Source organism: Pieris brassicae, chromosome 5 (genome assembly GCF_905147105.1).
Source record: "Pieris brassicae chromosome 5, ilPieBrab1.1, whole genome shotgun sequence".
Lineage (NCBI taxonomy): Eukaryota > Metazoa > Arthropoda > Insecta > Lepidoptera > Pieridae > Pieris > Pieris brassicae.
The window spans coordinates 6,810,252-6,935,091 of record NC_059669.1 but is presented as its reverse complement, the minus strand read 5'-3'; the positions used below and the strand labels follow the sequence as shown (position 1 = coordinate 6,935,091).

At 32.0% G+C, this 124,840-nt stretch overlaps 8 protein-coding genes across 18 annotated transcripts; 3 read left to right on the top strand and 5 right to left on the bottom strand.

The window, feature by feature from the left end:
- Positions 1-29,572: 29,572 nt before the first annotated feature.
- Positions 29,573-35,855, bottom strand: LOC123709874 (AP-2 complex subunit mu). Of its 2 annotated transcripts, none has more exons than XM_045661463.1 (11): positions 35,705-35,855; positions 35,386-35,571; positions 35,107-35,269; positions 34,622-34,737; positions 34,409-34,511; positions 34,118-34,240; positions 33,561-33,732; positions 32,734-32,967; positions 32,165-32,303; positions 31,476-31,587; positions 29,573-30,540 (listed from the first exon to the last, which is right to left on the bottom strand). In XM_045661463.1, exons 2-10 carry the CDS (start codon positions 35,560-35,562, stop codon positions 31,480-31,482), a joined length of 1,335 nt encoding a protein of 444 aa, XP_045517419.1. In that variant the 5' UTR covers positions 35,563-35,571; positions 35,705-35,855; the 3' UTR covers positions 29,573-30,540; positions 31,476-31,479. The 2 variants fall into 2 exon arrangements, with proteins under 2 accessions (XP_045517419.1, XP_045517420.1); XM_045661464.1 differs by having other exon boundaries at positions 33,561-33,720.
- A 300-nt stretch (positions 35,856-36,155) lies between these two features.
- LOC123709252 (CTD nuclear envelope phosphatase 1 homolog) lies at positions 36,156-43,966 on the top strand. The gene is made up of 7 exons (XM_045660406.1): positions 36,156-36,401; positions 36,486-36,552; positions 37,213-37,403; positions 37,698-37,810; positions 39,603-39,718; positions 40,099-40,254; positions 40,563-43,966. The coding sequence occupies exons 1-6, from the start codon at positions 36,303-36,305 to the stop codon at positions 40,242-40,244; spliced, it is 732 nt and encodes a 243-aa protein (XP_045516362.1). The 5' UTR covers positions 36,156-36,302; the 3' UTR covers positions 40,245-40,254; positions 40,563-43,966.
- Positions 43,967-44,296: 330 nt separating this feature from the next.
- Positions 44,297-46,645, bottom strand: LOC123709251 (mRNA-decapping enzyme 1B). Its single transcript, XM_045660405.1, has one exon. It carries the CDS (start codon positions 46,540-46,542, stop codon positions 45,277-45,279), a length of 1,266 nt encoding a protein of 421 aa, XP_045516361.1. The 5' UTR covers positions 46,543-46,645; the 3' UTR covers positions 44,297-45,276.
- Positions 46,646-47,678: 1,033 nt separating this feature from the next.
- Positions 47,679-76,185, top strand: LOC123710459 (trifunctional purine biosynthetic protein adenosine-3). 2 transcript variants are annotated; one of them, XM_045662355.1, is made up of 23 exons: positions 47,679-48,038; positions 49,071-49,318; positions 49,398-49,578; positions 51,360-51,573; positions 57,341-57,471; positions 61,018-61,141; positions 61,742-61,964; positions 64,093-64,309; positions 64,473-64,671; positions 65,410-65,617; positions 66,149-66,396; positions 66,986-67,135; positions 67,481-67,737; positions 68,274-68,520; positions 69,075-69,190; positions 69,570-69,705; positions 70,549-70,727; positions 71,830-71,940; positions 72,449-72,592; positions 72,888-73,049; positions 73,747-73,880; positions 74,545-74,668; positions 75,212-76,185. In XM_045662355.1, the coding sequence occupies exons 1-23, from the start codon at positions 47,871-47,873 to the stop codon at positions 75,392-75,394; spliced, it is 4,104 nt and encodes a 1,367-aa protein (XP_045518311.1). In that variant the 5' UTR covers positions 47,679-47,870; the 3' UTR covers positions 75,395-76,185. The 2 variants fall into 2 exon arrangements, with proteins under 2 accessions (XP_045518311.1, XP_045518312.1); XM_045662356.1 differs by having other exon boundaries at positions 47,680-48,038; positions 67,481-67,731.
- On the bottom strand, positions 76,184-78,200 carry LOC123710460 (dnaJ homolog subfamily C member 28). The gene is made up of 4 exons (XM_045662357.1): positions 77,976-78,200; positions 77,675-77,893; positions 77,243-77,590; positions 76,184-76,743 (listed from the first exon to the last, which is right to left on the bottom strand). Exons 1-4 carry the CDS (start codon positions 78,081-78,083, stop codon positions 76,315-76,317), a joined length of 1,104 nt encoding a protein of 367 aa, XP_045518313.1. The 5' UTR covers positions 78,084-78,200; the 3' UTR covers positions 76,184-76,314.
- A 506-nt stretch (positions 78,201-78,706) lies between these two features.
- On the bottom strand, positions 78,707-86,302 carry LOC123710351. Of its 4 annotated transcripts, none has more exons than XM_045662180.1 (11): positions 86,074-86,302; positions 85,724-85,808; positions 85,522-85,580; positions 85,175-85,421; positions 83,961-84,123; positions 83,497-83,579; positions 82,781-82,942; positions 82,205-82,291; positions 81,046-81,171; positions 80,418-80,520; positions 78,707-79,427 (listed from the first exon to the last, which is right to left on the bottom strand). In XM_045662180.1, exons 1-11 carry the CDS (start codon positions 86,168-86,170, stop codon positions 79,248-79,250), a joined length of 1,392 nt encoding a protein of 463 aa, XP_045518136.1. In that variant the 5' UTR covers positions 86,171-86,302; the 3' UTR covers positions 78,707-79,247. The 4 variants fall into 4 exon arrangements, with proteins under 4 accessions (XP_045518136.1, XP_045518137.1, XP_045518138.1 ...); XM_045662181.1 differs by having other exon boundaries at positions 85,522-85,577; XM_045662182.1 differs by lacking the exon at positions 82,205-82,291.
- Positions 86,303-86,713: 411 nt separating this feature from the next.
- LOC123710312 (zinc finger protein 436-like) lies at positions 86,714-94,609 on the top strand. Of its 3 annotated transcripts, XM_045662125.1 has the most exons (10): positions 86,714-86,849; positions 87,329-88,205; positions 88,431-88,544; positions 88,791-88,940; positions 89,348-89,483; positions 90,250-90,352; positions 90,999-91,128; positions 92,031-92,100; positions 92,412-92,487; positions 92,656-92,744. In XM_045662125.1, exons 2-9 carry the CDS (start codon positions 87,337-87,339, stop codon positions 92,448-92,450), a joined length of 1,611 nt encoding a protein of 536 aa, XP_045518081.1. In that variant the 5' UTR covers positions 86,714-86,849; positions 87,329-87,336; the 3' UTR covers positions 92,451-92,487; positions 92,656-92,744. The 3 variants fall into 3 exon arrangements, with proteins under 3 accessions (XP_045518081.1, XP_045518079.1, XP_045518080.1); XM_045662123.1 differs by lacking the exon at positions 92,412-92,487 and having other exon boundaries at positions 92,656-94,609; XM_045662124.1 differs by lacking the exons at positions 86,714-86,849; positions 92,412-92,487 and adding an exon at positions 86,916-87,090 and having other exon boundaries at positions 92,656-94,609.
- A 63-nt stretch (positions 94,610-94,672) lies between these two features.
- LOC123710313 (protein yippee-like) lies at positions 94,673-122,486 on the bottom strand. 4 transcript variants are annotated; one of them, XM_045662130.1, is made up of 6 exons: positions 122,349-122,486; positions 101,436-101,548; positions 100,107-100,234; positions 99,573-99,616; positions 98,925-99,033; positions 94,673-98,607 (listed from the first exon to the last, which is right to left on the bottom strand). In XM_045662130.1, the coding sequence occupies exons 2-6, from the start codon at positions 101,470-101,472 to the stop codon at positions 98,518-98,520; spliced, it is 408 nt and encodes a 135-aa protein (XP_045518086.1). In that variant the 5' UTR covers positions 101,473-101,548; positions 122,349-122,486; the 3' UTR covers positions 94,673-98,517. The 4 variants fall into 4 exon arrangements, with proteins under 4 accessions (XP_045518086.1, XP_045518084.1, XP_045518083.1 ...); XM_045662128.1 differs by lacking the exon at positions 122,349-122,486 and adding an exon at positions 117,918-118,193; XM_045662127.1 differs by lacking the exon at positions 122,349-122,486 and having other exon boundaries at positions 100,107-100,280.
- Between the last annotated feature and the right edge of the window lie 2,354 nt (positions 122,487-124,840).

The window sequence follows — 124,840 nt, the reverse complement described above, 5'->3', positions numbered from 1 at the left end:
ATAAGTTACTGAATCTGTTTTTAACATTAAGTTTAAATTTATTACTTATAAAAGAAATTTAATGTTGAAGTATGAACAGAAAAATATAGCTTGATCTAATGAATTAGTAAACATTTTGATAATTTTTTGCCGTTGTGTAAACTTATTTTTGATCTCAACCAAAACTTCAATTCAAATTCACCTTAAAAACTAAAAACAAAAGTGCAACTTGACGATATAAGCGGTCCTCCGGTGTTACTATTGTTAACATAAACACGTATTTAATGTACAAAAGCCCGAGTATCGTGAATTACAAGCTGAGGATTATTCAGTTAACAAAGCCTCCGTGACAGCGCGCCTCCGTTTATTACTAGATACCATTATCTGCTGAGCTCGCTTCTAAATAATATGAATGAATTATTTGTTCACACTTCACTGGAGATATTGCTGGGTATGCATCTAATAGTAATAAATGCAATGGCACGGCAAAATCATTGAACCTCTCATATAGGTCGTTTAAGATGAGTTTTTCTATTGCTTTATATGCAATATATGAAGTGCACATAATACTGTTCATTTTATTTATTTTTATAGAATAGGGGGCAAACGGGTAGGAGGTTCTTCTGATGTTAAGTGATACATGCCATGGTAACACCTAATGCCAGAGGGCCCGCGAGTCCGTTGTCAGCCTTTAACTAATTGGTACACGCTTTTCTTGCAGGACTAAAATTTAAGTTAGATATTTAATTCAAAAAATAACTGTAGATCAGATAAAACAAACACATTAAATTATAAGCTTACTTTGGATTTTTTCGGTCGATTAATGAGGTTACCAGGGTACTGTTGACTTGTAAATTTATTTTTACAATTTAATGTCTCATTATCCAAAATAAATGTTATAAGAAAATGCCTTCGGTTCAAACATAGCCGATAAGATTTTTTTTTTAAATTTCGAACCCTTCAGTCTTTCGGTTTCACTCATTGGCCAATCTCTCTTTGAAAGTGGCCTTGCAGATGGATAAAACGAATAAACCATTCGATCAAGGCCCGATTTGAACGTCATCAATGACGTTTAATTTGCAGCGTTACTGAGCGCTATTTTTTACCTCGTTTGCCTTTCGAATAATGTTCGTACGTGTATTTGACAACGAGTTATAAATCCGTTTAATTTATTGCTTTAAAGCTTTAGTGCTACTGTGCTAGTGAAGGGACTAAGACTTGGATACCAGTGAGACGTGTATTAGTATCTTAAGCTAGAAAACTTGTTTGTATTTATTTATAATGTATGCAGGAAATAAAAATATTTTTATGTTACTGCAAGATTAAACGACGTTTTAGTGGTGTTCATTACTAACAAATTTCTTCAAGGTTTTTATAAACTCCTACATACACTTACAATAACATGTTTATTTCAGCTTTTTAAACTAACAGTTTGGTGATGAACAGAATGTTGATTACATTTTTATTGCAGTATCTTTTTCAAACAACACCATAAGATATTATAATAGCCACATAAAAACTAACGTCGGTTTTAATGTTTCGAAATACCTTAAACTACATTTATCTTTGAGATAACGGTTAACTGGATACTTTAATACATCCAGTACTAATAATTTTGTAAAAATCTTCGCTTCGCTTTGAGTTCACATTTTTAAGTCCAATTTATTGTTTTTCCAACATCATTTTAGTATCTTAGAATAGAATCTATAGAATAGCCCTAAATACATTTTCCACCGTTTGAGTAGGCTATGTTTTTAACCGAGTATTTATCTCTAGGAAAATAATTATTGTAATTAAACGCATTTCTATTCGGAAATATGCTAAATTAATTGCGATGTTGCGAAAACGAATAAATGTATGACAAATAGTTATCATAAGATTATGTTGCGGTTCCAACCGTGAGGTCGTGAATTCGAAACCTAGCTGCACGGAATAATATAATTTAAATCATGGTATATTACAGTTAAAAGCCACTGTGATTTGAATAAATGTAACAATAGCAGTCTTGTCAGGAGCGCGACAAATGCATTTAAAAATAATTCTTCAATTATTTTTTTTGTCGGTTAACGTTAAACTATTTAATAACTGACCATGTACATTTATTAGCCGCGGTTGTAAATACTTCAACATTCTTAATTAAAACTTACCCGTACGATGATGAAAACCAATACGACCTAGGCACAAGCTTTGTGTATTGACGGTTAGGGTACATCTCAAAACGTTGATCACTTATAAATAAATAAAAGGAACAATAAAAATGTGAAACACATATAATACGTACGAGTGTGTTGTATAATAAATAAGGATGGTTTTTAATAAAAGAACGTAAAAGAAGATAAAAATAACTTTTAATAGTATTTATGATAAACATTATCTTATTGTTGAGACATTTCATTACTTAGCAAACGCAAACGGTTGTGGAACGCTTCGACAGATTTAACCTCAATCTATGCTCAGTTATCTTTTCTCCGAACCTCTTACAATCGTTTCTGAATAGCAATTTTAAAAGAATTTAACCAGTTTGAAATGTTTGTACTTGTATAATATTCAATTAGAATAATTTGATATTTTTTATTAAATTGAATTATTTTACGAACGTAAAGGTGACTTAACAAATTTAAGTGAATTTTTGAGTACATTGGTACAATTTTAAGCACGTATCAAACTTAATCGGTTTTTGAGAAATATTATTTGGCCTATATCGCAATTAATTTTTTTAAATACTTTAAGTTGTTGTTTCCTAAGCAATTTAAAGAAAATAGTAAATTTTTATTTATATAATAAATAATTTTTGTTTTAATTTAGTGTGCCAGTTTTATTTTATATTATTAGCAAAAGTGCTAAAACGTTCAACAGCGGATTTTATCAATTCGACGGAATATTTCACGAAAGCAAAAACTGGAAACATAACTCACATATTGCAAAGGTCAGTCAGTTTGGGTCAAAGTCGTAACTAATGAAAACACTAACTTTTCCCGTTGAAAAACTTCCAAAATTCCATTCAAAATACACAATATCGGAGCACAATTTTAAAAGATAAATAACACAATTCGGGCCAACATTTACACTTGCTTTTTGTAAAAAATCTTTATATCTGGCAATACGAACGAGGTAGCCATCCCATCCTTTCATTACACTAGCAACATTTAACATTATTTAGATAATATTGCTCAGGGAAATTTCGAGTGTTCTCATAGGGTTGTCAAACTTTGTAAAAATATTATCCAAATCCAAATCATATAACGAGAAATGAATGCATATTTACTTTACAATAGAACATTTATTTGTAGTTTTATAAAGGTTTTATTTTGTAAAACGAACTATCATTAGAATATAAACAATATCAGTTAACCATATATATATATAATAATTGCTTTTCTTGGTACACAACCAACTTCCCTTAATAAAAATATATCCGTAAAAATAACCGTACTACATACCCCAATGCGATCATCAATTATCAACAACCTTCGTATCATACTTGCGGAAAAATAGATCTATTATGAAGGCATAATGTACCAAGCTCGCCAAGAGCAGATTGGTGGTGGACATATGCCATCGAGTTTCTAAGACATGTCGTATTTTTTCCTAAACGTACGACTTTTTGGGCACGAAGAAGCTTCATTGGTCAAGCAGACGGGGGTTTTAACTCAAATACCCGAAGGGTAGCGCACAACTGCTTATTAATAAGCATTATTATTAAAATAAGTTGGCAACCCTACGCCTGGATCTCATTTACATACAAACAGTTTCTTTTGGGTTTCGTTATTCGTGTCTACGATCTGCATCGTTTTAGGAATATACAAAAGATTGGGATGAAATTCTTATAAGCGTTATTAGGGTCTCAAATATCTTGCTTTAGTATTTCTAGACAGATTTTTGTGGAACAATTTAACACTATATTAAGTTTATTTTCCAAGAAATGTCTCAATATTAAAGTGAAAATGCAAGTAATGTTTGCAAATTGTAATCTAAGCTAAAAGGGTATCTAAGTGATAAGCAAGTGTTTGAGGTTTGGAGATACAAATGCCAGAAATACGAGTTTTCACCAAATCAACACTCCTTCTGTGTCACTTTTAATAAGACACTCTTGAGCTTTGTGAAAAATCGTCTTTACGGTCTACACATTAAACCGGATAAAAATATTCAGACTATTCACCAATCACGGAGAATAATCTTCGTACAACATATGACTTGTTAATTTATCAAATGTCATAAAGACAAATATTTTATCAGATGATTAAAGCAGGCTTCAATTGAAAAATTTATCTAGTAGACAGCTCGCATAATATTGAAGAAAGTTACGCTAACTTTATAGCATCAACATTATAGAAAAGTCTAAAATATACTTCTGTAGACTGTATAGGAATAAAAATATTTGTAATCACATAAAGACAAGATTCATAATTAAATTAGCACTCCCAAATTCATTTTAATAAAAACAATTCGTAAATCATATTATTCATTACTTAAAACAAAATTAATAGAAATGCGATAAAGCAATCATTTGATACCGGTATCTATTTGAGTTTTAAATTAATAATTACTGGTGTTTCATTTATTTTATAATAACGAGGTCGTATTTCATTCAATATATAATAATTGAACGTGCCCGACATAAACGTTTATGAAAACTTTAGCAAAATACTCACTTTGATGTTATTTTGGAGGGCTTTTTGACATGATGATAGTTGACAAAGTTTTTAGTGGAAATTAGGGTTTAATTTCTGGAAAAGCAGGATTTTAATGTTTATACAAAAAATTATGTGTACATGTCACCAATAGAATGAACAGAGTTCTTTATAAGAGATCTTTAGGTGTAGCCATGGAATATATATTGGGTCTATTACTATAACCGATTGTTGAGACCATTCACACATTTCATGACAACCATTCATACATTTCATACATACATCCATTTGACTATTTATAGAATTAAAACTTCTAAAATATTATTATCTTTATTAAGGAAGAGCTGGAAACCTAGATACAGGTTTAAACTTAACATGCATACAACATTTTTTTATGGTTATGGTTGATTTTTTAAAGTTTTTATGTATACAAGTTTTTGAGAAGCAAAATAAAACTAAAACCTGTTTTTTAAATTAAAATATTAATAAGAAATATTAACATGTCCCATTTAGAAGAGCAACGATTGTACAAACCGCGTTCTACAAAGACCTAAAGAGGTACAAAAAATTATTGCAGTCTCGTCTACGGACGATAAGAAGCCATACTATGTAAGTGCAAATTATTGGATCGACGCGACCTTGTCTATGATAACATATCACTCACACAAACAACAAACACACACGCATCGGTCGGAACATAATAAAGCGAGCGTAATTTTTTATCGTCTGAAAATAGGGGTTTACTGCTCCTGAAATGTGGGGTATAACGGAGGTGATCGAATCTATATAAAATTTAAGGACAATGAAATGTACTTTTATATCTTTCGATAAAGATCTAATGGATAAATGAATAAATTCTGAAACAATATTTTACTATCGTAATATATACATCGATATTAATAGAAGCAAATGTCGGCAAGCTATTTAAGTCCAATTTTCAGCATCAAAAATCAACAAGAACTAACCACTGTGCTCTATCTTAAGTCGTTTGTTGTGACCAACGAACTTATAAGAAGGCATGACTTAAATTTTTCGTCATTAACATTCAGACATTATAATTTATATTTTCATTCAGCCAAACTGTTGGCAGTAGTCTTGCGTTAATTTCCGTGTATTTCTTGGCATTACTCAATTTGACGTTGTTGTGGTACTGTCAGTGTCAACAAGAGCAAATTGCCCTCCAGTTGGCTTTCCTATTTCCTGTTGCTTTTGTTTAAGTTGATGACGTAAAAAGGACCATTGAATTAGATTTTTTTCAAAACTTCATGACAAATTGTGTCGCTCAAGAAACGCTACAATTCCATGCCTACTTCTGGCCGATCGAGTCTGTATTGGACACATGACAAACTTATAACAAGAAACTAATATGTTCAAGACCGCTATAAAACCTCTGTAAGTAAAAGAATTCTTTCGTTTGTTTGACACTTGCTTGGTTACGTAATAATCTTGTTACTAAGTTTCTGCCGATTAAAGATGATCTTCCTGTCAACAAGTGTGAAACTATAAAAGTATAATTTATTTTATAAATTGCTCAAGACATTCCTCGTGTAATACATAATATAAATATTTTTAGTAATTAAAGGATTCTTTAATTAGAATAATTTTACTCGTATTAATATTATCCAACTTAAGGTTTGTGTAAAGTTAATTATTGATATTGTTATTTAAATCTAAAGTACCTGCGAAAAGACTTCTGAAACGAAATGCCCTGAAGCACTCAATACATTATAACGCAAAACACGAACGCTTTCCAAAAAATACACATAATTTATTAAGAAAACACAAGCATTTCTCAAAAGGAAACTGGTTTATTCCATTTACCGCTTTGCCACGCCATTATCAAACTCGGAACTTAAAAGAAACGGTACACAGTTCGTCTAAACAAAAGGATGGGGATGCCACGCGCGTGGCAACTGTGCCCCGTCAGGGGTTATATAAAGTTCAAAAATAGAAATTCGACGTCGCGAGCTGTTTTACGAGCGGCCTCATAAAACGGGGTGTATTGGGCGGCGACGCGGGTGAACCACATTTTCACTCTGAAGAAAATTCGCAAATTCATCCAATTTCAAAATTTTTATGATTTTGTATCTTGGCCATCTTATATAGGACTTTTAAAAATGTATATACAAACACAAAACATGAGTAGGTCAGTTTACGATAAAGTTCAAGTTCTTGAATCTTATGCGTCTAGCTGGAGAAAATCTGCATTTGTTTCACTATATATACATCCATATACCCTTAACAATGGCACAATCCAAAATAACTTATCAGTATAATATAACTCTAACCATAATCAAAGAACTTACTTTCACGAGTTTCTCTAAATAAATATGTTAAAAAACTTAATTTAGATATAAATTAATTAATATTTAATTTTTGTGACAAGCCGGCAATAAATTAGTAAATTAAGTTTCGAGTAATTAAGCCGAGTGAATTATGGCACAGAATGGCCGTAGGTCCGTTACGGCGACCACTAAATGGCTAACTAACTGTAATTTATTCTTTGTATCTACGAAGCTTCGTATGAAATTTTATCTTGTTGAATAAACAATGATAATTTTATCATTTACACAGTGTTTATCACGCTTTAATGGAATATAAAAGAGTTAATAACTTCAAAATATATAAAAATACACTTTTCTATATTTTGCGTGAAGTTCGTATGATTTCTATAATAAAATTATCAACTAGCCATATCTTTACAATGCATATATTAGTTATTGGTATTAAAATGTGTTTCTGATTGTTTGTATTTTATTTAGATAAATGCTATGCTCGCGTTTTGCAGCGTTAAACTTTGCTATATCTATAGCCCTATTTCTTTAAGGCTATGAAAGAATAATACTTTTCTTACCCACCAAATCCTTGAAATCGATTGATACATTTCGATTGACCATAAACACGAGGCCATTATTAATCCAAGATGAAATGTTATTTAGTTTATGATAAATGTTTTTCAGAATCAAAAAATAATGAAACAATGAATATAACTTTTACACAGGCGCTTCCCGATCTTTTTCGTAACCAGAGCAAGTTGACAGATCGTTTATCACTCGGGCTAATGTTCTGATATTTTTAGCGGCTATCCGTTATCCGGGCAATCGATTGAATCTATCTTTTTGACGAATTCGCTCTGACATCGAAGTAATTTTATATTTGAGTTTCATTTTCTTTATACTACTCGAATATTGATAGTCCATTACAATTTTCTTTATTGGTCCGTTTTCACAGTGCGTAGGACCAGGCGCTGGGCTATACGCGCTGTTTATTACTTTTATAAAAACAAAGTTAAGGTGAAGTAAAAAAACTTCTTATAAAATTAAATAATCAGGTAGGTGACACAAATGCAATTCACAAAAATATATTCTTATATGCTAATTTTATACAGACAAAGTAGTTAAATTTTTATACAGTGACGTTTAAGCCTACAATGTGTTGTGACCGCAATTTGAATTATTTGCGCTCCGTGTGATACGTTTTATTAATTTATTTTGTTTGTCGGCTGATAATTAAACTATTTAATTAATAATCATGATAACTGTTTTCGAATTATTTCAATATAATTTAATATGTATTTTGATAGACAAATATCAGTTTGGTTTAAAAAAAAGATAATTGCTAGAAATTTGTTTGTATACATAATCTTCTTATTCTCGTCTAAGAGAATAATTTTTATTAGATTCAAACATAATATCTTTTGTGGTGCTTGAGTAAATAAAAGGATTTAAGTTGCGATTAAAATTTTAGAATTAATGTGTCGTATGAATGTAATTGAGCACAAGTTAATCTTGTCTGTACCCCAGTTTAAACCCCTTTAATCAAAATGTAACAGCCAGTTAATGACGCCATTATGTGCAATAGCTACATTAATCTAATACCATATTGATGATAGGAATATTAATCGCAACAACCAATGTATGGTTTGTCACATTCCATAACGAAATACAATAAATTTACTTGTAATAAGTAATTTATGAGTCGTGTTTGTGGTAAAGTATTCGATACTCAAATGTGAGAATCATGTCGTCGACACCAATGATTGTGTACGAAGAACATAAAACATAACGATGTGTGTTCGGTAGAGAAGCCTGATCACCTACTTGGTCGCTCACTTTTATATAATTTTAATGGAAAAGTAAACATCGTTTTCTTATTAATTTGTGCAATGATTGAAGCTTACTTAAAAAGGTAATTACTTAATGTAATTACTGCTTAGTATTGTCTTTTTAAAATAACTTTTACACATTTAAAGAAAACACTTTTTCAACGGATTGAAGTTATATATACGTTGAAAAATTGTTTTCTTTAAATGTAAGGCTTGTTGTAAAAATGTGTAGAAGACTTAAATTATGAGATTATCCAAAAGTTTTGCGTGCTTTACAATCTGTCTTCTTACACCCGTATAATACTAAGATACAATAAGATATCATTATGATATGCACTGTTGTTGTAGCACTAAAACTACTTAGTCAATACTTTTGGTTCGTACCGTACGTACGAAGTAAAGGTATTTTTATACTATGATCAAAAAGTTGATACTATGAGCAGCGATGGCTTAGGGGCTTCAGTGTGTGACTCTCATCCCTAAGGTCGTAGGTTCGATCCCCGGCTGTGCAGCAATTGACTTTCTTTCTATGTGCGCATTTAACATTCGCTCAAACAGTGAAGGAAAATATCGTGAGGAAACCGGCTTGCCTTAGACCCAAAACGTTAACGGCGTGCATCAAGCACAGAAGGCTGATAATCTACTTGCACTAACAAAGTGACCAAAATATACCACAATCATAAAATCAATATTCAAGCATAACATATATCTGATTTATATAAAATAATCAGGTTTATGAAGTATTGATCTCACAAGCGAAACATCCAGTTTAAAAAGTACTAAAAAACAGTCAATTACATTAGCTTACGGTTCTATTGCAAATGCGAAATGCTGAAAGGCCAAAATGTGTAGCATTGAATACGCTTAATGGTGAATAGGCTGAGTGTAAAGAATCTTTCTGCTATGTTTTCTGTTCTTTTGATATGTTTAAATGAATGTCGAATTCAAACGTGAGTGATTACGTATGTTTTGTGGTGCTATAATATAGTAATTGTTCGTTTTTTAAATAATTATAACATATATTCTGTGATAAAGTAGTGTCTAGATTAGTTGCTTAACTCTGTTTAGCATAGATTTCATAAAGTTCCGTATCTACCGTTATAAGCAAGTTTATAGATGTACTATACGCAAATAGATCTGAGTCACTTATACTAACTTCTACACATTGGCATTAACCCTATGAAAACTAGTCACCGCAACATCTATTGATCGTATTCTTATAGTGAGTTATCACAAAACTTAAAAACTTAAATTTATTTAAAATACCCTATTTACAATAAATTACTTGTAAAGAATCAAATACTGCTTACGTCATACAAACGATATAAATAAAAAGTAGGAACGTGTTATCGCTGCGCGGCTAACAAAATGAATTCATATCGACTCTATTCCACTGTATGACACTATCAGCGCTGGCTTGACACGCGCTGGGAATAAGGCCAAGGAATCCAGCTATACATCATACGAACCGGCCAAATATAGGGAGTATAAAACAATATAAATTATTTTCCAAACTTCGCCCACAACGAATGAGCACAACTTTTCGAATTTCTCAGCATATTATGTCAGATATCGATGCAAAAAGTTCGCGTTTGATTAGTGCGCTGGTTCTCAGTTCAACTCTTTGTTACAATCGCTATAAATAAAGTAGGGAACTTTTGTAGCAAAGCAACGCCGTAGCACTACGATGCTACGTTACAACGAAGCTCTACGATATTAGAATTCCTCTATGTACATTGATTACATTTTAATCCAATAAATAGAAAAAAATTGTATTCGAACCTAGAAGCACGTTTTTGTTGTACATGTTTGAATACTACAAAATGGCCTTCTACAAAATTCAAGAAACGCTACGTAGGTAATCAAGGCAAGCCACAGCACAACAAGGAGCAAATACTATCTTCAGTTTTTTTAAGTGCCAGCGTATACACAGAAAGGTCAGCGCAAAATAAGAAGCTAGTTAGTCGGCGCACGGGAACTGGTATTACTTATTTTGATCACGTTTTCCGATAAAAATAATACACTTGTCTCTGATGCGACATGTTCCACGAGTGAACTTTTGTACACCTTAAATCTTATATTTTTAAACGAAGAATTATTTTATATGTGCTACTGTTGATTTATTATTAAATTTTGCCTTGGAATTCCGCTGAAGTGTGATATTCTTATTTAGACTGGTAAAGTTTAGATTAATCTTTCGTACCCGAAACAGTATTTTCATTCTTTTTTGTACTTAAGCTGGTTGGGACTTAACATAAGGATTTCTATTTATTTATTCTAAACAGGTATTCAAACATCTAATTGTATATTAGCAATGTCATTCCAATATATGCAAAGTACATATACTATCATGATATATAAATCAAAGCAATTTCCTCGAAGCCGGATATTACGGCTAAAAGGCTGAACTGATCGTTGTGTGCCTAATTCAGGTTATACTAAATAAGGTCGCCTCACAATGGACTTTTAAGTTAGATTTCCTATCCAATTATTTATTATAAGACCATTCGTTTTTACTATAAAGTTCAATGTTGACGTGTAAGAAATTTTTTAATGTTGACAGGAGTTTTATGTTCTTGTATTTTTGTTTTAGAGGAATATTTTTCTCATTTTAATTAAAACGAAAGGCATATAGCATACTATTGATTTTGCTGTGTTGCTAATTATTGAATTAGTTAACCTAGATAACGTACCGTTTAGGGAACTAGATTTATTTAAGGAGCCGTCTTACATTAATGTAAAAAGTATATTTAAATAAATTATCATCCTTATACTATATAATATGGAAAAACATGATTAAAAAGCTAAAAACCAGTTTATTATAGGGTAAAAAACCAAATGGGTATAGTTTATAATAGGGAGCAGTGTTGGCCTAGTGGCTACAGCGTCCGATTTCATCTTTGAGGTCGTAGGTTTGATCCCCAGCTGTGCACGAATGGATTTTCTTTCTATGTGAGCATTTAACATTAGCTCAAAACGATAAGGAAGGAACGGAAGGAAAACATCGTGAGGAAACCGGCTTGCCTTAGACCCAAAAAAGTCGACGGCGTGTGTCAGGCACAGAAGGCTGATCACCTACTTGCCTGTTCGATTTACAAATGATCATGAAACAGATACATAAATATGAGGCCCAGACCTAAAAAGGTTGTAACGCCATTTATTTTTTATTTTTTTAACCAAATGGACCATTTTGAGAGGTGAGTATATTTAAAAAAATAGAACTAAGAAACTCTTTTATCTCTGAGTGGAAGAGGTTTGTGCTGTAGCAAGCAATGACGCGACGGCCGGGTATAAGTGTTATTTTTTAAGATTTTCATAAATAATAGAAGCATTACTGAATTAAAATTTTCCATACACATAAACTATTAATGCGAATCTCTTGAAGTCTATCATCAGAATGAAAGCCCGGTTAACGCGAATAAACAAAATTTATTATTAACCCTTGCACATCGCGTTTTTAATTTAGTAATTTTTATGAACACGCAAGGCCCAAAATCATAACGTACTCATAGTAACTGCTATGTGAAATTAAATTGCCCATGTCGTTGCATTCGCCAACAAATGTAGCATTACACTTGAGTTATGTGAATGAACTCAAAAATTTGGATATTGTTATAATATTTTTTCCCTATATCTTCTTGGTGAATTTGAATTTGTGAATTTTTTGGAGCAACAACAAAAATTACTGGATATGAAAAACATTTTATTTATAATTTAACTTTTGTAATATTTGAATGCGATTTTTTCAGCTTATTACGCGTTTTCTGCTATAAATGATTAAAATAAAAATATTCCCTGATATAATTACAAAATAATTTTACTTAAGTTATCGTAAGGTATGGTTTTATAAATAACACTAATAATAATTTTGCAACAAAAAGCTTCATCTATGCCAACTACTAAGTTACTTACAGTTGATATTTGCTGACGCTCTACTAAACCTTAAAGACATCCAAATGATACATATAATTATGCAAATGATGAGAGGAATAAACGTTAATCACGCGTTTCAGAGGTCAAGGTTGGATCGAAACGTTTAGTTAAATGTTATGTATGCTTTACATCTACCATGTAGAGCTTATTTATAGGCCTCGTTTATAACTCGCTGCTTTAGGACAAAAGAGGCCGTGTTCTCCAAATTCGAATACTAACATATTTGCAATATATGAAGTCATTTTTTATCTTAATTCAAAAGCGTCGTATGGCATATGAATCTTGTAATCTGAGGTTTAAGCTTAAAATATTACTATATATTCTTACTCTTACTACAAATCTAACAATTTGTTCCTCATCAATCGACAAGAAAACAAGTTTTTTGTTTTAGTTTAGAGTGGAAATACTATTATGATACTATTCGTTTATTTCAGACGAGCTTAATAGAAATAGTTGAATGGACTAATAACTTTATTTGAGGTAAAATGTTCGAAATTAATATTAAAATAAATCGGAATAGCGGTTACACCGGTAGACAGCAACAATTGAGGTTACACTTATGAAACTCATTGGTATGTTGATTGTTGATGTTTTCGATGTAACGATTACGGTGTGATGGTCTGTTTATTGTGTAATTTGATGTAGTTAGAAGTTACTAGTATTTGCATTTTCAAATTATTAACGAATCTTCATTTACGTTAAATTGGTTTAAATGTTAGTTAAAATGGAAACGATTGTTTTAAATATATATGAATATGGATTACGTTTATAAAATGAAGACATCTTTTGTATTGATATAATTGAATATTTTAAAAGTACAAATTGTACAATCAAATCGTAATATATAATTTGGACGAATAGACAAAATTAAAATGTAAACAAACTCTGTTTTTCCATGAACACTGTGGTCTCAACATAATATCGAGCTACGCACGAATATAAGCTACGGCGTAGCGCTACGATCACAAAACATTACTACGCTGATTACAATCTATGGAACATAATTAATCAGGTTTGAATTGAATCAGGATTTTATTTTTTATAAACCATACCACATAATCCTCTCTTGTGTGAATTTTTTAACTTCCTATATATGTAAAATAATTAATGTTTTTTAATGTAGCACTGTAAAAATATTCTGTAAACCTGTAAAAAATAATACATTTTAACTTTTGCTACATTTATATATAAAAACAATTTCACTTTGCAAAAGTTAATTATTTAACGTCTGACGTTACAAAACCTTTTGAAGTTCATAATATTCGCTGAAAATAGGAAGAATTAAATTTTTCTATAACGAGTATATTGTGATATGTTTTTCGTTATCGAATTTGTAATATTCTATTAATATCAAAGTCAAATTATATAATCCAATTAGACCACCATAAATGGTACTTTTGAACGTTAAATAAAATATAAAGATGATTCTAGTTGCCCCTTCCAAAAGGTAGTTTTGTGTGGAGAAGAATTGATAAGAAACTCCACCTCCAATTCGTTAAATAATTATATGTGAAGACAATGCACTCCTAGAATAAAACGACATAGTAACATGTATACGTTAGTATACATGTTCCTCAAATATAAATTAAATGAATAAAATTGTAATAAAAAAAGAGAATCAATTCGATTATCAAGTGGAATGAGATTTATGCTACATACATATGAGTTTTTTTTAATGTAATAGCAGGCAAACGGTCAAGAGGCTCACCTGATATAAAGCGATACCGCCGCCCTTGGACACTCACATTGCCAGAAGGCTCGCAAGTGCGTTGCCGGCCTTTCAAGAATTGGTACGCTCTTTTCTTGAAGGACCCTAAGTTGAATTGGTTCGGAAATACTTTAGTGGGCAGCTGGTTCCACATAGTGGTGGTGCGCGGAAAAAACTGCCTTAGAAAACGCTCAGTTGTGGAACGACGGACGTCGAGGTGATACGGATGGTATTTTGTATTTTGCCTTGACGTCCGATAATGAAACTCAGCTGCGGGTATTAGAACGAACAACTCTTCTGAACACTCAGAGTGAGCAGAATGTTTCGAAATGAGTTGAATTGCCATACAATTTAAAAAAATGTATTTTCTAAATCTTATGTTTGTTGGATTTAGTTAAAAATTCTATGAATTGATTTAAAAAATCATAATTCGACAACCGATATTTTAGACACGATGTCTTTATAACTAATATATACATAATCATTTTTAATCAATTGTTTCATGTTCAAGTTCTGTTCTTATCACTATTAACTTATGACGTCTAGTCTCACAAAAACCTAGACATTTCCATAATCATGTTTATTAACGCGGATTTAATCGAGAAAGCTGGAGGTGGATTATTTTTAATTTGTAGTTCTATAAATTATTTATTAAAATGCTTCTTATATTCTTAAATAAATGAAGTATTTGTTCCATACTATGACTAGATTAATATTTATTTTCTCTTCAATTAAAAGCTAGTGAAATAATCTGAATTATACAGTTTTTCATTCGACAAAGTCAGGCCTCTGATACCCTTGATAGTTCCAGATGACGTTTATGTATATATATTATAATATTTCGTTACAATGTTAGTGAAGTTCATCAATTTTTGAGAGTGATAATTTACTTTTGAATCGTTGCTAACCATCAAAAATCTAGCATCTAATTGTTTATAACATGAAAATGGAAACATAAGGTGAGTTTTAAAAATTATGTAGCTTTAAAAAAAACAATAATCCTGTGTTAACCGGAAGATGAGGAAAAGCTCTCTTTGCTACGAGAATTTAAGTAACTTTTCACGACCCAATCTTTCTCCTGGAGTTGCGTTTCAAAACTTTCAAGAAGTTTAAAGCAGTTTAGTTTCACCGTAATATCTTAGATGGTCACACGATAAGAGTTTACATTTTAGGTAAAAGTGAATTTTGAGATAGAAAGTACTTTCTGTACCTGTGATCTTAATTGAAAAGAAATAGCGGAACGACTGTATAAAAGCTTCTATGTTACGTTTTTAAGATTTTTCTAGCGTAGCGATAATACGCAAAAGCTTTATTAGCTTTTTGTCTTACCTAGGCTTATCAGTATCCAAATTTGTACTAGGAATTTCTACGTAATGGACAATGGAAAATGTTTTAAATTAATCACCTTGTAACTTTCAAACCCTTTTTTCTTTAAATCTCAGTGTTTATTAATATTATAATTAATATACTTATATAAAGGTATCCATAATCCCCCAAACAAAACATCTAATATTTAAGTTATTTTTCTTGCGTTATAAGCATTTAATGAATAATATTGAATCCTTGTATCACAGAGACTTAACTTTTTAAAATATCTATTGTAAATGATGAAACTAAGAAGACGGTTAAAACAATATGTTATTCGTATCTACATCTTTAAAGAAAATACTTTTTTATCGGATTGAAGCTCTATGTATTATTTTAAATAACTTTAAATTTCTCCCGACGTTTCGCGTGCCTTACAGCGTGCATGGACTTTTATTCATCTTTTAGTCGATATCAACTCCGGGGAAATACAGATAATACAACTTTATTTACAGCTGTGATACTTTTTGACATTCAACACCTTTTGTCTACAGTCACCCTGACCACGCGCACTGTAAATCTGAGTTTCTTTAAATATGTAAAAGCTATGTTAATAAAAGACAATACAATATACATCTTTAGACACTGATATAGCTTATTATAGCATAAACATATTAACATATAAGACTGAATATTATAAGTAAAATTTATGATTTATCTTATTTACACATGTACACGAATTGATAAGAAACACTGCATGTTTGAGATTAAACATTTTATTCTCTTTTCCTTTACACTGTATAAAAATAAGATTTTGATAAAAAAGTAGCACCGGTAGTAGTAGGAAAAGAGATAATATAATTGACGTAAATACCAGTGATATCAAAATAATATTATCAGTTTATCATCAACTAACCAATTCTATGTTTGCACATGAGACTTGGTCTAAATACATTTACGCTCGGCATTTACCTACAGCAAAATGTGACGGGCCGTTGAAGAAATTGAAAAAGGAATAAATTTATGATCTATATTTGACCGTACATTGCATTGTTGATGTACATTGTCCAGACACCATACATGAAAGGTTTTTCAGTACAGATAGTATTTTTCTTAAATAGCAAATATGACTTAAATTAATTAAATGGAAGGTAAGACAACTTTAGCTATTTGTATATTATAGTGTACTTTCCATTATATTATGTGTATATGAACAAATTTAAACACTAGTAACATATTATTTTGCCATAATTTGTGTTTAAATTATGTAATGGGACTTTTTTATATATACCAGATAATCTTAGGTAAATAAAATATTTGAGATAACAATGCATCAAAAAAAAATTAGTAAATTCTAATAAATCATCGTTTTTTTTTCTCAAATAGGTTTCATATGAGATATACCGGATATTATAGAGTTATTAATATCATAGTACAACATAATAATATTTATATATTCACGAAATAATGTTGAAATTAATATGAGAGATTTCTTTACTGTTAAAAAAATCTTTTATAAGTTTTAGTGAGGTATACGTTAGGTACTGTGTACTTTTTATTTATCTAAAAACATACTACAACAAACAAACAAACATACGTATTATTTCTAAGTATTTGATGATACCAATCATTATTCGGATTTCAATTTATGTATCATATGTAAGAATTTAATTTTGATATTAGATTTATTAAATTAAATATCGTCTATTGAATAAGTAATTTCATTCGCCATCGACATGTGCCTTTTAGATATTATATATGCAAAAGGACATTGACGAAATTTTCAAAAAATCTATATTTTTGTGAATTGTATATATAACTCAAATAATTGTGGGAAATAAAAGTATTTGACTGCGGTTAATTAAACATTTTAATTTTAATCTCGACTATCAGTATTATACGAAATATATTAAAACTAAACGCTGTCGGTAAATAAAAAAACTTTAATAATATATGTTCAACCAAATTTTCCACACTCGCCAGTTATCCAATTACTTATTCAGCAAATCTATACATAGCTAGAGAGCATACCTCTGGCTCTTGATGATTCTTAGCTAAGAAAAAAAGTAATGAATTACTCGTTATCGTTTTTTATTAAATCTACAGCATTTTATCAGACCTCAATCCAAACATGTAACGTATACAATCCTCGAGCAATAAACAACTAACAGAGATAAAAAAAACGTGAATAATCTTGAAAATATTCTTTGGTGATAACTAGATCATTATTAAGAAGTTGTTATAGGTTTTTTTTCATTTCAGCGTAAAATACGAATAAAATACCCAAGAGTTATTTTCTTCAGAAGTATTAAATGAAAAGTATAACCTAAGCGTACTGTCACACGCATGTCAGCCCGACGTTAAATAAGGTTAAGTCTTACTATAATTCTCTCAAGGGTATAAAAATGGTGCGGATATAAATAAAATTATTATTACGATTTTTTAACAACATAACATTTTGTATTTTCTATGACCACTAAACCAGCTGTGTACGCATGAATGACTGAAAAACATAGGTTACTTTTGCAAATCGAATTGCAGTCATCAATATAGAATCAACGATAATATACTTACTAATAGAATCGATTTATAATCGCATCAAAACTTATAAGACACGTGGAAAATGCAAAACGATTTTCATATGCCGTGAAATTGACGTACCTGTTGTGAGATTGGTTGAGTCGCTGTTCGATTTCTGTTTAGCCACTGTCCGTCATTATATTTGTGAGCACGTGATGATAAATAGTAAACAAATCGCATTAGTTATTATCGGTTTTGGGAGGTCCGGGCTGGGACAGACGCGCGTTCGGAACGCGGTGCGAAACACGACTGGCTTCTAGTGCCGCTCATAACTGAACAAGTTTTTATCGATTATTTACTTACAGTTCCGAATTTCAGGAAGCGAATTTAATCGAGATTATATCGTGTTATTAATAAGTTAAGACTCCTTTGTACTAAGTTGGATGTTGGGATCCAACTAATTGGATATAAGAACAGAATTTATTCCTTGTTTATGTTTGATGTAGACTTAAAAAGGATTATTCAGAAAATGTGTATAGAAATGTACATATTTTATTCCCATGTTATATGACAGAAAAAAGAATTATAGATAATAATATAATTAATGCCATCTAATTAAATAAATAAACTATTATAACCAATTTAGCGGGAATATTTTTCCGCGCGCGTTGAGACAAAAAAATTTAAACAATAAAAAAAGAAAATAAAACATATAATTGAAGCCTATACATTTATTTAAAATTGAATGATGAGGTGAAGTTTTTTTGTGTAAAAAAATAATATAGAGCCCATCACTTCAGTCGAATGGAATCAGTTCGCACCTCCCTAAAGCCGTCCCTTTTTCACGCATGCGCCGGTCGATTCCACACTCGGTCAGTGGGCCGGTTTGAGACTTCAAAAACAAACAGCCTTTGTCCCAAACGGGGGTAGACGGCGAGGCGCCTCCTTGTAATTGGTAAAACATATTGTTTCGCACCTGTGGCTCGGGATCGCCAATCCTGTCGCCAAGATACTTAATTTGACGCTTGGATTACTTGCAAACTTGGATGCGAACTCGGCAAGCGACCTTGCGAAGAAAACGAGACACGAAGTAACTAGCCAAAAACACGATTTACCTTATGTAGTTTTGGTAAAACTCCAAAATTTAAACAGTAGGTTTTGATGACAATAGAGCATAGAACCGGGTAACAAATTACAAGAACTTATCGAATGTCAAACAAAATACGAAAATTTAAACAGTTTACACGAAAGGAAACAGTTATGTTGTCTCGACCTTGGTTTACTTTTTTATAATCTCTTGTATTTGTATCTCCCTATCTACCATATGGGCCTAATTAAGCTAAGATAAATACTGTCTAAAACTACGAAGATGCATATTTGTTGTTTTATTTTCAAAAACGTGAACTAAAGTATGTATTATTGTATATTATTCAATTCGGAACTAAGTTCTAAAAATTGAATTCTAAAACAAAAAACATAGGTCGTTCAGCTGTTATATTGGAAGATTAGACTAAAAGATTCTGTATACTACTATTTTCGAGGTATTACGTAACAGCTTTTTTTTAAATTTGTTATTAGAGGTTTTAAAATCTATAGTATAAAATTACTTACCGTTAAGTACATTGTGATAACAACTATTGAAATGGAAAACAGCAAGTTTGCTAACTCGCCGTTTGTGACGGGAAACTTTTATTCGAAAAGCCACTACGATTCTGATTTTTGTATTCCAATTCTATCCAATTTGTCTTCACTCTGAAGTTAGATTCCGTTTCCGGCTTTTGTTTTTATTTAATTTTATGTTCTGTTTCAAGTTTATCCAAGCGTTTAAATTTATGTTTAAATAATCTAACTGTACGGTACTTGTACATAGATGCAATTAGGATAATTTTCTGTAATAGTAGAAGGTGCATAATGATTTTAAATCGACTTCAAGAAAGGAAAAAGAATGAAAGAAAATTTATAAGCGTATTACACAAATAATTAAGAATAAAAATCAAGTGGCGCTACAAGCTTATATAAGTCTTGACCGCAGGTTGCATCCGTTACTTGCAATTGATTGGTTTAATTGATCTTTTTTTGTCAAGTAGTGGATCAGCCTGACAAATGTTGATAAAATTCATAGGTGCATAGCCGCAATTCGATTTCAGGACATAAAGACTACTGAAAAGTATTCGTGGTGCTGTGACATTTTTTTGAACTCGAAATATATGATACAACCTATGGGAAACCCAAAATAAAGCTCGTCAAAATAGCTCAGTCACACACACATTTTTTAAAAATATATCGGATGTCTGTGGGTTTTATACATAATAAATGTTGAAGCTACACTATATTTCTAAATAAACAAACGGGCAAGATTCTCACCTGATCTTGAGTAATACCGCCGTCTATGGACACTCACATTGCCAGAAGGCTCGCAATTTCAATTTGTTCGAAAATCCTTCAGTGGGCAGCTGGTTCCATAAAGTGCCCGGCTACAACTGGAATTTGCACTTTATAAAGTTACAAGTGGTGGCCCGGAGTTAAGTACCGTAAATCAATAATTATAAGAATAAATAGAAGTTTATCTTACTTTAAAGATTGAATAAGAACAAGAGTTTTATTCTATAAAAAAATGTAAGTAGTTGTGTATTTCACATGTGAATTAGTAACAAATAATCGCAAGAGTTACTTTGTCGCCAGCGATGCCTTAATGTTAAAAATGTTTGTTAAACTTAATAATGTGTGTGTTTGTGAAAAAAATACCTATTCAATATTTTGAAAGACTCAAGAAACAACAAAATCTAGTTTATATTCCCTCTTCGAGAAAACATTTTACAATGTTATGAAAAAAATATATAGACAAAATATAAAATTAGTACTGTAAAAATCTAAGGAAACCCCAAATACATCTTACAGGTAAAAAGGGGTAGAATCTGGCGCAGACACGGAGGAGTGCAAATAATGTGATGGAAAATCGGGAATTTCTTAACAGGTGTTCCATCATCGATTCCGATTAAGCGAGCAGTGATGGATTATATCTTATTATTTATCGATATTTGTAATAAGACTAGTATTTCTCTATTCAGATTATATATAAACTATATTTCTTCTTAAGGAGGACCAAATGGCCATGTGTATTTTAACTTAACTAAAACTGTTCTTCACTAATACACGCGTGCGTGTGCCACGAGTGCGATAAACATCTATAGAATTTTTGTAAATCCTTGTCCTTTTGTCCTCTCAAATGTTCCAAAGTATTACTCACATCGTTATGCAGTTACCCAATTGCACTCTTGTATGAGTCTGTGTGTCGGTATTGCGTTGCAAATCAGTCAGGGCTTATTTGTATAACTTGAATATTTCTTAAGTTGTAGTACATTTGTACTATTAGTCACATGTAGTACCTTAAAATATATGTTATAATAAGATTGTATTAGGATTACATTAAATAATTTTTGTATTGACCTTATCTAAAAATAAATATTTTAATCTGATAAAAAAAACGACGGAACTTTTTTTATGCAACTTTGATATATCACTGTTCAGGAAAACATAACAGATGATAAGATACGCTTACGTTATATCTAATCAGATTTAATAAAAATCCACGCCCTTCTTATTGCTAAATAAACCATACTACTACAAAATAACAAAAGAAATATTCAAATATTGTTCGTAAAATATAAATGAAGTACAATAAAAATATCTCATAGATATTAAAATATAGCCAAATAGGGCAAGGCATTAATGTGAGAGAGATTTCCCGACATTACGTTTAGTCAAATGGCTGTTAATTGATTTCTCCTTATGTAATAGTATCGATAAATTGTTGGCCCGCTCCCAACACTAGCAAAGACGGCTCGACTCAGCTCGATGCATTGGGACCACAAGATTAAAACAGATCCTATTATTTTTGAGATTGCAACATTATGAAATGTTGAATTGCATTTTTTCAGGGTTCCTTATTTAAATTTTTACTCGTTTAATCATCAAACATCCTTCAAAAAGTAAATAGTGATAATGGCAAGGTAGAGAAAGGAAAATTGATAAAATAGATTACACATGTTTTATTTAGTGAATCTTATACCGTGAATCCTAAGCTTAGGTTTTAACCTAAAGAGCCTAAGTACGATATATATATATGTAGATATATAATGCTAAATACTCCTTTAAAAAACGAAGAATAAAATATACACTAGGCGGCGGTATCACTTAACATCAGGTGAGCCTCCTGCACGTTTGCCCCCTATTTTATAAAAAAAAAAAAAAATACACTAATATGCATCTGCTTCTTCCATAATTAATTAAATAGTGGCACGAATCTTGCATTTAAAGAGAAAGAAAACGCATAGAGGCTTTAAGATTAACTTTATAACTTTTAAAGACCGAACAATATCCTGAACTTCGGGCAGACGTGTGCACGTGTAAATTTATATTACACAATTTTGATATATATCACCACAGAATAAGGTACAATATCCTATTCCTATTAGATTTCATTTCCACTCGCTGAAAGTTTGTTGTACCAATTTTAGTGTCGTGTTAGACGTTCAATTTTTTTGTGTTGACCTTAACATACCAGTTGACCCAATTATATGTACTGTTTTGAACTGTTCTCATGCATTTCTATAAGGCGTGCTTTATAAATATATAACGCTTCAGTATTTTCAACTTCTACAACAAGCGAACCGCAAAAACATTACCAAAAAACAGAAACATAATTTTTTAGCCTATTAGTTCATTAGTAAAAAAAATGTTGAAAAACATGGCAAATCGTTTAATATATTTTACAACTTTGACTGCTTACATATACCTGAAATATAGAGATCGAATTCCCAATTCCAAATAAAAGTATCTTCAATTAAGAATTTTGTCAAAGAAAAACTCTAGTTATTTCGTATTCAACGAGTGTAATGCCGCAGGTAAGCGCCGCTTTATAAATATGTATACGAAATTTCAACAAACCCTAGCATTTACGAAGTTATTAAAACAAACGCAATTCCACCGATAAATTAGACAAGAAGCGACAACTTGAGAAATTAGCAACATTTCTATTCCAAAGTTTGAAGTTTCTAGGCGTCGTCTAAACAAACTTTGAAAACTGGTCACGATATCTTACTCCTCTATTAGAATAATAGTGTCGTTATCTAGAATAGTATTAAGATGTTCTATGGAACATAAAGCAATTTTTTTAAATAATAATTAACTCCTTAAATCCACATTTTCGCTATTTATTTAAATGTTGATATTTTAATAGCTTCTTCGAAGAATTTTTGGCCCTGTTCCACGAAATGGGGGGCAGAACTTCAAGGCCCTTACTGACCTCACAACCTGGTGGCAAGAGAAAACCCGACAGACCGAGGCTGTGTTGATGGGATGGAGTTGCTAAGTATCTCGAAACAATGGAGGTTCGAAGTTGGATACAAGATGCACGAAAAAAATTGGGCTATCGAACTATACATAAGGAGGCTAATCCCACAAGCACATACAGCCAATAGCCATTGATAATGACAATGATGACTTATAATGGCCAATTAAAAAATTACGGAAACATTTGCTTGTATTGAGGGTAACACAAAAAATCATACAATTCTAAAGTAATTGAAATCAAGTCTTTCCGTTTTCCCTTAAGGGGTTTTTATTGGTTTGATTCGTCTCCTTTACATAGTCTATCGGTTAAGCTTGTTTTGATTTGGGTATTCGAAGTTAAATAAAACAAAGCGTCGTTCCTTTTTAATTTTGGCTTTCATGTTTTTAAATCAATACTACATATATACTAAATTGTCTCCCAGCTTTTTGTTTACCGCGTTTACATTTTGTATATTTATACAGAACCAAATATTTAACGAGAATAGCGCCAACAACTTTTTTCTAAAAAGAACGCGTTTTTCAAGTTTATTTTATCCACAAAAACCACATTGAACGAAATTCGCGGAGTTATGTTTGTTTTGGGCTAAGCCGCTCACCAAATATAATTTTTCTCATTGCTCCAAATTGAAATAGCCTGCGGTTTCAATCTGCCTGAAGTATTAGTTTATAAGATTAAAAATTTGATTAGATTGAGATTAAAATGGTTTCAAAAATATTGGAGTTTTTTGAACGTTAGCCTTTTCTTGTAAATTGAGCATTTCATTGAATCTTAATGTTTTTATTCAGAGTTTTTGCTGTAAAATAAATTTGTATAACTTTTCAATATTAACGTGTTACTATTAATGTGTTCAGTTTATTATCGTCGATTTTTTTTAAGCCGACATTTAATTATCTCATTCACACACAATCCTTCTCAAACCCTTTACTTTTTTGGTAATTCAATACATAATATATGCTCTCATTTAAGATACCTTGACTATGATAGTAGTTATGGTATCATAGTGATCAACAAATATCATACGTATGTTGATATCCTTATTATGATATTCTTCGGTGTGTAACAATTTATCATATTGTAAACAGTAGTTTGTCGTTAGTTTCAGAATATCTCAACTGACAGCGAGATGATTACGTTTTGGTAATTACTTGAAATTCTATCTGGAATAAACTTAATCGTGTCTAATTTAAATATTGGAAGACAAACAACTGAGCCCAAATTACTTCTCTATCTATGCATTTTAATTCTGTTTTCTCGTCTGTCTTTGAACTTTGAAGAAGAAAACGATTTATTTAGACCTAGTTTAAATTACTTTTTGATTGAAAACATCCTGATGTATTTCGTTTATGCGATTAGCTTTTTTATTTAAACTTCTTTAACATGTATAATCGTGAATGACATACACGATTCTTATGACTTGACATACCGAGTGCTTGGTCGTCGTGGCCAGACTTCCAAACTGCCAACTTGACGGAAAAATTGACGACATCTATCAGAGTGCTGATTAACAGTATTCCGCTATAAGAGACATTTTGTCTCTTTTTTCAGTTTGTCTAACCTGGAGCTTCAAAAGTTAAATAAATAAACTCGCTTCATTAGATCACAGATCGTCCTTCTGATAAATGATAAAAGTCATAGATTATCAGTTTACTGTTACAGTTTGATAGCCAGTTACACAAGACATACTTCATAATCAATATATATATATGAAGAATCTCACGAATACTGCTGACATCTAGCTTAAAGTCACAAAAAAACATATAGTCTTAAGCTAATCCTACAACGGTATAATAAAATATTAATTTTAAATAAAATATATTTTCTTACAAACGCTCCAGCATGACCTCGCGTTTCTTAGCTTTGACTTATTTTTATTAAATGTTTTATACCTATAATGAATACTGGACTATGTTTCATTTGTAATAAATGAAAGGGAATGAATTAATGGGATTGATGTTTTCAGACTATTTGAATTATATTAATCAACATTGTAAGACGAAATTAAATTAAAAATTAACTTCCCGTAACCGCTCGGGAATGCGTACTAATTATTTGAGAGATAGTCGAGTAAATTTATGTGTGTTTACAAAGTAACTAGAATCAAGAGTTTCCGCTCAGGGACACGAAAGATGTCTAAGGGAGACTCTGCAATGTACTCTTAATATTTTTATATCTTTCATTTAACAGATAGAAAGTCATCAAGTACTTTTAATCATCGAATAACCGAGTCCGTCCGGTCCGATTTAATTCGGTATTGTGTCAAAACAAATGTTTCTAGGATCGAAGGCTGGTAAGCTATGGGTTTATAGGGAAAGATACCAGATCTTATAAATAGATACCAACCTTACACCAGCCTCGGGACTTCACTTAATTTTATATTATTTTTATGCAAATAAAAATTTAAATATATATTATTCAGACATTTTATTTTGAAAGCGCCTTAAATGTTACAGAAAATATTTCCTTAAAATGTTAATTTTACAAGCATTGTAGTTTTATTTCGTAGCACCAACCAACTCAACAAAAGCTACGAATTTAGTTAACGACTTAAATATTCTGAATAACTCAACCTTATTTAGAATTGCTTAGTTATAATTTAGCTGAATTATTTAAGTTTCACTCTTTTATTTAGTCAAAAACCTGAAATTTAAGTAATTAAATGGTAATATAATATAGTGGATTAAACCAAGGTCATGTCTCTGTTAAATTATGACTTAGAAAGTTTATTATGAATAGGGTTATATTTGTTCCAATCCTGCTATTATATTCAAACTCACTAACATCTGGGTATATCCAAATATTAATTCCGAAGATTTGAATACTATAAATGTTTAATGTAGATGGGTCTTAACGTCAAAGCGACCGCTAGATTAATTATTTAGGGTGCGAGTGAAGGCTGTTTTTGTCTTGCACAAGTTCTGGGCACTTGTCGTATACAGGATATCTTCTTTGTTCTTAAAGTAATTCAGATTTGGGAAAAATATTTTGGCTTGGATAGACCAAGATATACGCTATAGATATAGCAAGGTATGATATGATGGAAGGTATGGTATGATGACATTAACGCGGGTGAAATTACAAGGTATACCTAGTTTAATATAAAGTTCTAGTCAAGATGTTATATTATAAATAGTAAATCCTAGAAGGGGCTATATTTATTTGTGGAACAGGATACAAACTGACAGGAGGCTCATCTGATGTTAAGTGACATACACATAGCCAGGCTTGTAATTGCGTTACCGGCCTTTTATGAATTAGTACGCTCTTTTCATGAAGAGTCCTAAGGGGCCGTTCAAGTATTATCTAAGCACTATAGGTGGACAACAGTCAACAGTAATTATATACTTTTTTACACATATAATCATACGTTGTCTATGCTTTAGAACGAAATGCATTTTCGAGGATTCCTACAAATTACAATTCCTATAAATTAAAACAATTAATAGGTTTATGTATTTTGTTGTTTTTGTTTTTAAGAGCTTTGCTTATTTTGCTGAAAAGACGGAAGGGGGGATAAATTGCAGTAAATCTGCTTACGTAATACTTGAACGGCCCCTAAGTGGAATTGGTTTGGAAATACTTCAGTGGGCAACTGATTCCAGATAGTAGTGGTTCGCGGCAACGGCAAACGTTCAGTTGTGGAACGACGGACCTCGAGGTGATACGGCTGGTTTTCTGCCTCGACGTCCGATGATGAAACTCAGCTCCAGGTATTATTCCGAATAGTTGTTATTCAAAACTCTTACAACGGTAAATGCGGTACAGAGCAGAGAGACCCCTCATCACAATTCCACTTCTTACCAATTCTTGATGACCGGCAACGCAATTGCCAGCCTTCTGGCAATGTGCGTGTCCATGGGCGGCTTATTATTATCACTTTACATAAGATGAGCCTCCTGCCCGTTTCAGCCGTTATTAATAATCAAACGGTTCTACCGGCGGACAATGGTTGTAAAAAATATTATAATTCATAGGATCTTGTCATAGTCAATATTTATAAATCAACTTACAATTACTTAACAATGAATACAAATACGAACATGAATTTTGGCATGCGGGAGTCGGTTCATTTCTGATTCTAAGCCTTAGTTTTAAACAATATCATAAGCCTGCTCTAGGCATAACTATATATATGTTCCGTTTATTTGTCATCATAGCCGTAGCCCGTGTCTGTGAAGTTAGCAGAGCACTTACCAGCAGATCACAAAAAAATAGAGTTCTGGCAGCAAACACAATAGTTCTAGAGTTCCTAATAGTTTTTAGAAAGAGTTCTGCACATTTAAGTCCAGCTAATATTTTTCGCACATTTAAGTCCAGAACTCTTCGCTTTCTTTCAGCAGAGCATACCTCTATGACGAAAATTGGCAATTTTATCACTAATTTTAGGAAAATTCAAAAAAAAATTCACTTTTGGGGCCAGACATGGGAACTCCGCGGTTTCTATTAGATTTAATAGATGTCCAGGCAACACAATCTAAGCCTAGACCAGAACTCTTCGCTTTCTCTCAGCAGAGCATACCTCTATGACGAAAATTGGCAATTTTATCACTAATTTTAGAAAAATTCATTAAAAAATTGTCCCAAGTCCTACACCCAAAAGTGCATTTTTTTTAGATATAGGTATGCTCTGCTGAGAGTAAACGAAGAGTTCTGGCCTAGAATTTCATTGTTTTGCCTAGAAATCTAATGGATCTAATAGAAACCGCGGAGTTCCCAAGTCTAGACCCAAAAGTTAATTTTTCTAAAATTAGTGATAAATTGCCAATTTTCGTCATAGAGGTATGCTCTGCTGAAAGACAGCGAAGAGTTCTGGCCTAGGCTTTACTTGTGTTGCCTAGAAATCTATTGGATTTTATAGAAACCGCGGAGTTCCCATGTCTAGACAACATGCTTTTTTTTATTTAGTGAAAAGTTTGAAAAATGCTAATTATTTCGTTTTCTCTCACTCTTCTTTATTTTTTTTATAGACAAACCTTTTTATTTTTGTATTTAAATGTTTAGGAACTCTTACAATTAAATTGGTTGTTTTAATGAGACCTTTTTTATCGAAATCGATAAGAAATGCTCTGCTGTGTCCGGGAAGCTGGCAGAGCATTTCACGATTTTTAAAAAAAATATTTTCTGGACTTAAATGTGCAGAACTCTTTCTAAAAACTATCAGGAACGCTAGAACTATTGTGTTTGCTGCCACAACTCTAATTTTTTGTGCTCTGCTGATAAGTGCTCTGCTAACTTCACAGACACCCGTAGCCCTCGGTGTCTTTCAAAAGTAAACAATTATTGTTTCGCTGGAAATGTCAGGGTGGTGGTGACACATGTAACGTTGTGCCGAATTTTAAAATTAACAAAGAAATGTAATTCCTCTATTTCAGTATAGGATATTTAAAAGGGTTAAAGGAACAATTAAGTGATATATATAAAAATGAATTCTTATTTCCCTTGGTCACGGCATCACGAGAACGGCTTGACTGATTTCGGTAATTCTTTTTTTGTATTTGTTATTGTCAGAAGGTTCTTATGAAAGAAAAATTAAGAAAATTGCGCGTAAAATTAGAAAATTTAAGAATACTTTTGTGACGATAGCACATTAATTTTTCAGTGCATAGCGCCTTTACAATTCAAACTTTATTCATGTAACCTTATGGCGTGTGACATAACATTGACAGAATGCATGCTGCAAATATCGTCAAACAGGATGTAAGAGAAACGAATATCGTTTAAAATAAATGCTTCGAACGGAGTTATTATATTGATAAAATATATATAAAATAATTACAGTCGCTAATTATTTGTGGCATTAATCTTCAAAATCCATGTTTTTCACATGGCCAAATATATAGCGCCTGTTCCCGTGTCTGAATACCAACAAAACTATTTATATGCGCGCCAGAAAAAAAAACAAAGAATGTTTATCATAAAGCATTAGAATAATAAACACTTTGTTTCTAAAATATTTTTAGTTATTATACCAATTCGAAATTAATAATCACAGTTAAGACAGGACGTCTATCGTGACCGCTAGTAGGTAATAAAAGATAAAATATTTTTAAACGTTTATTGTACATAACACGTAAGACTGGGTACACCAAGCTTCCTCTAACATACATATTCTACATACCTTGAACTTTAAACATCAATTTCTTACATTATCGAACGGCAATCATAATATATACAAATGCGAATTTACGCGTTATGTCTAGCGTCTCTTGTTTGAGGCCTATAACTGTACACTTAATTAAATGTCTTCAAAATTTGTATGAAATATCTTCGAATCTCTTGATTAGTGGAGAGACTATTCAAAGCGAGATATTTTTATAAAGTTATATAGATTAGATATTTTAGAAAGTTCATATTCAAACGCTTGAGCGAAGCCTGTATTAAAGATTGCCGATCAATAATATTTCAATATAACCAACATGCATAGGAAATCTGTGTAAAGAACAGTTGCCAAAATTTCGCTAAGTGATTCGCAACTTCTAAATAACTCTAAGTAATATATTATAATCTTGATATATGGACTTATATACATTAATGCATAGCAGATGCCGTGGCTTCGCGGTATCGTTATTGCTATGAGTCGTATATTTCTTATGAATAGTTGACTGCATTTACATTTTACAGTACGTAACGACTCGTAGCAATAATGGCTAGGCGTAGGTCCTTCACATATATAATATAATATAATCAGATATTTAAACATATACAAGTCCAAAATAAAATCTATGAGGGAATGATATTATGTAACTTAAACAATAAAGTAAGTAATAGAACTAAGTTAAAAATAATTTTAATTTTTTAAACATGATAATACGAAACTCTCATTGAGATTCCAAAAAACTTCAAAATGCTTAATCAACGCGATACAATAATTCATTTTAATTTTTAATACATTTCATTCTTCCAATATGTTCCAGCATACTTTCAATGAGCAATAAAAGAAAAATTCATTAAAAAATCTCATAAATTCTGTAACATTACAGAAATGGGCTATTGTTTGAGTACCGGAAACCTGAAAAACAATTCACAATAAAGATACGATTTATAAACCTCGATATGTATAGTTAATCCCTTTCATTACTTCTGCATAAACTACGTCTATGAAGAGATTGAGTGCTTTCTTCTAGAAATTTTGAAAAATTCTAGAAAAGATTCAGTATTTGAGTAACCGAGTTTAAAAAAGGGTCATCCGTTTGATCTGTATGAATTTGATACTATTAACTGGTATTAGCGAACTGGATAACATTTTTAATTACAGTTTATTCTTCCAAGCACGTGTGCTTAAAATTGCAAGTTTCTCTAAAACTAAAGTTGTATGGTAGCCAACTTTTTATTCCAAGTATATTCCAGCTCAGGGAATAGTTTTTCATAATTTCATAAAAATCGCAGCAGCAGTTATTGAGAAATCCGCGTGTACACTATATTGGTATATGTATATGTCACCGTAAAACTGTAAATACGGTTATAATCTGTCTCGCGTGATTGTGACCCTTAACGTAATGTTTAATAATAATAATCTACCAATTAATAATAATTCGTTAAATTGTAAGCAGTACGTTAAGGTTCACAATCACGCGAGATAGACTACAACCTAACGGTATTTACAATTATACGGTAACATATATATATATATCTAGCTATGAAGTCGGTTTAATTTTAATAAATTACTTGTTAATTCAATAACATAGTGAGTCCTAATTAATTTTGTATGAATAAGTATACTATTCAATGGGTGTGACGATCCTTTGACAATGGTTGGATTCGCTGTAACTCCATGGCATATCCGTGATTCCGATAAATAACAATAAAATATTGGACGTATTATCATTAACTCATTATGAAGTTATATTTTTTCTAAATTTACAAATTCCTGATTCCTAGTTGGTTCAAGCTGTATTTTAAAAGTTATAATTAGTACAAAATATTATATCATGGTTGAAGGCTTACATATTTAACATCTTGTTTCATAGAGACCGGATCGTCCAATGTACCGCACCCATTTAATCACGTCGTGGTCGGAGTAGTTCAACTTTGATTCATACACTTTCAAGTAACGGACCTAAAACAATATTTTTATATGTATGTATAAATGTATCTAACATTGGCCACATGGATTTACACTAAATCCACAGATTTAAGCAAGATTTTGGGACTGTATTTTTGTTTGTTATTTTTTTTATTAATAACATTTTATTTAATACTATTTGTGTTTAACATAAATTCTCTTTTGCTAATTTATTATGTAATTATTTAGCTATTATTATTAAAACTAGTTGTAAGTAAATAATCAAATAAAGTATAAGCCTAATTATTATTATTACATAAACAAGCTGGGAGTTAATCTCATTTATGCCATTTCCAATAATTAAACAACACAGACTGTTTAACCAATCAAGGCTTATAGTGTTTGTTATCCTGGGAAGCATGTTTTGGCATAAAAATGTGATTCTCCTTTGCTTATAATAATGAACAACAGATATAAAACCTGTATTTTATATGTGGCCATAGGTCAGAATATGATAAGTCATACTGAGCAAAAATGTACCTATCATTGTCTTATCTATGACCACAGATATATTTCACAAATTTTAAAGAAAATACAACCAAATGTTTTTTTTTTAATATACATTTATTACCTTGAATCCAGAAGGAGCGAATGGCACTTCAAATCCCATGGATATAGGTGGGCGGGTCCATTTCTTCTTAGTATCTGTCTCTAGTAACTCTATCTCGGCTGAGAGCTGAGTCTCTTTCATCCCAGCCATACGCTTGATCCTGAAAATTTATAATTTTTTTATCGAGTCTAAACTTGACGAAGCTTAGTAAGTTTTTAGGAAGAACATTTTACAAAAACAAAGACTTAAGTCTATTAAGCAAATCTTTACTTACTACATACTTAGACAGCTCAATTTTATAACTACTTGAGACCAATTAAGAGCACATTTCTTTACTATAAGGCAACAAATAATTTCAAGTTTACATTTTTATAAGGGTTTTACTACAGGTTCTGCACTTCTGCATTCTGATATTTTTGCATTCATTTAACAAGTTAATATTTTGTGACTCTTCCTAACTTGGCTTGGCAATGTTATATATATAATATATAATACTGTTACTTCTTACTTAGCTATTGAGCAATAACACAAAGAAATTAAAAGATTTCTATGAAACTTGAAAATAATGGTAACAATAATATATTACTCACTTCCATACAATAGCATTCTCCGACGACTTATACTTTGCTTTCCCTTTTAAACAAATCAACTGCACACCACTAGTATTAAGCGGTGTTGGTATCTTCACTTCAATCTTTTGTCCAAGGAGAGATGGCTTGAAATTTGACTTAAGGACAACTTTCACCTCCATCTTGGTACGTCCTACCTCTCGGACTAAAGGAATCACTCGGAATGGCAGTGATATGTCTTTTGTGGTTCGGTATCTGAAATTGTTTATCAAATGTATATTACCCTATTACTTAACAGTACAGAAACTTAATCCTATACTACTCAACTCCAAAATTATTAATAGCAATTAATGCCAATCCTAATGGCTACAAATCGATTGTCTTTTCTTTAATTATGGAGCGAAATATAACATGAACACATATTTATGTAGGATAACTGCAAGTAAGGGAGGAAAAGCTTAAAGGTAATGTTAGTGGGCTTTGTAGGTAATTCACAATAAGCTTCTGAAGGATTGAAATTTGAAATTGGAGATATTGAAAAGAGAAAATCTAGGATAGGTTACTATTTTTCAAAGAAAACACTGCAGTACAAATTTCTGAACAAGATGGTTAAACAACAAGCCTATATATCAATACTTTAAATATTGTATTTGTGTTACTTATTCTTCAAAGTATATTACTTACTTAATAAAATTTAACAAATTGGTAATCCACATAATCTTATAATCCAGCAAATAATTATTTTAATGTTTAACTATATGTATATAATGTATATTTATTAGTTCATAAATATCAAGGATTATATTAAAGGAATTTTCATACAGCCTAATATACCTATGGATACTAACCTCATAAGCTCAAATTCTCCATCAGGTGGTATGAAAGAAATTGAATGTTCTGTTTCAAACTTGCTAAGTTTGACACACTGATGGAATTGGCAGTCATCAATTACTACCACTGGCTTGCCAGACCTGGCTCCCTCACTGTCCGTGTTTCCAGATATACCTCCTGAAAATGTATCAGTAGAAAAAAAATTTAATTAGTTACAAGTGAAATATTTTTTTTACTTCATTATGTCTAAACTAATTTACTGTATGACATATGTATTATATATAAATTGGGCATTTTAAATTACAGAGTTAAAATATTAAAAAAAAAACAAATAACAATTCATATAAAGGCTGTCATATGTCATGTCATATAAAGTATGTCATACATATAGCCTAATTCGTTTGATATCTGTAAAAGTATAATTATAAAAATTAAAATACAAAAACTAATGATATGAAGATAGTATAGCATCTGCTTAATAAAACACACACACTTGTTATTGATTCTTAAGTTTGTAATTTTAATATCACAAGAAATACGCTATATTAATTTACATTAACAAAAATCCACTCACCATTCCCTTTTCCTTTTGCTTCCATAACAATTTTGTCATTAATACCAAACTTACACTCAGGCATACCAGAAAGGTAGGATTTCATAACTACCTTTCCCGCTACATGGGCAGATAACACTTGACCTGTAATTTTATACTATGTTTTTAGAATAAATTTAGAAAGTTTGGTGTAAAAATGATAAACCACTGTTTACTTCATTTATAAAACAAACATTTAATACTTAACAAATAAAGCTAACTATTCAATTTTTGCTTCTTAAAATTTATAATAAAGATATAAATTTGAGTTACCTTGTGGTGACATAAGCAAATTAACATATTCCAGTACATCAAGGAAGAGTTCATTTCTTCTGTACTTGATGCCTTCTCTTCGCCAACCTATCTGTCCAGTAACCTAATAACAACACAATGAGAACTTTATACCTAGCTATTCATAGTTCATTGACATATAAATTTGTCTTTGAAATAATAAAAATATACTGTGTGAGAAAGAAAAAAAAATACCTGGGAAGTAATTTGGGCCTGTTCCTCTTTGGAAGCTGATTTTATCCCTTGTTGAGTTATAAATGTCTTCAGCACTCCTGTATCTGAATTCTGAGGATATCCAAAATCAAGGATTTCTGTAATAATAATATTCCATCTTATTTAAAATATATTGAACATAAGTAATATGTTGTAAACTTGTAAAAGCAGTGAATGTTTGTTTGAAAAAACAGTCTTTAACTATTTTTTAAGCTGATATCGAAAGCACCATATTTTTTTTTTATTTAAATATATTCTACCGGTATCAAAATTCAATATTTTTTTTACATACAAGAGTCATACTAGTTAGCACTAAGTGTCAACCCAGTATCTTAGCCTATTTATACTCCATTAAGTTTGATGACAGTCAATTCTACCTACAATGTAGAAAAATAAATGCCATTAATACAAATAATGCTTTTAAAATAATAAGCCTTCTTTTGATTGTTAACAATGTGTTTACCAACCATCTAGTAATTCATAGATAAGGACAAAGTTGTTTTTAATGTTCTCTTCAGATATCTTGCCAAAGTATGACTGCATGACATCAATAATCTTCAGCAAAAACTCAAATACCATTGCGGCATTCACATTTTGCTTTGTAACTGCAGCTAACCAGATGTTTGCTCTCTAAAATGAATGGGAAGAATATATATTATAACTATTGCATTGCATATTAGATTCAAAATAATATCTTTCATAAAGCTGTTATTTTTCTTTTACCTTCTCAGGTAGAATGAACTTACTTTTATGTGGAAAAACGAAGTACGTGCAATGTTCGTAACAGGAGATCGCACTTGCTGTCGTGCATGAATAACATTCACCCTAAAGGCATCGACTGCATTACGCCCAATATCATCTCTGTACACTCTCGATATCAGTACCTCCCCCTTATGATTATACACGAATAATCCCCCGATCATCTTCAAGGGCTGGAACAATAAAACAATAGTTCTTACATATGCCAGCCAATAAGCACTTGGCAATCAATAACCAAGATATGGCTAACGATATCCTACCCTACATACAGTTAGTCGGTGAAATTAGTAGATTTAATATACTTACGATTTGTGATTGTAAAGTAGATAAAGTAGATTTCCAAATTCTATACCATCAGTGTATACAGAACAATACAGTCATTGTAGGCCATCTAACGAAATAAATTATAAAGTACTTTCTTTGGTCGTATGTAATATGTATCCGCCCCCAAAATGAAAATAGGAAATGTCAGAAGTTTTTTTTTTAAGTCTGTTTGTCAATATTCAAAAATCAAATTGTCAATAAATGAGGATTTAATTAAAGTAATCCAGAAAAAGTATACATTTTTGCTGAATTATTTATTATAGTACATTTTATATCTATTGTTCTAATGATAAATTGTAAAAATACCGCTGGTTGAAAATTAAAACATTTTTCCTTAGATCTTGACATCACTGTAGCATAGACAAAAAGATATGTGGACAAGGGACAAATGAAATATTTCCTATTTCATTTTGTCAATGGTATATGACTTGGGTCGATTATGTCATGGCGGGTTAGATGTTTTCGGCATTGAATTTCCTTGAATTTGTTTTGAATTTCTCTGTCAATGATCTCGCATGTTTCGCTGCTTATTAATGTCAGCGTTACTTATAAAAAAAAAAATATTTCGTAAACTATTCAAATGCTGAAACAATTGCAAATGGGCCTTCGCGCGTTCATGCTCCTCGCCTCTAAAGTATGGAGTTGTTTTTGTTACATGTTTAGAAAGCAGTATCGAGCGGTAAATATAATCTAATTGTGCTTCAAATCGTGCGTTTAATGATAATTACGTGTATTGTGTCTCACGTGGTGTTCAATTTTTCAGTTGGCTCAATATCAATCTGTCAAATATGAGATATACCCACTTTCTCCAGTATCTAGACACAGGCTGAGTAAGTATTTCGTACATATGGTATTATTATCATTTCTCATATCAATATCAGTTGCCCTTGAAAGATCCACTTTCACAGGGTGGAACATTATCAGTTTTTTCTATGTAGCTATTACCTGTAGTAACATAGCCATAGAAACCAAATACATTGCAGGCACCAAACCAGCCCTCCCTACAACATAACTCCCTCTCCGATTACTGAATCCCTCATCAGGGATGAGATTATTTGCTTGAAAAACACATATGTAGGATGTCATAAATTGCGAAAATTTGAAGTAGATAAGATTAATGTGTGAACTTCTACATTGCTTCCTTAGTGTATATATATATTGGCAAAACAGTAATGAATAGCAGTAGCAGTGTTTTGATACATCTATATATATATATATATATAGTATAGTTATATTCTATATAATATTGTAATTTGTAATGGCATTATTTATCCTCCTCTTTCAATGGTCCAAGTTGACCAACTAAACTTTGCATAGCATTGTTATAGTTATATTTAATTAGTTTCCACAAATTAACTTAATTTTTAGTATAAATGTACAAAAATAAAAATGTTGCTTTTACTATTTATAGTTAAATTCTGAGACCATATAAAGTTAAATTATAATAGCAAATATGAAGTGGTAGCATAAAACACTCATAAATTTTTCAGGTTTAGTCAAAAGAAAAATGTTGGTACTGGACTTGGATGAGACCTTAATACACTCTCACCATGATGCAATGCTGCGGCCAACAGTAAAGCCTGGCACCCCACCTGATTTTGTACTCAAAGTTACTATAGATAAGCATCCAGTAAGATTTTTTGTTCACAAAAGGCCACATGTTGACTACTTCTTGGATATAGTAAGTTCTCTTGATTACACAACTATGTCTAAGTGCTTGAACAATTAACCTAGATTTGTAATATCTACTATTGGAGAAATGGACAGTATTCTATACATACAATGCATGTTCACGCTACATAAGCTATCCATCCAAATACATAACAAAACTTCAATTGCAATGCTTTTAGATATTTTTGTGCTATATAATAAGAACGATTATGTTACAAATTATACTAAGTGATAAAGTTTATATAATCCAATTTATTTGGGCAATGTTAAATGTGAAATAATCACAAATAATACATATTTCCAGGTGTCACAATGGTACGAGCTGGTAGTGTTCACGGCGTCTATGGAGATATACGGCGCTGCTGTTGCCGACAAGTTGGACAATGGACGGGGAATTCTCCGGCGGCGGTTTTACAGGTAACTACACAATTAATTATATTGAGGAGGTTTGGTCATAGTCTACAGTTTCTTTAATATATTTTTAGACTTAGTTCTTTGCAATAAAAGTAAATTTCATGGTCTATTTAATCATACAATGCCAACAAAAAAAAATTATCGACTTTCTCACGGCAATTGCAATTTACTATCAGATATTTATCCGATTATTATTGTAATTATACTATCACAGTTGCGATGAGTGATAAATGTTTCTGTTGTATTTAGACGATAGAAATTATAATGACGCGGAAATTGAATGATAAAATATTTTACATTTACTTTTTTGATTAACTCATTTCCGTTTTCTATTTACGTCAGTGAAAATGAATATATTTAATACATCATTGTTTTAAAACATATACGTTTTGATAATATATTAAAAACATTTTAAATGTCAAGCAACCAAACAAAACATATTGTTACGAGCTAGGGGATCGGATAGAAAATGCCGTGGATTTATTCAAGGGTTTATTTCTTGAAAAATCAGTAAGGAATTTATGGGCACAAATTAATTGCAGAAATGCACTTATAACACACAAAAACAGTCACTAATTACTTCACTTATGCACACTTCACACAGTACTTTATCACTTGTATTCATTCTTTATCGCTTCGGTGTTCCTTTCGTGTTATCGTATTCAAAACTAAGAGTGACTAGTCGCGTTTCGGCTTTCGCTTATATATCCCTGGGAATAATTCTAAACAATATTCGAGAACTCTCTAGGCGGGCTTGCTACTGAGTAGCGATTGCACAATTCTAGAACGTCCGCACTCTTTGTCTCTTTCGCACGTTACTCCGTCCTTGTCGTACGGCGTTCTAGAGTGCTCAGTCTAGTTTCGAGAAAGTTCTGATCTTCTCTCTCTCTCTCTCGTATCATTTCGTCCTTGTCTCACACCTAGAAAGTTCGGTCTAGAATATTCCTTCATCAAAGGGGTATACCTAGGCCTGAAAACGCCTGAAAACGGGTCTCCTGAAAACTGCACCACTCTACTACACATGTTCTGAAACCGACTGAAAAAAGGTTTCAGCTTCCTGAAAACTAGGGTAACATTATGGAAATTACAATTTACTAATATGTGATTCACCCTCTCCTGAAACGGTCAGAAATCATATTACAGCCTGCTGAAAAGTTCTCTAAGTAGTGGAAAAATCTAGAAACATTGCAGTCGACCCGTCTTCGTAACAATATTTATCAGAATTTTCTTCATTTCAGATATTTATCAGACAGATTTTGTTTCCAGAACATGACAGTCATACCTGTTTTTGGAAGAACTGTCAATGTTCTGTTCTTAATCAGTTCGAGTTTCTTAAACGTTTATTAGACTTAAGCTTTAGCTTTAGCAGATTAAAGCAATACCGTTTAAATCATAGAAAATATTGTCAAATTCTTTGTATTTAAAAGATCGTTAAGATTTATCAGATTAGTAAATTTTTGTGTTGATCATCTTCTCAAAATCTTGTCGTTAGTATCTAAATGAAGTAATCATAATGTATAATAATAATGCAGTAGCGGCATATTCAGGGTTCTCGACTGCAATTTTCAGTATCTGTTTTATTAAACATATTTGGCATGTGTCTATAGTCTATACATTACAAACGTTGTTGATTTATGTGTCTAAACATGCAGGGTGTTATGCACGATGTTTTCTTTCACTGTATGTATGTGCATGTGTTAAATGCGTAAAAACTCTCAAGTCTATTTTCGATTAGTTCTGAGTCAGAACTCTTTTTTGGCTAGTTATATTTATTAAAAATGATTATAATTTCCAGACAACATTGCACGCCGGAACACGGCTCGTACACAAAGAACTTATCATCGATATGCGATGATCTTAACAGGGTATTCATTCTGGACAATTCTCCCGGCGCCTATCGGGATTTTCCAGGTATATTTTTTTGTCTCTTGGGGAAAATGAAGTTTAGTTTGTTTTTTTTTTGTTACAAGATTTTCCTTAGATTAATCAAAGTCATAAACAATTAGTTTGACCAATATTTACCAAAAATCCATAAAAACTAAAAGTACAATCAGAATCTTTACCTTTCCAATAGAAACTTCACAATACACATGTTGCATGACTTGGCCCTTACATAACAGAATCTTAATTTAATTAAGTAAGTTTTTTTTTTAATTTTATGCTCTACTAATAGTGATGTGATGATGTAAATTGTTGATATTATATTTTCCTCGTTATTTTAGATATGTATACAATTTGAATTGATTATTTTATACATTAGGTATTAATAATTACACCAATATTTTTTTTAGATAACGCGATCCCAATAAAGTCGTGGTTTTCGGACCCCCTGGACGTGGCGCTGTTGAATCTTTTGCCAGTTCTAGACGCGCTGCGCTTCACGCATGACGTGCGCTCAGTGCTGTCGAGAAACCTACACTTACACCGCCTATGGTAGCACCTGCTCGGTGAGTGATGTTTTATTAGGACAATTTTAATAGTTTTCAACTGATTAGATTAGAAGGCACTCCATAAGTCCCTGTAGAAAGGGGTAGTCCCTTAAAATTTAATACATTAAAGAAATACAGTTGATATTTTTCTGATTGTAACTATTCGAATGAAATACATCTATTGTATTTAAAAAAAATAATATTGTTTGTAACACAAAATATGTTGTAGGAAGGTTAGGAAACAATTTTTTTATGGAAAGAAAAGAAGAGACGAGTTTGTCATCCATTTACATCTCATTTTGAAAAATATTTTTTTTTATTTTCAGATACTAACCAGCGTTTTGTACAAATTTAGGGAGTGAATGCGCTTCCAGAACCTATTTATTATTTTTTTCACTTGTTAGAAACCTACAGCGCTTCTATTCAAATATACATATAGAAATAATCTAGTGGAATAATTTTTTAAGTTTTGTTTTAAATTAACAGTGATTAGTGTAATATAGGACTGAATTTTCCTACGTTTGTAGGAAAGGGTAGTTTCAAAAACACCCTTGTCGTTTTAGGTCTCTTTCACTTACCTACATGGAATGAGACGGCAATATTTTAAGTTTTTTTAGTTTGTATCGGACTGTTTTTAAATCAGTAGTGATTAGAAAGTTTTTGATTCCATGACAAAAAAAATTGTGTGGATATCCTGCGAAATGTGGTATTACGTATGGATATGTTTCATTGTCTATTTTTAATTGCGATATTCTTTATTAACCGGTAGTTAGATAATTAATTATTTCACTATTGGTTGTCAGTCTTATCAGATTTTCTCTGTCTTAAAAAAAACGAATCGTTTATATCATAATTATCTGTTAATACAATATTCGATAAATGAAAATCCAAATATGTAGTTATGCCATATTATCTCTTTTTTGGGCATATAAGTTTTGTAACATCTGTATAATAAAATGAAATCGAACGAAATTGGTTTTAACGTTAAATATATTTAGATATTCGCAATTAATAATCGACGATCTTCGGGGATACTTATTACTTTTGATTAACGAGGACCTTTTTATAGACCTTTTGTAAGATCTATCGATTCTTTATACTTTAGGAAAAGCAATTTTTATATCAATTTCATAAAGTTATTTGTTGATGTAAAATTATAGTTAATCAAGGATTTTCAGCGTTTTCTTAAATTAAGAATGAAGTTTAGATGGATTTGTTTTTAGAAAATTAAACTAAGTTGCAAATCACAGGCACACTATGATGTTGAGCTGTAATAAAAATCTCGTGAATGCAAAAGAAATAAAATCAATGTACAATTTGTACTTTTTGTCCCTGGCCAACATTTAAAGATAATCTTGTCTTGTGTCACGCAAGTCGTTCATCTCTCAAAATTCTATGACTATTTCACATGTGTCGGACGTTGGGTATGTCTCAATGCATTATTGCATTATGGTGTGCCGTGAATAAAGACAATAGTGGTATACTACGAAAACTATGTACAAATGTAAACCGAATCAGTTGAGTAGTTTCGTTTCATTAACAACGCTTTTTTGACAAACTTCTCCATGGACTTCTAAATTTGAACTTTTTAAAATTTTAATCTATTATCTTGACATCTCAAACCACAGATTTCACTTGAGGCAATGTAATACAACTTAAATTTGCACAGGAACATTGCAAATATACAATGAGTAGGTAACCCCAGAGAAGAGTTACTTTTTCGTGGTTATAAAAAGCGTTGTTGATAAACATAGATATTATAATGTCTGTTACCTTTATATTGTCTGAAACGTGAGAGAATAGAAGGAGATCGGTAAATCATTAGTAATGTTTTCAAATCCCTTTATACGATTAATATGAACTAAAGTGTAACATGATAAAACCTTAACTGTTTTTATATTGTTCCTAATATATTATAGGGCCGGTCCCGATGCCCTGCCATGAATTACGGCACTCAATATACCAGGGTTTTTAAAAGTATTTTGTGGAAATTGTTGTATTAGATCCGTACCCCTAACAGTTTCCATGTACGAATCTCCCACGGGCGTATCTAGATTTGATCGGTGAGATAAATGCATTCGTCTAAAACTAACATTATGAATGTATAACGAAACCTTCAAAAAATTTGTGCTAGCGTCATGCTTGGTAACCTGATATTTTCCATACAAATTAGCGGAGTTATACTTCTCGCAAAATATTGACGGCTAGAACACCACCTATTGTCGTAATTCGTAGGCTTTTCTAATGGAAGTTAAATTTAAAATTCCATAGACAAATAAAGTAATTTTGAAATTACGAATGTTTTGCATGGAGGTTAGACCGTAATCCATTAATAAAATCTGGTGCTAAAATATAAAGCAATCGATTATGATATTAAATTGTATTATGAGATTTGAAATCATACACTAATGTTCAGTTCAAACCAAATATACGAATAGTTTATATCTAATGAACTTAGGAAAATATACTTTAATTTTAAAGTAATATTCTTGTTTCTATAGCAATTAGTATCGGCCAGCATTGTAGTTTAATATAAGTGTACCTAATAATAAATATTTAGGTTTTTTATATTAACTCTAACCATTGCATTGTTGATATAATTTCCATATATGATTTATTGTATTAATATTTTCCTATAAAGTAACATGTTTTGTAAAGCGCTTTTTAAGTAGATTTAGTTATGCATTTAGATTGTGTTGGAAAATAATGGAGTTTCGAATGCAAGATCGGTTTATATTTTTTCAAATCCAGTACCATAGTCTTTTTTCCTTGGACACTATTGTGAACGCGTATGTCATAAGGGCTACCTGTGGAGTAATATTTAACGAAACTTGTGTTGCAATACTTTGTAGCAGCAGAGAGTCCATAGTGAAAATCTAAGGTGAAACATATGCTGATGGAGGCGTCCAAACCAATATAGATTTTAAGTTTTTTTTTATTATTTTGGTGAAAAGGTAAGGACGTCTTCTAATTATGCTATCAAGGATAGTTGTAAATTTGAACTTCTTGACATGAACTGTGAAGTAACCTGCACTAAAAGTAGTTAACCAGTTTTTTAAATAATTTGTAAATATTTTTCCTTTAGCATATTGAATAACACTGTTATATACAGGGTGAGTAACAAAAGTGAGATTAATTTGCCCGTTGAGAACCTGTTGATGGTAAATTTTTAACACTAGCTATAGAACTGAAATCTTACGAATGTAGCTATATGAATATAGGGTATGAATTCGCATATGTTGTAAATAAAGCAGTTTCAAACATAAAAGTTTGGGGAATTGACAAAATTTTTATTATATTAGATACATATGTATCTGAGACCACTGCCTTTTAGGTTCGAAAATTTAACTTTTATGTACTGAAACCTATGAAATTGTCCCAACCACAATATTTTAATAATACCTAATGTTCTATTTTAAAGAAATCACGAAAGTAAGAAATACCTTAGCAATAGCTTATTTTAAGTTTTTAATGAACAGTGTTTTCAATGGTCCACACAGAGTTTATAGGCTCCCACTGTTTCTATCTATAGGATATTTAGTGTCGTTAAGAAAAACTAAATTACGAGAGGATGTGTTACATATTGTGGTTGAACGGGATAACTTCTACTTCACTGTAAGTAGACAAGTGGAGTAATTATTAATTTTGTTCAACATAATACCAAGTCTCAACTGGTTGTTCGAAGTTCAAAGCTATTTGTATAATAATTAAAGATCGATTTAAAACCTTACAATTTTATTCTACTCATATTATTTATTTTAGGAATATATCATACCTATATATATGTTTATAAACAAAGATGGTTTAAATTGCATATTTTGTAACTCCTGTATATTAAAACAACTTGCTGGGAATAGTCCTAATAATATTAAAAATCCTGAATAATAATATGGTAATATTAAAATTATGAATTGGAAATAACATGTTTTCAACAAAATAATTAATATATGCCAAATTTGTTTTGTTTTCCTAATGTTCAAGCACTGGAGTTCAAAAAAATCCAAGGCACTTTAACCTACAATGTAAATCTGGTTCTAAATGTGAAAAAATATAAGCTAAATTTTGCTTTGGAACTATTTAATTTGAGATTGTTTTTGCAAATAATACACTTTAAAAAACTGGGACATTTTATAAATCTAATTAGGAGCATATACAAAAATATAAAATTTGAACCGTCATGTCTTCAAGGCATTTTGTTGTTCGGAAAGATGGGTCTGGGTAGTAAGGAAATCTAATCTATATTTTTTATAAATGCTCCTTTACATATTAGTCAAATTGCTAATGTTTTAGAGTATAACAACCAATTCAGTAAATAGAGGTGAGGACTTCTGAATTTTATTCCTATTCAAAAACTTGTAATGCATGAAAAACTATAGCATCAAATATTTATATGTGGCTTCTCAAATGGAATTATTTTTGTCTGGTTTCTCAAATGGATTTAAACTTTCATTTAGAAAAATACAATACTCAAATGTCTAAAAATAAAGGAAGTTTTTCAATTGTCACAAAAAGTAAATGTTAAAAGGTTTTCTTATATTAATAAGAATAATATGTCACACAACTGTAAATTATTAGAGAAAATGGAAAGCAAAATAATAGATTTGTTGCTAGAATAAAAGAAATATGGTTTACTCTAAAATGTAACAAAGGATTTTAATTCCTCAGAGAAATTACTCTAGCAAATAATTGTAGCAGTTTAATTGTTTCAAACATGCACTTGGTTACAACACATGTTATGCAACTTCAGTCACATATGAGGTTTCTAAGCACATCTGCATTGTAGCTTAACTATATAAAGCCAGTAAATAAATGATAATATCACAAAAAACTTTTCATCATTGTTAATAATGACTTGTCCGAATAGAAATGTTGCAATACTAAAATTAATTCTGTACAGTGTCACAGTCAATGGGTTTAAACTTATTAAAAAATTGTTCAACCAATTTACTACATTACTAATGGATCTACACAACATTTTAGAGAATTCAATATTCAAATTACAACTGTACATTATTGTATCCTGATAGTTGGTAAGAATTTTTATGAAACTGAAAAGGCTTTTTCTGAAAAAGATTTTACATAGGCTTCATGTAACTTATTTACAAAGTCAGAGTCATGTTTAAGTAAATAATTAAAAGCTTGAAGAAGTTGATTCCTTGTTAAATGTTCTGGTGAAGATTGAACTTCACAGCTTGTAGTCGCAGTAAACATTGTTGGTGGCATCAATGCAGGCTTGGGCTGATTAGGAAAAGGATTCATTATAGGGGCCATCCCTAAATCCTCTAATTTACCACTATTGTACGGGGTCACATGAACAATTTCCGATTGGTTCAAATATGTTGCTAGAGGGGATGAAGGCTTTGGAGATGATATATTCATTAAGTTCAATTCACTCTCCAGGGGGTTAGGACCATTGCACTCAATATGCTGCAAATTTTTTAATTTTGGTGTCCTAAGCTGGTTCTGTTTATCGATTGGAGTTGATTTTAACTGAAATCCAGTCTGACTCATCATTGTATCTATAGAATTGTTACCATTAATTGTATGTCCTTCTTGAGGTGTAACAGACCTTTGTTGTTTTTCAATATGTTCGACCGAATGAGCTGGGTTGCTCATCAGCCTCTGCAGCAACATAGGCGTCTCTCTAGCATCATTTGGTCTTGGCCCAAATATACCAGGAGATGGAAGGGATGACACAGAAGGCATTTGTACTGCTGCTCCACTTCCAGCCTTGGCAAAGAAATCCATTACACTTTGTGATGTCATGTCAGGTGGTCTAGGAACTGTTGAATCAGGTTTATTCGAAACCACACCTTTATTTGAATTGAAATCATCTTGCGCTTTACTGAGCATAGTGAATATGTCAACAGGAGCACTTGCGGTTGGTGGTGCACTGTATGTTGTTGATTGCGGAATTTCATTCGGTCCTTTCATAGAATCTTTAACCAAAGAATTTAGTTTTGTTGCTACCCTTACACATTCCTCTTTATCATAAAACCATATTCCATAAATACGGCACTTCGCATTTCTATACAAAAGAAATGGTTCTTTTAATTGCAGTTCAATACCTTTTGATACAGGCTCAACTAAATTACTAGTATTCAACCTGTTCATTATTACTAAACTATGGTAAGGTTCTCCATTTCTGGAGTACACAAACAAAGCACCTTCAATGTTGGTTTTTTCCCATTCGTTTTCTTCAAAAGTATAAAGTGCGACGTGCGTCGCACTATCAATTATTTCTTTTGCATATGGGTCAGCCCTTTTTAATGCCGCAAAATTCATGCGAAGACCTGTATCTGCCATTTTATTACGTACTAATTGAGATATTTCCTACGCAACGAACAATTATCACCATCACAGTTAAATGACAAGTATAAAATCGCCATATTGAATTATTTCATAGAGTATAATAAATAAAAATCTACCGTGGAATAGAGAAGCCACTTGCACTAAAATTTGACTAATTGTAATGTCTCTTAAGTTCAGGCCCTAAACTAAAACGAAAATATATATATTATACTAACGTGTGTCAAATGCATCAAATATATGTAATTTATTTGAATATATTATTAAATTTAATTTAATTAAGATTTTGTACCTATATTAATATAAATACAATTTTAATTTAATTACCTAAATCAACGTAACTATAAAAGTATACTTGTAAATTTTAAAAACTGTTTATACTTTTATAAATAAGAATATAGTACAAAATACTATATTCTTTAGTAGAATATCAGTATGGATTTCAAAACACCACCTTTACACACTGAAAAATTATTGCATATATACTTTAAAATAGGTTACTACGCCTTGCTTATATTATATATAAATACTAACGTAACTAAAACATTGTTTTTTTGTAATATAGATATAATAATAGACAATAATTAATTGTATATGTTTGAAATATAATATTTTTAGTTCTGGGGGCCAAATTTTCATGCAAATTTATTGTTCAACATTTTACATGCATACTGACATACATTTTGTATACTAATGTTAATGCATGTTGACTAGGCCTCCTGGGGTGGTGCCACGAGTTCAATACGTTTTTGAAATATGGGAGTTACACCTCGCCTTTACTTTCATAACTTTTGAAACCTCATTTTATGACGAGACGCGACAAAAATGTAGTTTTGCTACCCATTTGACTTCCACAGTACTGATCCGATAGTAGAAACAATAAAAAAAAAGTTACTTTAATATGTTATAAGCAAACAGATATTAGATATTTAAATGGGAGATAACTTTATTTAAAAAATAATATTGAATATATTTGTCATAAGGATATTTCGAGTTTTGCTGACGAGTGACGACAGTTCGCACTTCGCAGTCTTAATCTTTCTAGTTCCTAGTCTGTGCATGATTTCATGTTTAAAACCGCTATGTTGTCAAATCCTGGGTTGTAACTTGTAACCCTGTGCCATATTAAACTATCATATTCTAGTCTTTGTGTCTTGAAATTAGTCTCATATTCGTTAATGCTCTCTGAACTGCAACTTGTTTTTAACTTTCATAAAATATAATACTATTCGTTTACTGATAGACATAGGTTTTAAGTAATTTTCCGAAGTTGTATCATCTAGTTAGAGTGAATTACTACGTAAAATTTACATCTTCTAATAAATATGTCTAAAAACGTCCTCGTTATTGGAAGTGGTGGTCGCGAGCATGCCTTATGCTGGAAACTATCTAATTCTCCTCTTGTAAAACATATATTCTGTGCCCCAGGAAGTGTTGGCATATCGTCAAATATTAAAGTGGAAAGTGTCGATCTTAGTCTCAAAGATTTTCCTGTGAGTATCTTATGGGACTGCTCTCCATTTTTTTTATAAGTTATTATGTGATAATTATAAATTTGATGCTGTAAAAAAACTACAATTTCTGGTATTATAATAAAGTATCCTCTATATACCATAGGTTTTACGTTTTCTATATATTTTTTTAAACTTTAAATATTTCTTCTTAACTGGATATTATAGAATGTAATTTTTGTAATAGTTAAAGTAAAAGCAGATTTTATATAAAAAAATCACACAATTTTCACACAGTTTTTTAATTGTTTGTGACTGAATTAAATGTACCAAACATTATTATTAGTAAAAGTACAGCTGCAGTGAGTTGTATGTATGTTTGAACACACTCATCTCCAGAATTATTGGCTGTTATTGCAAAAATATTATGTTTTATAGTAAATTTTATGAGGAAAGTATTTGATGCTTCAACTAGTAGATTAGTCCTCAATGTATCAATTAAAATTGAGGGGCACAGCTTATCATAAAAAAAAAGAATTTATATTTATAAAATCTATCCTTATACTACTTATATAATAAAAAATAAACATATAATTTGTAAAACATTCTTATGCTTAGTACTCATCAAATAAAAGATAAACTTTGAACCAATGCTCTGAGATAATGTAACTTTATAATTGTTGTCATGTAAAATTTTGCTTACTTTATGACAATAAACTTAATACATATATGCAAACAAATAAATATTTCATTACTTTGAAAGAAATAATATTTGAGTGAAAAATATAAACAGTTTAATTTCCATTATCATTTCTATTAGTATTTGTAGTTATATAATTTAAAACCTTCTGGAAATTAAATGATTTATTTCAACATGATAAAAACTGTACTGTTATAAAATGATAAAGTATTGATGGTATCTTGATGTAGAATAAGGTTTGATTTTTGTTAATGCAATAATGGTGATTGTCCATATCCTCCTACTTGCCTTTAAAAAAGTTATAAAAACATCTGTTTGCCTGTCTAAAGAGATTTATTTATTATACTTTGCATCATAATAGATTATGATTACAGGCTATTGCTACATGGTGTAAAGAAAAGGATATTGATTTAGTAGTAATTGGACCAGAAGATCCCCTAGCAAATGGCATTGTTGATGCACTGGTTCCTCTTGGCATCAAATGTTTTGGTCCCACAAAAGTTGGTGCACAAATTGAAGCCAATAAAGATTGGGCCAAGCAGTTTATGACAAAATACCAGATACCCACAGCTAGATACCAGTCCTTCAGTGATGCAAATGCAGCTAAGGAATTTATTAAAAAGTAAGTCAAAATATTAGGAATTGTTTACACATGTAAGTAGTAGATGTAGTTTTTTTTAATGATTTATCAATATTTTTAGCGCTTCATACCCAGCTCTGGTGGTCAAAGCATCTGGTTTGGCTGCTGGTAAGGGAGTTGTTGTGGCATCAAGTAAGGAAGAGGCTTGTGCAGCTGTAGATGAGATTCTGACGGATGCCAAATATGGGGTTGCTGGCCAGACTGTTGTAGTTGAAGAGCTATTAGAAGGCGATGAAGTATCGGTAAGGTCTTTTGATAGTGTAGTGTAAAATATATATTTATTAAATACTTATGCCATCCATGTTTTTAAATAGCTTGATAATTTATAAAATATAAAGAAACACTTAGGCAATATATTCTTGTAACATATTGTTCGAGCACATTTAAAATCATAATGTTCAGAATACAAGAAAACTCACTATAGACAATTATAATATATTACTGTGTATGTTTATAAACATTTATTTAGGGTAAGCCAAAATGGCTTTTAAACACATTCACTTGTTTGCGAATATTCTGAATTTAAAATTTTCAATAAAACTCATTCATTCGATATAAATAATTCATTCAACGATAAAGCAAAAAGATTACACGTGCAGTAAGACACGCGTAGCATGCATTACGAAAACGATTGCATTTATCGTCATGAGTTAATCTTGTGTTGTCAAGAGGTAAATTAAATACTACTTTTCTTTAACGACCTTTTATTACCCAGAAGCTGTGCTTATGAAACTAGCCTATATATTGTTCTAATGGATCTGTATTTTGACTAAAAACAAATGATATAAGTATAAACTGAACTCGGGTAACTCGTCGTAAAACATTTTATTGTAACACACAAACAAATGTTTTTGCGTGTGTGTGTATGACTTTGATCTTTATGTCTTGTAATGGCATAGAGGTTGCGTAGATATATCCCAAATAGATGTGGGGCATTTTTATTATTATAAGACAGGACTCTGACGCCGGGAATCCAACTTAGCACCTCTTACACGCAATGTTTGTTCCCAATAAGTCACGTAGGCAGCGGTAAAACTGGTTCTGATTCGATCTTATTAGCAAGGTTTCATACTGTTTTCGAAAGAAAAAAAAAGATAAGAATTTTTCCTGAATATGAGTCTAGTAAAATTGTGCTTATTTTTTGTAATGCAAATATTACCACTTAAACAATATTTTAATTATAGAGACAGTAAGTTGGCGATAAAAACCTAACCTTCGATTTAGAATCGATGTTAAATTTATTTATATATTCTTAAACAAACAGTTGATATCTGTAATTTATTAAAAACAAATATTAGTTCTTTAATAAGTGTTTGAAGCAATTTCTATATCAAAATAATATAATGTGTTAGTGTCACCGGTTAAAGAATTATGGCTATTTTTATTTTCATTCAACCTTATTTAAACTTGAAAGTTTACCAAGATGTTTCAATTTTGAAATATGGTATGATCGCAAAAACATATGATGTTACGCCGTGTACGATTACGTATGGGTCACAAAAATAATATAGATAAAGGAGGTCAAACTGTAATCTGTGTGTATTGGGGGCTAAATAAGATAATGAAACTAATTAGTGAAAAAATTGTTTAGTTGTTTACTTGTTTTGTTACTGCCATATATTTTTAGAGTTCGATTCCCGGAGAAGCAATATTAAAAATCAAAACTACCTAAATAAAAAGTAAAATTATTCATGACGCAGAAACGTTGGTTCAATCGCTAGTTTGGTGGTTAACAATCACTATTGCGATAACAGTGTAAGCATGTTATAATTTTAATAAAAAGCAAATGATAGTTGCTAATTTCATTCAGCGCTATTCAGCAAAAAAGTATTCATTATCATAGGCGAGCGTAATAAACAAAAAATATCAATAACATTTGGGGGAATGAATTTAATATAAATGCCTATAAAAGTTGCATTATATTTTTAATTTTAATATCTGTCACATTTCTTACCATTAAATAATGAATTTTCTTTTAAATGTCTATAAAGCCACTTCAAAAAAATTGGGTTCCCTATTTCAGGTGCTAGCCTTTACAGACGGCGAAACCGTAGCCATGATGCCGCCAGCTCAAGACCACAAGCGTATAGGGGATGGTGATATAGGTCCCAACACAGGCGGCATGGGAGCATATTGTCCCTGCCCCCTCATAACCCCCGAACAGCTGGCTGATGTCAAAGAGCAGGTGCTCCAAAGGGCGGTTGACGGGTTAAAGGCAGAGGGAATAAAATATGTTGGTAAGTTTGGTTAAGTGTCAGCCAAAAAAGTCGAAATATGTTTATTTTATCCAATATAGTACCTTCAACAATGACAAATAATGTAGAGGGAATGAATTGGAAGTTAGATATGTTCCTAAATTACAATGTAATTATTTACTTTACTTTAAAATTATATTTTTAAACGCTTAATATGTATATCTAAACTAAAAGTATAGAAAACACCAAGCAAACCACCACAACTTCGTGGTTTAACTTTCGTGCCCAACGGCTAAACACCACACACAGACGGATTTTAAATTCCTTATAAACTTAAGACTTTAAAAAATACAATTAATACAAAAAATGAAACGGATACATTACAACAAACAGTGAGAAAAAACGTCTTTGTAAGGTACAAAGACGTACATAATGTTACATCTATCTTAAATTCTTTATTAACTTATTCGAATCTTAGGTACAATTTTACAACTATAATCGTAGTCTGTCATTCGTTTTGTTATGTTTAACGTGCTATAAGCGTCAAAACGTTAACGGAAATTTCGTTAACAGTCGTACAGTGACACAAAAATGTGTTGACAAAACATTTAGTTCCCCAGTTCAGTACGTAACAAAAACGTAGTAGAACGCTTATAATGAAGTTGGCTTCTATTCAGCTTTATAACAAATTATATGAGTATATTATATACTCTATATGTGAGAAATTTTGTATCGAATGATCATTAATTTCTCAAATATAGATGATGGAGATCCTATTATCTCTACCTTCAGCAATTATTCATCATAACATCAAACTCGTAAATTTTAACACTAACAAGCTAATATGAATATTGCCTGTCTTACGCAGTAAGCCGGCCCAATTGGGAAAACATTCTTTTACAGTTATCTAGTATTTACATTTTGTCTTCTGTTTTGTGTTATAAAAAAATATACTAATCATACTTCGGAAATCAATACATAGACTATGCGAGAAACGTTTGCGTTGAGAAACGTTGCCTGAAAGAGAGAGCTCGAAAACGATAAGGCCGCCTGTTGCCCTCCTCTTCATATAATTATGTCAATAGTCCTTGTCGTAAATATGGGGCTGTTCAAGTATTACGTAAGCACTATAGGGGGGCGGGGTATTTGATTTTCTTATTTGGTGATTACGTCAACAGTAATTATTTACTTTTAACACATATTACCCACACATTGTCTATGCGAGGATTTCAAAAGAATAATAATACCTTTTATGTATATTATTTATGATGATGATGATGATATTCATTTATCCCTAATCGGAAAGGCGAACAATTTTAGTCCATGCAGCCAGGTCTTGTTCTTGGTTATTATTTATGACAGCTTTGGTTACTTTTGCTGACAAGAGAGGGGGGTTTATAAATTGCAGTAAATCTGCTTGCGTAATACTTGAACGGTCCCTATGTAGTCATACGAGTTTGAGCCGGTTAAGTTAATCGAAGCTGATATCAATAACAAAGCCACTTCAATCAGTTAATGAAATCATCAGTAGTATATTTAATAACTTTGTTTCTGGAGAGGAACAAATAGTTTTTTAAAGCATTTCATATATTATAAGAAAAGTATTGACGTAACCAAGGCAAGTCCTCATTTCATTTTCATAAACGCCACATTGTCAAATATAAATGAAACGTTCTTCCAGCTACAAGGCTTTACAGTACTCCCAGATCTTCGCCTGTCATATTCCCGGAAAAAACCCGAATCATTGAATCGTAAAAGTCCTAAACAATGTACTTGAATTTTGCAACTTGTTTCTAAAGAAATAGGAGTCAATTGAAAACAATTCGGGTGTTGGTCAGCGGTCGCCTGAATTGTTAAATCACGTTCTTATAAAGAAATTTGATCAAAGGAAAAACAAAAATAGGTTTGCCCATCAAGCCTATTCAACATACCTTTATAATTATATATTAATATTTATTAAAAAAACAATCCAGATCCATACAGGTGATTTCATTGAATTAGGAAATCAACCTAAAGAATTACATAATAATAATAAAAAATAACTAATTACTATAGACAATATGTTCTCAGTAACGCTTTCCATATTTCACTATATGTAAAAATTACGTTCGTTTATAATAATTCGTTTTATCGCTGAAAGTATTTGTTAAAGGTTATCGACTCGAAAAATATACCGATTTTTATTATAATGTATCAGTACAATTATTAAATAATAATTTTTGTTGACCTTTCTTTTAAGATAGCTTTTTATTCACTACTTGAAATCATGTCCGGCCGTAAGAAGACATCTAGATGTAGGCTATTTTTGATCATATTAAATTAAAAATGTTATTTTTTGGTTTGTTAACAAATTGTTTGTTTTATAAGACTCGCAAGAAAAGTAAATGATAGCTTTCATACATGCTAACAAACAAATGACGTGAGATGTACCCTCAATTTTTAAGATCAACGTCCTCACTATATCTGCCATTAGTGACAGTCCCGACTGATACTGATCCCGACATTTTTTTATGCAAGTTCGATGGAGTTCTCTTATTATTCGTAGCGCTGAAGTGGCGACTTTGGTCGCTGTCGGTAACGCCATTGGAAGATACAGAGTGAGAACTCTGTTTATGAAATGCTTCACCTACCGCTGCTGCTACTTGATAACTCTATTTCTCTTTATTTACTTAAAAGGCGTTAACGAATCCTTTTTATTTAATGTTTTGTATTTCTAGTTCATGAACATGCATTTTGTAATTAAGACGCTTTAATGATACAAAACATCAAGTAGTCATTTTGCCTTGGAAGATTATCTTAAATAAAACCCAATTGTAAGCCAGCATTGTCGCATAAAAATATCATAAAGCAAGAAAAACAAATGACTGCGCAAGTATAACCGACATTATAACATATGTTAGGGTTATCTATAATCGTATGATCATTGTATGACATCATTCATATCATTTATACTCTATTTTTCATTTTCCCGGACTTGTTTTTTTTTATATGTATACGATATTTTTCTTCTACGTTTATATTTTATGAAGCACTAACTAAAAAATAAAATTTAATTGTGAACACATTTTTGGAGACTAAGATTCTTGGAAAGACTTCTTTTTATTGATTTGTTTTCTGCTATATTGTTACTTGCTTTTTCACGTCAAAAGTCCATAAGCTTTGTGAGTAAATTCCAGATCATTATGTGAAACTTTGTGATGTTAGCAAAATTTTATCGTAAAACCTGCTCGGTCAATTATTGGATATGAAAACATTCACTTCGTTCTTTGTCTCGAATATTCTCTTGTCTAACTGTTAGACACTAGAAATTATCTAAGTCATTACTTATATTGGCAATTAAACATCGCACGGGAAAGCAATTACCTTATCAAAGGGTGCTGCCTTAATGTATCTTATATTTAGCTATCATAGTTGTGTGGGTATATATTCACATGCCACGGGCCCTAAGTGTGAGATTCAGAGACTAAGCGTTTTGACTCCTGTATGTCAAAATCAAATACGTTTTAAGTCTCGAGGCCTAACTTTTATAGTCATTTGAGTAGAACATTTAGTTAATACATAAAACGCTTCATTACTTAGAAACGCTTTACTGCTAGGCAATTTCCAATGAAACCTGGATAATTAATATCTAAGCACCTCAGATATCTTCTTTACTTAATATCTGGGCTGTAGCTACTTTGTCAACATATTTGCCACACTAGTAGAAAAATTGTGAAAAAACTGATAGAGCTTAATATTTTTTTAAATATATTAACACTACGTATATTCAACGTACTTCTCGGTCTTCATGCACCATGTGAAACCAATGTTATTTCAAATTGTCAATACATTTTGTTAAACAATATTTACTAGGTAGAACTAATTCAACGTATAAATTCGTAACTATTAAAATATTGATTACAACGCAATAGTTAGGAGTAAACTATGTGTATGTGTATGTATGTGATTTCTAATTAAATATCGATAACAGATCGAAAACAAATACGTCAAATACTACGGCATACCGTGTCAATAACCTACGTATTTTATGTTTGATAGATATCATTTGCTCCCGTAGATAAGTGTAAGAGTTAAAAGGTCATATGTCGCACTTGAATTATTAGAATATTACCTACTTTTTCCCGGCCTATTGCTAAATTAAAATTTAGGTGGAATGCAGTTAATGTGTACACTAATATGATAAGGAGATTCCTCTTTTTATTGTTTGTTTGCATTGAATAGGTCCTAAAACTACGCACAACGGATCAAATGGGTGTCTACATTCAGAAACTGAGTCCACCACATTTAAGTCTAAAACATTTTGAAATAAATGGTCATAAATCGCTGCGGGAACTATTGACAATAGAGCAAAGTGATATACTTACTATAGTTTTATAGAAGACATCAATATCTACTAAATAGTAGAACCATTATGTCTAACCATAAAATATTATTTTTGCATTATTATTATTATTTATTTATATACATTTCGTTGCAGTTGTAGAAAAACATAATACATACAAATTATAAGACATGGACTGGCGGGCTTATCGCTAACAATCGATCTCTTCCAGGCAACCCTAGCAAGGCAAAAACTAAAAAAGTTAATATAATGGATAAAGTGCATAACCAAATCTCATAAAATAAAAAATTATAGAATCACAATAATACAAAAAAATCATCTCTAAAGGCGGGTTCATGAATTGCGATGCAATCAAAAAGAAAAAAATTACAAGTCACGATTGAGTAGGATCATATGCGACAGAATATCGTGCCTACAAAAACCTATAAAACACGCCTAAGATTTCGGTATTCGTTTCGGGATTATATGTTTCTTCTAATAGGCAAGTATGTCATCAGCCCTGTCTGCCTAACACACACCGTTTTTAGGTTTAAGGCATGCCAGTTTCCTCACTATGTTATCCTTCACCGTTAGAGCCAGTATTAAATGCGCACATAGCAAGGCCTATTCATGCACGGGATTCGAACCTAAGTCAGGGATGAGAGTCGCACGCTGAAGCCACGTATAAAATGACAGACCGGAAAAATCGTTCATTTCGTTAAATCGTTATACTTTAATTCTATTTTTGAGATGCCCGATAATTGTTATTACGTTGTGATAACCATTAATTGTAATTAAAAGTGATAAACAAAGATAACAATTGACAAACAACCATGCTTTATACAATACATGAGTAGCCTTTATTGTGAAGAGAATTAGGTTGAGAATTGTCTAAAAACAGAGGCAACGTTTTAAGATGTTGCGTCTAGCTTGTTTTGCGAGTAATTTGTTGATGTAAGTTATACGCTTTGTGCGTAATTCAAAGTTGCAATGTCAAGGTTTCGTTAATTTTTAATATTCCGTGTTCGATCTATCCGGGCTCTGTATTTGAATATAAACAAGAAGAATAAAAAACATCAGTTAAGTTTGATATTTGTATGTTTGATTGATATTGGTTGTATGTGAAGACACATATATCTTTTTTTATATGAACTTGAGCGGTATCTAAACGATTACTTTAGTGATTCGATGAGACCTATAAAAACTTGGCGATTAAAAAGGTGGAGAGTTTATCGCCAGTTCTTCTCTTTCGTTCTACGCCCTTGATTTGAGAACAGTCAGTAAATGTAAAATTAGAAGCATTCATTATGTATTTCTTTTTTTAAGTTAATAAATGTACATTGTGTTACCTATATGATTAAATGATTTTGACTTTATAGGATTATGGAGTAGCATTATTAGCAATTTAATTATTGCATTAAATGGTATATTTATTGCATTGTGTTTGAAGCTATTATCGGTTTATAATGCAAAAAAACTAATTTAAAGGTGTCCTGTATGCCGGTATGATGGTGACGAAATCTGGGCCAATGACACTGGAATTCAATTGTCGCTTCGGTGACCCAGAGACACAAGTGCTCATGATGCTGTTGGAATCTGATTTGTATACTATTATGAGGGTTAGTCAAACTTGCAGTATTTCGGGAGAAAAAAATATTATACATCTTTAATATTTTAAAAACTAACAATTTTATAGTTTATGTAGTTATATTAAGTCAGAATAATTGAAAAAAACAAATATCAGCGAAAACATTTTTTGAGTATAATTTATATTAAATTTTTTTCAATCTTTTGTTAAAAATTGTATACGTAAATTTTGAAGCGTAAGAGAAGTGTAAATAAATAAGGGTTGTCTGGAAGAAATCGCTTGTTAGCGATAAGGCCGCCTGTTGCCTAATAACACATGTAACCTAAGTTTTTTTTTAATGTAATAGCAGGCAAACGGGCAAGAGGCTCACCTGATGTGAAGTGATACCGCCGCCCATGGACACTCACATTGCCAGAAGGCTCGCAAGTGCGTTGCCGGCCTTTCAAGAATTGGTACGCTCTTTTCTTGAAGGACCCTAAGTCGAATTGGTTCGGAAATACTTCAGTGGGAAGCTGGTTCTACATAGTGGTGGTGCGCGGCAAAAACTGGCTTAGAAAACGCTCAGTTGTGGAACGACGGACGTCGAGGTGGTGGGCGACGGATGGTATTTTGTATTTTGCCTTGACGTCCGATAATGAAACTCAGCTGCGGGTATTAGACCGAACAACTCTTCTGAACACTCCCCATGGTAAATGCGGTAGAAGATGCAGAGGGACCCAACATCTCTACGTAACGCCAAGGGATCAAGCCGCACGGAAAGTGATTGGTCGTCGACGATTCGAACCGCTCTTCGTTGAATACGGTCTAGGGGGAGGAGCTGGTACTGGGGAGCTCCCGCCCAGAGGTGAGAACAGTATTCCATGTGGGGCCGAATTTGCGCTTTATAGAGTTGCAAGCGGTGGCCCGGAGTGAAGTACCGTCTCGCCTTGCTGAGCACACCAAGCTTTTTGGAGGCTAATTTAGCCTTCCCTTCGATATGTCAACGCCCAATATTCCGATGTTAGCTGAGGCTTTAAGGAGAGTGCCTTCAAATAGTGGAGTAGCGACAAAGGGAGTTTTTTTAGCGGAAAACGCGCATACTTGACACAAGTATGCGCGGTTCTTGGGGTTAAATTGGACTAGATTTAGTCTACCCCAGCCCGAGACTCCATGTAAAAGAGTTTCGACTTCAGACACAAGTTTGTTCCGGCACTCATCAACAACAGCCCGAGAAATACCTGCCCGGCCCGTGTAAAAAGTATCCCCAGTGCTGTCGTCCGCATAGCAATGAAGGTTGCTAAGTTGCAACATATCATTAATATGCAGAATAAACAGGGTCGGGGATAGGACACAGCCTTGTGGGACACCAGCATTGACGGGTTTAAGGTCGGAGCATGCTCCGTCGATGACGACCTTAATGCTCCGATCAGCGAGAAAGCTGGAAATCCAGTTGCATAATTTCTCGGGGAGCCCATAGGCTGGAAGCTTCGAGAGCAGTGCTCTATGCCACACCCAATCGAAGGCTTTCGCTATGTCCAAACTTACCGCCAGCGCCTCCCCCTTGGACTCAATTGCCTCTGCCCACCTATGTGTAAGGTATACAAGGAGGTCACCAGCTGAGCGACCACGACGAAAGCCGTACTGAGAATCGCTAATCAGCTGGCTGCCCTCTAGATACCTCAAGAGCTGGCTGTTAATAATGGTTTTCATTATTTTGGAGAACAAGGAGGTTATTGCGATTGGGCGATAGTTGGACGGATCAGAGCGATCGCCTTTTTTAGGGATCGGATGTATCAAAGCTGTCTTCCAGCACTTCGGAACAGTGTTGAGGGAGTAGAGGTACCGGAAAAGGCGCGTTAGGACCGGAGCCAACTCAGGAGCACAAGTACGCAGCACAATTGGGGGGATGCCATCAGGCCCGCTCGACTTATGGATGTCCAGGGAAAATAAATGTTTCCGGATAGCACGTTGCCGGAATGTAACTTCAGGCATCGTAGTATCACACCGCAATAATGTCGGTGGTTCCTTCCCCTGATCATCCAAAGTTGAGTTCGACGCAAAGAGACAGCCTAGAAGATCGGCCTTCTCTTTTGCAGTATGGGCCAGTAAGTCATCCTCCCTATGCAGTGGTGGAATAGAGGGCTGACAGAAATTCCCTTGGACAGCTTTGGCAAGAGACCAGAAGGCTCGAGTTCCGGAAGGAAGGTGGGCCAATTTCTCACCAAACCTGGCAATATGCTCTGACTTTGCCTTAGCGATTTCCCGTTTGAAGGACCTAGAGGCTGAATTGTATGCTTTTTTACGTTCGCCGATAGCCGCATCACAGGATGTCGCCGCCCCAGGCTTTAAAGCATTCACGCTTACGGCGCAAAGCCTCTTTCCACGAACGCCTAAACCAAGGCTGGGACTTGCCACCGACCGGCACCGCAGAGAATGGAATAAAAAGTTCCATGCGCTGCACGACCACATCAGCGACAGAGTCAGCGACGGCATCCGGAGTACTCAACGAAAAGCAAATGGGCCCCCAAGGGTAGGACGCAAAAAAAGACCGCATCCCGTCCCAATCTGCTGACTTATAGTGCCACACACGGCGACAGCCCGCAAAGCTAGGCCGTAAAGGGCGCGTGAGCGGCACAATGCTCCGTACCACACAATGATCTGATGAACCCAATGGTGGGTCAACAGAGACTTGGTAGGTCTCCGGATGTGAAGTCAGCAGAAGGTCCAACAAAGAAGGTTTATGACCATCCACATCTGGTATTCGCGTAATCGCAGGGACCATTTGCGTCAAGTCGTAGGCTAAAGCAAAGTCGTGAAAGGATCTTCCCGCGTGATCGGTGGTTTCAGAGCCGAGCCAATCGGCATGGTGGGCGTTAAAATCGCCAAGTATCACGATTTCAGCGGTAGGAATCCTTTCGAGCAGGGAATCTGTAGCCATTTGGATGTGCTCAATGAGTCGGTCAGTTTCGGTATTTCCGCTATGGAACCTATACAGGCATGCGTAGAATCGCGGATGGTCATCGCAGTCTACGCGCAGCCAGAGGTTAGATAGGTCCCTTTCTTCAAGCGTCCCGAGGCGACGAGAACAGATATCCTCTCGGACGTACGCGCATACTCATACAATGTTCCAATTTGTACCCCGGGTAGGAGAGGTAAGAAGTATCAGCCGGGGAGGAAATCTGAGTAATCTGGGTCTCGGTAAGAAAGAGCAAGGCCGGCTTCGCAGTCTCTAAATGATAGTGGACAGCGTGGATATTGGAGTTGAGCCCCCTAATATTTGTGAAGTCCACGGCGAGTGTGGATGGGGGTGCCTTTGTTGGATTGCTCCGTTTGCCCCGAGACCGATAATTTTTTTTTAAAGAGCGCAGAATTGAAGAATACGAAGGGCAGGTTTTTATTTTTGTTATTTGTATAATTATGTATATTATGGTAACAAAGTATAAATAAATAAATAGTTACTAGGTGGTTTTACGATAAATATTTTCTATCATTGAAACTTACCGTAATCTTGTTAACAACAAAATTATATTATACGCATTTGTTATCCCGATAGCTAATTTCGTCATATATGTTATTATGTTAACCTTAAATATTTCAGGCGTGTGTCGATGGCACACTCAAACAAGTACAAGTGAAATGGGAAACGGAAAATTGTGCTGTGGGCGTCGTGATCGCTTCTAAGGGCTACCCCGAGACGTCTACCAAAGGATGTGTTATTAGTGGTACGTGATTATCAGTTTAATTTAATAAATTAACTTTCTAACAAAAATATATTTAACACCGAAATAGATACGAAAGTCGACATTGATAACCAAAAATCTACCAGCAGCACCAGCTAATTGAAATAATGCAATACTTTTTTTTATTATTTACATCTCTTAACACATAGTACACAAATAAATACAGAACATAAATAATAGCTGAGAGCGACAGGCATAGTTTTCGCGTATATAAGCCAATTTTTCTGGGCAACTAACAAGAGAGAGCTAAGAGTTACACAGATGTGTCAAACAAAAAAATAAAGTAAACATAATAATGAATATTAAAGTAGACAGTGTCCATGGGCCGTAGTATCACTTAACAACTGTTCTAAAGAAAAAACGTAACGTTATATCATTCAGGCCGATAGTTTAACGGCGCTGTTTCGTAAAGAGGCTAGGCTCTTGATTAATAAGCTAATTAAGCTAGTTGGCCGCCACATACATATAACTAATTAATATTATTTTAACGTACTAAGAATATTACTAGTGTTTGAGTGATTATTTGTTTATAACAATTCCTATAGACACTAGTTATATAGTATAATCTCTTGTACATTCCAGGTCTCTCTCAAGTACAAACTCGTCCGAATATAGTGGTGTTTCATAGTGGTGTAGCACGAGGTGCAAATGACTCTTTGGTAACCGCTGGAGGTCGTGTTCTACTTGTAGCGGCTAAAAGAGGTTCCCTAAGAACGGCAGCGTCTGTAGCTACCTCTGCGGCAGCTGCAATCGACTTCCCCGGTGCTCAGTATAGGAAGGACATCGCGCATAAGGCATTTTCAAAGTATGTTTTACATATACCATTATTCTTAATATTTATAATATGAATTATCTATACTTTTTTAATGTAAGATGTAATTACTTGACTTTATTATTAAATTGTTTACATTGTCTCTCGTTGTATTGTCTCGCTAAAAATGGAGAATGTCTGGATATATTATATATGATTAGTTTTATCTTCCAGTTCGGAGAAAGATTGAACGATGATGAGTGAGAAACATGTAAAATATATAATTAAAAAGACAATACTAAAGTTTTCAATTCATTTCGTTACTAGCTTTAAAACATATATCATAGACATATATCAATGTCCTGTTTTGTTTTTAAATATAAAGAAAGTTATATAAACCGTCTGATCGCTTGTTTTAAATTAAACTGTTCCTCTAGACCGATGTTGGTGACATATTTTGTAGATTTGATAAAATAGTCTTCACTGAGACGTCATAGAACTTCTAGTCTAACTTAATAATTTAAGTCTAACCTTATAAAGATATTTAACATAAGAGAGTGCCCACTCAACCCACTCAACAACACTACTTACAGTCTCTATTAAGGGAAAGACATTTTGTTCTTGTGTTCTATTTTTTCCACTTACAAGTTATGTAAATAAAGTAGAAAATTCGCGTTCATAATTCTATAAAGTTTTATTAAACGTTTAGACCTTATAAACAAAAGCCAAGATAATCTACAATAGGTTCTAACTCTGGATAGATATTAACTCTTTCTCTGTTGTATACATATTGCAGGGTATGTTAACATTCTAGTGTCATTGTATATGGTTATTAATGGGTATACACCCATAAGGATCAGGAAAAGGATCTTATTAATAGATTAATATCAAAATATCGTTGCGTTATAGATATAATATATATGTTTTTATATATTTGTATAAAATCATTATTACGTGACTTCGTATATTGTCATTCTTAACTTATAGACTTTTCTAGCTTAATTTTTTTTTGATAGAATAAATTAATATTAATTTCTTTTTTATATTATCAGTTATCCGACAAGAGATATGGTAACTATATTGATATGCGTGTTATAGAATGCTACCGTGTTTGTTTTAAATCATTTTAATGCTTGTGTGGTTTGAAATTTGCATGTATATTTTATTTTAAAGAAAAGTAAACTCGATACGTTTTACAATTTTTTGTTGCATGTATTGTGACAGATGACACAACCGCCATCATATCCTCTCAGTTACTTCTTGAACACAGACTATACTAAACTAAACCAATAATTCGAGACATATACACATATACATATATTTTAGTACATTTAAATGACTGAATTTTCCGTAGTATGTTATCATAAATCGGTTTAAGAAAAACACTTTTTGAACGGATTGAAGCTATGTATTATTATTAAAAACTTATAATTATTTACATAATTTAAAAATTTTACCGATGTTTCGCGTGCTTTTCCGCGTGCGTGGTCACGGTGGCCACGGTGAAAGTTTTTAATAATATTACATAGCTTCAAACCGTTGAAAAAGTGTTTTTCTTAATGTATAAAAGCTATGTTAACAAAAGACAATAAATCGGTTTGTTTCGTTATCGCATTCGGAATGAAGAATCATTAATTATTCATCTGTTTTGTATTTGGGTAATAAATCTTAGTTTCTGCGTTTTTTTGGTTTTTCATTTCTTTACCTCATTAATATATTAGTATAAAATATTAAATATAGCATAGTAACTTTCGTAGTCGTATTAACCTTTTTGTCTGTTAATAAGACGCTAATTATAACGGTTTCATTTCAAATTTGAATCATGTGATCACAACATTTTGCTACAAGCATGTTTTTTTTTCTAGATATAGTGCTTAAAACTAATGTAAAAGTTTTAAGTTTTATTTTCTTTCATTCTAAGTAAACGACGCGAAGACACTTTGTAAAAGAATTTCCAAGTAATTTATTTATTACTTACATTGTAACGTGTTGAAACATGATTGAAAGTTATTTTAATATACAGATACTTATAACAAACATTGTTATCATACTTTTTATAAATCATAAACGTTATTATTAAATTGTTTACGTTCTATGTGATATACGAGACACAACATTCTTTAATTGAACTTTATAGTATGTTTATTATAACCTGAACAAAGTACACTTTTTAAATTTACAGACTTAACGGCCTCTCATACCTTGAGTCCGGCGTAGACATAGACGCGGCTGCGAACCTCGTACGTACAATCGAGCCTGTAGCGACGGCGACGCACCGGCGAGGAGTTTTGGGTCGTCTTGGATGCTACAGCGGCTTATTTCAGTTATCCGCTATGGAGACAAGGTTTAAAGATCCCGTGCTGGTGCAAGGGACAGATGGTGTTGGGACTAAACTTAAGGTATTATTTGATTATCAGGATCGGATTTATTCGAATGAAGAATAATAAATTAAGGAATTCATAGAAATAAATAGAAACATAAAATGTGCTATAAGTTTATAATTTCTATTTAAGTTATGAAAATTTATTCCATATAGGGTACAAAACAAATATTTAATTTCAGATTGCCGAAATAACCCAAAAATATGACACATTAGGCCAAGATTTAGTCGCAATGTGCGTGAATGACATCTTATGCGCCGGCGCAGAACCGTTCGCATTCCTTGACTACATGGCGTGTGGAAGATTACAGCTTAACACCGCTACTGCTATTATTAAGGGCATCGCCAATGCTTGCGCAATGTCAGGATGTGCTTTATTGGGTAAGTAAACTTATGTATATTTGTCTTTGAAATTAAATAAGTAACAAAGCCGAAGGCATTTAGTTTGTTTGTTAAAGAAAGACGATAGCTATTTTAACTGCTGTAAAAATATTAATCTTATTAGAAGCCAACCTAGATTCCATCCAAAAAATATATATATATTTTATTCGTATCACACATACACAATACGTGTACACAAATAGATGGTCCTGAGTAGGCACCTCGATATATTAGTCGTAGGATTACAAAATAATTAGTATAAGACCAATGAGAATGTTAAGACTGAGTCACACAAATAAAAAATAAATAAACCCAACACTGTTTTATGAACACTTGTCAATCTAATGGGCAAGTAGTAAGCCGGTTTCCTAACGATGTTTTCCTTTACGGTTCAAGCAAATGTTAATTGCGCGCACATAGAAAGTTCAGTGGTGCAAAGCCGAGGATCGAACCTACGACTTCAGTGATAGAGTCGCACGCTGAAGCCACTAGGCCAACTGTGCGCTGTGACTAATACTTTAAATAAAATCACAAATAGTTCACCATAACACAAACCCTCGCTAAATAATATATGATCGATTGCGTAATTAAATACGTAAAATTGGCATCAATCAATCTAAAGTCTAAACAATTGCAAGTGGCTAGTAATGAAATGCTAGAGTTAGTTTTCTTAAAGTTGCGTCTAAAATGTACATACATTTTGTAAAGTTATGTATAGACATAAGTAATATTTTCTAGGTGGTGAAACTGCAGAAATGCCCTCAATGTACGACATTGGAAAGTACGATTTAGCCGGGTTCGCGGTTGGAGTTGTCGATAATTTGAAGCAGTTGCCTCGTATGAAAGAAATTCGAGGTGGGGATGTGGTATTGGCTTTACCTTCCACTGGAGTACATAGTAACGGGTACAGCTTGGTACAGAAGATCATGGCTGAGACCGGAAACACGTGAGTATTTATTTTTTATATAAAAAAATAATATTTGGTTTAAAGTTGAAATGTCTGACAAAGCTGCACTTGATATATATTTAATATGATTTTTTTAAATTAAATTTATTTTGTATTGTATTAAGTATGATAATTAATATTTATACTTATTCACAATTAAATACATGTAGCGATTGTGCTAAAAATATATCCCAAATACCCAGTATAAATATATTTATACAAAAGGTTACATACATACATTTCAAAAACACTGAATTTAAAACCGACGACCAATATTTTATAATAAATATTTACTGAATAGCTAAATGTATAGATTTAATGAGTTTAAAATATATTTTAATAAAGAAAATATATATTAATATTTTTTAATATTCACTGAAATTGTTGGAAGGCTTATATAAAATACAAAATTTCTCTATCCCATGTTAACTCGGACTTAATAATAATTCAAACATGTCGGATAAAAACTTTGCGTGACTAGACTACTGTGAGATACTTGATCTGATGAAATGAGTATATAAACTTTTTCAGCTTCCACCAAAAGGCTCCATTTAGCACAACGAACCGAACATTCGGCGAGGAGTTTCTAGAACCAACCGGTATTTATGTAAAGTCTTTGATGCCAGCCATCAAAAAAGAGCTAGTCAAAGGCCTCGCTCACATAACAGGCGGTGGTCTTTTGGAGAATATACCCAGGATACTTCCAGCTGGTGTCAAAGTTAAATTGGATGCTTTGAAGTTCAAAATAAAGCCCATTTTCGGTTGGCTGCAGGCTAAAGGTATTTAACAACTTTAACAAAACGCTTGATGTCTAAATTTTAAATGATACTGCAAAAACGTATTCCACTGATTTCTCATATATGTGCTTTACATAAGAATATTTAGTATGTGTCAATCAATCAAGATTTGGTAAAGAACTATGAGTGATATTGTCATGAATTGTAAAACTTTAACTTTACGGGAGAAGAAATAATTACCATTTCTTACACATCAAGTATGTCATCACACATATCTTGGCTATTAATAATACATCTGTCTGTACTTTGTCACAAACTTTTAAGGTTAAAAATTTCGTTATAACTAGGGATGCATCGATACGTCTTTTTACCGATACGACACCGATGCCGATACTTTTATAGAAGTATGGTCGATACCGATACCGATACTGATGCTAACGCTTATTGAATTCAAATTAAAGACTTTACTCAAACAAATATATATTTTATATATTAAGTTTGGTTAAAGTTTTTAATTAAAAGTATACAGTCACAGGCTTTGAATAAGATTATAGATTTAGTTATTAAAGTTAAAAGGTCGACCAAGGGTTCGTCGTAAAAGTTGGTTTCTATATTAGATTTTTTTAAACAGGAATGGTTTCCGATTTCGAAATGCTTCGCACATTCAACTGCGGCGTGGGTATGGTAGCCATCGTGGACCCAGTCTGTTTGAAGGAATTCCTCGCTTGTGTTGAGGGTCCCATAGATATTATTGGCTCTGTGATAGATATTGGAAAGGAAGGTAAGAATTTCATCGATAATTTTCGATAGATTTAAAACCGGAATAATTTTATTGTGGTTATTAAAAAAATATAAGTAGTCATTTTATTTAACCAATGCATTGAGTTTTATACGTAAACTAGATGTTTTAGCTTTGTTCTAAGATTTTTTTACTTACTTTATTTCTATATTTTATTTAAATTAATAATAAATCGTAAATGTATCCAAGCTACCTTCAGTACTGTTAATCGAAAACACTTCACTGGTAATGGCCTCCTATTTAAATTATCTTCAATGTATTTCAGTGAGGTGGCTTAGATGGCGCTTTGCAATGTTTGCTGACAAATATTTTTAAAATTGCACACAGGTGGTCATCAAGTAGAAGTAGACAATTTTAAAGAAGCAATGGCGCCACTTGTCGCACCATACTGCGCAGGAGTCAACGTGCCACAAAAATCTCTTTCATACAAGGACAGTGGGGTGGATATAGAGGCGGGGGATTCTCTTGTCTCCTTGATCAAACCCTTGGCTAGGTCTACCTCAAGGTCCGGAGTGTTGGGTGGTTTGGGTGGCTTTGGAGGGTGCTTCCAATTGAAGGCTATTGAGAAGGAGTATAAGGTAAGGGTCAGTATGAAAATAGAAATTTAAAAATATTTAATTATCTCTATACTTCTAATTGTATTTATTTCTAAACATTGTACTTTAATAATAAAACTAGTGTACAAGTAGTGTTATTGTGGTTCGACAGGTATTTTTTTTTTCATGCCAACAATTGTTAGCAAGAGGCATATATCTCGAACTTTTTATAGGCAATAAATGACATTATTGTTTCCGCTCATTATGTTAAAGAATGTAAACTACGTCTTGTGTTCATTAATCAAAATGTGGACCTTACTGTCACTGTGGAAATTCTAATGATGTTATTGTTTTCATATAAATCATTATTTGTTGGGATTTTTATCTTTAAAATTTCGACATTGTATTTCAATATATTTTTTATTTAGCAAAAACATTAAGAAATTGTTTGCTCTATATTAAATATTATGAGAACAAAATTTAAATGCTCCGTAGTAACTCCCGAACACAATATATTAATCACTATAGCCCGACTGTATAGTTTTCCTCGTCTTTTTGGTATAAAAATATTTTTTCTGGCTTAGGATCCAGTGCTGGTCCTAGCAGCGGACGGAGTCGGGACAAAGCTAAAAATCGCCCAACTGATCAACCAACACAGTACAATTGGTATCGATTTAGTGGCTATGTGTGTTAATGACATACTCTGCAACGGCGCAGCACCTTTAACATTCCTTGATTACTTCGCTTGTGGTTCTTTGGATGTTAATGTTGCTAAAGACGTGGTCTCCGGAGTCGCCGAAGGATGTAAACAGGCATCTGCAGCTTTGATTGGTAAGAAATGCTAGTGTTAATTCACATTACATATAAAAATCTACCAATTTTAAATTACGTCATAATTTTTTTTTTAATACAATGTATAGAGGGTATGATTGGTCCAAATGCGCGAAGCGGGTGGGCCATAAATAAGTCAAAATTGGAATATACTGGAATGATTCTATGATAGAAATTTAACTTTAAATACTACGAGAAGAGATTAGATAAATATGAATTTAGGCTAAACATTCTTACCAATGTAAACACTTTTTAAGTTGGCTTTAATTATTTTTTTGCTTGGCTTTAAATAGTTGGCTTTAAATAGTTATCCATTCCTCAAGTACCTAACTTCATGGCAATAAATATTTTATTTTCATTTTACGAAGGTTTTTTCGTTTGTCTAGACTTGAAGGGTGGATTCAAGAAATATACTAAGCGCTAAGAATGACTTCTGTATGTCAAATCCAATACAAACGTAAATTTATAAATAAAACGCATAGAATTCATGTTTTGATCCCCGAAAAACAAGAAATGTTTTCAATTGGAAGAGTTACCGTTGTGTTGTTCTTCAGGTGGTGAGACAGCCGAGATGCCAGGAATGTATGATCCAGGGGTTTACGATATAGCTGGTTTCGCGCTTGGCGTGGTCGAACGGACACACATTTTGCCAAAAATTAACGATATTGCAGTAAGTACAAAAACATTTCATAGATTTGGCCTTACTTAAGGTAAGTTTTTGTGATAAGATTTTTAAGTCGATTCTAATTAATAAAACGTAGATATTTTATAATTATATATAGAATTTAATATAGAAATAGTAATTTTTTATGTATGCAAAAACCGGCGGAGAAGTTATGCGAACCTTTATAATTCCTATTTGCTATACATTAATTACATATTAAGTATCAAGACTACTGTCGAACTATAATGACGTAACACCGTTGTCACTGCTGCGACTCAACTCCCACGACGGTTTTCTTTCCGCAGATTAATTTAAAATTGGCCTCTTAGAGTAGATGTGCATGTAAATGTCAACGTATTAGATAAACAAAATTATTATTCAATAGGTAGGAGACATAGTGATCGGTCTCCCATCAAACGGAGTTCACAGCAACGGATTTAGTCTCATACACAGTCTTATGAAGAAGAATAACCTTAAATTGAACGATAAGGCCCCGTTTAGCGAAGATGGCCTTACTTTAGGTAAGTTTTTTTTTATAAGCTTTTAAAGTACTTGAAATGTTTAAACAATTATATCAAGTTATTCATTATTTACGATTATATATAGCTTTTTTAAATGATTTAAGATTTTTTTGTCTTTAATTTATTGAAATTAATTACGTATTGACGTAATATGTAGTTACTAACCAAAATTATGAAATATCTCTTTATACTTATGTCTTATTAATAGAAAACTTTAACCATTTTCAAATAGCTTTTTGTTACGCAAATCATAATAATTTATTTATGTATTTACAACTACTTCAACAGCCAATACGATATTTGTGTAACTTAATTATCTTAACATAATATTTTTAACGTGTTTCTGTGTCAGTATTAAGCACTCGCAACGCCTTTTATTTAGTGGACCACAAATTCGTGCCCTAGGGATCGAGTTTAAAAAATTACTCCTGTATTCAAACCGTGTCACTAATATTTCGCAAGGATTTTTAGTTTGGTAGCGGTTTTGTATGGATATGTTAAAATAAAAACGCTTTGTTTGTAGCTGGGGAACAACTGGCTTTAATTGTTTAAAACATGAGCTTATAACTAAGATAACATTAGGGGTTGCGGCGCTGGATGGTAACTAACTTACTTACTGACTTATTTTAGAGTTTGTAAATCTACTGACACCATGTTATTGGACATCGGAAACCAGAATGCTTAAAATACAATTTGTAAGTGTGGTAAAAACTAAAGGGCTCAATATTGGTTTCAAGTTTATCAATGATTGTTTATATTTTGTTTACGTTTCTATTATCTATTTTATTAACTAAAGTATATATTATTTCAATCCAGAAGTTTGATCCTCTTTTTTATTTAAAGGCGAGGAGCTAATCAAACCTACGCGTATCTACGTGGGAAGCGTGGTAGGAGCTTTACAAAGGGGCTACGTAAAGGCCGTAGCGCACATAACGGGCGGTGGACTTTTGGAGAACATACCTCGTGTCATTCCAGAGTCTGTGAGAGTTAGACTTAATGCGCATTGGTGGAATGTCCACCCGGTGAGTTATTTAGTATTAGCATAATTTATTTTAGTTCTAAAAATTAATCAAATGTACGTATCATGAACAGTTAGTATTCGATGTTACGTGGATTAGTGTTGGCTTGACCTTGCGACTCTAATCCAGTGTGTACTAAAGGACTTTGTATTTATCAATAAAAAATAAATCAATGCCGCTAAAACCTTTTTAGGTCTGGGCCTCAGATTTCTGTATCTGTTTCATGATCATTTGTTAATCTAATAGGCAAGCAGGAGATCAGCCTTCTGTGCCTGACGCACGCCGTCGACTTTTTGGTGTAAGGCGGGTTTCCTCACGATGTTTTTCTTCACTGTTCGAGCGAACTTTAAATGCGCACATAAAAAGAAAGTCCATTGGTGCACAGTCGGGCATAGAACCTACGACCTCAGAGATGAGAGTCACACGATGAAGCCACTAGGCCAACACTGCTCACTTTATATCTATATGCATATCTAATACCGCTTGTACGGTGAAAACATCGTGAGGAAACCAGCATAGCATGTCTCCAAAACTAAAAAATGTACATGTCTAAGACAAAAGGCTCATCACCTACCTGTTTAAGCAATAAAAAATATTAAATTGATGCAATCTAAGATCAAGACCTATATAGGATGGTAGCACTACTAGAATATATTTTCGATTAGCGATTTCCACAACTGAAAATCATGTCTATAAAACATTATTGTGTGAATGTATACACTATTCGTTTCAATGAATTTATACGACGAATTAAATTGAATATACTCTATATACACCTGTTTATTAAAAGGATAAGTTCATATTTCTTGGCCTCAATAACCACCTTCGTTTCTCTCTATTGAAATTCCTGCTTGTCAGTGCCATTCGATTGTTACATGCTCAGTGTAGACCTCGCAGAGTAAATATACATTGAAGAAACAATAAACAATATTTTACATTAGGTTTAGATGATTTGCATTCTTTTAGCAGTAAGACAAACCATTTACATCCTTTGTCTTCAATCATGTATAAAATTCACTGAACGAAATTAAAACGGGTCGATGTGTTTAAACTGTGGTTAGGTTTTACGGTTATTTATTAATAAATAATCATGGTTTAATTGCAGGTGTTTGCATGGATCGCTGAAACAGGTTCAGTGAAAGACGAGGAGATGCTACGAACGTTCAACTGCGGTATTGGAATGGTCCTCATTGTTGCACCAGAACATCAAGCTGAGGTAAGTCCTGACTTATCTTAAAATTCAAACAGTAACTTATCAAGATCCTTCTTATAAAATATTTTGGTGCTTATGACGTCATTCAATCGGAATCATTACAGTTCGTAGCTTAACAGTATGTATATTTCTTGTATGTAGATATGTGTGTGTACATGACCATGAACAACAACTATACTCAGTATAAGAGTGATGTGAGAGGTGTTGGAATCCCGATTGTATGGCCTGTATGTATCTATGGACTTTTCTGGTTATGTGCTCATTTAACACTCGTACGTTAAAAGAAATAATCGTTGAATTGTCCAACTATCTACTTATCTATTTAGAAAAAAAAACAAATGGTCATCACAGATATAGACGCCAAGATGAAGGGTTTTACCGCCACATATTGAAATTTAATTCAAGATAACGATGATATAATAAATAAAATTTGTTTATTTTTAAAACTAAAACTGTTTTTTTTGTCTGTCTGACAATATGAAATCCATGATTGTTACTTAATCTTTCTTAGGTGATGAATATAACCCGTTCGTTTGGCGCCATGGTGATTGGAAGTGTACAAGCTCGTCCAGCAGGTGGAGCTCGCGTTATTGTTGACAATTTTGCATCAGCCCTCGACTTCACTAGGAGAATGCCACTACTCATTAACAAGAAGGTAACTTTGCCTTTACTCTTAATGTTTTATGAGAAATATATTTAACTGATTTAATTTTTAAATGTCTCCAGTTAATTTTTACTTTGACATGTGTAATTTGATTATTTATCGTTTATTTTAAATAACAAAATGTTTTAAATGAACAAATATTTCAAGAGATGTAAAGCCGTACTAACAATATTACTCATATAGAAAAAACAATAACTTTCAACAACTCCGACAACTTAAAAGTTGCTATACTATGATTGCTATTAGGTTTTATGCCGAAACACTCTGAACACACATAAATTTCCAGGTGGCAGTACTAGTGTCAGGCAACGGCAGTAACCTCCAAGCCTTGATTGATACGACTCGCGATCGTTCACAATGTATGTGCGCGGAGATAGCGCTCGTTGTGTCTAATAAGAAAGACGCGTACGCACTCAAACGGGCCGAGGAAGCTAATATACCTACAGCGGTAAGTATTCTGATTATTGAATTCGAATAATGATATTAATATAATATATCTTAATAATATTTACAGAAATATAACTTACGTATAAAAATAACTCAACAGTTTTTTTTAGTTTAATAATTATAAGTATGGTTATAAGATGTCCATAGGTTTTCCATGTTTATATAATAATTAAAATAATTATATAAGCTGTTTTTTTTTGTTTTCGTTGCACGCAAAAAATGATCTAGTATTGTGGGTGTTTTGAAAATCGTTGTACATTGTCACAACCCTTTTGTCATAATTAAAGTTTGTATTATTATTATTTCGAGTTGCTTGGCGCTACCCTGCCGTCCGATCTCAGCTTTGGGCGTTTTATACTCTGTAAGGACCAGATGGCAAAGAAATTGCTTGGTATTTTGCCAAAACATCGACAGTTCTTCACACCGGAACAGCTTCTTAATCATTATCAAGCTAAAGTCCGCTCGTGTGTGGACTACTGCAGTCATCTCCAGAGATTTCATGACATTGCCTTGGATGCTATTGAGAGACGAGCAAAGCGAGTTATAGACGACTTATTCACATGTTGAATTCCAACTCTTAAGTCTTGACCATGGCCATCCAATAGGCCACAGCTCACTTAACAGATGGGATAAAACCTCTGTCCAGTTCTTTATAAAAAAAAACCTTTGTAATTTTCATATCATATTATCTGTTGAAGGTATTCAATTACAAAGATTACGCTTCTCGGGAGGAGTTTGACAGCGCTGTATCGAAGGTATTAGAAGCTCATCGGATTGACCTCGTGTGTTTGGCCGGATATATGAGGATACTCTCGGCTGACTTTGTTGCCAAGTTAGTACATTTCGCGGTCATTTTCATAAACTATTAGTCTCAATTAGTTTTACAATGCTTTGTCCATATCTTCAATAGGGTTAAACTATACTTTCTGATTTTTTAAAATTGAAATTTTGTATCGGATTGCTTGAACAGAAATATTATAAAATTCTTGCGATAACTGAGTCTCTCTTAGCTTAACGGTTAAAATAAAAATTGATTCTCGAAATAATTGTTTCGGGTTGGTAGGCACAGTAGGCGGGGACTTTAAATAACTTTTTATTTGATAATTAATTAGCGAACCTTAACAATTCATGGCTGGTATTATAATAGTTACGTACTCTAATAATGATATAGAGCAGTGTTGGCCTGGTGGCTTCAGCGTGCGACTCTCATCCTTGAGGTCGTAGGTTCGATCCCTAGCTGTGCACCAATGGACTTTCTTTCTATGTGCGCATTTAACATTAGCTCGAACGGTGAAAGAAATCATCGTGAGGAAACCGGCTTGCCTTAGACCCAAAAAGTCGACGGCGTGTGTCAGGCACAGAAGGCTGATCACCAACTTGCCTATTCAATTCACAAACGATCATGAAACAGATACAGAAATCTGAGGCCCAGACCTAAAAAGGTTGTAGCGCCATTGATTTTTTTTATATATCATTATTATTTTATATTATTCTAGATGGAAAGGTCGTCTAATTAACATCCACCCTTCGCTGTTGCCCCGTCACCCGGGTTTACACGCGCAGAAACAGTGCATTGAAGCCGGCGATACACTTTCTGGCTGCACAGTACATTTTGTAGATGTAAGTATTTTTTTATAATAATACCCTTTATTTTATTTGAATGTATAAATTAGATGTGCTGTCTGCCGCTGTGGTCGACTTTGGCGTGTATTTAACACTCGCTCGTAAGGAAAACATCATTAGGAAACTGGCTTTCTGGAGAAGGCTGATAGTTTATTAAACAAATGATCAATAGACAGATATAAAAATATTAGGACGAGATGTTACAGGTTGTAGCGCGTTTGTTTTTGGCCTAGTCCTTGACGGAATATTTCTGTATCAAAATTTTATTGCTCAATTAAATTTGTAACAATTTACAAAAAACGTATCGAACCAGTCATTTTACTAGTTAATTATAAAGTAGTGTAGAGTTTATTTATACAAATTTATACGACGCGGCCTTGCCCTGCGTTAATATTTTTTACATTAGATTATTTGGAGGGTTACTTCATTGTGATAAACTTTCTACCAATTTTTTTAAATCACTGCAACACTGACATGAAAGAGGTATATTAGGTGATATATAAACTTTTTAATTTAAAGTGAAAACTTCAATTTTTTCAGGAGGGTATGGATACAGGTCCGATAATAGTCCAAGAGCGCGTGCCCGTTAGCTTAGACGATACGGTCGAGACGTTAACCGCACGTATACATACAGCGGAACATCGCGCTTACCCTCGTGCATTACGTCTTGTGTCAACGGGTCGTGCGAGACTTAATAGCCACGGACAAGTCATCATGTCATAGAACTATCTCAGTAATCAATTACACATTAATTAACAATTAAACTTATAAACACACATGATAACATAATCAAAAGTAAATAAAAGTCTATGTATAACAAAAAAAATCAGATGTAAGGACTTTTAAAAATGTTAAATTTAAAATTGCTTGTTTTATATTTAATAATAACATGTGAAACATGCTCCTGTTTTAGGTAACTTGTTTGATATTAAACTAATAATATGAAAAATATTTTTACTTAATATGTAAAACTAAACAAGCCATTGTGTTAAGTTTTTTTACTTGTCTAATAAAAGATCAATCTTGATATTAATGTTACATTTTGGAACCATACAATTTTATTTAAATAGAATATTATAATGTATATAGAATTAAGCTTAATATTAATTACTATATGATCTTTAACAATTTTACTGTTATGTGAATCAAAAGTTTACAATATAGTCTGTGTGGAAAGAACTGGTGTGGCAGTTATAGGAACTAATATAATTCTTATTTGCTACGCAACATTTCATTTATTCACAGTGTTCTTAACAACAAAAAAGTTAATTTCCGCTAACTCTAATGGGTGCTATAAAGCTATTCAAAAGGAAACAAAGTAGCAATTTAACTTTGACTTTTGAATTTTTATTTTTCCTTTATTTAGTCATAACATAAGGCTGCCAAATTAAAAAGCAATATTATGGATTGTTGTTTCTATAAGGTTCTCGAATAAGTCTTCCATGTATATTTTAGAAAATCAATTTATGGAGTTACTATTAAGATTTATATGTTGAATAAAATACATTAAAATATTGGATATTTTATTTATTTTGTAAGACTGCAGGTATTCAAGAGTACCAGTAAAATTTACTACATATTATAAATTATGTTATCTAAATATCACAGATTTCTAATCATTTCTATATAGTTTTTATCATGTTTTATGCCTTCTTCTTGTCAGGGTTAAAATTAATTATTTCACCAATAGCTTTGAAAATTATGGAAATAATATCTTCATTCTCTTGGACATGTGCAAATCGAACTTCCTCTTTCTTCAGAACACCTTCAACAGAGTGTTTCCCATTTGTGCAAATATCTTCACAAATTTTATCATATTCTACATGAAATTTTTGTTTATTTAGTAGGGGAACAATTAAATTATATGTATTTATTTTTGTGTTAATAGATTTAGCTAAACTCTTGTTACTTTCATATATTTTAAGCCATTTCTCTTTATCTGTTTCTGAAAACGGGTATGGGCCAAGATACATTCTTTCATTTTTTATTTCATCCTTTAAGAGTTCAATGTCTTGGTCTATGTCTTTACTCATAGTTATCCATTCAGGTGTAAAGCCATTATTTATTAAAACCTATAAGATATAAAACAACTACATTATGCAGCTATATAAGTTTCATAGTTAATTAACATCTCTTTAAATGCTATCAGACACAGTTGTAGAATCACTACGCTCATGGAGTATATTATCAAACTTTTATTTATATGTATACATGAGGAATATATATATATTTGCCAAGGTGCCAAACAAAGTTTGCCTAGAAGTATTTCTAATTAAATACATCATTTAAAAAAATACTTTATATGAAATCCAACTTCATAGCATATGTACATAACTTAAAAATTTGCAGGTCCTATACCTTGTATGTAGTTTTATACCAACTTAAAGCTAATTCTTGCACCACAAAATCTGGAATTGACAACCCTTGTCTATACAAAAGTATTAATCTTTAAAAATCTCAAAGTGAATGAGTTACCATTCTACAGCAATACTTTGTTTAGTATAGCAACTTAAATTAACTTCAACTTAAATATTATACATAATTTTAATATACAACAATAAACAAATATACCTCATTTAACTTATGAGTAGTAAAGTCAACATATGGATTCCTATTCTGGTCTTTCAAAGGCTTTCCTTTTCCACTTAAATTTTCAAATTCACCCTTAGACATTGACTCTTGAATTAGATCCTCAACTAATCGATCAAACCCATATTTAGTTTTAATGTCATGTTTATTCAAAGAATCCTTCTTCATTAATGTTTTGTCTGATGCCACAGCTTTCGACACTCGATGCTCCATCACATTGTTTGCTGCTTTTTGTGCTCGAACTTGAATCCATTGTTTCTCTCTCTGATAAGGAGTACCATGGCCAACACCTTCATAACTTAGGTACTGTCTATGTTGTGGTGCTGTATGCTAAGTTGTAAGGTACAAGTATTAAGTTAATTCAATGTATGTAAATTCTAATATGACTGGGTAATATGAATGTCAAAATCTTACCCTTATATCAAAAACAATTTTTTCAATCTCTGCCCTCCCACTGGATCCAGTATTATGTTTAGAAATTATTCTGAATGCATTCTCAACAGCCACAAACTTGTCTATATCGGCATGTGGAGACTGAGAATCTGGATGATACTTTTTAGCAAGTTCTAAGAATGCTTGACGAACTGTGTCATGCTTAGAATCAAGCGGAATATTAAGGAGTTTATAACTTTCCTATAAAACATGTAACAATATAGAAAATAATACTTCAAACAAGCATTTATGTAAATCTTTTTATTAGTGGCGCAAGTTTTACCTCAACTTCTTTTCGTCCTAATTTACCAATACCTCTTACAAATAATTTATTAACAACCTGTAGTGACAGAGCAGTTTCATATCCGTTTAAATGTGATAATTTATTCATATTAGTGGCATTTTATTTTAATTACGTAATATGTATTTAAATTTTAAATTTTGATCAAAACAAATAATTCAACCCAACAGACCAATGAATTTTCTAGTCTCGACTCCTGTCTTGCATCGTGAAATTTAAACAATGATCGATGAACATTGATAATTGACATTTGGCATCATGCAGCTATACAGACATAATTTATTTTAAATAACGTTTCGCGCTTCTTATGGGTAATTTATATAGGTTGCGTTATATAAAAGAGATTAAAAAATGTACATGAGGAGAATCACTGAATTCTTCATAATTATGATTGTTTATACTCTGTCTAAACTCTAAAATCGTTATTCATTCAATAAATCACTAGGATTTGGCGCTTTACCGCCCTGGGGAAAGACCCGTTCCTCGATTATGCGCAATATTAGACAACAAATTACGTCGATTTTTTTTGTGGTGTGCTCATCTTTTGTATAGATCTAAGAATGTAAACAGTCATGCAAAAAAAACAATCAAAATTACTTTTATTTTTATTTATTCATTACCATAATAATAATTTTCTATTATTTAAAACCATATTATTGATAAACAAATACAATTATAATATGATAATTTATAACCTACTTTGTTTTGTTTATTTTGGTGGATTATACAGCAGGTATATTACTTATTTGAACAAATTAAGAAAACAATCTCATAACTAGTATAATGAGGTAGCATAATAACAGAAAAGGAAATCTATACATAAAAAAGTCACAAGTACTCCCACAATAAGGAAATACTAATTAAATAATAATAATTTATATTACATCAATAAACAATCTCACAATAAAACAACAGTCATTGAAGTAATAGAGTCTAGATTTCAGGTAAAATTATAAAATATAGATTGAAGTGCTAAAGTAAGTGTGAGTGAGTGATGAGTGTTAGATAAGTTTTATTAGACAGTTAAGTAATAATTCAACAAGTGTTTAAAGACAGGAGATAGACAATTACACTTTTTTTAAATGTTTTTATAGACTGATAAAGAAGTTGCACTAATTATCATCCATAGATGATAGCATTGCCATCATGATTATGAAATAAAAAATAAATTGATCATGATAAGTCAGAATATGCAAACAGGTTAAAAACGATAGGCAAACTAATTGATGATTAGGGCTAGGTTATTCGTTTTTTTTATACAGCATTATTCCTTCTATTAAACTCTTCAGTATCTGTAGGCACATCCCATCTTATGTCCCAAAAACCATTAGGAGTGGAGGGACGAATCGGGTTATTCCGGCCACGGTGTTTGGAGCATTCTTCCATCTTCTGAGCAAGCATATCTGGGTTGTCAGCGTATAAGGTACCATAGAACTGGAAATAAATACATGTTAATATTTTCCAAATAATTGTCGGTTTTAATCTTATTACATAAAAATCCTATATTTGTAAGGGCGTGTTGAGAATTAAACTCAATTGTCCTTAAGAAAGTGATTTAACGACACGGGCGATGCCCCGTCAAGAACTGCTACTGAGGATCCACAAGCAGACGACCCGGTGGGTTATCGTACCCGCACGTCTAGCTAGCGAATGCCACGAGCTTGATGAAATCAATTTTAAAACTGGTATTAAATGTATATTAACAATTAATTTAATTTATTTTCTAACATTTATAAGTGTACTTGTTTATCTATTGAATATAGTTAATTTGAGTTTGATGTGACTTCGACTTCTCTGTTGCGTTGCGTGTACGCGCGTTGGTCGTGATATTGTTTACGCGAGTCTGTCGCGTTACACATTATTATTATACTAATATCGCAAGCAGAACTAGTTAGATGGCATATTATATGCAGTTGTCGTTTATGCTACTAAAAGTACGTCTTTGCCCGTAGCATCTTGCCATGTACACAATACTAAAAATGTATACTATAAATGTGTCGTCATAGATCACTTATAAATATATCGGCAGCAGTGTTGGCCTAGTGGCTTCAGCGTGCGACTCTCATCCCTCAGGTAGTAGGTTCGATCCAAGGCTGTGCACCAATGGACTTTCTATGTGCGCATTAAACATTCGCTTGAGCGGAGAAGGAAAACATCGTGAGGAAACGGGCTTGCATTTATTATATTATATGGCCACAGAAATATCTTCACATTTTAATATGAGGTCAAAGACGGACATAATTGGCAATTTTTTTAACAACGAAAAATAGTTCAAATAATTTTTGTCACTATAATAATTTTAAAAAACGAAATTTTATGAAAAATCTCCGGCTGTTTTTACCATAATTATTTTGAACAGCCCACGTAAATACGTAATTTTCATTATATATGTAAGTATTTATTACGTATAAATGTTATTCTTACCTGCATACAATTATCACAGCTCCATCCAGGTAAGGCCCGTTTGTCACTTTTTTTCCTGAGTGTAGGCTCTTTATACACCGGCTCTAATAGTTCCAACTTTGTCCTTAAAAAGAACACCTTTTTTCAGCAATGAACATTGACAGTTTTAAGGGATAAAATTCAAATTTACGAAAGCCCATACATTTGAATAGAAAATTTTAACAATAAGAATACTTTTAGTAACATGGGTAACAAACAATATTTATCGTAAGTATTTTTGTTTTCAATAACACAATCAAAAGAATATCTACGAAATTCGAGCCAACAAAACATAATGGCGCCAAAACCCCATCTATACCTCACCACGCATGCGCCAAACATAGCAATATTTTTTTTATCATTCTAAGTGACATTGACTACTTGTGCCTTTTTTCTAATGGAAAAATTGTCTGCATAATTTCGTTAAAGAAAGCTTTAATTTATATTAGAGTATTATTTTTATAACGAGTATAATTTTGTTTATGGCTAAATCCATGTAATTCTTACAGCATTATTTCGATATATTATGCAATATAAGATTCTTTATAAATAGTTTAATAGGAAATCTTTGTATTGTAAAATTGCAATCATAGTATTAATTGCGACCTACCTCTTAGGCAAAGTAGTTTGTGGGGGTGATATTCTGGCGTTTCGCTGTAATATCGACAGACTCGACTCCATATCGACTTGTGTGTTTAAAACGTTGTGGTTTTCACTTAACGGCGCCTTTTGAGGACTGAAAAGGAAAAAGTTGGGTGTCTATTTTTCGTAAAGTATATTAGTCAAAAAATTATAAGTATAATATACTCACTAAATACTATTTAATACTAATAATAAATAAGTTTCTGTTTATGAGATCGTGGCTCACGCGGATTGTAATCCTTCTGTAGGTCTTGGATTCGTAACCGTATTCGTTAGAGTAAAACATTTCAACTAGCAACAAAATAAAATAAAACAAACAGCAATGTGTCCTAATATATTGTTACGAAGACGGGTCGACTGCCATGTTTCTAGATTTTTCCACTAGTTAGAGTTCAGCAAGCTGTAATATGATTTCTGACCGTTTCAGGAGAGGGTCAATCACATATTAGAAAATTGCAATTTTCATAATGTTACCCTAGTTTTCAGGAAGCTGAAACGTTTTTTCAGTCGGTTTCAGAACATGTGTAGTCGAGTGGTGCAGTTTTCAGGAGACCCGTTTTCAGGCGTTTTCAGGCCTAGTTATACCCCTTTGATGAAGGAATATTCTAGACCGAACTTTCTAGGTGTGAGACAAGGACGAAATGATACGAGAGAGAGAGAGAGAGAAGATCAGAACTGTCTCGAAACTAGACGAGCACTCTAGAACGCCGTACGACAAGGACGGAGCAACGTGCGAAAGAGACAAAGAGTGCGAACGTTCTAGAATTGTGCAATCGCTACTCAGTAGCAAGCCCGCCTAGAAAGTTCTCGAATATTGTTTAGAATTATTCCCAGGGATATATAAGCGAGCCGAAACGCGACTAGTCACTTAGTTTTGAATGCGATAACAAGAGCGAAACACCGAAGCGATAAAGTGCGAATAAAGTGAATATAAGTGATAAAGTACTGTGTGAAGTGTGCATAAGTGAAGTAATAAGTGATTGTTTTTGTGTGTGCTATAAGTGCCTTTCTGCAAGTAATTTGTGCCCATAAATTCCTCATTTGATTTACCAATAAATAAACTCTTGAAGAAATCCACGGCATTTTCTATCCGATCCCCTAGCTCGTAACAATATATATATATATACCTTTTTTTATTATGCAATAATGAAAGACTGTCGTTCGCATCACACTCCATGTTTTCGTCTTCATTTTCTGATTTATTTATTTTTAAGCTGGAATTGAAATATTGTTAAAACAATCTGTATTCTATACATTTTTCTGCAAAAATAAAAATAATTCTTATATAATTTAAACTTGAGTAGAATTTATATTGTTTCTTATGTCTTTCATTATTCTTGTCGCGTCTATTTTAGGGAATTATTACCATAATTATTTTGGCTTTAATACGTTTAGTTATATTCCTTTATAAAAGAGATATTTCGTTGAAAAATATTTATTTGAAACGCACTTAGTAAAGGAACACTAAGCATGATTGACACAATAAACATTGCCCAAAGTAAATGTACCTTAATACAAAGCAATAAAGACGCAAATACAATACGCAATAACTTAGTTGCCAACACTCTGTTTTATTTCTATTAACGCAATAAATAACAGGATAACCTAATAAAATAATCTTTCTAATTTTGAAAGCCCAAAAATGCGCAAGAGTAAGACATGAAAACATTGAAAATAGGATATTATATAGACTTGTTACTCACTTCCGCCTGCAATGCTTCATCAAATCAATTGAATATTGTGTGTAAGTTACTGAGTCAGTTCGATTCCTGTCGTGTAAATTTTCTGTCTCTTCTAGCTTTAACTTGGGCGGTGATTGAGGCTTCTTGAATTTACTTGGACTATCTTTGGACATCGATTTAAACCTAAACATTATTGAAGCCGGATCAAAACTCATTAAATTTCACAATAAAGGGTTGACAGTGACAATTATGTAAACACGCCTGGATAGTTTTAGTAAGTAAAAATAAATAATTGTAAAATTTTGATAGACGCGTTTTAGTAGACGCGAAGTGTATCTTCAGTGTTAGAAGACCATAAATAGAATATTATCTGGTGATAATTAACGAACGTATTACTGCTTTTTATAAAGTTGTGGCGGTGAAAGTATTTGGGGGAAAAAGAACCGGCGTGTTGGCTAAATTGCTCGCTCACTCAAAAATAATAATTATTTATTTATACAATCTTTGATGCATTTCATATTATACATTAATTACTGAGTTACGACACCCGATCACGACTAGGCAACTCTAGTAAAAAATACAACGGGTAAAGTTCAAACGTAATTAAAAAATAAAATTACGATGCGAGACTAGTAAAAAATTATACATGCTTAAACCTGTAATACATATTGAATGCTTGCCATAGATACACAATCAGTGTTTCATTTGAATTATTATACATATTTTAAATCACTTACATTTGAGGCAAAAGAAATGGCCCACTAGTCGGTGAAGGTAATATTGTTTCATCATAGTCCGTTATTTCTTTTTTAACATTACACTAAAATTAAAAAGAAGTTCTTTATACCCAATTTTGAATAAAATTAAATAATTTTAAGATTTATATGAACGTGCTCTCGAACTCGCCGGCAATGCCAATTCAAAATTGCGAAGTGCAAATTTATGTATTTAATTTAATATTAATAAACATTATGTGTCAAACATGAATGGCGCCAAAGTCTGAAACATTACCACCGCGCATGCGCTAAACCTAAGTCATAGATGAGTAGTAGATCAGAAATTAAATATCACCACAGCAAATAAATAATTTATAGTTGATAATAACAATAGGGCTCAGAAGATTTTAGCTTTTATTGATGCAGATCAATTATTATCCTAACTTATCAATATCTACCAACATACCTTATGTTTATTATCTTACCTTATCGTCATCAGACCTTAAAGCTTCTGGTGAGCAAGTAAGGTCAACCACAAGTGAAGATTTCTCTTTGAAAACATTAAGTCTGGACTGCTTTAACCGACCACTACCTTTACTTCTACTTGGAGATGGAAATATCAACTTGACACATTTTTCTGGAGTTTCCCTGATATAATAAAATTTATTATAGACGCCGATCCATTGATGGGTTAGTATTTTATAATAACAATTTATGTTTATGTGAAACATTACTAGTGATACTTGGGGTGTTCAATAGGGTGGGGTGATAACCAGTAAGACGCAATTGTGTTTTATCAAATGTAGTTTTCGAACTCTCAGGTTTATACACTATCTTACACTTTCTCTACAGATTGAAATTCCCTTTAGAAGTCCCTTAAAAATCGTGCATCGTCATCAAATTAAGAATACCTGAGATGTTCCTTACAGATAGGTAGATATCACTAGACTTAGTGAAACAAAACAATTTTAACGAGTTTGCTATGTCGTTGCATAATTCCTCACGCAACTTTCTTATTTACCCTGCATACAAGTCTTCGCAACAGTGGCTCCATAATTAAACTATTCGATCATTATTCCCTTTGACTGTTCCAGAAAAAACAGCCCATGACGGCCCCTTCCAAGTTGTGGACTGTTTTTTCGTCCATAGTTTTGAATCAAGCCAAAAATCCGTAACGAACTAACCTAACGTTTCTCTGCGCACGTTCTAAAGCATTCTGTTCACCCACTATTTTCATACCGAAATGGTATATAATATTATGGAAACTTTCTATAGTAATCTGAATTTCTTCTGTTATATATACACGACGACCGACCAAGATTATTTGTTAGTATGTGACTAGCGAGGTTGGGCCTGCCGTGCGGAATTTGTAGGTAATGGAACTTCTTCCACTCTCAAGCTAAGGAGGAGCATGATATTTTCAACTTTTGATTAACCAGCTCCATAGTAAAAAAAATTCAAGCAGGGTTACTTTTTTACCGCAGGGACTTCAAATTTACCCATTTTTAAGAACATATTTTGATACAACACAATCAAAAATTTTATTTTTATAAAAACAAAAGAGAATGGATTGTAATTTCTGTGCATAACAGTATTTTTTTTATTTATAAGGAATGTATGGCATTATCACTAGTTGTTGAACATCCTTCATAGAAAAGCAAAATACGCATATATAAGACTAAGGCCATAGAATGCTCACCTAGTTTCCTCACTTTTCTTATTTAGACTTAAGCCAGAAGCAGTATTGCTCTTAACTTTTTTGCTCATTAGAATAATAGGACTTTTGCGACCAGGGGTTCCTGCTATCTCTGACAAAGATTCATCCTGTATTTCTTCTTTTACTGTTTTGTCATTATGATCTAACTTTGTTTCACTACATATTATTTTAAAAATGGCATCTATTATATTGAGGTCTTTTGTTTCTAGAAGGTTTTTAAGGGCTGAAGCTGGAATTTAACAGAAACTAATAAAATATTTTATTAAGATTTGTCTATATTTACTAACATAAATGTTACTTTTGTACTAAACAACAGTACAAGAACTTACCAACTTGTTGTATTAAATAATTTTTCTGCTGTAGTTCTTTTTTTAATGAGTCTTGACTACTGAAACATGTAAAACAGCGGATAATGAAACCTGCTATTGATTGGTAAATAGTGTCCTATCCTAATTCTACAACATTTCTTATATTTTGTATTGTATAAGTCATCACAGTGTTTTCAGTCTCATCAGACATAATTAAACTTACCAATTACACTTTTCTTCAAGTGACTGAAATTTTGATTTATAATCCATGTTTTCCTTATTTAGCTTATCATATTCTTCAGCCAAATCTGAAAACACTTTTGATTTAACTTACACCAATAATTTAAGTATAATATTGCTTTTCGACATAATTAATGTAAGGTGCTTATAAATATAGGAATATGAAGTCAATTATGAGTAATATACAAAGTCTATCAAATATTATATGTTCTGGAAGAACTTCTTGATTTTGGCGCCAAATCAAAAATATGAGTAAATACCATATTATATGACGTAACAGCACTGACGATGAAAGAAGTTTTAATTTATAGGAAAGTTAGCAGTATAAAATACCTCTGAAACATCTAATAGTGTCTTGTAAGGTTATTTTCATTGCAACAACTTTTGGGAAGGATGGATTCGGTAAGCAAGTAAGTAATTCCGAATTCATAGTTAGATCAGATTTAGCCAACGTAAAATATATTCAATATTTTATTCAAAACTATTTTTATTAATTAATTTGAATCTCAATACTGCTAAAAATAAAAATATAAACTTTTTCAGAGTTAAAACTTGGCAACAGTTTGTTTTCTTTACTTTAAATAAAACAGATAAAATTCACATTCCACAGTCTACCTACTTTTATAGAATAAGATCTTATCTATATAATATGACTGTATGATGTAATCAAAACCTAAACTCGTTTAATTAAGATAATAATGAAAACTCAACAACAACATACTTTGATTTTTGACTAATTAAAAAAAATCATGTAGAAAAATATTTACGTTTCAAAATCTTTTACTGTTTATATTTCTGATCAAAATTTCTTAGCTGGCAACCCTTCTATATGGGAATTGACATATATCAATAATGCAAATCGCCAATCGCCATTGTGTCGCCATCAAAGAACGCGCCACGCTTCGCAGCATTGTCAGACGTCATAAATAAAGGTGCCATTTTGAATGTGTATTGTCAAAAAATAAGATTCTTTCTCTGAGCAACTGGCAAAGGGAAGTTAATGCCATTTGTCTAATTTAGTTAAATGTTAATAAATTGACTTTTTGGATAAGTCAAATTGATCCAAATAATAAATAACAACAGTTTTTACAAAATATGAAGGTCTAAAGGTATGTGACATAGTTTTAATAACTGACTTAGATTAATCAGTCATTACATGAGTATCTATCAAAGTGTTCCTTGCTTTGCGTGCTTTTAATAGGAGACTGTCAAAGTGGCGCCAATTTAGGGCGCCAAATGATATAAATAATAACTTTCATAGAAAATATATGCGTAAAAATTATGAGAAATCTAAAACGCTATTCAAAAATATATTTTGAGATAACCTACATATACGCAAGATATATTTATGTAAGATTTAAAAAGTTCTCTTGGTTGGTTTTCATATGATAATGATAACCTGCATCTAAATAAATAAAAATTGGGTATTAATTTTATAACTCTATTTTCACATACTGATCATGACGCTCTATAATTAAATAAACTTGTATAATTAGTAAATTCAATTTCTTGCAAAAGGGACAAGATTCTTGTCTTGAGGCTACTAAAGGCAGGAATCTTGTAAAGTTTTATTTCTATTCTGTTGTAGCCATTAAGATGAGTTCAAATGAAGAAATGTTTCTTGTTATTATTGGTGACGAAGACTATCAGGTGCCTGATGATTTAAAAGAAGTTGTAGAACAAAGTGATTCAAATATGGAGATTGGTGAAATTATAGAAGAACAACAAATTGAAGAAGAACCATGTACCTATGAAATTCAAGTAGAAAATGAAGATGACTTAAATAATGAAGAAAATGTAAATCAAGAAGGATATAATTATGATGAAGAAATTGTTGATGAAGGAATAATCGTAGAGGAACCAGTTTATGAAGATTCAGAAAAGACAGATGTTGTCAATGGTGATATAATAAATGAAAGGATAATACTAGACCAACCTTATGAAGTTGAACTAGAAGAAATGAAAGAAGATGAAAATAATTCAACAAATAATCAAGAAATAATTATCGAAGGTTTAGATGAAAATAGTATACTGCAGCTGCAAAATGGAGAACTACAATTAGAGGATGGAGATGGACAGCACTATTTAATACAAGAAGAGAATGGACAGTATGTTCTTCAAGAATCATCTAAGTACAATATAGTTGAAATAAATGGTGAACAAGTGTTAGTACAAGAAGTTGAAGAGACAGATGAACATACCAATAAAAACAATTCAAATGTTCAATATGTTATACAACAAGATACTCAAGGATCAAGCGATGATGAGTTTGCAAGACCAAAAAGGAAACAAGAAAGACCACCGAGGCCACATCAGGTTTCTTCATATGTGCAAGAGTTGAAAGAAACTTACCCAGAGTTGAATGACGAAGAAAGATTGATTTCAACTTTAGCAGAAATTATGAGAACAATTAAACCGCCACCTCTTCCTGATAATTTTTGTGTCATGAATGGCATTATGTTTGAGTAAGTAATGTAAAACACATACAACTTGATCTTTTACAAGCAAATCTTTCTGCTTCTTAGACCAGAAAGTGTTCTGGGACAAGCCTGTAAATTTCGAATTTTATGAAAATAATTTAATATATTCGATTAAAATTAAATTTATTTTACTGGTTTAGTTGCAACTGTAAAATTGTATTTTATTTTAAATCCTTAAAATCTAAATTGACTCTAGGTAATTGATTTCAGGTGCAATTCGTGTGGCAAATTCTTTAACAGTATGCCAGAGGCAGCTCGTCATTTTCAATACTACCATGGCGAGCGATATCTCATATGTTTTGCATGTGGAGCAGATTTTAGAAAGTAAGTATATGCTGAAAGTTTTAAATTTTAACTTACATAGGGGAAATCATAACTGAAGATTTGACTGAAAATTAGGACAAGTAACTATGTAAACATTTTCAAATGTAGAATTTACTAACATATCTAAATCAAACTATCATCACACCAAAATCTGAAGAAGTATCAAATCTATTGAATTGATGTTTTCCTAATTACTTAATATATTTATTATAGATACATTGTTAAATTATCATTATCACTTTCCAGCCCCACAAACTTATACAAACATGAGAAAGGTTGCACCATGTATCCCGACATCATCTCAGTTTTGAAGGCGCGCTCGAGACATCTTAGCAGCAAAGGACGTAATCGGCCCTACTTTTCTAAATCACATGAAATCAGAATTGAAAATAACAGGTTTGTTTATTATTTTATTATAAAAGAAAAGGTATAATACACCTGTATAATAATAGGCCTTAATTTGATTGCAAGCAGAACTATAATAATTTATAGGTCGCCGCAGAAGGTGCTTCAAGATCAATCAATTTTATTAGAACAGACTCAAATCATGTATGTTCATGTCCGCTTTATAGCTGTGCATTTATAATGTAGACTATAATAGTATTTTCCTCTAAATATTGATTACAATGTGTAATCATCAAATATAGAAGGATGAGTGATGAATATTATGCTCAATGATTGATTAGTAAAATAATCATTGAGCATAATATTAGGTCTATTTGTTCTTAATTATGAAATAAAACTATACATAGGTATTGTAAAATACTCTTTTTTGTATTATGTACTAATTATATTGGTTATAGATTCCTGTGCAGCCAGTGTCCTGCATCATTCGGTACGCGGTCAGGCCTAGACGCGCACGAGCACGAGCATGCGGGAGACAGGCCTTACCTTTGCGCCTTCTGCGTCTGCGCATACACTTCACCTTCTGCTCTGTCGGTATGTCTACCCTTCTAACTCACACACAAATACACACTATATGTGATTCAGTTCTAGTTGAAAAATTACATTTAAAAGTTTGCAATAGTAATTATGAAAGTGTTCTTTTATCACTGCATTTTATCATTATATAGTTTGCATGATAATAAAAATATTTTGCATAAATACGAAATCTATTAATACCCGCTAGAACCGGTTTCTTACTTGTTTATTTACAATAGTATAATATAATAAAAATAATCAGTAAATATTTTGTTTTCTCTTTTACAATAAAATATATAACATATAATAAATACATCTTAAGTAAAATTCAGCGACGACATTTAAAAATCATAGGTTCCTGATTTTATTAAATTGTTTATGTTACCGTTACCTCTTAATAAGCTACTCTGAGTACTATAGAAGAAAATCATAGAAACCATAATATGTTACCAATGTGACCAATTAATTAACGACGCCCGTAGATATAAATAAGAACTACTATTGACATCTTTTTACAAGCAGTGCCTTGAGTTGCGTTTTTCAACCCTCTGGTCGTTGGTGTGAATCAAGAATGTGCACCAATGGAATTTCCTTTGTGTGTGCCCATTTTATAATCACTTGTATAAAAGCAAAACATCGTGAGGAAACCGTCGTCTCTTAGACCAAACATGATCTAGGGAGGGTTGTGTAGCGTCATTCTTTTATATTATTGTCAAGTATAAATGAAGGTATATTTTTAAATATAATTATTCTTCAGAAGTCTTATAATTAAATCGTATTTCAGCGTCACATGCGCAAACACCGCGGCGAGATGTTAGTTTGTGAGCAATGCGGCAAGCGACTCAGTACTAGGAACGCCCTTGACGCACACATGTTGACGCACCAACGTATGTATTACTAAATTTTTACTAATAAACTGAGACGTAAGTTTTTGTATTTGAATTTTATTTCAAAACTTGAAACAAAAAAATTCTCGTAAATATGTACATATTGTACATAAGTGTACACTTATGAGTGTCAATATTAAAATAAATAATAATAAGAAAATAAAAAAAATTGCTTGTATTCTACAATTTTGTATAGCTAATGACAATAAATGTTAGGTTAGGTTATGATTGACGCACAACTTATATTGCTCAGTAATGAAAAAATTGTCAAAAGGTTAAGCGTGTCGCTGCGTGAGTCGTGCGTTTATATCACGGCTCAATTTTTCTATGTGGCAATAACACTTTCGTGCAGTGATAGCCAAAAATTTATGATCAAAGTTACTGCCGCCTTTTTCTAATATATTTTAGTTTTTTCATTTCGCAATAATAATTTTGAGAACTATTTAATTATTCCTAACGAACAACGACCTTTTTTAACATTTAACATGACATGAAAATTTTTAATGATATATTAGTAATTAATACAAATTGAAAATAAAATATAAAGAAAGTACATAATTTTTAACATTTCGTCTTAGGCATGGACTATAAATAAAAGTATGTATGTGCATTGTAAGCCGTTAATTTAATAATGAATTGTGAACAGCTGCCCTTCGAAGATACCTATGTCCGGAGTGCCCGAAGCGTTTCTCGCAGAAGAGCAGTCTTCAGCTGCACCTCGAACGCCTTCATCGTGACTTGCCCCCACCATGCGCCTGTCAACTGTGTCCGGCCAGGTATGATTTATCACACATAAAATACTTCATGTAACAACTTGTATTTTTTAAAATGACAATACGTGTCTTCACTGAGACATCATTTAACATTACTAACCTAACTTAAGACTAATAAGTATTCTAAGTCTTAACTAATTCGCATATTTAACATAAGAATCATAAGTGTCCAAAAACACTCCTTACAGTCTCTATTAAGGGGAGAATACTCTGTTCTTCTCTTCAATTTTTTTTTCTCTTAGCACTAACGTATATTAAAAAGTTATTACTTGTCTTTTGTTAACATAGCTTTTACACATTGAAAGAAAACAATTTTTTACTGGATTGAAGCTATGTATTATTATAAACTTATAATTATTTTACATAATTTTTCCGACGTTTCGCGTGCTTTACAGCGTGCGTAGTCACGGTGACTGAAGACAAAAGGTGCTGAATGTCAAAAACTTAAAATTATGTAAAATAATTATAAGTTTATAATAATACATAGCTTCAATCTGGTAAAAAGTGTTTTCTTTCAAGTTATTAATTTTTTTTAATATTATTTTTATTATGTAGATTATATTGAAAATCTATGCGTTTTTGAATCCTATATTTTTAAGGGCACAGTGCTTCTATATCACTGGAGAATTTCCTCTTTCAGTTATAGGTTTTTGATGTATTCACATAATATTATATAAATAATTAAATTATTTTCAGTTAAGTATACTGATTTGATACAGCTGATTGTGCAGTTATTTTTACCTCATACACCTTATGTACTAATTGCAATATGTAAAGTAAGAAATATTTCACTTATATATGTCTGATATGTAATGGTAATCCCTTCGATGTCGTTATAACAGATTTTGAATCAATGTATATCAATTTATCAATAAAAATACTTAATATAATTATATGAATCACAGGTACCCCCGTATGTCGCAACTTAGACAACACATGAAGGAAGTTCACGGAATGCTACTCATGACGCAAAAGGTGAGTTTTTTTTTTATATTTCATATATTCTTAAATCCAGAGGATCTATAAATTGTATCTCCGAACAAATTTTAAAATAATAATAAGTAAAATAGTCGAATGGAGTTACAACCCTTAATGGTTGGCTACAGATGGAAGCCGCTTCTTTGTTCATTATTATTTTTCATAGACAAGTAGTGCTCTTGTGTCTGAGACACGTCATCGATTTTTAGGTTTGAGACGTTTGCCCTAGTTTGTTCCCCCATAATAACACGGTTATTACCGCGTTTTTCTTCCGGATTAAAAAAAAATCAAACTTACCTTCTTTCCAGCATGGTGATCGGCCTTCTGTGTCTTCCGAAACTTTTTAATCGCTGGAACACTAAACTCATTCTACACTCTAAAGGGGTATAATTATTTTGCCTTATAAATTTTATTGATTTACAAAATTTTCTGAAACTAATTAAAATTTGCGAAAAGTTCCAAGGTTTTTGAGATATTAGTTAAACAAAATACACGCTTATTGTTAATCTTTGGTTTCTTTGAAGTCGTTTAATACTAACGTTCTAATTACAGATGTTCTACAAATCGTTGCCAAGATTAACTCCGTCTCAAGTAGAGCAAGCGAAAGTGGTACTCAAATCAGAGGTCGAAAAATATCCAAGATATGTCATTGAAAAATCGCTTTGATATTAGCACTAAGCGGGCGTCACGAGAGGGGTATAATTCTCAGGCCCGTATTCTAAATCATGACACGTTATTTCTGATTCCGATGTTCCAACTTTTGCTTTTATTCAATATCATTAAATAAGAAATTACAATATGTTGTATACGTCATTTACGTTTACGTTTAAAGTAGCATGCGTGAAATATTAACGAATATTAATTTATTAAAAATCAAAAATATTTCACTTAATTTTTGCTCCCCTTATATCCACAGTACGCTAGTTAAATGTACTTTTCTAAGTATTTTCGGCTCTTTTTGTCCAATTATGTTTACTATGATGAAGAGAGACATTTATATAAATAATTTTTTTTATATAATATACCACATCTAATTAGCTTTAGATTATAATTTTATTTAATCACAATGCAATCTAAAAACCCTTGGAGAAAATGTCTATGGTAATTTAAAAAAAATTAAATTCTTTATACAATTGTCTTTATTTCGTCGTAATTAAACATTTTTACTAATTAACTTACGGGTTGGTAAATCGGAATTAGGTTTGCAAAAATTCAAAGGTAGTTCTTGAATTGTATTATTTTTAATATCTTTAAAATAAAAGGCTATATGAAAGGAAAGTATGAGCTTTTAAAGATAAAATAATTATCAAGCTTAGTCTCTAAAATGTATTACAATTAATACGTATTTAGTACATCAGCCAACGTAAAAAAAATATATTTTTTGTGTTTCATTTAATTATCCAAAACCTTACCTTATGTTCTTAAATATATTCGTACAGACAGTTACAATTTATGTATATATAGAGAATTATGCCCCAAGTGAAAGAGATAGAAGAGAGAAAGGGCACCATTGTGCATTAAATGTTGAACTTTATTATGATTTTGTATGTTTTTTAGAATTAATAAAGTATATTAAATATTGAGTTTTGGTATATTTTTCTTATGTATTGCAAATTTTAAGAAAATATCGTATCTAATTGTCAATAATATAAGCTGTGAATTTAGATTATATATTATATACAGTTTCCGTCTACAGTACAGATGAGTCCTGTAAAAAACCTTAGAATATTCTCTATCAGCATAGTCTGTATACATATTCATAATCGAGTAAAAACATCAAATAAACATAAATTAAAGATGTCGTGACGCCCACAAATAATCTTATTAAATGTATGTAAGGGACCAAAGGTATATTTAGTCTCATTAATTATTCTCTACTACTTCAAACCCTTTAAAATTAATAAGGCAAAGCTTTTAGTTTTTTTCACATTACACAACTTAGTATTTAGAAATATAATTCTATATGTTATATTTTTAAGGTATTGTAATAGACATTTCTGCGTCTGTTTCATTGATGTTTTTTTACGATGTTATTGTTTCGCAGTTAGCTGTGACCACAGAGAATGTAAACCCATTTAAACAGTAATAAAACTGTCATCACCTATACATTGCATGAAGTTAACACATTCCCAGAATGGTTAGTTAACCATTATAATATTTAAAAACCCATTAATGTCTGTCTATAATTAAGTAATAAAGTATATTAAATGTTTATTTAAGCAGATCCCCGATTAGTTACGTAACAGTTACTTTTACATTAAATTGTAGTTAATTTAAATATCGTTTCCGGTTATACTTAACTTGGAGATATTATTTTAGAAGGTAACTATTTTTATTATAGTTGAATTTTATTTTTAGTTTGTATGGTTTTCCTTTGGATATATTGATTTGTACCGTAGTAGTAGTTAAACATGAGTATTTTTCGCATGAACAATTCTTACCAATGTAAATATAGAGTATATTGCTTTCAGCTAAAACGGCACAATTTAATGTCATGTCCTGTAGTAATATTATCATTTCTGATTGACAACTCCGGGTTATAATTTATGGGTAAAATAAAAATCTTGAATAATACGAAAAAGTGTTTTATTACGCACTTATTATTTCAAAAAAATGTTGACGAAATACTCTTCTATAGCATAATGCATACAATCTTTAGGAGACACCACGAATTTAATAATGCTTCATTACGTACTAGGAAAATACAAAAATAAGCGGTTCCGTCGTAAACATCTACTGGGATACCTTATTTGGTTGGTATGGGGAAATATACATGAATGCACCTTGTTCTTCGGCTCACCTAATTGGTCGGTAGCTAACACTCCAAGACCTTAGTTTTGACGGGTTGATTATTTGGATTACTATAGAGTAAAATACGTAGCCATTTAAAAGGGTAGCTAGTAAAATCTACTGTATTTTATTCTATACAGAATTAGGGTGTTGCCAGTGTTAAAACAGGTAACAAAGCATATTTTAAATGGGTGCAGTTACATCTATAGAAGCATAAACTCGCTAATCTCGACAACAACAACCGCATTCAACATTCACAAAACTAACAATTAAATTCTTAATCCTCACCAATACTGATCGATTCTTAACAATGGTCCAAAAATATCTAATAGCATCCCTAAACGATCAAGTAGAAAAATACTTTAAATATGCCTCGCAGAGATCTAATCTTTTTAATTTTCTCACTTTAAACGTCACAATTTGATATATTTTTGTGTTCGGTCATATGTTAAAGAAGGTAATATAGGTCTAAGAGTGTTAATTATAAACTAGTGTGACAATCTCAATAACTCGATTATTGTTGCATAATGTTCATAACGAGTGAATAACAAACTATACTGTAATAAAAACTGCTATTGGATGAAGTTCTTTCATATTCCCAATAGATATACATTCCTCTTAATGGCAAACAATGAAGTAATATATTTTAAACTGTGGTATAACGATCCTGTGATGGCAACATTTAATAATAAAGCATGACCAAGGGTATGTAGTAAATTAATTTAAAAAAGTCTCAAGGCATAACTTAGAAGAAGAAAACTATTACTCTTGTTCACCATAAAGCTTTACAAACCAATGAATTGATGTAACAATTCGCTAGATAGTAATCTATGTTCGGAAGATGAAAACAAAATTAAATTCAAATCTCCATTGAACATTTTGCATCAGTATTCTTAACAATTTAAACCCTATGTTTAACAGTTACGATTACAATATACGTGAACGATGTGTTTACGGATTTACCATTATTACTATGAAAAAGACGTATCTGCTTTCCGTATCACATATTACAATATTTAGCATCTAAAAGCTTGAATGAAAATTATAGATATATAATATGTGATTATTTCTCGTTCAACCCATAGCTTTTAATGATCTTTAAAAAGCACGGTTGGTATTATTAAAAGCAAAAATCACAGTTCGTTTCGTTCAGATATCCAGAGCCAGATGTGGTTTATTGTACTTAGGCCCTTTAAAATATATGACTCTGTTTAAATTTGTAAGTTTAAAAAATTAGACATATTTGATTATCTAGAACGGCTGATTTCAATATTTATCATTATTTAATACAAATACGTCTTAAAATATGAAACGGACAAGGTGTTACACTAAAAAATCTGATTCTAATGTTCAGCTATCACCAAATGATGACGGCTCTGAAGTTAGTTGTTGCAAAACGCTTCTTCGCGTTTCGCATGATCAAATTTTAGTTAAATGCTTGCCGCATTGTTTTAGGACTGTTCGTAGGCTGGCATTGTAATTTTTGTAAATTATGCGCTGTCTAAGATATAGTTCTAGGCATTTCTCTAAAACTTTATATTCAAAGCTAGAAAATGTAGCTAACTTCAGAGCTGCCTTAATAGTTAATTTATTAAATTAGCTTTATCGTAAAAATAATGTGTCAAACGTGTCCCTTACGTCCATGTAAATTTTATTAACATTAGTTATGTATATTAAAAAGTATTCTAGTGGCAGTAATCAACGCTCTGATATTGCGGCGATGGGTGATTTTTACATTATGTCGATATACCCAAAGGCTAGACAATAGGATACTTATAATAGAAATCAAACAACAAGAAATCACCTCTTCATATATGATGTGTCACAAGAAAAATAGAGATAATGTATGCATACATATATTGTCCGGAAATTAAGTTGGCAAGAGGCTCTCTACTTTTTACTCAAAGTACGAGCGCAAACTTTCGCCTACCACGACCACTTTTGCAAAGTTACGTTCCCTAACTTATATCCTACCAATCTGTGGTAAGATGTAGGAAATAAAATATAAATTAAGATCTCAAGTGACTCAATATATGTTTAAAGAATATGCATTTGAAAAGCTTAATTGTTTTATCAAGTTGGGTATACCGATATAACATTTAGTACATTTTATATCAATTATGCATTTTTCTCTTTTGTTACATTATGTAGGTTTAAAATGTAAACCTTACTTCTTATCTATTAAAAATAGTTCTTCTATAACGAGAATCGTATGTTTGATTAAAATGCACAATTAGTATAAATATTCCGCAAAATATTTATTTGGACGCCATGTATTTGAATTAGTCATTTCTGTTGTAGTACTTGCATTGCAATTGAACACCATTCTTAAATATACATTCCATTCCTCCCTATCCTATACTCCCATTCCAAATTTCCCATTAAGATACAAAATACTTATTTGTAAAATTTGTAATATCCAATGAGACATCAGTTCGTTGTTGAAACCTCACTATTCATTGTTGCATCTGCTCTAACTGCTTATAGCCTTATAACGATTCCCTCCAATTGATTATCGATCGCCAAATGCAAGTAATATCCCGGTTTATATTTCGAATTATGTTTTTTATCCGACATTATGTTGTAGAAGCTCTGAATCTTACACGGATAACATCACTATCGCTTTAATGAAGTACCATGCAGATTAAGATAAATATGTGGGGTTAATTGTGTCTAATATACATTTAAATGGAAACAATAAATGAATAATAAAACTCCTAACTGCTCCCTTCGTATATAAAAATGTTCGATCCAATCGTCTCCCCGACTCTAAAGCGTAACATTGTAAATTCCAATTCCAAACGGAAAGCGAAAAAAAATGAACGAAACTAACGAAAATCACCTAATATGGGCGCAAATACATCGAAAACTATTTTCCGCTTCGACTAGTAAAAAAGTAAAGCAAATTGTACAGCTGAAATTAGGAACATACATATGAAATTTCTCTGAGCAACTCTTGAAATGATCGTTCAAGAAATTCAAAAAATCTATTCTAACGTACTTATCACAGGTAAAAGGGGACAAGAAGTATTAGTGTTCTTTCCGATATATAATGACGTGTAAACTAATACAACTTAAGATATTCGCTTACGCGAAAAATAAATGTTTCTATAACTAAAAATTAGTATAAATTCTATGCCCACTGCCCGAAGCTGGGCGGTTGAGATCGATAACTTATGTATAACGTCAAATGGCGGTGCTCAAGCATAAGCCGCTAATATAACGCCCGACATACTGTCAATTGTCAAACAGAATTACCGCCCTTGGCCAATATTCTCATACAATTGAGTTTAAACTACAAATTTCCAAAGGGATGGAAAGAACTTACATGATCGCTTTACAATTTGTGTTTTCGATCCTGTTCCCTAAACACTGATAGTTGATGCTAAACAGTGCGTCCAACTCTTGAACAATTGACAGTACTTAGGTAAATCACTCGACAATCAGCCATCATCGATTTTTCATGAAAAATTGATTATGACAAAAATAATTTGTATCGATAACGGCGGATGGTTGAGAGATAGGCGAGGTGACTCGCCGGCCATTTTATCACGAGGGCTCGAGGCGCCGACGCATGGTCACGTACAGTCATTGACGGGGGTCACAGCACTTTAGTCCCAGCGCCTAGTCCCACCCGTTCTCTTTCACCATATGAGCCAGTTCTATTATGAACTTGCCCTCTTTATATTTTTGACTCGATTCGAATGCGTGTTCCTGGAATGGGAAATGAGAGTTAGTAAAAGTTTCGTCAAACACGTCAGCTTTTCACGTCACTTTCAAATTTAATTCCCATATAAACTTTCCGCAGAACCATGTGATCTACGATGCAAGCCCTAAAACAGGAAAACTTGCGAAGACTTCAAGTATGTAAGCTTAAATACATGCGTCGATCAAATATGCTAAAGACAAGGTTGCACCAACTCTATAACACTAGAACGTTATCTATATATTTGATGTTCTTACAAACTGTTAATTAGTGGTTTTGTGACCAAGTGACATGTATCAGGTTTGTTGCCTAATATACTACTTACATATTTCCAGCCGAGCATGGTTTTGCAGCACTCGCAGTAAATATCAGCAACTGCGTGGAGTCCCGTCAGCAGCACACGTTCCTCTGCCGGCCCGCACCCGACGTTCACCCTGGAATTTGAATTGAATTTGAATTTACACTGAGAAAAATCGAGTTCCTTTACATTTCAAACTTCATTTGAAATAAACCCAATCCCCGAATCAAGTACGTGACTTTGCTGATTAAATGCAGTTGAGTTAAAAAATATGTTTGAAGTTTCAAACAAATAGATAAATAAGGAACCCTTGGAATTTCCTGCCTTTCTCAAATTCTACATTGTAGTGAATATTCCAAAAATCTGAATTTATTTTCCTTTTATGTTTTAAGAATATCATTCTTCTGAACCCTTTCTAATATAACCTTTATTCAATAATCTTTACTTAATGTTTACACCTTTAGTGTTACACAGAAGGTTCGGTAGGTGTATGACTTACGTATTTTAGATAGTTAGGTAGGAAATGTAGATAGTTCTAGATTAGTAATTAAGGATAATTAATTTTATATAATTCATTATTTATTTCAATAAGGTAGGTTTCGTAAATACATAATTTATTATGAGATACCATAATACATAAACAACTTTAAAAATATCGTACAAACGAATACTTACACAGAATTGAAGAGATATGCACGCCCCTGGCTGCCTTGGAACGACTGAAAATAGAGGTAATTCTATATTTTACGAGTTCCAGGGCATTTAATACAGTTAAGTATTGAAAAATGGGTCAGTAAACATTTGTTTTTGTTTCACCAGACTTTGTGTTGTAAATAAATTTATTAAGTTCATTGGATGATTACAGATTATGAATTTTGTTCTACGAGAACAACACAAATACTTAAACTTTTCTGCTATTTCTATTTTCTATAACAGCCATTCTTGTATTTTTTTTGTTTGACAATAACGACAAATGCATGTTTTACCTAATTAGTCAGTATTTTATTTAATGAATCTATAGTGGAATTTGTATTATTGTTACTGTACATTGTTTTGAGGGTATTTGTTTTCAATCATGCTTAGCTTAAAAATACTTAAAGTATTCGACCTAAATAATTAAGGATTGGTTAAGACGGTTAGGCCGAATACTTTGTTGGAGATATTGTAATAAATGAGAAATATATAAATAAGATCTTCTGACTATCCCACCTTGGATATGAGCTCGTCATGGCTGGCGAGATGCGCGCGGCAGTGTATGCAGCTGTAGGTGCGGTGCGCCGGCGGCAGGTACGCCTGGAAGGTCTTGACGGGCGCGCGCGTCGCGCTGGCCCCGTCGCCTGCCACCCCGCCACGGTTAGTCACCACGTCACGCATGAGTGCCTGCTACTGATTAACAAGACCCGTCAGAGACGCGCCCGCCCCGCCGTACTAAGCCTCCGCTATTGACACTGTTTTATGCTATGACTGCATAACTTATCAAAAAAATATTTTCTGGCTAGAATTTAAAGTAAATATCTCATAATTAACAGAATTAAAAGCTCAGTACAGCTTAATCACTTTTTAATATTGGTACAGTTTACAATAATTATGAAGTCACGTCATATAAATAAGCCATTTTATACGAGTTATTTTTTTGTAAAACAAAGTATTTTTATATATCTCTGTATTTTACATTTTGTATCTTATGACTAAAATTAAATAAATTTTACTTGATTGCCAAAATAGATTTTCACATATGTATCCAATGAAGTAATAACTGTCAACCATTGATAACAAAATATATGGCATAAGTCAATGTCGATTGCGGTCTAATGACAAAGATATAGTACGCGGGACCCCCAAGTAAGCACTCATGCGATGAAACAATAATTATAAGAAAATAAACATTAAATTAAATTATTATATAACCTGTTGAGATAGAAAACTTTTAAAACTGATATTTACTTTAAAAGAAACTGGATCAAAAAGGTAAAAAAACATAAACACTTTAGTGACATATAAATGAAGCCAAACAAATGGAAAATAAAATATCTTCAATATAAATATTAAATGTATTCGATGAATTTATTCTCAATTCACATTCGATCCAAAAATAAAATTTATGATTATATTCGAGTAATGGTTAAATTTAAATTATTTTTAATACACTCGGGAATAAGAACGCATTTGCTACAAATAGAATCGGTTAACCGTGATGTCATCTGCAGTTGCAGCTTGCATCCAATTGAAGTCTCTGGACATTTACCACGTCCGCGTAGCAACCAGTTATGTAATTTTATACAATGTACGGCACACATATTATGGTTCTATTTAAAGATTATTAATAATACGCTAAAATTAGGATAATTATTTAATGTTTTACCTAAATTTCTAAACAACTAAATAATTTATTAAATACATATTTTTCTCCTACCAGAAATTGAGATGGGTTTGACCATAACGAAATATAGTTTTTCTGATAGTATTATTGTATGGTAGTTCAAGGTTCCCAACAAAAAAATAGCAAAAGAAGTTAAGTAGACCAGTCGTGATACACACCTGCCTGGCGCGAGCAGCACGCGCTAGCCGCCCACATGAGCCGCGGACTCCGCCGGTCACCTGCCGGCCCCCGCCCCCCGCCGCGACTCAGGGTCCCACACACCCGCCACCCTCTGAAAAAAAACAACATAATAATTTTTGTTACGAATCACTGATTTCAGTTCACCTACTGAGGCATCAACAGCCGCATTTACGGCTCATCTAATTTAGAAATGCTGCAACAGCTGTATCGATACATACAATAATGGCTATAATAACTAATATTATAAAGGTGATTAAGGTTGCGGAGGCGAAAGAAGCACGTGCAATGAAATCACGCGCCGCACTACATCATAATATTAAGGCTTAGAACACCTTTAGGGCTTTTCATAAATATTCTATAACAACGCGGTTATTTTCTAACAGAAAATGCAGGTAAATTAGTATTGCTAGATATTAAAGCCAAGAGACTAAATAACATCAGCCCTTCAGTTGGCAAGTCGATACTCATCCTTTAGGTTTTTACATAAATTTGATAAAAAATTATTTATTGAAAATATAGTCCCAAACAACTAGTTAATACTAAACAATTATTTTCCTATACCAAATCTTATGGAATGTACGGATAACGACAGTCGGACAAGAAATTTTTATTTAATACAAATACCTGCAAGCATTTTACTGTTGAATTTTGTGCCTGATATGCAGGACGTATAAGTTTATATATGGCGTTTCAGATTACAAGATAATCTCCACAGGATCAAGTGAAAACGAGCTTCTTCCTCCAAAGAGACTTTATCGAGAGCACTCGGCACCGGATCTTATTTCAATAGCTTCCGAGTTCCCACTTCCGTCATCGTACGAGCTAGGATTTACTAAAATGTGTGTGCTCACTTATTGAAACTGAAAAATTCCTTTCTTTCCGGTTTTTTGTTACAAATTACAGGGCAGATATTTTACAATGACTTCATACAATTAAATATAATGAATTCAGTTGAAATAGACTGTACAAGCATTATAGTAGCAAGATTAAGTAAATATCTAGGAAATTATCCAGAGTTGAAGAGTTTTATAAGTCATTTCTAGTGGTTTCGTCTATTTCTGGTGACGATGATGAGCAGAAGTTTCAAAGTCATCAAAATGCATTGTCGGAAAGGGTGTGCGTTTTCCGGCCCTGCGCTATCTTGTGTTATTCAAATGCAAAGCCAGGTAAAACGAACACAATTCTACGTACTTAGCAACAGGTAATGACGGGATCAGGTGACAAAGCATCAGACCGGCAAGGACAATGCGCGTGCGACTGCGACACGTCGCGAACAATGACCCGCTTTTGAGACTAGTTTTATACAACTTTGAAATCCTCAGTCTAATCCAATTCTTTAGAAGTAATATAATTCTCTACAAATGTTAATTTTTTTTTACTGAAAACCTCCATGACGTTTACAATTTGGGCAACAGGACCTGGAAAGCAGGTGTAAGTTGTTAGCTGTAGTTAGCTACTAAACAGATGTACATGTATGTACATATAGGTAATATACCGTCGAACGTGACGATAGAAATTACTAGAAGTTTCTTCTTTGTCTCAAAAATATACAAAAATTATATTACCTACATTATGTCACACAAATGAAACTAGACCCTAACAGTTTAATTAGTTGATGTAAAAACTAGCGGATATTACTCTATTCCCCAGTACTGCAATTTACTGTAAAAACATTGTAACGTGTTCGTGTTTATTTAGCAGCAAACGTATTTAAGTGCACTTGGCATACATATTCCCATTTTATATTTTACATATTCAAGAAATAAAATCGTTAGGCAAGTTAGTGAAACCTAGGTCTCCGATTGAATTTATTGTCATGTGACACCCTTAAGGTCAAAAGGCAGACTGGATATGTTCCTAAACGATTTGAGCTCATCATTTCTGCAAAGAGGATGCTCTCAAATCTAGCTCGGTTTTCTAGATCTTTCAAAAAAGGGCCTTATCCCAAGTCATTCAGGAAGGATATAGATTTGTCTTACCGTTTTGTTCTCATTTTATTCATATTATAAAGCGTTTTTTCCGCTTTACAATTGAACGTCAACTTTTTTGAAGACAAAAAAGGTTAGTTCCTTCGTCTATGGACCGATCTGGATGATTGAGATATCAATAAATTAGTATTGGAAAATGCAATAGCAAATTGAAATTCCATAGAAAGGGTTATCAGGATATAAGATAACTTAATGTAACATCTAAAACTTACGCTGTGCGTCGTTATTTAGCGCTAAAACTGATGGTTTGTAATTTTCAATTTAGTTTTACCTAGTACTTCAATAAAATGTATGCCACACACTCAGCTATAGAAATACGTTTTAGTTCAACAAATATCCGAGTTACACAACTTTATTTGTATAGAGACGTGATCGCTTTAATAATGAGTTCAATTTTCCATCCTTGAAGCTTGTCATTTGCTCGGTTGGAAACAATTGCTCATTTGCTCAATGACGCTTAAACTGTAGCTAAGCTGCTTCGGTTTTATTCATTTTACAACATAAAATAACACAGAATATGTCCCTATTTGTTTTTACATACATGTAAACGTAACTGGATCTGTGACAAACAGATTTTTTAGTACGAACAAGTACGAATCTGTATCTAAACAAAACATTTTAAACTAATGTTTTTACGAATTACCAATAGTATTGGCTTTAAATTAAAAAAATATTGTTTGTTTCATAATTGATATATTACTTGATAGTCTGTTAATGTTGATTATTAAAATGCCGACTTTTAGGTATTAGTAAATAAACGTGAACGTTATTCGTGATTATAACTCTCTTTTAATGCGATATTGCCTTCAAGGTATATACTATCACTACACTACTATACTACATCATTTTAAAATTAAATATTGGAATTAAGACGTCGGGTTTAGTTATAGGTAGAGATAGAGGTCTAAATTCATTGCATATTAACTGGTTTCCACAATTTATGTAAAAATATTTATTTTTAGTAGTTGGAAAAGCTTAATTGAAAAGCTAACTTATAAAGAACTTACAACAATATTTGGGTAATTAATAGAAATTACATTTCACAGGATTTATATATTAATTATCAGCTCATATATTTCGCGGTTCACTTTTTAACAATGTTTTAATTTGGCTTAGATACAGATTAAGATCAATGCATGTGGAGATACTATTCGTTATCTGAATCATTTAATTAGTACTACATTAAACTGTATGGAAGTAAATGCGACAGTCTATATTTAACATACCTAAACAAATGACTGTCTATTAACACATGCAAAAACGTGTCGTATTTCTTTTAAGCAAAGTATATAATACTGTAAGGGAAATTTATTACAATTATAATCGTTCATTGTATTACATTGACCTGAAGATTGCATTGCATTGAGTGAAAAAGGTGTATACACATTGTGAGGGCATAAACATATGTACGAATATCAGATTACCTTTATACGAACGCCTTTTAGCCTTACACCTATGTACGACATCTATAGTGATAAATAAGTATAGTACAAAAATTAGCTTTTTTATATAGTTATTAACTACATCATGGGGTAAATATATTCGCCAATACTAATAAAATTCTACTTATTTTTATGTATAGTAAAATAACGTCAGCACTTCATTTTTCTTAATCAGACATTATAGAATCGTCAAAATTGGCAATTTCCGTGAAATTGTGCAATTTTTGTGGTTTAAAAACTAATCTTTACAACGAATTTGTTTCTTCATATTATCAGATAATATGGAATAATCTCTTTAATTAAAAGATAAGTATATTTATCCAGCAATTCAAATACTGATATCTTTCGCTATCATTAAACACCTTTTAATACACGTGCGTTAGGATGTGTTTACAAAATAAACTTTGTTTATAAACAAGGTTAAATTATGTTCATATAAATTTAAAATAATGGTCTTTTGAGCGCAGAAAAAAATTGTGCATGAAATTAAAAATATGATTTTAAAATCATGTGTAAGTGGTATTGGAATTGGTATTACACATGGCATAACAAAATATGTAACAGGATAATTTAAATAACGTTATTTAGTGCGTACTTACTTATAATATGCGATGTATTCAAGGCTACTAATAACAGATTATATGGATATAATAATTATAAATTATATTTCGTTGTTATAAAAAAAATGTGGTTTTTATTGCATTATACAACTTATACTGACATTATAAATAATTTAAAAGCAGTAAAAATCTGTGAATCATAATTGCATTTTTTTTAATACAATCTTATTTACACAAACGATAGTTGTGATGGCAACGCTTAATTCGCAACGAACGTCCCCAATGATACGAAAAAATAAGAAAGCATTTTTACTTACGCGATACAAAGCGAATTATTTTATAATAAAACTTTTTTGATATTAAAGTGAAGACCTCCAAGGACCTTATAAGAACATAGAGTGTTCTCAAAATACTAGACATTTCTTATTGCGTATGAATTTCTGAATGGCAAATGAAACGTCATTTGATTTAAATAATATATTGCCTTTAAATGTCTGAAAAAGACAAAACAGCTATCTATCAATTTATATCTGTTATTATAAACGCTACATTTACTTCTCGTGAGAAAATTTGTAACTTTATAATAAACCTAAATAATAGAGATATTAACAGTTAAAATCTTATTTTAAAGAGATATATATTACATTTCACTAAAGATAAATTTCAGGTCACTGGTAAGTTACTCGTTTTCCCTCATTCAGTAATGAGCATTCGAAACCGTAATAGTTAAAAGCTTAATCGATATGTGTATTGGACTCCTAATAACGTATAGTACTGTCAGTATCATACTGTCGTTTAATTGGTTTATACCTACAAAAAAACATACGCAGTGATTTATCTAACCCTTCCGGCAGTGTCTCATATGTTGACCAACATATTATATGTGTCACCATCAGCTGTGGATGAAGACGCCAACGCCGCGCCTTGTTTATTTACGTCTGTCTATAATTAGTGATTGATTGCACCAGCCTTGCGACTAATTCAGAGCCAAGATCAATAACAACGGCACTTATTAATGGCTTTGTTTCTACGCAAGGCGAAGCAAAATTTTCCGTAAAAACAAAAAATAATAAAGATCAAAATCGATACATTTAGATATCATATCTTTCATGAAAAAACCTGCATGAGACCTCAGCCCCAGCAAGGACAATTTTTGTGCTGTGAAAAATTTCGGTTGCTACCTACGACTATTACATATAATCTTTCATATATTAAGAACTCGAATTCCGAAGTGAAGCCTGTTATCAGCTTGGAACTAAAATTAAGTAGTCAAATAAATACACCAATCTAACCTTATGAATACAGCTATTATATTGGTTGAATCGGCGTCGCATAAGACTCTTTTGCGATATATATATGGATATAGTCCGGCAGAGTTTTTTTTCCTATCATATTTTCCACATCACTGATCTGAATCCATCACGATCACCAGATTATAATCAATTTTTAAGCTATCGTTCTTTAGATATATAATTATTTAGGATATTTATTTTAAATTAGCACGAGATCAGGTCGCTAAACACCGGCAGTTTCCATTTATTAAACGTATTTAAATATTAACCATGTGAAATTATAATAAGTCAATAAAGATCGCGTGATTCACATCACGTGTTAAATTTTCCTATACGTTGGCTACCAGAAATAAATGCGACGCAAAAGCTTATTGACAATATTTAGTTTCGCTTAACATTGTTTAGTATCGCTTATCGGCTTTATACTCACATATTATCTAAATAAGACCTTTCTAAACTTTAAAGATGTGCGTGAATCAAAACGTTACAAAAATCTTCGACTAAGAGGCCGTCTATAGAAATAGTTATTACTAAAATCAGTGGTTATTTTCATCAAGAGCAAAGAACTCAATTACAACATATAATGGCCTATAAACTGAACTTACTTACTGACTTATTATATATAGGCCACAATCAGGTTCGAGAGGTTAAGTTTGCGTCAATGATAACTGCTTATGCAAGCTGATAAGACACTGCGCATTAATGGTTATGTCAAGCGATTTTAAACCCTCATTACATCGATTTACATCATACAATTCTCTGCATCCACGTTGCATAACTACATTTACATAAAAGCTATTTTGTAGGTAGAAATACAATTGAAAGGGAACGATTGTTTCGAAATGAACTGAAATAGGTCGCTTTTAGACCTTCAAGGTGATTTATGAAATTATTTATGAAGAGATGCGGCCCACGACTTGTTCTGAATTACACTGTTTGTTAACGATGTCTTTGACCATTTAAGTATCGCCACAGATATTATAACTGTTTAACCTCCGTATCTACAGACTTATGTACAAAATATCCCAACAATACTTATTTTGATATGAGTTGGTAGAACATTAAATTGGCGTAATTACATTCGAGCCTACCTCTACAAAGACTCAGTATCTAATCATAAATAAACATGGGTCAACGACCGGTTGTTTAAATAATTAATCGTTTTTATTTACTTCCGTATGTGATACAGTCATTAGAATGAAAACGTGTATAAATTAGGTTAAAGCAATTTATAGTGAAGCTTGCTTGTCGCATCGCAATGTTTAATCCATTTTAAAAATATATATAATCGCAGAGGAAGCAGGCGATGTATGTCAAATGTCAAGATCGTAGAGATATTTGAGTGCTATTCCTAAATTATCGGTAAAATTACAAGGACGCGATAACACTACAATAAACTATTTACGTTTTTTTTATTCAACATCACTACGTGTAAATGTACCCTTCTGAACTGTTACACAAAGATGTCATAAATATTTCATGTTATTATTGAAATTTCAACATGTATTTTCCAGCGCTAAAAATACCTAAATCATAAATAGTATTTGTCTATACTAAGAGACAAAGCTAAAAGCTTTTAAGATAACACAAAGACAAATTACGGACTGCTTGAAGGAGAAAGTTATTTTAGTAAAGGTTACAGAATTTAATCAATTCGTATAATAAATTAGATTATTAATGATCAAAGAGTGTCTTGGCATAGGGCTTTTAGTTATTTGTATTCCCTTACCACACAAAAAAAATATATAGCGGACTGCGGACAAAACGTTTTAAGCTTAAAAAGTGGATGCAGCTCCCAACCTAGGGGCGGGGGCTAGATACTTTATTATTTTGTGTTGTTTATTAGACCTGCTTTTTCTAGATACAAATTCTTTATAAAAAATACTTAGATATTGTTTCGCCAGGAATAAAATTCGGATTTACTAAATGGGATAAATGTAAGCTATGATTATTAATCGAAGCATTGAGTTTCCATTTACATATATCGCCTACCACCTTTGAATATAACAGTTCGAGTAATACCAAATAGATTTATAGTGAAATGTAACAAACATGTTTTTATTTAATAGCCAAGTCGAGTGGATAAAAAACAACTAGCGATTTCTAATTCGCTACACATTGTGTTTGTAATCTTCAATGTTTTTCTCGAGAGTAAACATCTAGATAAATGATATTTCGAAGTGTGTATAAAATATTGTACAAATAAGTTCGTTGTTTATAGAAATGGAAAAATACTTTTAACGATCAATTTTGAGTGCGTGTGGTTTATTATACTAATCCAGTATCTTAAATCTTGATATCAATCTGTATTTCTAAAATCTCGCTTATTTATTATGTGAACGTCGTTACGTGCGTGAAGTCAACATAAGGCTTAAGTTTTTATTAAATTAAAGTTTAGCTGTAGAATACAAAAGTTAATTTTACTTTTTAGGTCAGTCGTGAGTCTGGTCACGTGCAGATTTCATTTACGGAAATCTTGTAAATATGGAAAATCTTCAAATTATTCAGCACTAGTTATCCTCCTATCCTATGAGATGAAAAAGACACACTGTTCACTTATAAGCGTCAATAAGACAAATATTACAAATTAACATTTAATACTTGTAGAGGTCGTAGAAGGGACGACAAGCACTGCCAATATAATCTCCGGCTCTCTATTTAATCTACACGTTTGTTTTTAAAGATCCAAATTATAAATATAGCCAGTTTAATTCATAAACATCCTACGCAAAATGACATATTTAGTTGCATCATGTCCCATGGAGAGTGACCTGAACCTGACGTGAAGTTAAAAGTACTGGCCAAGACCGATCACGCTAGTTTACCACGCTGGATGATCTCTGCCCCTCACGGGGGACATTACTTGTAGCCAATTAAGATAAGTTTTAAACTCGGAACTATGAGTAATAACGATGAATTTTTTGTATTTTAAAATGTATTTATAACTCATAACTGTGAGACTTTGTTATTCACAAAAATTTTAAGTAATAATAAAATGATCTTATATATAGTGGTCATAATAACTGAATATCTATACTTAGAATAGTGGAGATTATATCATCTTATTGTCAGCTGTTTCCAGTCTTGTCTTTGCTTTTCATTACGTGCTTTGAGATATCTTTTAGACGTTACTAAAAATATAAATAAGATTAAATGTTATTTTTATTGATAAGAGTGACCTACTAAGTTTTGAACTGTATACAGGAAATGATAATGTTACATCGCGTTATATCAACTAATGACTGTTCCACTTAGATAAAGGAGTGTAGATTTTTTTATCAATTCTTTGTTGAATACATAATTAGTCTTTGTCTTCTTTAACGAAGTTATTATTTGTTGTCATTCAATATATATTGAAAGTATAATTTAAACATACATGTAACCGGAATATATTTTTAGCAAATCGCTTATAAAGAAGATTGCAATGTGTTCATTTTCTAAATATATTCTACGAAAAGAGGCTCATATATGCGATAAGATATAAGAACCACGTACAAAGTTGACATCATCGCCCTCTTAAAAAATTTACATATCAACAGCTACTTCAACAAAATTATACCATAGACACGTGGGAAATTCTCACGTTATAATTTCCCTGTTACTGACAGACATTGTTTTGAGACGTATTTAATTGGTTATTAATCAAAATTAGCACGCAGTTATCAAGAGGTGTCCGTTATAGAAAGTATGAAACTACAAATAAAAAATCTAATAAAAGGGGATAAAAAACGAAGTTTATTTTGACATATTGTAGTAAATCCACACAAACCTCTTGGACACGAATATCAGGTGTTCAGACGAACGTCAATTTTTGTCACTACTTTCTGCTCTTACCTGCAAAGAAAAAAGGTTCTAGTAACATTCTTTAAATATTTACTGATGTCCAAACTTAGACTAATCGCAACCTACACTGTCTCAAGATCTGGATTTGAACTTATATTTTATAATTTAATTAAAATCTCGGCTATTTAACAAGAACATTTCAGCGTTTCAGCTATTAAAATCTTCAGTCGACAGTCGACTTCAGTCACAGTCAGTCAGTACAGTCGAGTCGCTCGGTATAATCATCAATAATACTATAAAGAAATGTCCAGGTAAAAATGTATAATACGCTATTTTGACTCGTGCTCCAAGGTCGTTCTAAGAAGTAACGGCTGGTACTTAGGTGGTCTCGACCTATTATTACTCAGCTGTGGGAGTCGGACCCCCGCAGATGTAGCGATCGTCAGCTCTTCATGACAATAAACATGCATTCTGTCACGGACGCATAGGTACACAGACGTCAATGAAAGCTTATTTGTTTATTATATTATTTATTTTAAGAAAATCAAATTTCTTATAGCAAATTTCGATTGGCATTGTTGCAATCATCATTATGAGGAATTATCAGATGTGTTTGGGTATTGTCAACATATTGTAACAAATTTAGAACCATGTATTCACCTAAATAAAATGCTATTCTAAATTCAAATAATATTTACTTAGTGACTCGAGCCTTTAATAACACTAAGCGAGCCATTGACCTCAACTTTGTCCATTTTCCGCTTCATTTAAATCTGTCGCTTAGTCAGGTTTCGGGTTCAAGGGAATTTGCTTTTAAATCTACATATTAGTTAAATAGTTGTTATGAAACAATAAAGAAATGAAAAGGTGAATCTTGAACGATTACGTTATGCAATGCATTAAAATAATATATTTTTTGTAAACAAGCGGTTCCTTCAAGAAAAGCGTACCAGTTCTTAAAATCTGACAACGGTGAGTGTCATGGGCGGCAATATCACATAACACCAGAAGAAGGCTCATCGGGTGTTAGGAGGCCCAAACTCGATTTCATTAATAATGCGCAACAAAATAAAAACATTGTACAGTGGTTTTTTTTGTCGTAAGTATTTATCGGCTTAGTAAATGTCATTACGGTAATGAGCTAGTCAAACAGGTTGCTGTCTTCCGGGTTTGCACGTGTTTATTACTACGCAATCCAGTGTTGGCTTTGTTTTGGGATTTATCCTTTATTAATATAAAAGTATGATGTCAATCAATATATATAACTAGTCTGGCCATAAATACTGTTACATAAAAACTTTTGTTTTTAATTAGTCAGTCATATTCTATACACTTCAAAAGCTTCGTATCAGCCGTATGTTCGTATATCATACTATCAACTGATACAACAACACTGCGCCGAAGACCAGAAAAGATCAGGGCGGCTGCGTGCTGTTAGAAATATAAAGGCTGTTAATGCTGTTAAAGCCAACATTCGTCGAAACCCAATTAGGAAGCTAAAAAATCTTTTCGCGAGAAATCCCGCTAGGACTCTGTCGCCAACTGTCTGTGGCCAAACAGATTACAGCCCTGTATAAGCCAAAGGTGGCCACTTCGAATAGAATATTTATTTTATTTTTTGCTGAGACTTTAATAAATATAGTTTTTTTACGCGTATATGAAAAATCATTAGGAATACAATCATTTATTAACAATAAATAAACTGTCCCGACGTTTATAGCGCGATTGACAGTGTAACATTTGTTATGTCATTGCTATGACCTTCAAAGTTATGTGAAGAAATATCTAGTATTTAAACGCGTAAAGATAAAATTGGCTCATTAGTTCCTTATAATATAGCCGAACCGTCCAGATAAGAATATTACACACAAATAAGAAAGTGTAAGTGATATACTAAGACAGTGGTACTTCTCTTGACAATTACTCTAATAATACGACGAGATAGGGTTGCGAAATAATTTTTTTCAACTCAGACAAATTAGACTGTAATCAAATAAACCGTTAGGATTTCAATTTCACTTAAAAACAATTGAGTTTAATTGGCTATATTTTTTGTTTATATTCGTAAAGTGGAAAATGGCAAAATGACGTTACTTTATTTGTACCTTAATTATAATCCTATTTCTTTCCCACATTTTTGACGCAAAAAATGAGCATTTCCGTAATTCTATTATTAACCTAATGACGTGGGTCATATTAAAATAAATTCTTTTACTCTGACTTAAGATCTAAAATTATTTGTTCGTGAAGCCGAGTTCGCGAAAAACAGTTTAATTATAACCAACTGCGAAATTTCACGTTTGTATTAATTATAACAGCATTACATTAACTGTACTCTTTATAATTTTTTGTCCTCACACGTCATAATGCGAAATAAGTTATACTTATTTAGGGTTTTAGGATACCTGATGTTTTCTCGCTCTAGTAGAGATTATTTAAGTTATTTGAGATGTTTTTTAACTAACTCAAATGGATTAAATATCTGTAAAATCTTAAAGGATTGCGAAAGCTTAACAGTGAGATGGATATGACGATTAAAAATATTTTTTTGTGAGAACTAAAATAAACTAAATACTTACCTTTTAATCCGGTTAAAGTAAATACGTATAGGTGTCATATATATATATATATATATATATATATTACGATCCTATAATTAAAAGAATGACCTAATTTATCTCCTCTCCTAATGAAATATTGGTAATTTTGTAAGAATCGAAAATAATTCTGCCTATTAATGTCAATAACGCTCAAGAGAGCGGTTAACTGAGATTTAATCTGCGCCGCCTGAAATTTTTGCTATTTTTATAGCTTTTGCTAAAGTCTTTACTCTATAAAGATAACAATTATATAAAACCTTTCATTTCGCATGGTCTATCGTAAAGGTAAAATAATTTATTTACATAATGTATACCAAATATTAGTATACCAGGTCAACTTGTGGTGTTGTAAACGTGCTCGAAATATTTGATTGTCAATTGTATGATAAATATTATAATTAATCATTAATTTAATTTCTTGGATACTTCTTTGTAGGAACTAGTTAGTTTCCTAAATCATTTCATTTACATTGCTTATCATTGCAATTCCTTAATATTAAATCTAGTTTTCTATACATGAAATACCAATGACCTCTCGGTTCAGTGAATCGATACGAAATGCGTTCAACCCGTGACGAGAACGACGTTCGGTCACTGACGTCAAATAATAAACCTTACATGATCAGGTCAGCTGATTGCCATATATTTGTGTACAAAGATCCCAAAAGACACGCCTTCCAATCGAGGCGTATCTCTAGTTTTAAAAAATAAGAAATATTGGATTTTTCACGGATTTTACTTTTATACAAATATTACTACTTTGTCAAATGCATGATAAAACTTTACTTACCTTCGACGTATTGTAACAGGTTGAAATTGTCAACCTGGTTTTACGTTTAAAATTGAAAACTATAGCAGGTATTAAATTCGGATACAATATATCTTTCTATTTGTAACATAAGCTCAAAAACCCAATGATAAAAAGAAAAACATATTCTTTACAGTTTTATTGACATGTTAAAAAATCATTATGTAACATTCATTATGTCGTCAGAGCGCAACAAAATAAAGAGCGTTAGTAAAATATATTTTCGTAAGATATTTATAGGTAAACTTTATCTGACCTACACCAAATAAGCAGCTTCTAAAAATAGAATTTTATTTGGAATTATGTATATTAAATCTGCATTTATAAATTTTAAAACTTTTTCACAACTACTCGCTTTGATATGTCAGCTGAGCATTGAGAGTTTCCACACATTTCCCAGAAAAGCAAACAAACAATTTGCATCGGTAAATGTGGGGGTTTTTCAATGTAAAAGTAAAGTAGTAAATAAAAATGCTCTTATTATTTTTACCGCTAACACAGGCATATGTGACGCGAGCAGAGTCTTATAGTATAATACCACAAATTTCTAAGATAAATATTGATACTCAAAATATGTACAAAGAAACTATATTTATAAAGCATTTACTTACTTTAACTAGAATTAAAAACCTTGAAAGCAAAATTGTCGCAGTAATAAAACCTTGGCTAGAAAGTTAGACTCAATGCCAAGGAAGCCATTTATGACAAAATAAATTCCACTATAAAGTGAAACGAATTTATAGTTTAATTAAAAAACGTCGAAATCGAAAAAAATTTATAGCGGCGTAATTTGTGTAGAACTTTACAGAGACTGAGTTGATACACATTTGTGATCGTAAAATTGAAATTGATCAATGAATAAGAAAACATTAAACAAAACAATGTAAGGAGGTTTTATGTAATAGAAGCAGAACAAATGTTTAGATTGAATGTGTTTCTGTATGGATACATAAACACATTCACATTGCGGTTTTTTGACTAATGTAACAGATCTGATACAGGATCTTAACAATCCGCCTAGGAGCAGAATATATTTCTATACAGAATACATCGTTCGTTAAAATCAAGACATCGTATATAAGATTAAGAAAAAGCTGCGCTCATAAAATTTCAACATTACTTGCGCACAGCGCTGTATCCAAGACAAGACAGCTTAATTAGTCGCTTGGCAACGCTGGTGTTACTTACTTTAACCTAAAAATAAAAGAACGTAGAACTTGCAACTTGTTAAAATACGTCATTTTGTAAGTCACTGAACGAATAAGTGCAGAACCCCAATGAAATCGAAATTTTTAAGTAAGTAAAGAGAAACCTTGAATAATTGTATATCTATAATATAACATTGAACGATGTTGAATTTAAAGATGTCTAAGTTTAGTTCTCAAACAGTTACGGGAAGATTTTGAAGTATGTCCAGACTACCACCAACTTAAAATACTTCGTAAATTTATGCAGAATTAGTCGGTGAAGTTTTGTGCAAAATAAACGATCTTCTAGTCTAGACGTCTGCTTTGTTGTGCTAAATCAGTAAATTAGCTTGATATTTGAATAATATTATATATAATTTGTATGAAAATAACTAAATAAATACATGTTTATTAGAAGCTAAAAGGCTTTTGTTTGTAATGTTTAAGAAAAACGAAGAATGACCTTTGTTATCTTAAGATGGAAGATATAAAGTATTTATTTGTTACATCAAACGATTTGATTATATGTAAAGAGACAAATTAACGCATACAACAGTTTGACTAGATACGGACTTAATTGCAGGTTCGTCTAGACTGTGAAGGGTTCTAACAAGGAATGTCAATCAGGAAGATTCAATAGCTGCTTTAATTACCCATTGAGTCAGCAACAAACTACGCGAATTTATTCTTACTTAGTAGAGTTATATTGTATATGTAGAATAATAGTTTGGGCAAAGCCCATCGATTTTATGAAATTTATTTCCTTATCAATATAGCATACCTGTATTATCAATTATAAGAGTGCTGGTAATGCTCGCTGATATAAGCTGCTTTACATTTAAAGAAACAATTTCGTACGTAAGTTACGATTGTCTAGCTTAAATTGTAAAAAAATGTTTTTTTTATATGTTAGGACAAAGAACCCTTATTCAACATTTCCTGGGAAATTGAACAAAGCGTTCGCAACACAAAACATTATGCAGCCTTACAAGAATAAAAAAAAACAATAGCTCTTAATGATAAAGAATATCCTTATATAAAATGATTATTTTATATAAAGAAATTAGAAACGACAAAAAGGGCGTATATAATAAAAACGGAACCTGCAATTCTCAAAATTCTTCAGCTGATCATCTTTAATTTGGCATAAAATTCCACGTGTTAAATATGCGTCGTTCTGTCATTGTTTCACAAATTGATTGTCGTAAAAATAGTTTTGTAAATTTTTACTGCGCAATTTTACTTATTTGCTACGCCACAAAACTATGAATAAACAAAGAACTGTCAATTGTCATAAGGATGAAAGGCAGACATTTTTATTTCTCCAAATATTGGAATCCGGCCAAATTGAAATATTTTGTTCCTGTCTCCTTCATAACTTACTTTAATGCTCTGCAATAAAGTCCTAAATTCAAAGACAAAAGAGCAGTCTAGGGCTAGTTTGATACTGTTAGAAGTTCCAGTTGTTGGTCTCTTTATATTCAGATTTAAATTCTTGGTAAGTTTACGTTTATCGGTTAGTGTTTGATATGTCACGGAAAGTAAAAACTAGTCGAGGGCTCGTGCGAAGTGATTCATCGAGATACAAATGTGGACATATTACATCCAGTCCCGTTATGGCCTCACCAGACATACAAGGTACCGTATTCCAACGTAACTGTACTGACGACTAAAAGTCTTGCTGTTCTAACTGTAACTCCTCGCAGTTTTGTTATATCAAATCTCATATGTATAGCATTATGGTAATTCATATTTTTTTAAACTAAGAAAGATGTTAGACTCCATAATAATAATAAACAGAAAATTTACTTTATATATAGAATGGCCTTTTACAAGTACAGACACTACTATTATTATTATCAACCAAATAATTAAGAACGACGTATTGTTTTATATAATTTTAGGCATTGATTTTGGTGTAGCAAAATAATTTTATAAAATTACCGCGAGCTGTAAAATACAATAGGTAAGTTGTTATTTTTTTAAGTAGGACAAATTGTATTAAAATGTACACAAGGAAAGTATAATGCCCTCGTCAAGGTGAAAGTTGAGCGAAAATCTTGAACTTGTCACGTTTTGAGGTCAGCGCAGCGGTGGTTATATTATGAGAGGAAATGTTTAAGGGGATTAATTTTCACTTTGACACTCAATTAACTTTGATACGGACTATTTACAACTGACAATAGTATCTGACCAGAAAAGTGCCAGTAATTTTAAAACAAAAGATATTGAAAGAAGATAGAAAAAGATTATCAAAACACTACTCAAACTATTTCTATACATTATTTTGTTTTTCATTTATGGGGTTGAATGTCACAAAGCGCCAGTCCGATTAAATATACATTTCAAACTTATGCTAGCCCCAAAAGTATCCCACTTTTTTGCGTCAAGGGATAAAACAGAAATGTATAAATAATGTGGTGAATATAGTTACGTGAAAGTTAATGATTACCTGAATGTTATTGTAATTAAGAAAAACGTTGAGTGTTTGTTGAATGATAATAATATTATCAAGAGTCCGAGTCACTTGATTGACAGTGCAATCACGATCAGATTGATCGCACTCCAACGAAGGTGAACAAATTCATACATCATCCGTAAAATGGAATAGGAACTTGTGCTTAACTATAGGTATACTATATTAAAAACAACCTATATTAAATGGCTATCTTTCTTTGTAATACAACAAAAATGTAGTGACAGCTAGACGTTATAATCGAAGATAATTTATTGTCCAGTATAAGATTAAGTTAATAGAAGACGAAGAACTAAAAATTGTTTTGAAACGAAAAGGAATTACCTTTTGGCAGTGTGGTGAAAGAGTTATTCTCGATACGAGCAAACAACTCTTAATGCAATCCGAATTGGTACAATAAGTTGATATCAAAAAAACACCATTGATAAACTATGAAAAATAGTTTTTGATTAAACACACGGAGATTTATCCGATTTACTTTGTTTTAAATTTAAGAGCACACGTCCGTAACGCGCGACGACTACTTGCGAACAAAACAAGAAGACTAGGTTTGCTTGTCAACAAACAAAGACCGTTCGCTCGCCGTCTGCGCAAGCGCATCGACGCCAAACTCCCACACGCGTGTGAATGGACACGTAAACATTGAGTAGCTTGACACACATTGAAGTACTAGTGCTAAATCAAGTTTCAAAGAAATAGACGGTAATTGCGCTGAATCCTCGCATTTTGATATCAGTGAAGGTCAGAGAACATTGAACGGTATATTAACAAACGTTGTTAATATACCAATTCCAACAGTAAGGATATATTTAAAGATACTAATACGTCGCGAAATAAAATTATTAACTTACTGATGGACAAAAATACCTAAAATAAGTGCGCAGTAGCGTTTTGTTTAGTTTAGTAAAAACAGAAAAAAACTAAATGCGCAACACACGGATTCTTATCACGATGTCAATTACTACGCATCAAAACAATAACATATTTTCTTATCAATTTTATCGTCTGTTTACAATCATACAACGTGACGAGCATTCGTAAATAAAATTTTCTAGAAGTTAATGTCGGAATCGATTTAAAATAAATTACGCAATATTGTGCTTTAGTCAAATAGTCTAGTTATGTAGACTTATTGAAAAAAATAGCTCTTCTTATATACACACTCGTATAACTTCCATACATCTTATGAACACAAATCAAATTTATTTCGGGATTTTATTATCATTTCCAAGTTAAAAATACCATTTTGATTGATTATATATGATATATGGTACACTCTGGTTCGTAGATAATAATACAAACATGTTGGCAAACAACTTTGTTTTCGCCCGTGAACCCGAAAATGCGTGAGGTAGAATTCTTTAACTCGTAGGTGGCAGCTGAGAATTGAATGCGTCAACAAAACTGACAAATCCCAATGAAATTTCCTGTTTAACTCTCTTTGTTGAAATTATCAACAATTGTGTTGGTTTTATATTTATATATTAATTAACTCCATATATAAAATAGTATACTAATTAAATAATAAGAGTTAATATTTTACAAAAACCATACCATATTGAAATATTATAATCTTAATATATATATTAAATTGTCCATTGACAGACAAAAGAAATATTTGTTTGCTTTGTCATTATCTGATGATATAATAATTAAAAATAGAATGCCTATTTATCCCTTAACAGCTATTAGAAATATATAAAATTTGAATTAAAATGTGACCAATTTAATGAAAACGAATTAAAAAAATACTTAATCCTACTCAATCCTTAGTTTAAAGGACATCTTAACTAATAATTCCACTATTGAATACTCGTAATATGAAAGGTAAATCGCAGAATATTTTCCTGATACTTAAATCACAGGTTAATAAGTAATAATATGAATTCATCGTGTTGTTTAAGATAATCTAATAATAAATATTGTATTTACTTGGTTTGGAAAACGAAACAATAAAAAAAACTACACATTCTATAATAATACATTATCATACTGGTTGAAAAATATTTTTTGCTTTGATGGTTAGTTCATTATACCAAATGGCGTAGTACTTGTTGGTACGAGCAAAGTTTAATACATAAATCACCTTCACCTTTGTAATAAATAGAACTCGGGAAACACATAATTGTAATGAAATTTCACTGAAAACGCTTTCAGCCCACATCGAAATTGCACTAAAGCAATTTATATATAGCTTACTTACACACCGTTTCTAAAAAACGTAATAGCGATTTCTAGTTTCATAAGATCTTTTATTAAATCAGCTTTTGGAGAATAACGTTACCGGTCAATACTATGATTTAAAACAAAGTTTTGTGTACTTATTCAATTACATTTTTACTAAAATGATATAAAAAAACTAGAGAGACTACACAAAACCATTGAAACATGTATATATAAAATATAAATAAAGCGACAGAAACTGAGTTTTTACTGAGTATCGCTTGTTTTTGCGGGTTTGCAATGTGATCGGACGTGAAACTAATTTTAATCAATTTTTTGTACGTAATTGAACAATGGAAAGACTGAAGCTAGCGACTCCAACCTCTATAAATTGTTTATTTATACTTCCGTCGAATAAATAATTCATAATAAGGGATTGATCCTTTAAAATACATCTATAAAATATCGATGAAAGCTACGAAGGATAATATTCGCCTGTGTTTTACTATTCTTGTGTGTTTATTTAAAAGTGAATGTTAAAAGTGAAATTTAAAAGCTGCTCCGACTTAACCTGAACATTTTTTGTATATTTTTATTTTATAAATATAGCCTTGTTTATTTGATTCAATATAAATCTTTCCTCTCTATAAATATATAAGTAGAAAAACAATAATGAATTCGTATACTTTTTTTTCAGGCTAAGGTGGTTGCTATAATCTATTTGACCGAAGCAAAAAGTTAAATATTCCAAGTCTTTTCGTGCAGCACAAATTGATCGGACATACTCTATCCTTGACCAATTCGTATCTCATGGTACAATCATGCACCCAAGGTCCAGCTATCTAAAAGAATACAACGAAACCTGTCCTCAGTCGCCTTGAATGTTAACGTTAACGATTTATGTAGAATGTATAACTATTATTTAATTTTTTAGCCATAAGTCAATTAAATAATGTTTTTAGTCTAAATCACGCTTACCAATACTTAGGCAATATTTCTTGCTATTTACTAAGTTACTAAGTTTACTAAGTAAAAAACACTATGAACGTTTCTTGGTTCAATGTAGTAATTTATATACTGAAGTTGTAGTGCGATTACACTAGAAGGCGCATAGGATTAAAGTTGAAACTAACAATCAAGTGGGAACACGCTAACTTTTAATAGGTGAATCTCGTAACTCAATTGAGTAATAACTTTTGCAAAGTGCATTTAGCGCAAATATGCTTTTGTTTATTGATTAGCCAAATATTATTTTCTGTAAAATAGCTGTCAGTGGCTTTGAATCGTACCATAACATCCGGAGTCATATGAGATATAATGTCTAGAAACATAGGTATAAGATTTATCTAAAGTAAGAATGGTTCTTCAGGCTTTTTATATATTCATTTGTGTTAATACCTTCTTTATACTTTCTTTTACTATTTTTAATTCCGGTACGCCCGCCCGCATGCCATTTGCGAATGTTCATTAAAGCAAAATAATTTACTCAGGCATTCGTTACTTGGAAAATACAGTTTTTCTAGAATTCCACTGGCAACGCGAGAAAATTCCTAGCTAAAAATTAAATACGTAAAATGAATTTGTAGTTGATTATATTTTTGTAAATTACATATATATAGAATCAAGCAACAAAATAACAATAAATTATTCTGTTACAAACTATTTTACAGATTACTTATTTTTTTTGTTTAAAAAATGCATAGATTCAGATATGGTATCTTAATTTCCACTTTATGTATTGTTTAATCGAGTCATATGTAAAAAATAGAGCAGAATCCACCAAAATATTCACCAAAAAAATGTTCAATTATTTGCAGGAATTGGCTTAAATTTATTTCCAAAAAAAATAATATTCAACGAACATTATGGGTAATGAAAATTTTGTATATAATTCTGCAAAAATACTAAACCAACTTAAATGGTTACATTAGGAAAATCTGTTAGACTGTCCGCCTAACAGCGCGCTTGTACCTGTAGTACTGAAAACTGGGATGGGCAGCAAGCGAGTAATAACAAATACTTATTACCTTTACCACTGATGCCACAAACAATCACAAAGGCTGGTCCTAACTAATGTTTATTAAATCGATAGCTTGTGACGTCAATAATACGAAAACATAGATAATATAATGAAAGCGCCAGACTAGTGTGGCTCAACTGATATTGCATTGGAAAATAATCTTTATAACCTACCTACTAACTATTTGTTGTTTATTATTTATTTGTTGAATGTGGCTTTGTACAGTAAAGAGTTTCCTTTGTGCCATTTCCACTATGCATATACGAATAACTTAATAATCGAAATATGATTAAGAATTTAAATATATGAAAGAACCTTTTGCACTCTCATAGTAATCTCACCAAAACTTATTTGTTTATCCACATTAAATGGTCGCATAAGGGACAAAGGAATCTCTATTACTAGTTCACCATTTTCCAAAACGAGTTTAATAACTATAGACAAGATTAATTTATTTCAATACATGTGTAGAGTATATATAAAATACAGCTACCTATTTTTTACTTCATAGATAAAAGACACTACAAGTAATGTCAACAGAGACAACTCAAAAGTTTATAAAATATAAATACCTTTTATTGTCAGAGGCTGTGCAATCCAAAATGGGTAACTCGCACGAGAAACTTCAACGCGTCGTATTTTGAAAACACGGGCGTCCTCTACCAAGTGTGGTTTGAGCTCGACTGGCTGCAGTGTGAAATGCAAGTGAACTACAAAGAAATGCATCCATGGGTATAGGTTGGTTGGTATAGGTATACAGACGGAACTATTCTAAGTACCTTCCGACTAGACACATAAAAATTGCAATAACATTTTATTCTCTCTTAAACTTCGTAGACGTTGTAAATAGTGCTTTAGTTTATTGCCTGATTGGTTTAGTTTTACCAGCTCTTTCTGACGAAAGACGAATGATGGCATAAAACAACTTTTTAAATTGCATCATTATTTACAATTAAGAAAAACTTAGATTAAATACCACATAAAAGATGAATACACCACCATCTGTGGTATAGTAGCACACCACGCAATACCTTTAATAATAATCTTGTTGAATAACTGTAGTAGGAGATGTAAATTTTAACACTAGAAAATATCTACTAATAAATAAACGTATACTTATAAAAGTAGAGTGTCCTAGTTTAGCATATTAGAAAATTCAATGTATGCTAATACCATATTGAACTAGTATTTTATTTATTGGCACACAAACGATAGACAAGTGTAAGGGTATATAAGACGGACTGCAGTCTCGCAAAATGGCAAGTCAACGTACCGGTCTCAACGCAACGTGGCGATGACCTGAGCGGTACCAATTTTAACTCCTATTTACTTTGCAATTTGTTAGTCGTAAACATGATCCTCTTATAAGATTAGTTTTTCAATTGTATATATATCAAGATGGCGACTACATGGATTTGAAAGGGGAAGTAAAGTTCTATAATTTCGGGATAGTACACTTCTATCGCTCCATGTTTTTCTCTTCTGTAACCGATTTCACAAATCCCGATGTAGTTAATCAATCAAACTTGTTGCGTTTTAAAGTACTGTTATACTCTACAAATTAAATATCTAATTAAATAGTTTATTTTATTGCTCAACTTAAGATTTTAACATACTTTTAAAAGACATAATATATATATTATATCATATATAATACAAAAATATCCATAAAATATAATTAGTAATTACGTAAATCCTCACGGCCAGTTAAAATCGCGCCAATAGATCACAAACACCCTGACACAGAAATAAAATATCGAATGTAATGCGGTGAACGCGCTCAGTGGCCGTAATAACTACACCTACGTCTTTATTATAGGGTTACTACATACTACTCGATTAAAACTGCCCGGGTAAAGTAAGTGAAACCACACAAATCTAGATGTCAAGAGTCAACTGTCAAAAAATTTTACCTCTCTAAATATTTGGAGGGAAAGTTTAAATTGTTTTTTTTTATTAATATTTATTTATCTTTTTAATCTGTTTGCTAAAATAAGGCATAGTGTATGGTTATTTAAATTATGTTTTTTACTTTGTATTGTGTTCGCCATAATTGTTTTACATTCTGGGTATTTTTAAGTAATTATTTTGCATATTTATATAATTATCTAAAATCTATAGAAATAAGTATGAATGAATATAAGGTCAGAGTGGATTTTATTTTATAATAGGTGAAAGATACCGAATATAAGACTAGTTTAGTCTAGTTTTGATATACCAGATGTAATATAATTAAAACCGCTTTTCGCTATAAGACAATAATGCAATTACGATAAATGCGATGGTAACAGAATTACATATTTTTCATGGAAACCCAAATATCAAAAAGTATGGAATTTGAGCCATAAACAAGTTACGAGAAAAATGCTAACACATTTTCACTCTGTACTCTGTATGATAGGGAGAGATAGGAGAGAGATTAAATAATGAAAATTTGGTAATAACATGTAATAGTCAAATAGTATAGAATTCAAGCAGTTGATAAAGGATAATAACTTCATTATATTTTTTGAAATTTCTAAACGCTTAAGATAAATAAAATAAATAATACGTTTTTGTAGTACATGTCGATTATATATTATTATGATGCGTAAAGAAACAAGCTTAGAATAAGTAGTAACATCGATTTAATATTTACAATTGTTGTCAATCGTAGTGTCAAACACACAGTTGATGTAAAAATAGGTTCATTTTGTACGTCACAATCTGTTGTAGCAAGAATAATGTTCTGAAGTAAAATCATTATTTATAATTTGTGTTGTGTTGTTAGGATACCTTTCTGAAGAAGACAATTTCATTATAGAAAACCAGGTATTATAAAATCACAATACATTAGTTAATACAAGAAGCAAGTACAGAATTATCTATTAACTTTCGATATGTTAAGTTTATGTTTAAGTCTAGACTTTCCTGATGAAATCTCCCAACACTTGCAATTTGCATGTCTCTAGAAGACTGGTTTATACGTGACAAATTTATTGCGTAATTTACTTATCTTGCTTTTCCAATGTTCAATGAAGATTAGTTGAAGATTCCTAGCAATAAAAACGTTTTAATTTTCTTA

Bases quoted from the DNA above. Each gene is read 5' to 3' on its own strand.
- LOC123710351 (XM_045662180.1), bottom strand. From the start codon at position 86,170: ATGAATTCGGAATTACTTACTTGCTTACCGAATCCATCCTTCCCAAAA. The intron at 85,422-85,521 runs GTAAGTTCTTGT...GTTAAATTCCAG, and splicing joins TTATTTAATACAACAAGTTG to CTTCAGCCCTTAAAAACCTT. The intron at 84,124-85,174 runs GTGAGCATTCTA...TTATTATATCAG, and splicing joins AAGAAAAGTGAGGAAACTAG to GGAAACTCCAGAAAAATGTG.
- LOC123709251 (XM_045660405.1), bottom strand. From the start codon at position 46,542: ATGGCAGATACAGGTCTTCGCATGAATTTTGCGGCATTAAAAAGGGCT.
- LOC123710312 (XM_045662123.1), top strand. From the start codon at position 87,337: ATGAGTTCAAATGAAGAAATGTTTCTTGTTATTATTGGTGACGAAGAC. The intron at 89,484-90,249 runs GTATGTCTACCC...ATCGTATTTCAG, and splicing joins CTTCACCTTCTGCTCTGTCG to CGTCACATGCGCAAACACCG. The intron at 91,129-92,030 runs GTATGATTTATC...TATGAATCACAG, and splicing joins TGTCAACTGTGTCCGGCCAG to GTACCCCCGTATGTCGCAAC.
- LOC123710460 (XM_045662357.1), bottom strand. From the start codon at position 78,083: ATGAATAAATTATCACATTTAAACGGATATGAAACTGCTCTGTCACTA. The intron at 77,894-77,975 runs GTAAAACTTGCG...CATGTTTTATAG, and splicing joins TAGGACGAAAAGAAGTTGAG to GAAAGTTATAAACTCCTTAA. The intron at 76,744-77,242 runs GTATATTTGTTT...TATATCTTATAG, and splicing joins CTACTCATAAGTTAAATGAG to GTTTTAATAAATAATGGCTT.
- LOC123710459 (XM_045662355.1), top strand. From the start codon at position 47,871: ATGTCTAAAAACGTCCTCGTTATTGGAAGTGGTGGTCGCGAGCATGCC. The intron at 61,142-61,741 runs GTACGTGATTAT...TGTACATTCCAG, and splicing joins CAAAGGATGTGTTATTAGTG to GTCTCTCTCAAGTACAAACT. The intron at 71,941-72,448 runs GTAAGTCCTGAC...AATCTTTCTTAG, and splicing joins CACCAGAACATCAAGCTGAG to GTGATGAATATAACCCGTTC.
- LOC123709252 (XM_045660406.1), top strand. From the start codon at position 36,303: ATGCTGAAACAATTGCAAATGGGCCTTCGCGCGTTCATGCTCCTCGCC. The intron at 36,553-37,212 runs GTAAGTATTTCG...TAAATTTTTCAG, and splicing joins AGTATCTAGACACAGGCTGA to GTTTAGTCAAAAGAAAAATG. The intron at 37,811-39,602 runs GTAACTACACAA...TATAATTTCCAG, and splicing joins CTCCGGCGGCGGTTTTACAG to ACAACATTGCACGCCGGAAC.
- LOC123710313 (XM_045662130.1), bottom strand. From the start codon at position 101,472: ATGTGGGCGGCTAGCGCGTGCTGCTCGCGCCAGGCAG. The intron at 100,235-101,435 runs GTGTGTATCACG...GCGGGGTGGCAG, and splicing joins GTGCTGCTCGCGCCAGGCAG to GCGACGGGGCCAGCGCGACG. The intron at 99,034-99,572 runs GTAAGTATTCGT...TTCAAATTCCAG, and splicing joins GCATATCTCTTCAATTCTGT to GGTGAACGTCGGGTGCGGGC.
- LOC123709874 (XM_045661463.1), bottom strand. From the start codon at position 35,562: ATGATCGGGGGATTATTCGTGTATAATCATAAGGGGGAGGTACTGATA. The intron at 34,512-34,621 runs GTATTTTTTTTT...TGTTGTTATTAG, and splicing joins AGGCCCAAATTACTTCCCAG to GTTACTGGACAGATAGGTTG. The intron at 31,588-32,164 runs GTAATAAATGTA...ATATTGTTTTAG, and splicing joins TCGCTCCTTCTGGATTCAAG to GTCCGTTACTTGAAAGTGTA.